The sequence below is a fragment of the Vanellus vanellus genome (genome assembly GCF_965231255.1).
Source record: "Vanellus vanellus genome assembly, chromosome: 14".
In the NCBI taxonomy this organism is placed as follows: domain Eukaryota; kingdom Metazoa; phylum Chordata; class Aves; order Charadriiformes; family Charadriidae; genus Vanellus; species Vanellus vanellus.
This window is the reverse complement of record NC_138919.1, coordinates 11,552,438-11,694,172: the sequence shown is the minus strand read 5'-3', so window position 1 is coordinate 11,694,172 and position 141,735 is coordinate 11,552,438. Positions and strand designations below refer to the sequence as shown.

The window sequence follows — 141,735 nt, the reverse complement described above, 5'->3', positions numbered from 1 at the left end:
GGACTCCACCATGGGGACAACTCCTCTCACCCCAGCAGTGACGGAGCATGGGACGGCTCCTGCTGTCACCCCACAGAGCCAGCTAGCCAAGCCCCCGGCCGAGTCCCTGCCAAGCCCCTCCGTCCCAGGGGCAGCAGGCAGCCCCTTTTGCGGAGGTGGGCACGGCTCTGCGGAGACACGGGGTGCACACTGCCCGGCTCCCCAGGAGCAGCGAGGCACAGCTGGCAGGCTACGTCCTGTCCCAGCTCCTTGCCCCCGCACCCAGCCCGGGCCCCGTGGCTGTGCTGCTGCAGCCACTCCGTCACCCGGCTCCCTGTCCCGGGTTAGCTGGGATGGTGCACAGCAGGGACCCTGCTGAAGGAGCCACAGCTGCAAAGTGCTTCCCGATTCCCAAGCCCATTATGGAATGGCCCAAACCTAGCAGACTGCTGATGTATGCACTGAAAGACCCAAAATGTTGAAACCCAGAAAATTATGTAATTTTTCATGTACACAACTGGAAATATTTATTGCAAAAGATAAATGCAAACACACATTTGCACTGTTGCTCCCGGCTGTCTGGGCCCTTTACACTGACTGCAAATGTAATCTTAGCAGGGTTGTTTGGGATTTAAATGTTGATGTCATTCCTGTTTGAATGCAAAGAGCTTCAGCTATTTGTTAAGTCCGGCTCCTCCAACCCCGGCTTTCCATCTTGTTTATTACACCGAAAGTAACAGAGTGATGTATGAGTCATCTTCCCCGGCACTGGGAAGAGAATTTCAATTACACTCTTTCTTAAAACATTCGCACAAAGTAAACTCGCATTCTTAGAAACATTTGTGAAATGCAGCCAGGAGCAGACCCGGCGAGAGAGGAGCTTGCCGAGGATTCCTCTCACCAGCACCTCGGCTTGCAGCTGCAGCTAATGAGCCTTTGAAAACAAAATGCTTTGTCTACCTTTCGCTTTTCATGCAGCTGAAACAGTTGTTTGCAACACCTAAGCGAACATTAAAGCACTGTGTTAAGCACAGTTATCACACCCATCCAGAGCAGCCCTGTAGCAAGGCACCCATGTGAACGCTGTCGAGCCTTTCCCCCGCTTGCTCACGCATGGACTTGCTTTCCCTCCCTCCCTCCTGGTTGGCGCAGGTATGGAAAGGCAGGGAGGCAGGCAGGCAGGGAGGCAGGCAGGGGACAGCCCCGCCACGGCCCCGGCTCCCTGGCTGGGCTGGGGGGACAGGGCACCCACAGGAGTTTTTCCTGATTTCGCCTTGAGTGCATCATCTTCCATGTAACTCTTTTATTGTCAGAACATTTCCAGGCACTTGCATTTTTCAGAGGCAAGGTCACAAAACTCCCCTTGGCAGGCTGCTCCCTAAATACGGCACAGATTGTCACGGAGCCTCTCAGCAGGTCCCCTTCACACCCTTTGAAGGTGTCCTCACCTGGCAGGGTCCTGTTGTGGCATGCTGCACCTCGTCCCCATCTCACTATACCTGGGACTGAGATTTCAGCCGCTTCACATTGCCTAGAAATAATACAAAATAATAATAACAACAACCCCCAAATGCTGCATTGGGTTCATTTTAAGACAAGATCTGCCAGAGCTGCCCCTATTTCCCTGGCTGAATTTGCCTGCTCAGGGTTTTGCCCCTTTTGGCCGTGTGTAGCTGCAGCCACGTTGTGGGGCACCCTGGAGTGGGTCCAGTGGGGCACCTTGGGGTGGGACAGCCTGGTCCCTTGGGGGGTGAACCCCCAGAGCGCCCAGCCGGAGGAGCCTACCTGCCTGTGTGGGCAGGCTCATGTGGGCAGGAGAACGTGCGCCTGGCAGCCTCTCTCCTTGCTCCCAGGGAGGACGCGGCGGCAGGCAGACGTGCACCACAGGCCCAGGTGTCTACTAACTGATTAGGAATGACATTTGACTTTACCACATAATAAAAGTTTCCACTTATGACCTTTTCTACATTTATTCCACGCGCTCCAAGATTTCATTCAGAAAGGTCATCAACAATCTTTTATCCCCAGCAGCAGCGCACAGATGCTATATTTATCATACAGAACTGGCACTCCGGGTTCAGTCGGTGCCAAATTTTGGAGATGCTGAACAACTAAATTGCAAAGGTGGCTGTGAAGGCAAGAGCCCTCTCTTCACAAATTGCTTTTCCTGCCGCTAATGCCGCCTGCTCACCGACAAACCCATGAATCACCGGAGCATGGCAGGATCGCCAGCTGTGATGCGGGAGAGAAGCAAGGGGGTTGATGGCTGCAGGTATCCCGCAGAGGGTGAGCACAACACCATGCCAGGGCTCCGGCCACTGCCGACACCCTGACACCTGAGTTAGGTTTCCCACCTGGGGTCTTCCAGACAGGAACAGGACTGTGCTGTGGGGCCACCGGGTCCCCAGGGAGGCTGGGGAGCAGCGGGTGCCAAAGCCAATTCCACACCCCACCTGAGTTCCCGGGGCAGGATCACTGCTGGGGGACCATCCCTGCCCAGGCTGCTCTCCAGACACCTCCATGACAAAGCACCTGAACTCAAATCATGGCCTCGGTTACCTCTGTCTGCACCCTGCGAGGCTGTGAGGGATGGACACACTGGCCCCGTTCCTCCCAATTCCGAGAGTTTCACACAGCATTCTGTTTCTAAGAGCAGACACTTTTGCAGCACACCCTGTGAAATGAAGATTACTGGACTTGAAACAAGCAGCCAACTTCATTTAATTAAAAATCCTCTTGCTGCAGTGCCCAAGAAGTGGTCCTTTCCCCCCCAGCCCGCTCCCAGGCACGGCTCTCCCCTCTGTACCTCCTCGCACTGCCCTTGCACTCGGGAGCGGTGCGTGGTTTGTTTGGAGCCGCCTGTTTTCTCCCCCAGTGCCTGTGAACCACGGACACGTCGGCTGAGCAGCCAGAGAGCAGGACCCCCTTATCCGGGCCTTGCAGCGCGGCACCTCCATGCAGCACACACAGCCTCGGCAGCGCTCGGCCCCGGCAGCAGTCAGGAAGAGCAGCAAACACAATCAGCACCAGTTAATCAATTTCCCTTAATGAAAGCTCCAGTCACAGACGTGGATTTGGGCTAAATAATGATTTCCTCCCTCTCCTCATCCTTTCATATGTGGGGGCTCATTAAACCCCTCCAGTCAGGGCGAGAGGGGGAGAGACAGGTACGATGGAGGTTTTTCGCATTTGATGTGCAAAAAAGTTAGTGAAAAATCTGAGGTGACAAGGGACTGGGCTGCGCATCTGAAATCACATGAGCTTTTAATTTGGTTAAAGCCAGACTGTGCCTGTGCAGTTACACCCTCGTTATCAAGTGTCTCTATTACTGAATGCACAGCCAGGTTGGCGTTGCCCCAGCTGCCAGAGGTTACTGTTCTCATTAAATATCAATCTGGAGTAACTCAGGTGAACTTAAAAAGCTCATTTTTTCAGTCATTGACTTACCTAGGAAAATAAACACACAGCCTTTGGTAGGTGTTGGACTAACGGCTCAGTGAGAAGCCATGTACAGCATCTCCCTGGTTTAAAGAAACCTGTTCCACTGGGAGCTGGCGAAAGGGAAAGCTGAAGGTCAGGCAGGGAAAGCCAGGGACCCCTTGGAGAACCGAGCCTTGCCATGCTACGTTTGCCCCCGTTTTGCTTGTCGGTGCCCCAGGGCCTGGCTGGGGCAGCAGGAGCGACAGAGGAGCGCAGGGTGGGCTGGCGGCTGGTGACACCCCGGCTGCGAGGGAGGACTCCCCATCCTCCATGTCAGGAGAGTTCTCTGCAAAAGTGGCCGGGGGGAGTGGGGAAGCCCGGTCAGAGAAGGGCTCCGTGCCCACTGCGCCTGCATGGGTGGCCACAGGCAGGACCTCCTGTGGAACCCATGGCCAGACCCCCGCTCCCAGCCACCGACCCCTCAAGCAGAGTTTAAGGCGGGTTTGCCCCAGGTGGGAGGGAGGATGCATCAGTGCAGAGCCTGGGCAGGGACGGCAGCGCCATCCCTGCAAAAGCCCACTGCTCTCTAGTGTTCAAAGCGTGGCACTTTGCTGGCAATAACCAGTTTCAGGAGTAGCGCGTGTGCTGCTGCTGGAATTCCGGCATTTACTCCCCTCTTTCTGCTACTATGGCCCACGGGCCTTGGCTGCACCCACCCCAGTTCCAGGGCTGGAACTGCTGAAGGATCAATTTGAAGCGTTTATTAAGGGCAGGACTCCAGCTTCCCATGGCCATCAGCCAGTGCTAAGCAGCATCACAGCATGCATTGTATTCATTTCTATTGTAGCCTTCTCTAAAACACTGCATCCAGCTGGGATTTCCCCTCCCGCACCATGCTCCCCCAACATGCACGGCAGGACCCTGCACCCCAGCACCCCCACTACAGCTCTCCCATCCCCAGCAGCGGCAGCACTGGGTCCCTGTCTGCGAGCACCCAGACCCCAGCCCCACAGAGACGCAGCCGGTGACTGTGCCACCTGCCCCAGCTGCACCCAGCAGTCATTGCTGTGCTCGGCGAGTGACCCACTGTGGCTGTGCCCGCTCGGCAGCACCACCAGTTGCCAAAGAGCTCTCTGGCCGAAACCATGATGGAGAGATTATTTCCAGGAGGTAACTCCGGCAGGCTGGACACACTAACCATGCTGGGGGTTTTGACAGCTTGTTTCTCGAACCAGTGAATAAGGTGTGCTGTGTCACCTCGTGTGGGCAGCGGGACAGGCTGGCTGTGCACGCTTGAGGGAACGGTGTTAAGTCAGTGGGAAGCCTGTGTGGTTTGTTAGGCACCGATGGCTTTGGAAGTAACAAGGAAGAATAAAGGGGATTGACTGATGGATACAGAAATCGATAGCCCTGAAATATTTCATCCAAAGCCTCCTCCAGGTGACTTCAGAAAATGTTACATCTAAATCAGGTTCCCAGATGGCCCAGGAACCAATATAAGTTGTGTTGTTTGCTAGTCCCTCATGCTTTTAGACGAGGTGTGATTTAAAGGGTTTATGCTGAGAATGAAGGTGCCGAGATGTGTGAGCCTGCGTGGCGGGCAGCCGGGAAGGCACGGTGGCAGAGCTCTCCTCCAGAGCGGCAGGTATTTATAGGGCTGAGAAGACGCTGCAGGCAGGAGGGAGGCTGAAAGGAAGGATAAGATGGGAAAAGGAAAACTCCCTCTTCTAGGTACTGGCACAGAGGGAAATGCTGAGATATTTACATCAAAAGTCATGAGGGACCACAGAGTGATTGGGAGCTGGGTATCTGCATTCCCGAGGGCACTGGGCACTGTGGCCTGGCACCCAGCAGAAGCAGGAGGAGGCGAAGGGCAGGGGCAATACGCCATGGAGCAAGAGCATCCCACACCCACTAACAGTATGCAGCACAAGCACTGCTGTAGTAACCTTGCTTGTGTTTCTGCCTGTGCAGGACACGGTCCTGAGAGCTTGAACCCTGACCTGGGAGCATGTCCTACACGTTCCACTGGGATAGCATGGTGGGGCTCAATGGGGATGAGCTGAAAAGTACCATAGGTCTCTCTCAGCAACCCAAAGAGCCCAGCAAGAGCCCGGCTGGTGGAAACTTAGGCCTGATGCCCCAGTCTGGCTTTGTGACTATGCTATATTGAATGGAAATGGTGTTTCATGGAAAATGCAAAGCCCTCACCGTCCACACTGGAACAAACTGCAGTAGTTGGATTGGAAAACCCAGAGAAAGGTTTCAGGGCAGCTGGAAGAGGTAAATAGCTGTGAGTGAAGAAGTTACTCAAGAGGAGCTGAGCAAAATGATTTCATACAGTTGTGAAAGCTGCTCGGCTGTTCAAGAAGGCAACCTGGCCCAGCCGGTTTGGCTGAACTCCGAGCAGCTGCAGAATGCTTCTGCTCTTTTCAGGGATGGAGATGCAGTAGCAAACTGCCTAGCTCTGGTGCAAAGATCTCCGTGTTATGGTTGTCTCCCACTGATTTTATTTTTCAATGTATTCAGTGCTGCAGTTTTGCTTCCGCTGCTAAAGTTTCTGGGCACAGGTCCAAACTGAAAAACAAAAACAACGCTGCCTGCTGTCACCTTAGCCAGCCTCCCTGCCCGCAGAAGCGGCAGCCACTCTCCCAGGCCCCAGGGAGGGACAGAGGTCGCAGAAGATGCTATCTTGTGCCCTGCAGAGCTCCATCGGACAAAACATTTTTAAAGCATCCATCAGATCCTAAGTAACGTGGGAAGGTTTTTCTATAAAAACCACATTTTTTTCAACTCATTCAGCTGTAATGTTGCAAATGTTCCAGTTACACTGTGATACATCATGGTGTGAAGCTGTGACTCCCCCGCAGTGGTCCCCGAGATCCCAGAGCTCCTAGCAATGGTGCATCCTCCTTGGAGGCTGAAAGCATCTTGTGAGCTTTGGGCTTGTGTGTGATTTGAACCTCTCTTTTGTGTTGGCTTTTTGCAAAGCATGAACTCGGCCAAATGTTTCCAAACAAGAGTAGTGAAGGCTGCACAACTTCCAAACTTTCCTACACATGGCCATAGGGAGCCAACTTTTTGTAGTGGAGCTGCCATGTTCTTTTCTGATCAGCCACTGAGAAACTGCTACGTTTACCAGTGTACCAGAACTCAAACACACCATGTTCACCACCATGTTGGGGTCAAACATGTTGGAGGGCATCTGAGGGGATGGAGACCTGTTGGTGGGTGCCCCATAAGCACTGAGAGAAGCAAAGGCACCATAAGGGAGCCCCGGGGCTTCACATTAGCCTTGGGAATTCACACTCTCAGCTGTGGGTGCTGCAGCAGTAAGGTGGGAGCCAAGCTTCTGCCAGCAGGCAGCAGGACTGGGGTGCCGGCATATCTCTCCTGCTCTGGCCACAGAGGCAGCAGACAATATTTTAGCAGTTTGACCAATGAACGTCGTAACCAAATGATGGATGGACCAAGTGTTTCAGTATGAATTATGGGCCTAACATGATGCTAACAGTTATCGATTATAAAATAAGTCTTTGTCACTGAGGCCTTCAGAAATCTTTGAGGGAAGAATGAAAGCTATTTTTTAAATATTAAGTGATCAATATATTGAATAAGTGACAAGGCATAACTTTTTCCCTGGCTGTCCGTGGCCGCAGGGGAGAGCAGTTCTCAGGGGGTATAGACACCAGGCGCGCAGCAGTCCCCCTGTGAAATACAGGGGAAAGTGGGTGAGCAGAGGCCACTCCCCAAACCTCTCCTCAACCCAGGCTGGGCCCTTCAGATGTGCCAGGGCTCTGCCAAGGCACCACATCCCTCTGCCAGCATGGCTAGGCTTTGGCCCATCCCTGGTATGGCTTCTTCCCCCAGTGAGATCATAGAAACATAGACTTATCGAAGGGTTTGGGTTGGAAGGGACCTTCAAAATCATCTAGTTCCAACCCCCCTGCCATGGGCAGGGACACCTTCCACTAAACTAGGTTGCTCAAAGGCCCATCCAGCCTGGCCTTGAAGACCTCCAGTGGTGGGGCATCCACAGCTTCCCTCGGCAACCTGTTCCAGTGTCTCACCATCCACACAGTGAAGATTTTTTTCCTAATATCTAATCTAAATCTACTTTCTTTCAGTTTAAAGCCATTACCCCTTGTCCTATCACTACACTCCCTGATAAAGAGTCCCTCCCCATCTTTCCAGTAGGCTGCCTTTAGGTACTGGAAGGAGCTCTAAGGTCTCCTCGGAGTCTTCTCTTCTCCAGGCTGAACAGCCCCAATTCTCTCAGCCTGTCATCGTAGGAGAGGTGCTCCAGCCCTCTGATCATCTTCATGGTGCTCCTCTGGACTTGCTCCAACAGGTCCATGTCCTTTTTATATTGGGGGCTCCAGATCTGGACACAGCACTGCAGATGTGGTCTCACTAGAGCAGAGTAGAGGGACAGAATCACCTCCCTCGACCTGCTGGCCACGCTGCTTTTGATGCAGCCCAGGATGCTGTTGGCTTTCTGGGCTGTGAGTGCACATTGCCAGCTTGTGTTTAGCTTCTCATCAACCAGCACCCCCAGGTCCTTCTCCTCAGGGCTGCTCTCAATCAATTTCTGCCCAGCCTGTATTTGTGCTTGGGATTGCCCCGACCCCTGTGCAGGACCTTGAACTTGGCCTTGTTGAACTTCATGAGGTTTGCACAGGCCCACCTCTCAAGCTTGTCCAGGTCCCTCTGGATGGCATCTCTTGCCTCCAGTGTGTCGACTGCTCCACACACAATGGATGGAGATGGACACAGTCACACAACTACACCCTGTCCGCATCCAGTGGAACAACACCACCACGTCAATGCAATTAGTGACAACTTGATGTCAAAAAGCGTCAAGAGAGAACCACAACTGCAGCCAGGTATTTTTGTTCCCCATTCAAGCAAGATCGATTTTTAAATGGGTTTTGCATGGAAGAAGTTGTAACGCTGCATGAAACTTGATTAACTGGAGGTTTCGACTTCCTAAGCTGGAGGAAATTATTCTGGTTTCCTTGTGTGTGTACCCAACCCCGCAGCACTGGGCCAAGCAGTGGAGTTGGCTCTGAGGAATCCCTCAGAAAACCCCCAAGATGAGTGGGACCGGCAGAAGCCCCTTGGGTCGCCCTTGCCCGCACCGCAGCCTAAGGCTGCCGTGCGGGCAAGGGCGACCCAAAGGGCTTCTGCCAGTCCCATACATCTCGCCATGATGGCCAAGGCCTACGGCAGCGTGGGGCGACCAGGCCTGTCACACCGATGAAGGCCCGGCCCCTGCCTGAGACCCGATGGCGCGGCCTGGCCAACCCCTTCTCCCCCGGGCTCTCCTCGTGGCTCTGCGGGCCGACACCGACCCCTGGCGGCCACGGAGCGCAGGACCGGCGGGGAACGGGGGTGGGAACGGGGACGGGTTTGGGGAAGGGGACGGCCTAGCGCGGGGGAAGCAGTGCCCGGGGCCCTGGGCCCGGGCCGGGGGTATAGGCCCCGCGGGGTCGGCAGGCGGGGTAGGCTGCACCCGCAGCACCGGACTGTGCTGTGGGACCCCCGGCCATGCGGGGACCCCCCACCTCGGTTGTGCTGTGGAACCCCGAATGCCACAGCCTCCCAGTAACAGCTGAGCACCAGCTACCCTGTCCCTTGCCTGCGAGCCTAGCACGGGCCCGAGAAGCCCCTCAAGCTGTCCCCTGGCAGTGGAACACAGGGCTGCCACCGAGTGGGGCGGAGCTGAGGGGGGTGTTGAGGGAGCCTCACAGAGCACCCGTGTCCCCACCACTGGGTGACAGGCTGGGCCCAGGTGTCCATGCTGCCTGGGGACAGGCGGGCCCTTCGGAGAGGTCCCTGTGAGCCGGGCAGCTTGGCCTGCTCCAACACGGGTGCCATGGCAGCCCCTGTCTGCCTGTGGCTTTGGGGACAGAGCCCTGGGCCAGCACATGCTGCCCTGCCTGCACCGCCAGCTCCTCGGAGCAGAGCCTCTCCGATCTCCTGCCCTGCAGAGGAAGGGGGTGACATGGGGAAGGCCTGACACTGTAGCATCCGCCCTCGCTTCTGCTGCGGTGGCCAGAGCCCCTGGGGCCAGTGAGCCCACCCACAGCCCATCTGCAGGGCAGGTTTGGGGCCGTGCCTGGCCTGTGTGGGGACCATGTGGCCAGGCACCTTCCTGTTCACCAGGCCCTGCCATGGCTCAGGCTGCGGTGTTGCGGTGGCTCAGCAGAGTGTGCTCTCTGCTCGCACAACTCTGCCTGCACCGGCAGGGAGCTGCTCCCGCTGCCTTGGAGGAGGAAAGTTTGCATATTCTTTTCCCGAAACGCTTTGAATCGAAGCCCTGCGGCTCTGGAGAAAGCCTGGCTGAACGGAGACAGGCCCCTATCCCTCTTCACCAGCCTTTTCCACCCAGATGGGTGTCTGCAGTGCAGCTCTCTGATAGCCTCCTGCCCGGCTCTGCATGTGGCTCACCTGGGAAGTCCTGTCACTCGGGCCACTGTGGAACTAGCAGCTGTTTTTGCGAATCATCAGACCCTCCCTCCTGGCAGTACTGAGCACCTTGTGCTCATCAGCCCCCCAGAGAGTCTCTGAAGAGGCTTCAAAGCAACAAAACCTTTCCTTCACCTTCTGCAGTAATGAGTGAAGCAGGATTAGGTTGGGCTTTAGCTGCACTGCTATCGCACGGACTGGAGATCTCTTTGTGGGAAGGGAAAAGAAATACAGTAGTAAAATGCCTTCTGTTAACCCCGGGACAATGACAGGTTGTCCTGAAGTGGCAAGATCACCACTTCTGCTGAATTTCAGTCTCACTTAGAAAACATACGGCTGTTTTGTAGTTAGCAAGCTCACATGGCTGGAAAAGGCAAGGGAAGTAAGGATGTGGCTTGCTTAGCTCCCAGGCAAACGCCTGCTGGGAACAGCTGAGGCTGAGTGCAAACAGGTGCTGCCCAATGCTGCCCAGCGCCACAGGTGCCACATGGAGCAAGGGCCACCACTCACAATGCCTGCTTCAGCTCCGGCTCTGCAAACCTCTGGGCCACCCTGGGTTTTAGAGAGGCCCGAGCAACCATGGAGATGCTGGCCATGAGTGTGGCTCTGTACCTGGCCGATCCTGCACCAGCCCCTTATGCTATGTGGCCACATGGCCTCCAGCTGGGGGCTTGGTGGGATGGGGGAGCCTGGCTCAGATGCAGCAGTGACACTGCCTCTCCCCAGAACCCGGAAGCTGCCTGTCCCTAAGGAAAGCATCATACTGCATAGCGCTTTGCAAGCGGAAAGTCCCTTGATGCTCTTGCCAGGCTGGAGCTGGACCCATTCCCTCCACAAACTGCATGCTGCTGCTGTGCTGGCGTGATTGAGCATGGTGGAGTCTGAGCACCTGTCACACTACCTGGGTACATGGCCACAGGATACTCGTGCGGAGCAAAGCTGGGTGGCAGTGACATCTCCTTTTATCTCCTCTGCCCAAAGGAACAGAAAGAAAAGCAGCTTTCTGTTCCGGGCTCTTTAATTTGGTGTGGCACTTTACTACAATGGTGAAGGTGCTGTAAAATCCCTGGAGAAGGATGGAGACTCTCAAATCCCCATGGCCAGGGGAGGTCCCTGGACAACGGTGACAGCAACCAGTGGGAGGGAGCTGCTGTCCCCCTCTGGAGCAGCTGGGCAGCTGGACACCCCATCCCATCTGGGTCTCTGGTTCCCACCATTGCTATTCCTGAGCAGCAGAAGGAGCACTGCAGCTGGATCTGCTTGCTCGAGAAAGGCTTTGCCTTGATGGTGGGCAGAAGCTTTGTGTCGGCCTGAGAGCCCGGCTCCCTTTGGAGCTGGCTGAGCTTTCTGCCCGCTGGAGCTGTGAGAGGCTCATGCCCTGTGTGGTGCCCAGGGTGGAGAAACAAAGGCTGGTCCTTGGCTAGAGGCAGCTCTACCTCTCCTGGATGCAGCGGTTGGTTTTCAGGGAGACTCTGCCTGTATTTAAGATCAGCCACTTGCCTGCTTGCCTGTTTGATTCCTGAGCAGCAGGCAACAATGCGCCTGCTGTGATAGTTCAAGTTGTGTTTGTTTCTGCCTTTCCTCCAGCTGAGAAATTCACTCTGTGAACTTTTCATCCTCTTCTCCTGGGGCAGGAGAGGCCATGGCTGGCGAGGCAGGCGGTGGTGAGCAGGAGTGTTTGCTGCCTGCTCATAAAGAAGCTTTCCCAGCTGAATTAACCTTGCAAACGCAAGAGGCGTGCAGGCAGCTGGTGTCCCTGTCACGCACAGGCCCACAGAGCGGCAATTTCAGGGGTCCCCGCTGCTCCTTGTGTTGCCAGTGGCTCCTCAGCCTTGTCCCAGGTTGCACAGTCACCCTGGGAATGGCAATAGAGGGAACCTGGGGGGCTCAGAAAAGAGGATTTGCTGCATTTGCTGCGGGGTTAGCTGGGGCAGCCTCTGTGTGGAAGATCCTCATGTGGACATGAACAAGCTCAAACTAGGCTTGGGAGGAGGAGATGTGTCCAACCAGCCTTCTCCATTGCCTGGATTTGTGCAGTTGGCTGCAGAAGGTGAAGGAGGGAGGAGAGCGGGTGCCATGGGACATCCTCAGCAGGTCTGAGTGTGTGCCCCAAGCCCGTGGGGAGCCAGGCCTGGTGTGCTGACCCAGAGAGCCCCGTCCCCGTCAGAGCCAGAGCTGCTGCTGGGGGCACCTGCAGCTCGCAGACTGGTGGGGTAGCAGGGCTGGATGATTAGCATTCACGTCCCCTCCCTGCTAATAGATGGGACTCCGGAAAGCGCAGCGCCTGCACCTGCCATTTCATTGCACTTTGTTAAGCACCCTGTAACTATGACCGATGGCACTTTCCCGGGTGGCTGCTGCTATGTGCGTTTCAGTCATATTTTTGCTGTGCTGGCAGCACAGAGCCGAGCAAAGGACAAGTGTAGCTATGTAGAGACATTCACGCAGGCTCCTGAAGTGATGCTGAGGGAACTGCTGCAAGAAAAGCAACAGCTTTGTAGGGAAATCCAGAGGCGGGGAAAACGGCTGCTGACAAAGCCATCGTGGCGTGGCTTACCAAGCACATAATGAAGGCTGGAACTATGCTTGGGCACCTTGCCCTGCTGATGTGCTCCTGCCTGCTTCATGCCCCACCTGCCATGGAGACCTCTTGGTCTGTCCCCTTCTGTACACCAGTCCCCAGGTGCTGATGCATGAGGTGACCTGGTCCCTCCATGCACGCACCATTCCTCCCTGTAACAGCCAGGACCATGCCTTGCTCCAGGGCATGCTGTGAATCCAGCTCCTTGTTCCATGGTGCATCCAAGCTGTCCCCTGCCTGGGGAACAAGGGCCCTGGGAATGTGCCAGCCCATCCCTGAGGAGCCAGAGCAAGTCCCAGAGCCAACAGCTTTGGCACAGAGGGAAGCTGCTGAAATGGCACTGGATCCCACGGGCGGTGGGCTACACTTGTACATTTAGACATGCTGAATGTGGGTAGACTCTACCAATGACACTTGATTAAATGGGGGATGGATGTCTGGTGTCCCATGGACAGTCACTTAATGGACATACTGTAAATGGACTCCTGCCCTGATTAAGTGTCTCAGGGACTTGTCTGTCTCAGAGTGAAGACAGACAGTGAAGCACCTGGTAACTCTTTGCGTGCCAAGACTTGTGGTACAAGAAGAAACAGATGGTGCCTTGCATTCACACAAGATGAGAGCAGAGAAGTCGATTCTGGCACTTAAAGTGTGAGCTAGGCGAGGAGCAGAATTTTCTATCTTCAGATGAAATCTTCCCCCAATATGTTCATGTTCTGGCAATAAATTTTAGAAAATCAAATCTTGGCTGTCCTTATTGGTGCATCAGCCTTTGCCCTCATGGAACTGACTTGCAACCGGCAAGAAAGAGCAGTCAGCGTCTTGGGGTAGTTAAACACTTTGCAGCCCCTTTTGAGCAACCCCAAGGCCTTCCTGCAGGCACCACAACCCTTGTAGAGCTCCCAGATCTAACAGCAGGGTGACTAACAGCGTGCAAATACTCACACAAGCATCTCTCTACCCCAGGCATGGGCTGGTGCTGTGTGAAGATCCCGAAAATTCTGTTTTCCAGCAGCACTGGGTATGGAGGTTGCCAAGCAAGTGCCCGTGCCGATCTGGCTGCGCAGCTGGCCCGGTGCTGGCAGGTGCTGGGGCAGAGGTGGCTCCTTGGCCGTACAGGGCTTTGTGGCTTCTGCAATGTCAAAGGAAATTTTGGAGCACATTGCTGTTTTATTTGCTCAGCAGCAACCTGCAGCCCTAAGGATGAGATCATGAACCTGTGAGAATTGTCAAGTCCTCTCTTTGCAATAAATCAGCATCTCATTGCATTTGTAACTTCTCTTATCAGCTTAATACAATCCTTATCCAAAAAGCACTAATCCAATTCCTCTAGAGAGATGTGTTTGATTAGATTAATTAATCTGTTTGCACTGGAGATTTTCTTAACACTTGAACTTCTCTGGGGCAAACTCCTCTCTAAACTCTGAGCTGTTCTGCCTGAACTGGGGAAGAAAAGGGAGAAGGGCAAAAGCATCACTGAGGTAGAGAAAGGGCCCTGGTGCTGCAGCTGCTCCCATCAAACCAAGAGGGGAAATGCGTGGTAGAAAGGATTTTGGGAAGCAGGGTGCTGCCCAGGGATGCTGTGAGCCCTGCAGCTGGTGCAGAGCCCTGCTTCTGGCACGGCTGCCCTGTGCTCGGGGAGCCATGGCCAGTCACCAGCCCCGTGCCCTGCGTGGCTGAACCCCGCACTGTGATACCAGCAGCGCCTGTCTCCCTCTGGTGTGGCACATCTGACTGGGGAGCTCTGCAGGGGTCTGCTGTCTGGTGTTTTTCCTAGTTGCCCCACTTTTTATATATATTTTGATGAGTAAATTTGCCACATCAAGCTAATCTAACTCTCATCAGAACCCTCTGTGCACTAAAACATAATGGAATCAAAATGATGATGGTTTAATTGCCAGTCGGTACGGGCAAACCTATTTTTAGCCATTATCTTCATAGCTGCTGAGATAAAAGGTTTGGAAAATTATTAGATTTTGCTCAGATATTTGCTTAATTACACAAAGATTATTGTGTTGGTCAATGGTACTTAGGTGAGGAGCGGAGGGGAGGGGGTGGGAAGGGCTGTGGGGGGTCCCCTCCTGTGGCAGGGCTCCAGAGGGCTGAACCTGCAGTGATGTCTGCAGCCTGGGTTGGCCCCAGCTCCACTCGGGTCCTGCCAGACTCTGCTCTCCTCCGATCTCCTCCGGCTGCCTTTCTCTGGGGGTTGGTGGAGATGGCAACTCCTGCAACATGCTGGGAGCCAGGGCAGCTCGGGGCCGCTGGCTTGCACTCGGTGAGCCCTGGGCTCTGGGACACCGCACTGCAGAGGTGCCCCATTGCTCTCCAGCCTGCTGTGCTCCTGCCAGAGGAGGAACCGAGACACGCCACAGTCCCACCAGCTTCATGGGGACTCTGCCGTCATCCCATCAGCTGGCCTCGCAGGAACCCAGGGTGCTCCCAGCTCCCAGTGCTGGCGTGTGCGGAGGGCATCACTCCTGCAGCCCCAGTGCAGCAATGTCAGCCGTGGGTGGGCAACCTCTGCGGTGCATGGGGTGGCGAGCCTGGAGACTGTCCCCGTGAGCAACAAGAGTGGTGCAAGCGTGGCTGCCCTGTCTGTGCAGAGCCTGTGCAGGCAACTGTGCTCCAGCGCATGCCCAGGACATGGGACGACCACTGTGGCAGGTGGATCTCAGAGACCGGGGAGACATCGCTGAACGCCGTTCCCAGGGCTGTTCTCACTCTCTGGCAAGGACTTAAAAATGTCATTAACGTTTGTATTCAGATATGCTCTCCTTGCCCCTTCTCACATACAGCAGAAGAGGTGATTTAAAATTTATCAGCAAGTGTCAAGATAACCTATGCAATTCAGAATCAAAGTGCAAAGACCAGCGTGAAATGACAGCTGCAGCATCCATGGAGTCACATGTTTTATCCCAGTAAGTACACGAAAATTGCAATGTGCTTTTCTGCTATTCAGGCTGAAGGGCTCCTTTAACACAGACCATCTCCTGATATCAAAGTGAATGATTTCTTTCATTATTCCTGGTTATGAAGCCTATTTTCATGTTATTTGTCATTTGTGAAGCAATTTGGTTTAAAGATGGCTCGAAGCTTTTGTACTGAGCAATCAGGGAGAAAGTAGGGAAGGAGTAACTAAGGGGAAGATTGGGATTCTTCATCTGCTCTCGCATAACGAAACGCAGAAGCTGCCCTGTTGCAGGGCAGGGATCCATTCCCTGGCAATTGGATTACGTGAGTACTCTGAGGCGCAGGCGATTTCCAGGCAGGTGGGTGCACAGGAGAAGGGCTCAGCTCTGCGATTTCAGCTTCTTGAGAACTAACAGCACCTCTGGGACACGCGGGGAATTTAAGTGACTTTGGAGCCAGCGACTTTCTGCAACTCGCAAATTTGGACTTAAGAGCCAATCAATTGTGTGGTTGTTTTCGTATCGCCAGAAATGGAGTATGGATCTGCCGATGGAATTTTAGAGGGACTTTTTATCCTCCCATCTGCAGCTGGGCTGCTATTCCTCATGCTGAAAAGCCAGCCATAAGAGCGTCCTGAAAACCAAACTTTGTGCTGCTGCAAAGCTGATATATCGCTCACCAAGGAGTAATACTGTGGCACCAGCTAGGAGGGAAACAAGGGGCAGAATCAATTCTCCAGCAAGTGTTGTTTGATTTTGTCATAAAACCCTAATATTCTATATTTAAAAACGTAGCTGCTCAGCCTTGAGATGAAAAGCTGTGGCATTAAAATGCCATGGAGGGCAACACCAGTCGATTCCCACCCCAGATGATGGGCACGTTGCCCTCCTGTGCTGCTTTGCCCAGTCAGCCACAAGCCGTGCTCCCACCATCACCCACAGCCGACCCTGTGGGGCCGCTTTCCATCTCCATCCCTGCGGCATCCTTGTCCCCCAGTGCTCCCGCAGCCAGAGCTGGCCAGGACTCACTCTGCCTGCGCTGCACCATGAGACGGAGCTGCCCCCATGCAACACGTCCCTGCCTGCCCGCGAGGGCTTTGGGGGCGCCTTGCGTCTCGCCTGGTTAGTGCATAGGGCTGCAGCAATCCAGCATCCTGCCTGCACCGCGGTGCCGAGGAGGTGTCCCCATGGGGTACCGCACCCAGCCGGGGCTGGGGGAACACTGCCAGAAACACCGAGAGCAGCAGGCACAGCACGCAATGGAGGCTGAGCAGCCTTTATGGGGCTGCCACGGATATTCCCAATATCAGGGGCTTGTCCTGTGGCCACAGAAGGTGCTGCTCACCCCGGGGAACTGAAGGCACTTTCCACTCAAGACAAGCAGCTTTGCTCTAAGTGCAGAGGTAAGAATGCCATCGCTTCCAGGAGGATATTTTTATTGGCCGCTCACGGAGAAGTGGCATTGCAAGTCTGAAATAGCTACTGATGTAAAAGCAAATATAGGGAATGTGCCTGCAGAGGCCCCCTCTTGACGGAAACAGATTCCATCTGCTCTGGCACCGAGCACATTTCAAAAGGGTTTTAGTCCAGTTTCAGGGATTTTGTTCTCTCTCTTTATACTCTGTATTTTAAGACTGAAGTGAGATAGGGTGATGTGAGCAGGGGTTTATCATGCACACAGCAAAGCCCCTCTAGCGAGCAGAGCCTGGCACAGGGGAGCCTGGAGCAGCCTCGGCCAGGGTGTCCGCAGCAGGTCCCTCAGGGGAGGCAGGGACCTCCCCAGGGCCTTCTGCCCTTGGGGGCTCTTACCTGGAGACAGAAATTGTGAGGGCTATCATGGAACAGAGCCAGAATAGGAGAAGCCTCTTCCCACTGTCGGGTGCCCTCTGAGGCTTTGTGAGAGCTCCTGCTGCGGGGACAGAGGCTGGGCTGGCAGCGGTGCAGGCAGGGTGGGCAGGAGTGCTGCTGCAGCCACGTGCCCTGGATCCGGCAGCGCAGGCAGGAGCTTTATCACCCAGCAGACTCATCCCTGCCCGCAGAGCACCAGGCACTCGCGTCTCTTGGACCCAGCTAGACGCAGCATCAGTGGGGCATTCGCCCTGTGGTGCCTGGGCGAGAGGCAGTGGTGCAGGCACGCGAGGCTGAGCCCTGCTTTTCCAAACCAGCCTGCGGGCAAAACGAGCAGGATCTGTTCTGAGCCAAGGATCCGCTATGAAGCAGGGAACAGTAATCCTGGCTCGCAGGAGGTGCATGCTTTCGGCTGAGCCCGGTTCCCACAGCGGGGATCAGCAGTTGCCATGGTGTTTCATGTGGAAAGCGATGGCTGGTGCTGGCGGGGTTGGGGCTTCGGTGCCTGCTGGCCTCGGGTGGCCAATGCGGCCACACCACTGGCTGCAGCGCTGCAGGCAGAGGGGGGGGCATGCAATGCCAGGCCAGGCACCAGGCAGCGGCTTCTGATGTGGTTTTGGGACCATGGGCAAACATCTTTTGATGAAATACTGATTTCGCCAAAAAATGGGGTTTCATAAAGAAGCTTTTTTTTTTTTTAAGCAAAAATGTTAATTTGCTTTCAACAGAATTATGAGAGGTTGTCACTTTTAAGTAAGATCTACATGTTCCTAATTTAACTAAGATTTATGATCTTCAAGGCTTTTTTTTTTCTTTAATGTAAACCCTATTTTCACCACTGAATACCCCTCCTGCCCCTGGAATGCTGTTTCCAGCCAGAGCAGCTCCGTGGTTTCCCCTGCAGTGGAGTCAGGCCCCCGAGGTGATGCTGGGGCTGCCACACCTGGGCACTGGTGCTGCAGGTCCTGCGGGGTCCCTTTGCTCCCTGTCCCTTGTCTCCTTGCGTTGCCATCGCACCTCCCTGTCCCTTTGCCTCTGTCCTGGTCCCCACATGAAACATTTTTGCTGAGAGCAGCATAAATACAATAGTCCCCTTAGAAACGCGGTTTATCAAACTCACCTTTCTCCCAGCAAACCTGCAATTAATTCTGTGCTGATTAGAAGTCACAGCTAATGAAGGAAGCTGGTGGAGGTGGGCTGGGGCGCAGCAGGTAATAACTGCGCTGGAGCAGTTGAGAATTAATTGTAAAAGCGGCAGAAAGGTAAAAAAGCTGCAGTAAGCGTAACGAGTCAGCAAAGCAAAGTGCCGGATCCCCGGTGCTGCCCTACAGCCTTGTTGCTGCATCCCAGCCCTCCGAGCTCACTGGGACTCACTGGCAAGTGCTGAGGACCCTGGACAAGGGGGGGTTATGTTAAGCCCAGCCCAGCAAAGGGCTCCGCTTGCCCGGCTGCTCTGGGCACGGCACCCCAGCTCGGTGCTGGCCCTGGCCCGCAGGGCTGTTACTCCCCATTGCTGAAGCCCCATTGTTGGCCGTCAGAAGGGATAACCCGGCAGAGCGGGCAGGGGAATCTCTGCTGTCCCAGGGCTGCGGCCAGGCCGGGAATGGAGAGGCGGTCTGCGCGGCGGGGGACCCCGGGAGCCTTCTCCTGTCTGGGGCTGCGAGGGGACACTCAGCTCCTCCTGCAAGACACACACGTGTAGTGGCTCTGCTCAAGATCGCATCCTTAAAATTACAACAGTCTGGAGACGAAAAGAAAGCCGCTTCTGTGACTGAAAATTAAAGATACTGCTTCCTGATCATCGTAAAATTGACTTCTAAAATAAGATACTTAATTAAATGTATCCATTCTTCTGATACTACTCAAAAGAGTTAAGTCCAGAAATGATGCAGAGATACTGTGGGATAATGTATTCATGTGGATGGTTATCTTCCTCATAAAGGCATTACGAAAGTAGCAAAAGTAATTGCATTATATTTATGTCAATTCTCTTATTTAACTTGGCTACAAATGAAGTATTCTGTATTGAACTGCAACCCATTTTAATTTACAAAACCAGCTCTGCTTTGCTCAGTAGTACTGCAACTAATGAAAAATGACTCAAAGGAACAGATCTTTTCCATATGAATGCTCGTATAGACCCCGAACAGACAGACTCGATGGAAGCAGCAGCTGCCAGGGCTGAGGCAAGCTATGGGCTGAGGAAAAAAATAAACTGAGTTTTAGCGTGCTCTGAAACTTGCAGGAGCAGAGGGCTCATCTCCCTGCCAGGCCCCTCTCCTGGGGGACGTGGCAGGAGGAGCCCCTCACCTCTCCTCGGGGCACTGCTGTCCCCTCAGCATCTGCTGCAAAGCTGCCTCCGACCTTGTCCCGCAGGAAGCCGGTCTCGGTTGCAGTCATCTCTGCTCCTTGGGGACAGACTCTGCTCTCCCAGGCTGGGAAGCGCTGCCTCCCGCTCTCCCCCCACACTGGCATCGGTGGCACCGCTCCTCCCTGCTCCCCTCTCCGCCAGCAGCTCCCTGCAAGCGAAGCCATCAAGGCAGCCAAACACCAGCCCAGCACAGCCCCGTCCTGCTGCCAGCTAATGGGGAACACGGGGTCTGGTCCCGACTGACCCAAAAAGCCGAATCCTTGCTGACAGCCAGCCGGGGGTCAGGCACGGTGAGCGGGGCAGAGGAGCTTGGTGCTGTGGCTGGATGCAGAGCCCATCAGCGGGCTTGGTGGCTGTCAGGGATGGGGCCACAGTGCCAGCAGGGGCCAAGGGACCATCCCAGGGCATGGGGGCTGTGGAGCCAGCTTGCTTCGATGGGCCTCGTGCAGCCCTGTGGCCAGCGCAGGATGGCTTGCCTGCCCGCTGCCGGGTGGCACCCAGTGCCGGCGGGGACAAGGCATCCCATGGGCACAGCTCCCATGGGCCTCAGTCTGTATCTCAGGTGTGTTCAGGAGGAGTGGGTCCATCCCGCACCGCCCATCGCGTGACAATGACATCTCAGCCACAGCGGAGCTGCCACAGCTGCAAGACATGCCCTTCGCAGCAGGCAGGGAGGAGGCGGTGGCGGCACCCCTCCCGTCCCCATGTCAGTGCTGTGCACTAATCCAGCCTGATGTTTCTGCACGCAGAGGCATTCCTGAGTGTGCTCAAACATGGTAATTTATTATTATTTATTTACAAGCGACAGAATGTCTTCTGACCTTTCAGTCCCGCCGGGCTGGCTCTGGAGCCGCGGCTCTAATAGCGTCTTGTACATCCAAAGAATGCCAAAAGCGATGCTGTCCGGGGCTGAATCCCGATGGCAAGAGGGGCTGGTGTGACCGTGGGTGATTGCCTTTGCCTCAGCTGGCAGTGCCGGCACAGTGGGCTCGGGCAGCTGGCTCTCTGTCCCGGTGGGCAAGGAGGGCTCCCCAGGCCGGGCAGCTTCCACCGACCTCCGGCTCCTCCTCTCCACCGTCCTCTTAAGTGCTTTATCTCGTCTCTGCATCCCCCGGGCCCAGGCTCAGCCACCTCCATCAGCGGGTCCCTGCACGTCCCGATCAATCTCCGAACCAGGCACTTTGCATAATATCCAAGGGAGAGCGAAGGGCCCTGCCTGCAGCGCCAGCTCTCCCCTGCACCAGCCTCTCCAGCGCCCGGAATAACTTCCTCCCGCCTGGTGAGTGCCTCAGCACAGCATCCATCGGGCCAGCCCTCTCCTCCTTGCCCGAGGCTGTAGACACGTGTGCCTGTCCCCATCAGCTCTCTGCAGCCATTACACCCTTTCCTCCTCCTCCTCCTCCTCCCGCCTGCCTCTGCAGCTCAAGGATGCTCTGCCCTGTTCCGTGCTTTGGCCCGGCAAAAGCCTCCCTGCTCTGTGGGCAGGGCAGAGCCCAGGGCTGGGATGATGTGTGACGGGACAAAACCCTCTCTGCTCTTTCAAATATGTCACAAAATGTTTTGCTTACATAACGCTGGGGATTGCAGCTCACCCACCAAGCCCCTGGGAGTGTTGGGTGAGCAGTGCCGGGTTTCTAGACCCTGCACAGCCCCAAGGCTATGCTTGCCCTGCATGCGTCCCACACGCACCCATGCATGGCCCCGGCTCGCTGCCCGTGCTCGGCTGCCTGGCCAAAGGTGCTGTGGCCCCAGCCGGCTCTGTGTCTCCCTCACCCACCCTCCGTTGCAGGCACAGGAGCGCAGGTGCTTATTAAGCACATCTGAAGGCCACCACTCACAGGCGGATGCGGAGATACAGAGATTTTCATTGTCAGTGACAATATTAATGTTGCATGATTTACAATCTCCTGCGCGCCCGCTCTTCTGGCAGCAAAGCATCTGCTTCAGGCCCGTTTGGGTGGTTTAGATCTGTCCTTGAGGATGTAATAGAGTTATTGAGAGGGCACAAACATTGATTGATTTGTATTGAGTTGCTTGGCAGATGGCCTCACGCGGTTGTACAGGAGGGGAGGTTTGGGACAGGGGACAGGGGAGACGGAGGCACCCAGTGCTCTCCATGCACACCACAGCCAGCCCCACCATCCCTTCCTGGAAATGCCACAGCTTGGCCATGGTGATGTGCTGAACTTGCCATCCCTGTATGACAGCGTTGCGCTGAACCATATCCCTGCCACGGGTGTTTGGTTCCTGGCTCTTAGCAGCAGCAGAGCCCATCCTGGCACTGCCCCCCGGGATGTCTTCGCCCCCCACACTGGGAGGAAGGGCTGGAGCTCACGCTGCTGAACCCCCTTCCCCGGGGAGCTGGCCTCCTCTGCTTCTCCCCACGTGCGGCTGGTCCCATGTGCCAGTCCTGTCCAGGCAGCACAGATGGCCGCTCGGTGCCGGGTCCCCATGTGGGATGTGCCCGGTGCCACCGGTGCTCACTGACCCCCAAGGCAGCCGTGTGTGCCTGCTCCGGCCAGCCCATAGCCATGCCCTGGACTGCAGGGAGGATGTCCTCGAACTGCTCCTAACAAGGTGACAAATCCTATTTGAGCTGTGCCTGGTGCAAAGCGCTCCCTGTGGAGGGGCTGCCCGGGACACGGGACACGGGCTCTGGAAACGGCATGCTGGGGTGTGCACACTTAACCCCAACAGAAAGGACCAGCAGCTCCCTTCTTCCCTCAGGCCAGCCACGGTTTGATGTCCCCTGGTTTTGTGCTCCTCCAGCCGCGCGTGCTCTGGAGACACTCAGATGAATAGAGATGAGGAGAGGAAAGAGATGTCCATAAAAATTCACCCTGTTCAATAAGCTGGAGCAGAGAGACACTGAAATCCATCATTCTGCAAAGCCACCTCGATTTTAAAGCTTGCAGTGTTTTCAAGTAGCCAGAGCCCGCTGGATCCGCCACAAGCTGGGAAAAGAGGGTGACGGTGTTCAAGATGGAAAATTCATGCAGATCCAACCAGCTGGGAGGCGGTGGGCGGCAGGGACCCTGCAGCCCAGGTCTGGCCCCCGGGGTGGCTCTGCACCGCGTGGATGGGCAGGACAGGCAGCCGGGGAGGGACAGACAGCGTGTGCTGCCTGTGGCCGCGGGGGCTCGGGCACTGCATCCCCTAGACGGAGCCCATAGTGTGCTGGGACTGGACGACACCCCCACCACCTTGCAGCACGACCAGCGAGGACTCTGGGGGCTTGATTTAAAAACGCTCCTGCAATATCGGTGCTGAAGCACCCTTGGAACAGAGGCGGATTTTGCCCGTTCCCAAGCATGCAGACCGTGCGCCTGCGACGGACCAACATGGGTTTTGGAGGGGACTCCCCCCAAGCTGGCAGCAGGCACGTGTCAGGGGTCTGCAGGGGGGTGGACCTTTCCCAGAGTGCCAAAAAGGGACGGCAGGTCTCGCCACTGCAGGTGACAACCTCAGGGCTCACTGTGACCACGGTGGACGGTTGTGCAGCCCCGGGCAGGAGGTGCCACTGGCCAGCGCCGTCCCACATCCACAGACCCCCCTCCTTCCCCCCATAGCCCCCACAGGGCCTCTGGCACATAAATGGCTCCCTGATTTCAGAGACGTTTGAGCCTCCAGCCAGGGCGTCTTGGGAGACAATCAACGGGTTCTGTCCCTCCGGGGTCCCTCCCGTGAACGCCAGCAGCCGATCCATTCCTGTTCCAATGGCTCTCCCTCATTCCAGACAGCCATCCGAGGCAATTATGGAGATGCCACCCATGCGCGGGCTGGAAGGGGCAGTGCTGGAGGAGAGGGAAAGTTGTGAACATCTTTTCTGCCAGCACGGCTGACTGAATGACTAATGCCCTGCACATCCCCGGCTCCCGCTGCACAGCTAATAACCAGCCAGATGCAAAGCTGCGGCCACTGCCGGCAGCGCAGGGGTGGTGTGATGGGAGCCAGAAGGTGGGAGCTGGGGGAGCAGCTGGTCTGGCTGCGGCAGGAGCAGACAGCAAGACAAATGCCTCCTCACCCGGTATTTATAGGTACAGGGTACCAGTATCTGCTGGGTCCTGGTAGACCATCGCCAGGTCCTGACCTCAGCAAGGGCTGTCCGAGAGCCCATGGGAGAGGGTGAGGGGTAGGGTGGGTTTGGGGGGATCCTGGCCACTGTTTCTGGCTGCCCAGGGCCTCGGAGAGCTGCAGCTCTGCATTGCCCTGGCTGCAGCATGAGGGAACTGGGGAGCACTGCCAGCATCCGAGGTACCAGCCTGCTTGGATGGGACACAGCCCCCCGAGGGCAGTGGGAAGCCTCCCAGTCTGGCACGTTGGATGTCCCCCGCACCGCTGGCGCTCCAGGCATGCGCTGCAGCATCTCCCACCGAGTGGCACCCCGAGACGTAATTGAATTCGCTCTCTTGGATTTAACTTGTTATCCTGTCAAGATTTTGGCATTTCAAATGATTCACAATTGCTTCAATTATAAGAATTGGGGTGTTTAGACAATTCTACCCACCCTGCTTTCCACCCTTCCCCTGCCTGGCGTTCCAGGCTGTCAGGCGCGTAACCCATCCCTGCTCCAGACCCCCGGTCGGCGGATGGTCTCCTCCAGGGGCTCAGCTCTCCCTGCTGCTCCCTGCTCCTTCCCGGGCACACTTTGTGTGGTCCCTCAGGAGGTCCCTGGTGGGTGCAGTGCAGGGTGGCACTGGGGACCCGGCCCTGTGCGGTGCATCTCCCCTTTTCTCCTGAAATGGGTATCATTTCCTTAAGGCAGCATCCATCCTGGAAGCGCCCTGCAGACTCACAAGGAAATTAATAGCTCTGTTTCCTGCTTTTGTGGTGCAGAATTGTAATTCTTCACGGCGCTGTAAAGAGCTGCGCACAGCGGTGCAGGGAGGGACGAACAAGAGCAAGCTCTGCAAAGGGACATTTAGACCTGACCTCTGGAAAACATTTGTTTATCACGCTGGGACTGGCTGGAATAAAGAGTCGCTGTCTGAAGGCAGGTGCCCAGGCAGGGGACAGGCAGAAGATGAAACCGCGTGGACAGTCCTGTGCGGTGGCAGGAGGTGCTGCCGGAGCCCCCAGGCAGCCGCCTTCCCCTTCCAGGGATGGGGGGGCAGTGACAGGGTGCTGGGAGGGTGTCACCATGCCGGGTGTGGGGATGCTGGGTGCCTCCCCCCGACTGGAGCTGCCTCATCAGCCTCCTTGGCAGGAGCCCCTCACTGCCCCGGGGTGGAGGGGGATCACCCCCTTAGTGCCCCAGGGAGTGTCACCCCCTTCTCCTTCAGCCACCACCCTCCAGCACCCCCAAACTCCTCACCGCCTCCCAAGGCAGAGCTTTCCTCTGCAGACCCCGCGCCTGCTGGGGCCTCCTCCAGAGCAGAAGCCTCCCGCTCCCACTTTGCTCCGTGGTTATTTCACCCAAATCACCAGGCCGACGCCTGATCAGTTTATAAGTACTCAGGACCAACTTTGGAGTCTCTAAATAAAGACATAAAAAAACCCCCAAAGAATTAAAGAATCAGTTACCGCATTTGCTACTTTTTTTGGGAGGGACAAGAGACGTTTTAATGCAATTCCTTGAGAAGAGCTTAAACGTTTCACACCTGAACGCCACCCCAGCTCGGGGCCTGGGCACTCGCTGCTCCTATCATCATCTCCGCAACCTCTCCCTTGCTGCAGGAGCCCATCTTCAGATTTGAGCGGCTCCAAACCAGGAATCTCCCTCGAGTGCCGGCAGAATCGCTGTGCTGGGCTCCTGTCAGCCCTGGCCGCTCACGGGTGCTGTGCCGAGCTGCTAACCCACACCTACAGGACACGTGCCCTGAATGGACATCAACTATGAACTCTGAAGGCAATTTTAATGCCAAGGTCATTCGTTTGGTTCTGTTCCTTCTTTTCCATGTTGCCCCTCCCTTTTTGTGCTCTGAAAATATAAAATAGCATGGCAACACTCAAACTGTACTCTGAAAGTCATCAGTCAGGGGCATGTAAAATATGTACTTGTAACAGGAACACAAAATTCATCATCTTGCACACATTAAATATTTCCTATTTGGAGTTTGATGACAAAGTGCATATCAAGACATATTATGTGAAACGGACAAGTTAAATCCAATTCAGTCTGAGTTAACATCAGTATTAGAAACTTAACTTTTGCATTTCCTAGCTTTCTGAAATTCCCAGTACTTAATTTCACTGTTGAGGTACGGTTGAAGAGATTGCTTCTGATACCTGGGGTCCCCATACTTCACACAGTTACTTTTAATCTGTTTCCTAAAACACATGGTACATCAGCACCCAGTGCTCCCAAACAGCTGTTTAACAGCACTCACTGGTATTCGGTGTGGAATATATATTAATTAGATACCCACAAAAGTTATCCGCATCTGAAAAAGCCCAAGCCCTTTACAGGAAACACAAAACAATTAATATAAACGATGGTATTTACTTACAGCAGCAACCTGATGACAGAAAGGAGTTGCTCTTGGGTCTGCTCGGCAGTCGGGGTGCTGCCTGGCTCCCAGCGATGGCCGGGCGGGACGGGGAGGGGGAAACCCTCCTGGGGCTGGGGGGAACCTGCCCCAGCCCCGCTCAACGCCTTTCAGCACAGACATCAATTCTTTGCTTCCCAATAACTTCATTCTTTCACCACATCCACTCCCCCATCAGCGGGTGAGCTGCTCCGGAGGCGTCGGGCACCCTCTGTCCGTGGGGGCTCAGCGCTGGGGGGCGGCCAGGCCCCGGGGCAGTGCCACCACTCCGGCTGCCACCCCACCTGTGGAGCGTTCCCCGCAGGGAGCTGCTCCTCCGGCGTGCCGGCCAGCCCACGGTGGCACCGGGGACCGGTGGTGGGATCCACCAGCTGGACAAGGCCAGAAAGTGCGCCAAGGCCAGGCATGCCCGGCGCAGGGGCAGCGCGTGGCCGTCCCTGCGAGGAGCCGGGCATGGCCCGTTGGCTGTGCGCACACCGGCTCTGCAGAGCTCACTTCAAAGAGTCACGCTCAGGAGATCTGCTCCGGGGCCGCGCGGCGCCTTGGCTTGTGTGTAATGGGAGAATCTCTCACATCCTTATAAATATTTCACTTGCTGCCTCATGCTCAGCCTCTTTCCCAAAGCAAACCGGCATTAAGCCTCCTCGCTGCCTTGCCTGCTCCGGCCCAGAGGGGCTCATCCCCTGGACGCGGGTGGGTGCCCCTTACCCCCCAACCCCTCCCCAGCGTCCGAGGGCTTTGCTCCAGGCTGGGGTTCCCCTCCAGCCCCACACTTTGGGCTTTGTCAAGCGCCGCAGACCACTGGTGCCAGCGAGGGGAACCGCTCCTCAGCACCCAGCAGGTGAAGAGTTTTAGTAAGAGGTTTCCAGCAGGTGGAGGGAGGTCATTCTCCCCCTCTATTCTGCACTGGTGAGGCCACAACTGGAATACTGTGTCCAGTTCTGGGCTCCCCAGTTCAAGAGAGACAGGGAACTGCTGGAGAGAGTCCAGCATAGGACAACTAAGACAAGGGAGGGACTGGAGCATCTCCCTTATGAGGAAAGGCTGAGAGCGCTGGGACTCTTTAGCCTGGAGAAGAGAAGGCTGAGGGGAGACCTTATTACGGCGTACAAGTATCTAAAGGGTGGGTTGAAGGAGGATGGAGCCAGGCTCTTTTCAGTGGTTCCCAGTGACAGGACGAGGGGCAATGGGCACAAGTTGGAACATAGGAAGTTCTGTTCAAATACAAGAAAAAACTTCTTTACGGTGAGGGTGGCAGAGCACTGGCAGAGGCTGCCCAGGGAGGTGGTGGAGTCCCCTTCTCTGGAGATTTTCAAGACCCGCCTGGATGCAGTCCTGAGCAACGTGCTCTGGGCAATCCTGCTTTGGCAGGGGAGTTGGGCTAGGTGATCTCTAGACGTCCCTTCCAACGCTGAAAATTCCATGATTCCATGAAGATTGCTTTCTAAGACAGCAGCCCTGTAACAGCGGAACACGGGCAGGAGCAGCAGGGAAGGTTGTCAGTGTTCTGTACTGTCGGGCTGTGGGCCTGATGCCCCGGCTGGGCTTTTCCTCTCTTCCTCTAACAGAGAGGATGGAGAATGGGGCTGAGCCCACGCTGGCCCCCACGGGCGCTGGTGCAAGCCCTGGCCCCGTGCACAGGGGCTGGTGTGTGCTGCGTCCCCCAGAGCCTCCCTGCTCTCCCGTGGGAGACATCTGCTTTGGGATGCTGCTTGGGCACAGCAGAGTGAATTGAAAATGCACCCAACCCTTGTCCCTCTGCTTTCTTCACGTGCTGCTGGGCGCTGGCAGGAAGAGATCTTCCTCTAGCACCAAACAGGTCATCGCATTACATATGGCTAATTTGCTCCGAGGTGCCCACAGCTATCCCGCTCTGTAACCCTTGTCCATTCCCGCAGAAATACATTTATACCTGCATCTATTCCTCTTTGTTCTGGTAGCCAGGCTGCTGCTATCCCGGAGGGTTTCCAAATGCCAGTCTGCTGAGGACAACACTTACACACAGCTGCTTAACGGATCATTAATATTCTGCAGAATTTTTAAAACTGTACCTATTATTTTTCCCCGGCCCCGTTCAGGAGTACGGCGCCTGCAACACGCGCAGTGCAGAAGCGCTGAATCCCACGGGCTGCTGTGCGCAGATGCGGAGAGGGAGGAAGGCTCTGGAGGAGCACTCCTCCTCGTTCCCAGCGCCAGGCAGGGCCGGGGCAGCGAGAGGGCAGCGCAGCAACAGCATGGCTGTGCTGAGCCGCGCCGCAGCAGCTGGGATTCATCACGTGCGAAGCTTCTTGCCTGTGGCTTTGGACTTTGCTCTGTGTCCGTATCTCTCCATGAACCCCATATACTGGGTGCGCTCGGAATATAGTCTGTGGGATTTGTAGGTGGTGGCTGCTTAACTAATAATCATAAATCATGCTAGAATTTCTCCCTTGCGTGGCCACCCTCTTGCTGGCAGGCTGGGGCTCCCTGGGCGCCCTCCCTGTGTACTCGCGTAGTGCCCCGTCCCGAGGAGGTCCTGGGGACCGGCAGCACCAGGCAGGCCCTGGGACAAGCTCTGCCCTTCCCTGGCAAGGGCACCCATGAGGGACGATCACAGATGCTGGAGCCTTTGGGTGAACATTTGTGCAGATCATCCCCTGACCTTCCCCGGATATTTCAGTGATCAGCACAAGCATCCAAGTATTAGCACCACAGCTCATTACGCCGGAGGAAGGGGAAGGCAGATGGCAATGATTTGCTGTTGCCATTCCGAGAGCAGCGCCCAGCTTCCCTGACCACGGGCTGTCCCTGCAGCCCCAGTGCCTCCAAGGAAAGGGCTGACCTCCCGCCCTCGCTCAGCAGGAGCTGCAGGCTGCTCCCCAAAACCCACTGCACAAATCTCTGGTGCCAGCCCACACTGCTGGCCCGGGTCTGCGATGGCTGTGCTGCAGCCCCGCGATGCCTGGCAAGGGCATTCCTCGTCATTAAAGACAGATGTTTGAAAATTAGAGACCTGCTTGGGGGTATATCTTGTACTGCAGCCGCCTCCCTGATTCTGATGGTCCTACTGCAGACCTGCAACTTTTACTCTCTCCCTCCACTCCTCCCAGACTTGTTTTCTTGGGGCTCCCCTGCCCCAAGGTGTTTTCTCCCCCACCCGTGACACCCAGCATCCTGCTGGACCAGTCCATCGAGGGCTTTGCTTCCCTGGCCCTCAAAGGGGCTCTGACGCCGCAGCTCCTGCGGGATGACAGGGGACAGGACTGCTGCCCGCCCCTGGGTGCACGCTGCAGGGGCAGCTACGCTGCGCTGGCCACCGCTGGAGATGAAGCACCCGCAGACCCCGGCAGCACAGCCTTGAGGCGTCAACATTATTGTTGAAGAGGGGATGTCCCCACTGCCTTGTTTCCTGCCTCTCCAAGGGAAAGCCACCAAGTTCAGCCACCTTGGGACACCTTACTTCCAGGGCAGGAAGCACATCTAGGCTTTACTCTGTGAAACCGCGCTGAGGAGCTGTGTGGGGTGGGGAGATGGCCCGGATTGCTGTCTGGCGGCGCTGGGCACTTCTTCACAGTCTGTAATCGAGACGCTTATTCAGTCCAGTTTATTTATCCTGCTAATGAGCCCAGAAATGCATTCACCTGCAAAGAACTTTCTCCAACGCAAGCAGGAAGGGTCCCAAGCTCACAGGATGCTTTTCTCCAAGGCCCCATTTCGCTGGATCCCCGTGCTCTCACTCTGCAGGCGCAGGGTCACCTCAGAGGGATGTCAGGAGCTGGCTGCAGGCTGCGGGCAGGGCTGGAAAGGGGCACCGTGACCCAGAGCTCTCCCTCCGAGCTGCAACGCCGAGGCTGTGCAGGGGGCTGGGGGCCAGCGCAGCCCCTGCCCCGGGGAAAGGGGCTCTAAGGAACGCTTTCGCTGGAAACGCCAAGGAAAGACTAACCCCCTCAGAAAAAGAGGAGGAGGTGGCCAAGAAAGAGCCCCTTGGCATGACCAGGCAGCTGCTTCCCCCGGGCGGTGGGGTGGGCATTCCCTGCCCATAGAGCCCCTTGGAGGGGCACCAGCTCTGAGCTGGTTCTGTCCCTGATGAGCCAGGGATCCCCGCTCTCCCTGGGGGTGGCGTTTGGCCCCTCCTGGAGCCCAGGGCCAAGGGGCCACGGTTGTTTCAGACTGCTTTTTGTGCTGGCGAGAGCCCCGGCGGGGGGGATGCACTCTCACCCCGCGCTAATAGCAGAGCAGAGGTTGGCGCAGTATGTGCTGCTTCGCTGGGGAATAACAGCGTATCAGAAACCACTTTCTCCAATCACAAAGGACAGCCTTCACCTCGAGAATATTAGCTCAGACCCCCCGATGTAAGTGTGGTCGTTGAAATCCATCTCAACTCTTTCATAGAAAAGGTAGAAATTCCTCTGCTATTCATCTCCGATATTTATATAACTAACCACAGAGCTAAGGCGCACTCTGAGCACTGATCTCAAACAAATACTTGTCGAAGACTAGAGATTTAATCATTACTTTTGAAAACATAGTTGTCATTTTTCTTGTTATATTTTAGAGAGAGGCAGAGTGGCTTTTTCAGACCAGACTTGGGTTTGCGGCGGGTATGCTCCAATGCTGCGCGTCCTGCGTCTGGCCGGGGAGCACAGGGCTGCACTCACGTACTCCTCCTCGGCCTTTGCAGCGCCCAGATCAGCCCCCAGCGCATGGAGTCGCTTCTCACCGCGCAGGTCGGTCCTTGCCCAGGCCTGGGAGAGGCTCCAGGGGAGACTTCCCCTGATGGAAAGCTTTGCTTGTGCTGCTGATTTCGGAGCAGAGGTAGGGACGAGGTGTGGGGTGGGGCTTGCTCTAAACTGGAGAGGCTCCAGTGTGAAGGATGCTCGAACTCATGACAGAAAGGGGATTTTGGAAGAAACTTCTGAACTGCGGTTGCTCTCAGATCCCCAAGCTGGCAGATGCAGAGTGGCAAACGAGGGTGCTCCTGCTGATGCCCAGGCTTTGGCTCCTGAGTAGTCTTCAGAATAACCGTGTGAAGAGGTGCTTTTAGAGGTCAGCGTGGCTCATTGGGAGCGCTCGCAGCCCTGCGCTGCTGGCGACGGGGTAATGGCTGGTTCCCCATGAGCGGCCCCGCACGTTTCCCCTGCACGGCTTGCGGTGCTGTCCCCGCCGTGCAGCTGGAACGCCGGGCTCCAGCGCAGCCGCTGCGGGGCCCGGAGGCTGCCACCGACAGCAGCACGCTCCCTCCGCACACCCTCTCAAAGCAACAGGGCAACATAGCAGCTTATATTAATTAGGCCTTAAATTGTACCACAGCGCAGACAGGAGCGCAGTTTGTTTGTTTTTAAACAGGGCACATGTCACGGTAAATGCCAGCAGTCCCAGTGCTTGGAATAATAAATGTGCAAATAGCAATTAACAGTTGCGTCTTCTGCTCACATGCAAAGGACGTAATTAGCGAGTTCCATCTGTTAATTATACCTGCCATGGTTCAGATATTCATATCCCAGCCAGAACTCAGAGGAGGAAGGTGAGCTTGGGCAAGCAAAACTCTTGTCACCCAAACATTAGATCCAGCAAGCTTCTGTCTCCTCTCTCTTGGCTGCTGCTCGAAGGCACCACATGCTTGCAGGGTGCAAGGCTGCAGCAGCTCCTTCTCCTTCAGCCCCCTCCATGGTCTCCCCCCAGTGCCCTCCTGCTGGCATTTCACTGGTTTGGGAAGCCCCCAGCAATAGCTGCCCACTGGAAACACCCGCAGCTGCGGAGCCCTTGGTAGGGGGTTTCCAGACACGACTTCCCTCAAAGCCCTTCGAGGCTGGGTTTGGGCAGGCCTTCGCCAGGGCAGGAGTCAGAGCACGAGTCCCGCATGGTGGGAGGTTCAGGTCGGACCTCGGGCTGGGACTTGCTGACTGATGGGGCTGAGCCCAACGTAGACTGAGCAGAGACTATAATACATCACTCTGGCCGTGGCCTTGGTGCTTGCACCCCACCACGTCTGAAATTTTACCTCTGAGGAGGTAAAGAACGAACGCACCCATCTCACCGTGCAGCAGCCACGGGTAAGGGTGAAGACAGCACATCACCGGGGAAGGGGATAGGGATGGCGCTGAGGCTGCAGGAGCAGAGTACGAGGGATGCTTCCAGATGGGGTCCATCAGTCCGGCTCTTGCCCCTGCCAGCTCTGCTGCCATCCGCCCGAAGCACCCCAACCAGCCCTCCCCCCTTTGTCCCCAGCACCCATCCCTGCCCCCAGCCAGCCTTGTGGGGGAAAACAGCCCTGCAGCTCCCAAACCTACTGCTCACCCTCCCCTCCTGTCCCACTGCCATCCCTTTCACTCACCCTTTGCAAACACATTCCACCCGCCGCTGCCTGTGCCTAATAACAGCCCCCGCAAAAGCCCCAGGAGGGAGAGGGGCAGCACACCGCGTCGGAGCCACGAGCATCTGCTTCGCCATTAAGAAGTAACTCCAAATTCAAGTGTGGAGGGTGAGGACCGAGTCCCGCCTCGCCAGGCGCATTCCTGTATGCTAATTTCAAACAGACTTTCAGGATGTGCTCTCGTGGATCTGAGCGAGCAACAGAATCTTAACTATCACAGCTCCTCACTGGCTGATAAAATATGGATAAAGGAGCCATCACTTTAGAACAGCAGGAAGAAAAATAATTGCCAAGGTTGGCTCTCATTTGAATATTGTTTAAAACCCTTGTAGCATGGAGATGGCTGTTGCAGTTTCGTTCTGCTTGTGTGAATAATTTTGCTAGACAAGATTTCTACTCGGCACAGCCAGAGCAGAGGTAACGAGGGGTACCTGCTAATTGCCCCATCAGACCCGAGCGATTTGGCTGCTCCAGCCAAGTTCCCCCCCCCCCCGCCCCACGCAGGGGGGACACTGGGTGGCACGGCCACACGTGCCAGCAGGGCTGCAGCCTCCTGTGCGGGGCCCGGGGAGGAGCAGCGGCAGTAAGTAGTGTGAGCCACGAAGGAATGAGCCTCGAAGGAATGAGCTGAGTCTTGGCACGATTTGGCTTGCTTTTAACAGGATTCTTTTTTTTTTTTTTTTTTTACCCGAGCTGCTGCAGAGGCTGACAAGGACAGTAAAGTGACACTGACTAATTGAATTCTGAACTAGCAGGAGCAATGCAAATATCTGACAAATTGATTTAATTGCATTCACGTACAATAAAGCTGAGATCTAAAAGGTCAGCTAGAAAATGGAAAGGGTCCCTGGAGTGCTAACAGGAGGAAGCTGACTTTAATACACATTCATCACATTTTATCATCTAATTAGTTCACACAATGCCAGACTGATAGACAGAGGCCTAAACAAAAGTATCGATTGATTATTAGCCACATATCTATCATATTGCCTCCAGCCTGCTGTCAGAGCGTGCTGGCAACTCCTGTCCAGTGTATCAGCAGAGGGGGGTGCAGTTGATAAATAGTTTTTCTATAGCAGAATTTAGACTCTGGAAAGTGTTTTACACCGACACTGGATGATAAAGATCCTTGCAAAAGCTGTCTAGCAAAACCGCGATCAAACCCCAGCCAGCTTTGCCTGCACGGAGAATATTTATGAATGTACGGGCGGTCGGCTCTGCTCTGGTGACGAGCGCCCCAGCCCTGGCATCGCCTGGCACCCGCTCTGCGGCCCCGGGGCTGCCCGGGCAGGGTGTCCCGCTCCGCTCCCTGACACGTACACGTCTCCTCTGAGCCTCTCAACAAGCAGTTTTCCTTCTTTACTTTTCTAAAGCAAGATGATTTTAAGCAGGCGACAGACAGCCTCCTGGCGATTCCACAGCGCGCCCTGTTCGTTGCAGCGCACGGGGCGGACACCGGGGCTCCTCCGAGGAATAAGCCTTGGGGACTCTCCTGCCGCCGTGCACGGGACATTGCCGCCCCAGCAAGAGCAGCCTCCTGGAGCCCGGCAGAAGCCTCCTCCTGCGCCTGCCGCCGGGCAGGGGGCTCGCAGCGCCCGACCCTACCCTGGGCGATTCACCCCAAATTGCACAGCTTCCCCCAAGCAGCCACAGTTTGGGAAGAGCCAGTCGGAGCAGGGGGGAGACAAGGCTCCTCCGTCAGCATGGTGCCGGCCCCAGCCCGCACCCAGGGGGACAAGCTGTGACAGCCAGGACCTGGTGAGCGCCTGGTGCGACAGCATGGACTCTGGCAGGAAGACGACGGCTCCAGTGAAGCTTGCCGAGAGGCTGGGTGCTCCTGCTCCTTCCCTCGCCAGCCCGCCCGTTCCCACCCTGCTGGGGAAGCCTGCTCAGCCTTGGCGGCCCCGCGCTGCCTGCTGAGAGCGTGCGTGAGCATCCCCAGAAATGCTGCTACCTGATCAAACCCGGAACGTTCTTGGCTGTTTCACATGACGCCCAGCCAGCTCCGGCTCTCAGGCTGCCCACCTCTGCCACGGGGGAAGCCCATGGGTGCTCGTCACCCAGGACCTGTGAGATGCACGGCCACACAGAGCGGGGAGCTGAGAAGCCTCTGTCCTCGGCAAAGAGAAGACCCCAGCCCCTGGGAGAAGACGACTGCAAGACCGGAGCAGTCCACATGTCCCCTTGCAGGCAGGGACGTCCAGCCTCTCCTGGGCTACTGGAGCAGCTACACACACACAAGTTCTTCCGCACGCACGGGTGCAGCCACTGCACAGGGCTTGGGATGCAGCTGGCGTGCTGGGCTGGCAGCCCCGGTGCTGCTCCTGCCCCTCTCTACTTCCCCGGGGTGCCAATAAACCCCTGAGAGCTCCTCACACGTGCTGGTTCAGAGCAAGTGTTTCCCCTTTACCTGGGGGCCAGGGCCCTCCCCGAAGAGCCCCACAGGAGGGAAGGTCCCCGGGGGCAGCTCAGCATCCCCCGGTGCTGCACGGGTGAGCCCAACTCGCTTCAGCTGTGCCCGTGGGGGAAGAGCCCTCCCTGCTCCGCTCCCCCAGCCCCGGCAGGCACATCAGCCGCGCTCCTCGGGAAGGCTCAGCCTGTACTTACTATTGATTTGTAAGACAGCAAATTTTATGAACTGTAATTTCATTAAGCGGGAAGCGGTCGTGGCTCCCCATCGCCCAGCTGCGGGGTGCGGGGTGGCCGGGATTGATCCCCCTCAGCCGGGCAGGGAGAGCCGAGCAGGGAGCGCCGGCAGCCATCGGCCCTGTTAATAACCTGCAGCGGGGGCTCCTACCAGAGGGGAGAGACTAATTAATGACAGTTCACTCGATTTGCCGCTTTGCAGCTTGTACTGGAATCAGCCCGGAGCAGGCACCACTGCAAGGGATCCCCCTTAGAGGGGGCGAGGGGAGCACTCCGAAAAGCACCGCGCTGAGCACGGGCAAGCCGGCAATTTGAACTGAGTGCCACGAGGTTACACGCTGGTCTTCTGCCACATGCCTACATCTGCAATTATTTGCTTTATTTTTGTCAGAACGTACGGGATGGGCTTGTTTTTCCTTTTCCTCAGGCTTTCTTCATTTGTATTCTGGATTATCTAATCATTCGGGCTTTAAATATCTGGAGTTAGAAAACAGATATTTGAGCATGGCCTAATTCAGAAGAATTAGCTTCTGCTAAGACTGACGTGTTCAACAGCTGCCAAAATCACATCAGTCTTAAAAAGAAAATGTCTTCACTTTTTTTATTGTTAAAAAGCGAGTAGAGTTAATAACTGGAATGGGAGCATTTAATTGGTGCACAGAGCGTACTGAGTCTTTTTGTTATTTCGACTGCAAATCAGACCTTGGAAGCAACGCAGCTCTCGGCCAAAATATTCAGCCAGAGCGGAGGCGCTGGCCAGAGACCTGCGGGGAGCCTTGGCCAGCCCCAGCTCACCCGCAGCCCCAGCATCCCGCCGCTCTCTCCTGAACTCCTCCTAACACGGGGAAAATCTTCCCGCAGAGACCTCCTCTGCCTCCTGAAACTCCCCAGCAACGCGGGGCTGGGGATGGCGCATCCCGCAAAGGCTTCGGCTCCGCACAGCCCTGGCTGCCAGCGCACCTCCCCGCGCTCTCCTGCCCACCGGCAGCCGCAGGCGAGGACTCCCCTTTCCTCGGGTGCTTGTACCGCGCTCGGCGAAACGAGCCCTTGCCCGGGCCCTGCCACCCTACGGAGGCAGCAGCACGCCCCAGCTTCATCCCCCGCCGGCATTTCTTCATTATCCTCAAATGCTGTAGGAGGGGAGGAGAAGAGAAGGTCCCGCATGCGGCGGGATGCGCAGACTCCTGCGTAGGGCTGGTCTTCAGCCTGGCTCGGCCTCAGTTAAGTCCCTGCCCTAGAGAAGGCTTCTTACATTCTGGTGTTTAGCCTGACTCTAATTATCACTCCGAACAGACTACCACAGCTAATTTATTTTGAACAAAGCTAGAAATAAAAGGATAATCAGGTTATCCCAAATGACAGCTGCAACATCTGTATTTTCTGGTACACTGGGCACATTTGATGTACAGAATATTGTAATGAGGCTGAAAAAATTGTCAATGATATTTCTTTTGTCCCTTTCTCAAAGGAGCAATGGTTAGCTCTCCAAAAGAATATTAATTGGTGCAAAATGTGGGAAATGGCATTTTTCTGCAATGATATTTGTTGTTTGCTCCTGACTTTCTGCAGAGAAACCTCTCCCTGCAGCACAGATCACGCACGCTCCCATCCCTTCCCCAGCCAGCGTGGAGCAGCTGGAGCTGCTTTGGGGAACCTTTGCATCCCCCTGACATGCTGAGCTTCCCCCCCCCCCGGCCCCCAGGGCAGGAGCCCTGCGCCCCCACCACCCCCGTGCCTCTGGGGTCTCTTGTACCCAGGCCCGGGCAGAGCAACTGGTGCCGATGTGCCAAAGCACCCTGCGGCTGGCCCGGGGTCCCGCGGTCTAGCACAGGGCGCACCATAAGCCATCAAGCTTGTTTATTTAATTGCGGGGAAACTGATGGGTCCCCATAATCCGGGGCAAGGGCCCGCTGTGCCACCCGTCACGCCACCCCCGGCTCAGCCAGCTCCCATTTTCAGATTTTCTGTTTACGCTCATTTTTGCTTTCAGCTTTTTAGCTCTGCTCATTCTGCGGGGGGATTACGTGCTACTCACCACCAGGCTATTGCTTCAGTATTTTGATTTCTCTTTTAGCTACAACCCCATTTTCCACTCTCTTTCAAGGAAAGCGGCAGCCTCCACAGGTAGCTGCCGGCAGGTTGAGGCTGGAGGCCGGGCAGCTCTGTCCCCACGGCCAGAGCCAGAGAAGGTGCTGGGTCCCCCTCGCACCAGGAGGTGCCGCTTTGCTGACTGTGAAGGTGGAGACTCCTCCTTAAGCCCTGATAAATAAAACTCCCTATTAAGGGCTCCTGTTACAGCTTTTCTCATTCCCAAAATCATTGCTGCTCGCATCAACGTTTTTTAGTGCAGGCTTGACTGAGCCTCCGGTTAAGGCTGAAACCACCACGAGAGCAAATCTATACCTGGATTTAGTTAGAACCACGAAAGGCAGAAGCTGTTGTCTCAATAGACACCCCCATGCAACCCCCAAATCCAGAACACCCCCATATGCTCCAAACAGCTGGAGTACGAGCCAGCAAGCCAGTAGTTCAAGCAACACGGGATGCTCCAAGGAAGATGGCGGCGTGGCGTGGCGTGGCGTGGCGTGGCGTGGCGTGGCGTGGCGTGGCACAGCCACTCTCTCTTCTCCCATCCTGAACACGAGAACAGGCAGCAACAGGCAGCCAGGCTTCTCTCTTTGTTTTATCCTAATTAACGGCTATTGCTTTCCCCTGTGTGCCCAGCTGCTGCTCCTCGCCCTTCGTCTCAGCTGACCGCTGCTGGGGAGCAGAGTCTCCCTCCCTGTACGGCGTGGCCTGGGCTGGGGACAGCTCGTCCCCTGGGAGGGAAAGCTGCCTCACCCTGTCATGTCTTATAGCTATTAAAAATACTTTGCGTGTTCCTCTCAGCCCTCCGCAGAGCAGACAGCCGGCGACCTGCAGGCCCCCGAGCTGGGACCTGGGGGGGCTCTCGTCCTTCTCACCTCCGCCTGACTCCCGGTGCCCACCCTCCCTTCCCACCCACCCCGTTATCCCCCAGGGGCTGCGCAGATGCAGCCGCAACTGCCCCGTCACCCATCACGCCCCGCTCTGGGTGCGGGGACTCCTGTATCCGTGGTGGGGACGGGGTCCCTGCTCCTGGGCAGACATGCAGAGCCGCAGGTGGGGGTCCCCCTGCGCGGGAGGGCTGTGGCAGCCCCCAAGCACTGCGGGGTTGGCTGGGTTTGGGGGACACCGGGCTCGCTGACAGACGTGCTGCAGGGAAACTCCACAGGTTGTGGCCAGCCGTCTTCTGCCACCGGAGGAATTCCATTTGACTGCAAGTTTTTCAGCTCCTCTCCTGCTTTGTTTCACCTGGGTTGCCAGCAAAAGTGACTGGAGCCACCCCGGGGCGGTGCGGTGGGCACAGAGCGCCCGCTGTGCCGCTGGGGACACTGCCAGTCCAGCGGGACTGAACGGGGCGCTGGCTCGGGTAACAGTCCGTAATTCGCTAGTTTTCATTTAAATTGAGCTTTGTGCTGCTTTGATGAGGGAACGTATTAAAGCCAGCGTGGCTGACATTTTTAAAATAAATTCCAAGATGAATTCCACGCATATCCTGCATTAATGTGGAAGGTGGAGATAGAGGCCAGGGTGAGCTGAAGCAGAAAGTATACTGTAAATTGAAGCTTGGCATTGAATATAAATGGCAAAGGTTGCTGGCTGCCAATAACAGTAAATCAGGTTCAAGCAGCACAGGGCGATAAGGCTGCGAGATGGATTGCCTGTTGGCCGGAGCTCGCCCCGTCGGGAGGATGGCTCAGGACCCGGCTGGTGAAGGGGATGGTCGCCCACCTCAACCAGCGGCTCCCGGCGGGTGAGCAGCCTGTGATGGCAGCACAGCGGGCACACGGTCTCTGCCGGCCCCGGGCCGGGGACACAGCGGTGCTCGGGGACACAGCCGCCTGCCTGCTGGAGGGACCGGCGGGGAGCAGCTCCTCCTGCCCCCATAGCGCGGGGAGCTGAGACCCAGCCCTGCTTGCACGGCTCCACACCCGGTCTGGAGCTGGGGGCTCAAGGTTGTTTGTGTTATGCACTGGTTAATTTGCTTGGGAGATAATGGAGATCATTATTATTTCCTTTATGCCTGAGCCGTAACTGCGCTGTCACAGGGATTTCTACAAAGCTGGGGGGGAAAATCCAGGGAATTTTCCCCAAGGGGTGGCAGCTGACACCCGGAGGGAGTCAGGGCTTGGCAGAGCTCTGCCCCAGGGCATCGCCCTTCATGTTCCCCAGAACAGCCGAAAATCATGCCCAAAGCTTCCGTCCGCTTACCCGCTCCCAGGGCGAGCCAGCACAGCCTCGCAGGACTCCAGCCGCACCAGGGCAGAGACTTGGCTTTACGGAGGGCAGCTCCCAGCCCCCTTCACTGGAGAAGGAGATGGTACCAAAGTTACAAACTGCACCATCCATCCCACCGGCATATGCACACCGGGGCAGCGGTTGGGATGTGTCCCCACAGAAAACGGTGTGCCCCATCTGCCCCGTGTCCCCAGCCTCCTTCTCCTGTCCCTCCTGGGCTGGCACGGCGGTTAGACCGGGGAGCCGGGAGCTGGCACAGCCGCACACGGCTGAGGAGTGGCCCGTGGCGCGGGGGGACGGGATGCCGGGATGCTGAGTCCCTGGGAAGCAGCAGCTCCGGGCGCAGGGAGGGCGTTGCAGCCGTTGGCGGGGGTCCCTCTGAGCGCATGAGTGTGGGGAGAGCTCGTCTGCCGCAGGGGAAGGGAATCACTCTGGTGAGCTGGTTCTGCCTCCCAGGAGGGAAGCAGGCGGTCTTGGCCGAGGGGTGGGAATTGCTCGGGGATAAAAGCTGATGGCAACGTGTGCCACACAGCGTCGGTGGTGCTGGCACTAGAAACCCTCGGGCTGCGGCTTTGTCAGCCCCGCGTGTGCTGCAGCTGCCTTGGGACCGGCAACGCGGTTGGCAGCAGAAAGAGACTGCGGTTTAGGGGCCTGGATGAAAATCGGTGAGTGCAGGACTCCCAGGCTGGCCAGAGCGTTGAGGTGGGATCGCACAGACGCTCTCCTTCCTGTGAGCACATCAAAAGCACCAGGAGGCTTCAGAGCTCTGCAGCTGGACTTTCTGAGGGCAGAAACCCTCAGCAGTGTCAGCGCCGTGAAAAAGAGAAAGCTCAGAGCCTGCTGGGTACAGGAGAACAGAATGGAGAGGGTCTGCGGGCACCGCACCTGCCCAGATGTTGGGCACGCGGGAAGCCGATGGGAGGAAGCGGTGCCGGGAGAGGCCGGTCGGCGGGGCCGGGAAGCCGGCAGCAATCTCGCCCGTGGTGGCTGGGGCTACTCTGCCCTCTCCGAGCGAGCCCACCCCAGCGCTCTGCCCGCCGCTGCCAGCTCTGGCCCCACTGCAGCCGCTCTGGGCAAGCAGGGGAGATGCTGCTTTGCAGCAAACGCTGCCTCATGCCACGGCAGGAATTTTAAGCGTCTTCCCCGAGGACACGCCACGTGCACCGGGAGGAGCTCCCCATACCTCTCCCGTGGGAAGATGCAGGAGCTGAGGAGTTTCTGAGGCTTTTGCTGTCCCGGCCAGCCCGTGTGGGGAAGGGTGATTTGTATCAGCCGCGTGAGGGGAGAGGGGAGAGAAGGAAGGTGAGCGCAGAGAGACAGTTTGAGAAATGAGAAGACAGACCAGATTTTTTTTTATAATGAAGAAGGAACCTGTGCAAAATTGTTTTCGATTAATCTGCAGCTAACTGAGCTCATTAAATTGAAATTATTTCATACAGGGCCACGAGAGAGCCCCTGCGAAAAGCTCTGTTAGAGAACAGAGAGGTATCAAACCCTGCATTTCTGGCACAGTTCGGCCTCAAGTCCACCCGAGCAGGAGACACGAGTGGGAGGTTGGCTGCCTGGCCCTTGCTTAGCCCACTGTCCTGAGTGGGGCTGCTGGTGGGAGGACCGGCAGCCTCGGAGCAGGGCGTTCCGATAAATATCCTGGGGGGGCACCTCCTGCCCACCCCTTCTCCCAGGCACCGCTGTGCCGCCGGGCTCAGCCTGGCGCCGGGCTCCTCTGCATTTCGGCAGTAGAGAGAGCTGCGAGCTGTGTAGGCAAAGCCACGCTCTGCTGCCCTCAGGCAACACAGCTCCCAGTCGCCCAGCGTTCCTAAAGCATTTGGGCTTGCTGGGCTGACTGGTATGTGAGGGTGACCTTCTGATAACAGCCAGATGTAACAGGATCACTCAAAAATGTAGAGGACACACTGAGAGTATATGGGCCTTAATTTAGCCCCTTTTTTTCCACTTCTTGTTTCATTCCCAACCTCAGCGGGATGTAGCCGTTTCTGTAGGCTTTTTCTGAGGCAGCTGAAGAAAAGGAGCAGCAGGAAAATGCTGGAGCTGCTGTGGGCACACCTGTGGGAGAGCAGGCAGGAGGACTGCCGGGCTTGGCGTCCCCGCTCTGTCCCCTGACACCACCACTGCGGGTCCACGTGGCCACTGCTCAGCCCAGTCCCATCCAGGGGCCAGTCCTGGCTCAGCTCCACGGTCTGGGGTGCTCCTCACCCCACGGGTGGTGGGCGGTGGGTCTCGGTGCAAAGGAGCAGAAGAAGCTGCAGATAATCGTCTGCTCAGGACGTGCCCAGAGCGGTTCTGCAGCCCCAGGAAAGGACGGTGATTGATGGCAGCCGTGGCGGGACGACAGCTCTCCCTAACCAGACCTGAGGATCTGAACTGGCTCCAAGTTCCTTGTGGAAAACCAGCCAGACCGGGGTGCTGCGTGCGATGCTTGGCTGCAGTAGTCTCTCCTCAAAGGCAAATCCGCTTCAAGGTTACGCACGCAGAAATCTGCGTGGCTTAGCATCAGTGCTAATCTCACGTCAGCTGCTTAGGAGCAAGTCCTGGTTTTGTAAAAGCATCCCCCAAATCACCGCTGTCTGCACTCTCTTCCCAGACTGGGTTTTGCCTTGACAGCAGCCTGATTCCTCTGACCTGGAGGATTATTCCAGATTTATGCTGGGATGTGAGAAAAAAAGCAGGACTGATCAGGCCCGGTGGGAACAACAGAAGGCAAATCGCAGCTGTCTTCCTAACATGTCCCTAATAATTAAAACCTTTTAACATGATAATTTTGCAAAGGGATTTATCTCAAATGGGTCCGACAACCAGTCTGCTCGTGGAAATTAATCCTCCCAGCCCCAGCCTGGAGGAATCTACAATATGGGGGCTTCACGATGGTGAGTCCTGGCCCCCTTGGCTTGTTGGTGCCTCTCCCAAGGAAGCAGCAGACAAACAGTCTCCAGCACTTTGGATCCACGAGGTGAGAATGGTCCCAGCTTCTCCTGGGGTTTGGGCGGGCAACTCAGCGTACAGAAGGTGTTTTTCTCTTCCACGAAACGATGAGCGTTGACTGAAACTCTGTGGAAGTGCCGTTGCTTCTGCTCCTTGAGGATCAATTTCCACTCTTATCACCACAGTAATGCTCTCTGTGAGGCAATATGATTTTCTTCTATGTAAACAGCAATAACTTCAGAATTACTCAGGAAAGACAGAGACCTCAAGAGATCTTTAAATTACTGGCTATCTCATTAATCAAACACAAATGCAAGACTAGCAAAGGCCCTAGTTGCTGAGCTGGAAAATGCTTAAATTCGTTTATTGAGACAGCAGGGAAAAGCAGATCCCTGCCAAGGACTGGGAGGTCCAAGAGCCAGGACATGACCGCGCTGATGTGCAGCCTTTGCTGCAGTCGTTTCCGGAGGCTCCGGAGCCTCTGCTGGCCCAGGCGCCAAATTCCTGCCCCAGGGTTTGCTGCTGCCTCGCCTGGGCTGAGCTCAGCCCTTCAATCAGGGGCGACGCGAGCCTGGGTGTTGGGCAGCCGCCCCAGGAGCGGGGCCCAGCGTTGCCCACAGAGCCGCTCCATTTGGGATTTTTGCACCATCTGCCTAAGTCAGCAGGAGCGCCGGCACGGAGGAGCCAGGATGTGTCTCCAGCCAAGCTAGAGAGCTGTAGCAAGGCTGTGCCATCTATCCTCCCGGGTTGCTATGCCAACGAAGAGGAGACAAGAACTGATTTAATTTGCAGAATCACCCTCTTGACACAAAATCCAAGCAGCTTGTGAGGAGTAGGGTGAAAGATGTCAAAGGAGCAGGGAGAGATTCTCTGTGCCTCTCTGCATCCAGTGTGTGTGGCTGTGTTTCATTTCCCAGAAAGGTCTCCGACACCTCTGCTGCAGAGCTGGGAACACTGGAGCCAGACAGAAGCCCAAAGGCAGGTCTCCTGGCTAGTCTTCGGAAAGCAGTTTGGAACCCACTGGGTATCTCAGCACAGAATCCATCAGCGTGCTGCTTTGATGTGGCATGGCTGGGTCACAAGTAGGAAGCACTGTCCCAGGGCGTGGAAGTGCCTTCGCCTCAGATACCCCTTCCCCTTTGTAATGAGAAGGGGGAGAGAAATGGTGGAAATTGCAAAGCTGTTTCTGCTCTTCGCCTTCTTATTTTCATGCATGAAACCAGCTGGGACCGTGGATGAGGAAGACACTACATCATTCCTCTCTGACCAGCTTCTGTCTGGAGTTGCAGCCAAAGGAGGCTCTTTTCCTGGAGAGATGTCTAAAGATAAGGGCCAGAAACAACTGCCTCTGCTGCATGTCTTTCTCAGAGGCTGATAGTGTGTGTGTAGCATGGTATGTCATGCCTGACTGTCCCTGGAGCCCTCCAGGTCTGCCTTTCTGACTGTTTATCACATTTGTATCATACAAACTGACACTGAAGACACCAGGAGCTCCATGCTGTGCTCCCAGGAGCAGGGTATGCCCCGATGTCGTTCCACCATCAGAACGACCTGTGTAGTGGGGAGCAGGTCACAGGGCTTCCTGTGCCAAGTTTCCGTGGCCCAGCTGCAGGTGTCCACATGCAGTGAGGTCATAGATGTAAAAAAGAATAATTATTATTTCCTCAAACATCCTGTGGTGATGCCCCGTCTTCCTCTGCTCCACCCTTCCGCTCCATCTCTGCGTTTGCCATCCTGTGCACCCTGCTGTAACCCAGGCTAAAAGCTCATTAACGAGACCCTGCCACCAGATGTGTTTTCGGTGTGCCCAGCAAGGGGACAGGCTCCTGCCTGTGGTTCTTTCGTGCCAGTGTGATGGATGTGATAAACAAGAGTAACAGTGGACACAGTGTCCTTAACAACAGCACGACATTTAATTCTGTGTTCCTGCTTCAGCCTCTGGTGTGAAATCTGAAGAAATATAGACTGCTCTTGGAAAGGGTTTTGGAGTTTTCAGAGCAGTCTGGAGCACCCAGGATCACAGGATCTGGCCAGATTATCTCAGCATTGGACTGCCATCATCACCAATCAATATCCCAAATTACCTCTTCATACCGAAGGTGCTTTGCTAATTTTCATGGATCCCCTGTGTTTCATGCCCTTGGTGTACTGTCATGCACTGGTAGTTTTAGTCCACAAGCTAGAGTGCAATATGCTTATGAGTAATAGCATCTTATTGGAGTGTAAAGATCTTCCTATTTCACTGATTTATCCTGCACTTAAACTAATTCAAAATTCACTTACTTCAAAAGTACTGGAAGCAAAATGCTCTCTGTAAATAGCCTAGCTTTTTCTAAACTGATATCGCTGAAAGGGAAGATGGAATAACTCACACTATCTATTTTCTCTTGGAGGTAGCATCACTGTATTATTTTGACTGTTTTCCATAACGAGGGCCATAGTTGATTCTCCCCTGTAAAAGCGGCTCATGGGCTGGCAAAGACTATTTGACCTTTATATCCGAGTCTTTAGAAATCCTGCTCAGATGAATCTGAAGTTTGTTTAGGCAGCTAGTTAGGCAGCCACTTTATTTTCAGTTCACTGCACGGTGGATTTCTGAATCACGAAATGCCGGATATCCAAACCCAGTCCCCTCGCATTGGCATTGTGGGGTTTCTTTGCTTTTCCTTTCCTCAAACGTTTCAGATACTCTTTCAAGCTTATGAGCTGTCACTTCTTACATCACGGGAGAAAAACTGAATCCAGCCAGGACCAGTCGCATTCCTCAGCTGTGAGAGAAAGCTGCACAGCTGGAATCATGGTAACAGGCAACAAGGCAGGGGATGCGAAGGCAAGTGCCGGTCACCAGCACAGCTCCTGCCATCCAGAGGATGGGGGCGAGGAGAGCAGGGCGGGAAAACTCTGCAGTGAAATGGTCCGATGATCCCGGCGTAGGCATTTCCAGCTCCATCTGCCACCCTTTCTCTGCCCTGTCCCTGGTGGGAGGCAACAGCCTCTCCTTCTCCGTCACTGCATCCAGTCTGGAGCCAGCCCAGGAGCACCCTGAATCCACCCTCTATATTTAAGAGGTCCTGGCATTTGGGCTAGCGCCACGGCAAGGACAGCGCTGGACCGCGCTGGCCATCTCCTCAGCAGTTGTTGGAGGGAAAGGCCAGAGGCACGGGTGGGTGACGGGGGCTGCTGGAGGCAGGCAGCCGGTGCTTGGTGCCATCCTGCTCCTGCCGCTGCGCTCCCGGGGGTACCTGGGGATCGCTAGCTCCCAGCGAGGCCAAGCCCTGGTGTCCCAAGCCGATGGGTACCAGGGGAGAAGAAGGTATAGAGAAGCACGTGGTCGAAGTGTAGCAGCCTAGGAGATGCGAGTGCAGCCCTGCTGTGGTTCCTGACAGCCGCAAGAGGAGGCAATTTGGGGAAGCGTGGGCTATTTCCCTGTGGACTGTGCTTTAGCTGCAGATAATGCCCTGTCCTGATACGCGGTGACACAAGCTTGCAAAGGTCATTCACTTGGCACACTGCAGGGGTTTTCTGCTCCCAAATGAAGCCAAATGTTTTACGTGAGTCAGTTCTACCTAGAAATCGCACCTACAGCCGGACTAAATTACAGGCTGAATGCATTTACTCAATTCTAGCACAGCAGAGGACAAGCTGAGATTGCAAAATTTGTCAGTGTTGCATGCAAATTGGTGAATGAATGGCAAACACCCGTTTTGTTTCCTGGTCCTTTTCTTAATCCCTTGGTGTTCTGTAATCCGGAGCAGGGCTGCTCCATCACTTGCAGCTATGGGATGTGAATTGTCACCGCTGGGGAATGCTTTCAGAGGCAGGAGTCCTGACTTGTGAGCAATAAGGGTTTCATTTGAACTAAACTATTCAAAAAGCTTTGGCTCCCTTGCTGCTTCCTCTCTTCTCTGTTGCCTCTAACAAAGGCTCAGAAGCTCTGGGATCCCCACAGGGAGGTACAGCGATCGCCTCTCGCTTCCACCTCTGGGGGATGTTCTGGTGGTAGTGAGGATTCCGTCCCACCACTGATTTTGCCAAGCACTGGCAATGTCACCTCGCTCTTCTGTGGCAGGTGGTGGCATTCCTTGGTTGCGGCTGGTGAAGGAGGGGTAATAGGAACTGGCTTTCCACCACAGTGGGCTCCCAGAAAGTCCCGGGCTGTCTCTGCGGTGCTGCTGGCCAGACGAGGCTCTGATCCCATGCTGGCAGCTAGCTGGTAGCCAGATGATGATGATGAAACAACGGGCAGGTTTGTAAAATTTAGCATTGCAACAATATTACTAACATGAGAGAACAAGAACTTCTTATTTGTGATAGGGAAGAAATGACTTCAGACTTCGCTAAATGCCATCGCAGGCTACATTAACTGCTGTCTCGCTCAGAGCCTGCCGTCTAGTTGGTCATATAAGGCATGGAGCATCGTTCATTTCCCCACTTGAAATTCAGGTATTATTTGCATCACAGCAGTTAGGGATACATCAGCAGAGGTTTCTTTTTCTAGACTATAGAAGATACCAGAACCAAAGAAGGCAGATGTGGTATCAAAATCTGGTAAATGAATAGTCATCATCACTTATTAATCCTATTTCAATCCCAAGCAAAATCATTCAAAAGCATAAAAGAAAGATTCCCTAAGCAGTCAAGAGAGCAGAGCCCCACAGAGTAGGTGGCATGGGTGTTTCTGAAGAATAAATCTTCGCGGGAACACGCCGGGTACCTCGTTACCAGGCAGAGTGATAAATTAGGCAGCTCACAGAAGAGCTACAGAAATGATGAGGGAGGTGGAGGATCCATCTAATGAGCAGAAATTAAATTACTGAAATTGGCAGGGCTTGGCTGAGTGGCAAGTAAGGAAGGGAGGAGGAACTGTGCAGGGAAAGGAAAGGATGAGTAAGAACAGGGATGATGTACAAAGACTCACAGTGGGCATTGCTCCTGCCAGCAAAGGGCAGTAGGTCATGGGCAGGTCCTGGGATGCCTCATTGCTGGGTGTCTGTAAAACCTGATGCTGACTCAGGGGGGCAACTCCACCACGGCAGTAGGGCGAAAGCCCTCCCAGCTGGGCTACTGCCAGCGCTGAGGCATGTGGCAATGAGCAGCAGATGCCGTGAGGTCTCTGTGGCTATCCCACGCTACGAGATCAGATGTCGGGTGCTGAGCCGTGTCCGGGGCAATTGCACGCTGTGACTCAGAATCAGGTTCTGATGCCAGTACAGGTTCATCAGCTCTGGTTTAACAGTTTAAACTGGCAGCATTGCTGGCTACCAGAAGGTCTTCCACAGAGAAGGGATGAAGTGAGTGAGGCGTCAGTGTCTTTGCTCCACGGCCCAAGCATCAGTGTGTGGTGGAGAGGGAAAGGGAGAGCATCTCGGCTGGTAGGGCTCTGGCCTGGGGCACGTGGGGAGCTGCACCCCTTGGACACGTGGCTGCAGAGGCTACGCTGGCCGTTCTCTCTCCAGGCAGCCTATCCGATTGCTATGGTAACACATGAGGAGCACCTCAGAGCGCAGCATGAGCCAGCTACCCAAGGTGGAGCTGGGAGGCTGGCACGACTGTGCTCATTCAATGGCAGCTTGCCATAGACCATCATCCCTGGCCCGCGAGCAAGTGCAGGAGATGTCCTGCATCAGAGGGGGTGATGCCGTGCAAGGCTGCAACACAGTGGCCCAGCACAGTCCTCGGGCAACCAAGCTGCCCAGCCAGTGTGTTCTTCTGGAGTGGACCATGCAGCTGGTGAAGGGCATTTTAGAAAGCGCAGTGTATGTTGGCAAAACACTTCTAATCTGGGCTCCTGATGCAAAGCTGGCAGAAGGCCGTGCTGCGGGTGAGCTGTATCGAAGGCTCTGCGCTCTTTGGTAGGTACATCCCACTCCTTCTCAGTTCAGGATCTGCCCCAGTGCTGTAGAGACTGGTGAGTGAGCACCAAGTGAGCAGGGCACCAGCAGCATTGGTGGAGGGGCTCAGATGGCGAGGTGGAGAGGCCAGGCCGTCTCCTGGCTGTCCTGCTAATGTCTCATCCTTGGCCGGCTGGCTGCATGATATCATGATGTCTCAGAACGAGCTCACTGCAGCCAGCAGTGTTGCAGTCCACATCAGCATCAGGACAAGTCCGTGCTCTGGTCACAGCTGCCCTGGAGGCAGCCCTGTCCGCAGAGCGGCAGCGTCGTTGGCCGGGGCCAGGTCTCTGCGTGATGCGCTGCCAGTCTCTGTGAACCTCCGGCCCTGAGCACCGAGACAGAGCAGGGCTATGCTGCGCCCAGACCAGAGCTGGGATGCAGATTATGTGCCTTCCAAGGCTGGGATCAAAGTCACTCTGTGACCACAGGTGGATCTCTTCCTCCCTCCCTGCCTCGGTTTCCCCTTCTGCAGCCAAGCGATAATGTACTCGGCCACCTCGCAAATACGAGATGGCTTCTCTGCAACTGCTGCCTTCCCCCTTCCTACCATCGTCACTACTTTAGCAGAGGATGCAGACAGACAGCTAACACCGTGTTCAGCATGGCTCTGCCATGTCATCCTGTCGTGAGATCAGCGAAGGACTTCCTTTGCGAGCCCTGTTCCTCATTCTGCAAGAGCCGAGATTAGAACAGGAGATTATCCCCTGATAATGTGCGGATAGAGCCACTCACCCACTTTCACTTGGTAAGTACCTGACAGATGGGATAGGTCCCGCAATGCCCTTCCTACAGGGAGAACAGCCTGCTCTTGTGCTTCCCAGTGAGACGGAGGGCGGCTGTAAGGGAAACTGGAGGCTTTGGTCCAGAGCAATAACTGGGGCCTCAAACCGGGGCGTATGCGAATAATGTTGATAACTCACTGATGTTTTTGTTGTGGCCAAGTAGTGCTTATACTAAGACAAGGATTTTTCAGCTTCCCATGCTCTGCCAGCGAGCAGGTGCACAAGAAGGGGACACAGCCGGGACGGCTGACCCAAACTGGCCAAAGGGGTATTCCATACCACATGACCTCATGCTCAGCATATACACTGGGGGAGTTACCCAGGGGGGTGTGATTGCTGCTCGGTGAGCGGGTGTGTGCATCGCTTGTTTTTTATATTCTATTATTATTGTTATTATGATTATTATTATCATCACCATCATCATAGAATCATAGAATTAGTGAGGTTGGAAGGGACCTTTAAGATCATCAAGTCCAACCGTTAACCTACCCTGATAAAAACACCACCACTTCTAAACCATGTCCCTAAGCACCTCATCTACGCTTTTCTTAAACACCTCCAGGGATGGTGAATCCACCACCTCTCTGGGCAGCCTATAGGGCAGCCTATTCCAATGTTTAATAACCCTTTCAGTGAAAAAATGCTTCCTAAACATTTTTTCATCATCATCATCATCATCATCATCATCTCTTAATTTGCTGTCCTAATTAACCATCTTTATCGCAACCCACAAGTTCTACTTTTTTTTCCATTCTGCTCCCTATGTGGGGAGGGGGGGGTGGTGAGCAAGTGGCTGCGGGGTGCCTAGGTGCCAGCTGGGGTTAAACCATGACAGACTGCCCCTTGTCTAACCTCTTCTATTGCCTCTGCCAACATGTACCTCTCAGACTGAATGGCTTTCCCTCTGGCTACGTTTTCAGGACTATCCGCTGTATAAATCACGTACCACAACATGTTTGTGGCACGTACACTTTTCCAAGTCTAAGAGGTGTTCCCTTTTTTATAGCACCTGTGAACAATGCAGCAGTGAAACAGGGGGTTTGGTTTCTGAGCAGCTTGCCCAGAGATGCTCTTCTTCCACCTTTTGTTAATTTTAGGCAAGGAAGATGGATGTAGGTTCCCAGGCTGTATAGTTTAGATCACAGAAGCCGCTACTAAAAGCCATCAGAACAAACACTTATTCTAAACCTGAAGCTGTTTGCACAAAGGGGAAAATGCTTTGACAGTGTGGAATGCCACTGCAAAACATCTTGAGTGCCTTCTTGGACTAGAGTTTAAATGTCATTGCATTTTTACTGTTTGTTTTCTATGCGGTATATATTTACAAACTTCATTCATTCCCTGAAGGAGGTAGAGCACCGTGTGAATTAATCTATCTCTTTTCAAGGTGTTTCAGTGCTTCTGATGACAAGTAAATAATGAGGAGGAATTATGGGAGGTTAACCTCTGAAGTTTTCTGAAAAATGTATTTCTAGTGTTTATAAAAGTCAGGAAATAAAGGTGGTAATCTCTAGAAGCCTACTTCTCAGCAGAAGCAATAATTGGGATAGTGGCACGCAGGGATTCACAGGCCAGAGACTTTCCAGCAGGGACTACATCCCTGGGTTACAGCTTGGTCCAGTAGGACCATTTCTTTCAAAAGACTTCCAGCCTCAGTGTAAAGTCACAAATTATTACAAAAGGCAATTACTGCCCCTGTTAAAATACACACATTTCATTCCACTCAAATGTGTCCAATTCCAGTTTCCCATCAATGGGTCTTGTTAAGCCTTTGATAAATTAACGAGCCCTTTCCTGTCAGAGGTCTTCTTCTCAGATTGGTGCTTGCGAATCACAACAGGAGCTTAGAACTGGAAGGGACAGCTTGGGCCATCAAGTCCCATTTCCGTGCAATTGCTGGCAACCATGTTATAAAGTCCATTTCAAACTCAATCTTAAAACTAATTGCATGCCTTGCCCCCAGTACTCCTCTCAGGAATCTGTTCCAGAACAACATTTCTCCCACAGTTAGAAACCATCTGATTTCCAGCCAAAATGTATTTGTGCCAATTCGTACCTCTCTGTTTTTGTGCCAGCACTGCCTGTTATCTGAGGCCATTTTCCTCCTTCCTTGGTGCTCATCTGCTTGTGCATTTAGAGAGCAGCAATATGCTCTCCAGCCTTCGTCTCACTTGGCTAAATATGCCCAGGTCCCCTCAGATGGGCTTTTCAGGATGGAGGTTGTCCTGGGAGCCTGGCTCTGCTCCTGTTCCTCTCCCAGTTCTTGTTCCTGGAGCAGAGGCAATGAGAATGGTGGACATGCCCGTGTCTAAACAGCAAATGAGCCAACCCATCTCTGCCTTGGAGCCGAGTTCTGCTTCGCCTTCACGAGCCAGACCACCAGCCTTTGCCCAGCACCAACCAGGGGTGAGAGACCCTGGTGCTGCTTGGAGGTGCAGCAACACCTCAAAAAGGACTCTTCAGTTTATTATGTGGGAAAACCAGCTCTAATTAGAGTCTTGCCTTTAGTACGTGCAGAGTCAGGCCCTACTACCTGGTGCAGGGAAGGGTTCCCACCTGCCTGCCATGACTTATTGTCACACATCCCCATAATTGAGAGTTTGGCATTAATCTCAGCGCTACTGTCCCTTTGGAGATGAGAGCATCACAGGCATGTCCACCAGGCTGGGACAGCCACAAGTCATACTAAATGATAGGGTCTGCATCTGAGGGGACACTGCTCCACGGTGCCCACTACAGAGTTCCTCCACCTTTCTCCAAAGCAACCGGCCTTGATTCCTGCCAAAATCTGGGGACTGGACTAGCAGATCCACCACACTGACCTATCCTGGCAATTGCCACACAGGGCTAACAGCACCAGTTGGCCTCGCTAGGCTGGACACTTACTGAATGCTTGAGAAGCACTCTTATTGCTAATTAATGTGACTAGAAGTGAGCAGGTATGCAGTGTAAATACATAAGCCTTTAAAAGCAGAACTGTCAAATAAAGTGTTACACTCCATCAGCTCCTATTGCATCCACCGGCTGAACACCACCAAACGCTCGGATAACACTCAGATCTGCTCATGGATGCGTTTGACATCCATGCAGGAGAAATACACATTCTATGATGAATAAAAAGAGTCAGAGCCCAGGAAGTAGGCATTTAAGGCTAAACCATTTGTTTTAGAGGGCTTTACATTCTGGTTGTAAAATTTCTTCTGGGCTGGAAGCTGGTGCCTGAGAAGAAATAGTCTTTCTGTTACGTATGATTTGCCTGCAAATCCTATTAGTCTTCTGTGCAGCACATCACAGGAGAAGAGACACGAGGATGTCAAACCAGGGCATTTTGTTAAGCACTGTGGTTTAGTTCTGCGCTCAGTATAAGACAGACCAAAGCACTACGACTCTTCATTAAATGGTGTCTATTTTGGGGTTCATCTTATATTTTTGGAATTAGAAACAGTAATTTTTTTGTGTGTACCTGTGATATTGTGAAACTCAAGAGCAGGCTTATTGACACCAGCAGACTCTCTGTGGGTTCTCCAATTTGAAATAAATGTATCTCCATCTATAAGACGGATTCAACTCTCTCAGGATAGATCTATACATATTATAATAGTTATATGAAAGGACATATATATGAGCTAAGTAGGGCAGCAGAGCGAGCACACTCTGCTCAGGGCTTCCTGAGAACGTTAGTCTGTCCTCAGTCCTGCAGCATGTGCTCCCCCCAACAATGACCCATACTGCACCTACTCAGGATTTTCATTTAAGGTTAAACTCTGATTGCTAAATTTGCAGCAACCTTTCTTTGGGCTCAGCCTGTCCAGGGCAGGGACCGCGTGCCTCCCCGGTGGGCTCCGCAGAGCTTTAGGGGACACCCCCGGGCCAAGTGCCCGCTGCCTGGGCAGGAACTGTACAGCCTCCTTCGAGCACCGAGGGAGGAAGCGGCGAGTGAGGGATGCGAGGCTTTGCTTCTGTCAGTTCAAGTTAGTCCCTTAACATTCACATTACCGTAATGCAGTTGAAAAGGAATCCGTGAGTTACAGGAAATGATTTACAGGACACAAGACACTGCATTTCAGAGGTCTCATGTGTACCATAAAAAATATATTATGAAGGAATAATCTCTATCGGAACTGCAGCTGCACAGAGAGAACACATGTCCAGCTGAGAGCAGCATTGAGCTTTTCTTCATTATGGGAAAAGTCTGTGCTCTTCCTCTTTTTTCAATGAATATTTTTCTCAGCTCTGGGTGTCTAGTTAATATTGGCACTTAATTTTTTTTTTTTCAAATGTTGCTTTTGCCATGAGACCAAGCATAGCTGAGACTCCAATGGCATATTGCTCTGAGGTGTTCCCTGCTGAGCTTCACATAGTAACAGCAAGATTTGGAGCAATCCCTGGGCTTCCCCTGTAAAATCTAAGCCACGGCTTGTCAGCTGGGGGAGCATGAGGGAGCTCTGCCAGCTCTCTTCCGTCCAGCCCTCACCCAGAGCACCTTTTGTGTGGTGGGATGCATAGGTCTGCATTTCCCAAAGTGGAAACTAGTGGAGAAGGGTCACTGCCTCCAAATACTGCTCCTGCTCACAGGCAGGACGAGGTACCCAGCACTCGTGGCCACATGAGGCTGGAAATGTACTCTGCACTTTTCCTTGCCCAGAAGCTCAACTGTGGCCCTCATATGTGTTAACATGCAGCTGCTCTGCACCTTTTGAAACCTCGCTGCTGGCTCTTTGGGTGATCTGCAACATTCAGATGGTGCTGGTGGTTTGGAGTTAACAGTTCAGGTGCAACAGGTTAGGCTGCTGCCTGTTCACCTGTGAGGGCTTTAGCAAATGACTGCGTTCCTTAATTCATCTCTGTACCATGGCGATGTCAGCACTGTTCTGCTGAGGAGGACCATGGTGGCCAGGAAGCCAAAAAGCTGTGATGTGCCCCAATGCCACAGAGCAATGCCTACGAGGGAGATACTCCTGGGAGACCCCAGAATGAGGGACAGGAGGAAGCTGAGAGACACCAAAGCATTTCTTTCCCTCATAAATCCTTGCTAAAGCCAAAGCTGAGAACTGTAGGTGGGAAGTGCCAAAATGTGGAGCTGTGAAGATGTGGTGGGTGCTCCAGAAAAACTGTGAGGAGGGAGGCTCTCAGCCCCAGCCTGTTCTACCAAGGCTGGAGACAACGTTCCTGGAAGAGCAGCATGCAAGGCTGTAGTTGGCCTCATCTACTAGTGCAGCTGCTGGTACCTAAACTATGAACTCTCCATGCTCCAAATGATCCTTAACTCCACTGTACCAGCAGAGAAGCTACTGCCTGCCCCTGCCCATGGTCTGCCACTTCTCCTCAAGCTCCCAAGAGACAGCAGGGTGCCCTGTGAACCCTATCCACTCTGCTCCAGATCCTCAGAGGGCTAGAGCCAGGGGACCTCAGTCATGCTGCATGGGGCTGTCCCAGAGGACCTGTCTGGGTCTTCCTCTTCAGGGAGCTGGAGGATTTGGGCAGGAGCCATGGGCTGGGGACAGTGGCGCAAGAGGGTGACAGTACAGAATGCACTTGGAGTTGGGGGGCAGAGGGGAGCAGGCCGGGACAAGGGGTCAGGGATCTGTGGCATGGTGATTTCTGCTGAAGGAAAGGAGAAGCTCTTGTAGAGGATAGCTGGCACTGCCTCCTGCTCTTGGGGGCCCACACCTTCCCTGCGGCCATGAGTGCTGCCAGGGGTGGAGGTGGCACAGCGGGTGGATCTGGGGAGCAGATGAGGCAGGCGGAGTGTGGGGCTGCTGGGGGCTGTCCCCAGCACATCAGGCGTCAGCAGTGCCTCAGCCACTCGGGGTCTGCCCTGGCCAACGCTGCCCGCGGGGGGGGGAGCTCCGAGCTCTCCCCGGCACTGCCCGGGGGCCGCTCCGGAGACGCCCGCCGCTGTCCGCGGTGCTGACCGGCCGCTGTCCGCTCTGCCGCCCCGCTCCGCCCGGCGCTGCCCCCGGCGCCGCTCCCGCCCGGCCCGGCGGTGCCGGCGCGGCGCTCGGCGGGGCCCGGCGCGCTCCCCGCGCTCTCCGCGGCGGCGGCAGCGGGGGCGGGGGCGGGCCCTCCCCGCGCCGGGAGCGCGCTCCCGCCTCCCACCCGGCACAAAGTTTAGCAGCAGGAACTCGGGCGGCAACAGTGCGGAGCCGGCGGCACCGGAGCGCGGCCGCCCTGAGCCCAGGCGCCCCGGTGCCCGGCGGGGGGCCGGCGGCGACCGTGCCATGCGGGGCTCCCCCCCGGCGGCGGCGGGGCGGGAGGGCAGCGGCGCCCCATGCGGCTGGGGCGGCCGGGCGGCGGCTGACACCATGTACGCCCGGTGCCCGGGGCGAGGAGCGGGGAGCAGCCATGTCCCCCCCCGCCCAGCCGGGGGTGCCGGGCGGGCGCGGCTCTAAGGTGCCCCCGGCGCGGAAGCTCCTCTGCATGTGCAGCCTCTCCCTCTGCCTCACCTACCTGTGCTACAGCCTCATGGGGGGCACCGGCCCGGGCGCCTTGCGCTCCCCGGCCGCCCTGTCCGGCACGGCGGCACCGCGCTCCCCCGCCGCGTTTCCCGGCACGGCGGTCCCCGGGGCGCCGCGCTCCCCCGCCGCGCTCCCCGGCACGGCGGCCCCGCGCTCCCCCGCCAGCCCGCCGGGCAGCTCCGGTGCCCCGGTCCCCTCTGCGGCTCCGACGCGGGCATCCAACAGCAGCCGGGAAGGGGTGGCGGGCGCCTGGCTGCGGACGCCGCTGGCCCCCGGGGAGGTGATCACGGCGCAGAGCGGAGCCTTCGAGAGAGACCCGCAGGAGTCGAGCACCACGGACGAGGAGCTGAGCCGCTCCGGCAGCCCGGGGAGCCGCGGTGGCGGCGGTAGCAGCACCACGCCGGACTACGGGGAGAAGCGGCTGCCGCAAGCCCTCATCATCGGGGTGAAGAAGGGGGGGACGCGGGCGCTGCTGGAGGCCATCCGGGCGCACCCCGACGTGCGCGCTGTGGGCACCGAGCCCCACTTCTTCGACAGGAACTACGAGAAGGGGCTGGAGTGGTACAGGTGAGGGCGCGGGGGCTCCGGCCGCGACCCGCGGGACAGCGCGGGGCCGTCCCGACGGCGGGGGGGTGGGGGTCGGGATGGGGATGGGGTGGGAAGGAAAGGATGTGTGTCTGTGCGTGCAGGGGCGGGGGGTCCTGGAGGGCCGTGGGACAGGGGTGTCCCCGGTCCCCCCCGGATGGCCACGGTAGGTGGCTGGGCGGTGGGACCTGGGGCCCCGGACGATGGCGCGGTGGGGGCCGCAGGGGGTCCCAGGACCGCTGCGTGGGTCTGCGGGGACGTGGCGGGTGCAGAGCCCGAGAGCTGAGCCACACTGTCAGGGCAGGCCAGGCAGTCGCGTTGGTGCCTCGCCTGACAGCTGCGGTGATTTAAAATGCGGTGTTCTGATGGGAAGGCATAAAATGTGTAAAAACATCCCTCTCTTGTAACTCCTGTGCATAGAGTGCTTGAGCAGACCATAGCAGTTCAGCTGCACTTGGTGTAAAACGTGTCTAAATAGGTCAGTAATTAATAATTACTGAAATAAACAAGATTGCAAGTTCTTCCAGGTGATGGTAGGGGCTTTGAAGTGAAGAAAGGTGTCTGCTTTCATACAAGCTGCAGGGTTTACTTCACAAATAAGATTTACTCTTTATTCAACAAGTTCCGTGTCAGAAAGTTTTTTTCCATTGACAAGATCTAATTCTATTCCTGAAGAAGTCTCTAAATGTGGTTGTCTGACATAGCGTAACATTTTAAGGGAATCTTATGCTGAAAGTCCTGATTATTAGAAAACACTGGACTGCGGTAATGAAGTGTTAAGAGTCTTTGCAGATTTAGCAAATCAATGAATTGTGGTGGTTCAGGGTTTCTCTCTCTCTCTTTAAAAATCTCAAAACTAAAAAGAATGCAGTACATTAGTGGAAGGTGCAAATTACTAGTAGTTCTGTAGTTCACAGTTAAAAGCAACTCATACTAATTTCTAGTGGCTAAGCTGATAAAGTTCTGTCTTTTTATTACGCTTAGTATGGTAGCTGTTTAGCTGCTCTGAAAATGAAGGAAAAAAAATAAACAGAGGCAGCAAGTTAGTTACTGCTTGGATGATCTGGTCACTCTTTATTACAATAGAGTACACAGTCTTCATGTCAATGGCATTTAAATGTGAGGAACTCCAGGCAATTTTCTGTGGCAATTGTGGAAGCAAAGTCTTCATAACACTTACTTGGTGTAGCATCCACTTGGCTTTGTTAAAAAGCTGAGGGATTTTCTTGAGGGACTTCAATAAAGTGGAGATCAGCACTGAGAAAGTGCATTTGTCTCTGAGAGTGTTTTCGGTGTGCTCTATCAACATACATCAAGGAATAAAGGATTGACTGTGGTTATTGTGTTTATATATATAATTTCAGACATGGTATCTCATTTTATTCAATTTTCCTGCAGGAAAGGCTTGCCTTGAAATATAAGTTTAGAAACTTGCTGGAAGAGGCTAGAAAGTGGCATATAAAAAGGCTGGGGTTTATTCAAAATAGGCAGAAGAAGATCAAGCACTGAATATGGCAAGCAGCTGCTTTTTCATCTTTAAAGTCGTGCTACAAGAAAAGGGCTAGGGAGTGGGTATAACTCCTCTTGTGGAGTAAAAGGCACACACAGGTTTTTGTTTGCAGAACGCATTCTGAATTTTTTCATCCCTGCAGTAGCTCAGTGGTTTGTTTAGCTCGTTTCTAGCACTGGTGCTATGCTGCACTGGTAGAGAGTTGGGAGCAGAAAAAGTAGGATTAGAGCTGATTTGTGAGGGTCCTGGGCAGAGCAGGCTGGGGGATGGATTCTCTGGTCATGGGATAAATAAATCACACTGCTGCTTAATCACCGATGTGGCCCTAAGGATGTGCCCTGGTTGTTTAACCTAAGGCCATCTTCACACGTGCCCAACTCAAACAGTTTGCTTCTCTCTTCTTGCAAAAGTTTTTCAGCCTTGCTGGGACAGGTCACACAGCGTTAGTGATCCACGCCTCAGCAGGAGCAACAGGTTTCCCCCGGTGCTGTGCTGGTACCGGTACCAGGCTGTTGTCACGGACCAGGAGGCTGGTGTGCTTGGTGCTGTATAAATACTGAGCAAAAATGGGGAGGAGGGGAAAGATTGCCATCCACACTAGCAGCTATTTCTTCCTGACCTTCTCTGAGATTAGCTGATTGGGCGCACCAAGGAGGCTGACTGCTTGCAGCTGTGTCCCAGGTAGAGTAATTGGAGATTTTTTTCCTATCCCCAGAAATGTCAGTTTTCTTTAAGCAAAGAAGCAAGTATTGAAGTGTTTATACCAGCATCTCCTTACAGTGACTTCTATCACTTGTTTGTATTTTGCATATAACACTTCTTTTTATGCATTACAAACTGTTAGCTTAATAATGTCAAGTTTTTTCTTATGTGGTGAAGTAAGGAAACAGCAGACCCTCAGGATTCCTTGCTTTGCTATTCAGTACTGGGAATATCTTCTGGTCTGGCAGAGCTGTAGGGAAGAGAAGCAGTTTCCCCACCTTAGTTTCTCCACCTGTAAAATGGAGACAGCACCTAAATACTACCGTTTCTTTTGTGTGCGTTCCATGCTGCGTTATTCATGTCTTTGCTGCCTTGAGGTTAGTCAGCTATAAACACTATGTCCACGATCTATATCGGGACAATAGTCAGAGGCTGAAGTTAGTGCAGATATAGCTTTCTGCCTGTTGGCTGGTGCAGTGTGGCAAGGCTGTTACACCAGCTCGCTGCAGGCTGTTCTGTTTTCCTGGTAACCTTTAGGGAAAGCTGTGCTGTCTGTGATTGCTTTAGCTCCGCAGTCAAAGTTTATGTAGAAATTACCGAGCTGAGGTCTTCCTACACACGTACTGATGTGAACTGGGTCGAAGGCTTCTTTCGGTTGGTTGGAGTTATGCTGCCAGAATTGTTTGTGTAACTGTAGTTTGTGATTCTGTACACGCTAATGTAGTTTGTGATTCTGTACACCCCTAATGTTGGACTGTCTGAAGGACAAGTTCAATGACACAGCTTTCCTTAAACTGCACTTCATACCCCCATGTACAATTAACTTTTGTTGATGTAGTTCCAATTTCCTAGTTTGCTTTTTTTTTTTCTTACATTCTGCATTAGGGAAAAAAGAAACTTGACTACTATTAAACAATGGGAAGTGACTTAACCTTTCTGTCTGTTAACAGTGTGGCAATACTTCTCTCTGGTGTATGTATTACTTGCATATCTTCACCTCCCTCTCTTAAGTCCAGGACACTGATAGCTGGCAGTAAATATTGTCTTTGGTGTTGAACTTTGCTGACTTCATCCCTTACAACATGCCAGAACTTGGTCCCGCCATGGACGAAGGTTGTGGCAAGGAGCAGGCACCTGCCTTTCCTTGGCAAGTCGCTGGCAGCTCTCTTTCACCCGCTTGTTCCTTCTAAACCACAGGATACGCCATCCTTCCCTGTAGGAACTGCTGCTGATTTTTAGCCAGTGCCAAGTGTCCTTCTGCTCCCTCGCACGCCCGGGGCAGCTCTTGCTGCCCGCTTAGCCCAGGCGCAGGTAGCCCCCCCTGCACGGCCCCCGTGGCCAGGCTGGACTGGAGGCGTTTGCACGGGTGACGTGCTCTCTCCAGTGCGATGCTCATGCCTCGGTGGGCACGTCCCATGCCGTGAGCTCTGCCCCGAGCTATCCTGCAGTTGGAAATGAATTGTGAGAGACTTTCTGAGTGTGTAACAAGGACAGCAGAATGGTGGGGAGACTTTGCAGGCCTCTGAGCATGGAAGGAATTTGGCTTACATCTACAAATGCTCGTTACCAGCACAAACAGAAGCAGCATCTGGGATATGCCCGAGTTCCTTGCCTGGGCACGAAACAAAGGTGCATGAGCACAAGAGGATTTTGTGGATAATGGGAACTGCAAACTGCCCACTGTGTCCAACAGTGCCGGAGGCCTTGGTTTGGTGTCTGCTGTGACAGCCGTTGGAGAGGCCGTGTTCCGGAAGGGGAGCCCCAGCTTCAGTGTGGTCCCAGATGGCTTTATGTGGCTGGAGAAGAAGGGGAGGTGATTCTCTTGGCATTGCACAGCCGCTGTGCTGCCCTTCCTCCAGCGGTTTCAGCAGTGGGAAGGTTTCACGTGTGCAGACACTGACACCTCTGGATGCTCAGACACTGCTGGTGACTGGTCCGGAGGTGCGGGAAGAGAAATGCTTTCAGGTGGCTGTGTGAAGAGAGCGGGGGCTCTTAGCACCGGGACAGGTCGTGCTTTAGTTGGGTCGTTCTGCTTGTGCAAATGACCAGCACAGTAGACCTCAGCACTTCGGCATCTCGGGAGCTTGCTGAGCTTAGTGGAACAGCCCCGCGCTCGGAGTGCGCCGTTCCCAGCTGCCCGCAGGCTCAGCGCAGGGAGGCGGTTCAGTTTTGCCCCTTCACACTGTCAGGGCTATCTCGACATCCTGTGTTTAGCAGAAAACTGGAGATTCAAAACAGTATTTCGAAGACAAATTGGCTGTTTTAGCAAAAATATGATCTCTGCGATGCTAAGAGAGTATCCGATAGTGGTGAATTTAAATTGTGGAGTTTTAAAGTTCACTGATTTGATTATTATTCCAAATAATCAGGAGTTAAATTCCACGTGTACGTGCACGTTGCTTTACTCCTTGCCTCCCTCTCAGTGGAGCCTTCACAGAGAAGCTGTAGCAATGTCTCTGTAATTGGACCGTGTTCCTCTCTCTCTGCCCTAGGCCGCCATACGTTAAGCACTTATACAGGGGCGTAGCTTTACGTGTGGAGGGGTCCCGTTGCAGCCGCTGCAGGGAGCAGTCACCATGACAGGCAATGAAATGGTTTGCATGGCTAACGCTATTTTCACCGCCTGTCTGGGTTTTTTGGAGTGTTCTCCCTAACAGTCAGGCCTGTGTGTTATTCCGCGAGCTGCCACCCTCATACAAATAATGAATAATACCGTGACAGGGAGCTCTTCTGCCAGTAATAAACATGTGCTCTCGAGCCAGCGGTTCCAAGGAGCAGCTGGCTGTGGCTGCGGAGCTAACGCTCTCAGTCGTGTCCCTGCGGACGTTAAACTCGGCTGTATTGGGGAAGCGGCTGTCATGCACCGTTATCGCTGTAACGGGCTCTGGTCCTCCCAGGGGCTGCTCGCCGTCTCACCTACCCTCCTGCTGTGCTGATCTGGAGGCTGGCGCGGCGGGGGCATCTCTGTGCGCACCGCGGCCGTTCCCACCTCCGAGCGCCCGGCTCTTGCCACCGCGGCTGCTGGCAGCCGGTCGCGTCCGAGGATGTGTGATGAGACCCCCCTGCAGCATCCCTTCACAGCTGTTGGACAGCAATAGCTCGGGGCCGTTTCAGCCTTGGTCCCACACCGTGGGACCCTCACTGTGAGCTGTAATTGCGTTGCTGGGTAATGCTTGTGCCTCTCCGATCGGCTCAGGATATTCAGAAAATCAAACCACTTCCATCAGCGCTGTGAGCCTGTGCTGATGGGCACTACAGGAACACCTACAGTGGTCGAATAGATTGGGGTTGGCTGCTAATGACGGGCACTGCCGCAGAAGTCTGGTAACTGCTGTATTTCTCTGCAAACGGCCTTCCCAGTGTACTGTGCCCTTTGCACTCCTGGTAACTTAGGAAAAGTGTATTGATTTTTTTTTTTTTTTTTTTTTTTAATGGGACCTGCTGTGAGTTGGCTTTTGCTGAAATGTAGTGACTCAGCTGCCCTCCTTCCTCTGTGGATCCAATGCATTGGGCTTAATCTGGGTTGAAGACCGTACGAGTATTTCCATGTAACGTAGCTCTTTCAATACCCTGTCCCCTTCACCTTTCCTAAACTTCTAGGTCTGAGTTACATCCTACATGTGCACTGTTTTTTTGTGTTTTTGTTTTTTTTTTTTTAAAGCCCAAATCTTCCATGCAGAGCAAGCACATGTGTGCAGCACTGACCTCCCACCAATGCCTGGGTCCAGCTCTCGGTAAAGCTGGTGGAGGGTCTGGGCTGACCTGGGTTATGGGCTGGAGGCTGTAAGTGGGGGTGGGGGGGCAGGCTCTTCGTTGGTCAGTCCCTGTGTTTCACCTGTCTGGGGGCTGGACAGAGGCTGCTCCCGCATCAGGCATGGATTTTCTTCTGCACCCAGAGCTGCCGGTGTGAATCCAGGAGACCCAACCTGCATCCTCGCTGGGCAGCCATCTTCTACCAGCCTTTCTGCTCCGTTTCAGCTCAAGGGGTGGGATGGAGGCATGAATCGGGCCTCTTTGCAGTGTTTTATCACCTGATGATGGTTATCCACAGGCTACTCGATTGTAGCTGCGGGAACGGCAGCTGCTTTCAGCACCCGCAGCCCCCCCCCCCCCCCCCCCGCTGCGCTTGCTCTTCTTGCAAAGAGAGGGAGAGAAGCGCGAGGGGCGACACGCTGGCAGGGGAGAGCTGGGGGGCACCCGCTCCCGCAGAGCTGCTCGCTGCTTCTGCCTCCGTGTGAAATGTATTTGTTTGCAGGCGACGGCGGGCACGACGTGCCGAGAGAGCCAGTGGGAAGGGGGGGCGGCAGCACGGCCGCGCGCTGAAGCCCCTTAGTAGCCCTGGCGGGGATGCGGCTGGCATCGCTCGAGAGGGCCATATCCCACCACCGCAGCCAGCTGGGTCCTGCCCCGCTCCCCCTCCGAGCCCCAGTGTGTGCGTGGACCCCGCGAACAGGAGCAGCCCAGCACCTCCCAGCAGAAGCCCTTGGGAGGGGTATGAACCCAGGGCTGAGAAAACCAGCCAAGCCAGGCAGAGGTGCCTCTTCCGATAACATTTGGAGCGTCCCTTGGAGCATGTAGGGAACCATCATACGTCACCAGCTCTGAAATAATCCAACTGTTGCACCGTATTTTCAAGAACACTCTTTCTGTAGGATTTTGCTCAATAATCCACTAAGTAAACACTACAGTGCTTTGCTGCTAATAGTTTAAGTGTTATTTGTAGTGTCAAAGTTTGTGAGCTTTGCTCCGTGTGTGAATGCAGTATCGCTCCGGCATGTAGGCAGCTACAGAAAATCCAAAAATAGGCCTGGGGAAAAACAGCCCCCTTGGAAAAGAGAAAGGCGAAGAGTCAGTTGGTTGCATTCATGGGTTTAAATGATGAGCCTGACCCCTGCTCGGCTTCTGATTTAGCGAGGCTTGTTCTGCTCTGTTCGAAGCCCAGGCTAGCAAAGAAGGAACAACAGGTTCTCAAAGAAAGTTATGGACAAAGGCTTTTGATTTTCAAAGTGAAAATTCCAGCACAAATTGGTGACACCTTGTATCGAGAGAGGTCGGAGTCTTTTGCTTTTCATGGATTTCTCTTACCTCTTGTTGTCATGGGGACTTCTTTTCCCTGAGTCATTATATCATGCACTTCAGCAGGAATTTTATTGCTTTGGGGGCTGGAGAGGCTCATGTGGGACATTTCTCACTGCTCGTGGTGTAATACACAGAGGTAATTTCTTTCAAATGATTTTTGCTTGAAGTGGTTTCAATGAATTGAGGAGCGTATGAGTATGAATGAATGGCTGAAATGTTCGTACTGGGTTCAGGTGAGGAACATGCACTATCAAACTTTCCAGAGCATTAAGTGTGGATATTATAATTTCACTGGGGTATGTATGTAGGCAGCAGTCCATTTTAGCCTCTTTATTCACTTCTTCAAAAGTATTATTTAGGTTTTGAAGTGGCTTAAATTGGTTTCCCCTCCCTTTTTAAAAAGTTTAAAGGAAACCTCTAAATTATGAGCCTTTTCAATCACGGTCAGAAATTACCGTTTAGATCAAAGGCATGGGGTCAGCCCCGGCAAAGCGTGGCGTTGCCTTTGCTTCTGGGGTGTGGGAGGTGGAGAGGCCCCGGCAGGACCAGTCCCTGTGACCCATGCCGGGGGCAGCTCAGCCTCCCCGCGGACGGCGAAGTTGGCTGTGAGCGACGGGGCTGTGGGAGCTGCTTCTCAGACCTCTGCTGCGCACGTAATGGCATGTGGGCACCACTTTCCGCTTCCGCCTTTTTTGGAGGACACTGGTGTGTGGCAGTGCATGTCCGGGGTGCCCCTTGCCTGCTGGGGTCCTGTCCCCCACTGTGACCCGAGGCGAGCATCCCCCAGGGAGCCCCGCGTGCCAGGTAGCTCCTTCCCACGCGGGTTCCTGCCGGCCGGCTGTTTGTTTATTTAGGTAGCTGCTGTTTCCAAGCTGAAGGAGAGTATTTAAAAGCCAACTGTTAGAAGGCTGTGGAAAGGATTCGTATTTATGGAAAAAAGAAAAAAAAGAAAAAAAAAAAAAACAAACCCAAAAAAAACAACAAACCCAACCTCAAAAAACCCTCCAACCTGTTATTTCAAATCTCCCATTTCCATCCCCAGAGTCAACACACCAATTTAGTAAATGTTGCAAGGCGCGCTATTTTCCCCCTTGTCATATTATACATCCAAGCATCAAGGATGGATCATAAACTTGCTCTTTATGGCTTTAACATTTCAATTGCTAGTCACATTTTATGTAAATGAAGGTATTTACCTTGACAAGCTCTCCTGTGAAGTACAGTACTTCTTTAAAGAATTTATTTGGCAATATAAACAGGCCAAATGCTGAGGGTGGATGCAAAATTCACAATTGATTTTTACAGCTAAGTAATGTAGAATCCTCCCAAAATATACCCATGGTTGTCTGCTCCAATCTCATCAGTGCCTTGGAGAAACTGAGGCAGGGGGACCGGGGGGAGGAGGAAACAGCGAAGGGACATCGGTTATAGCCACAGACCTACTAAACAGAACTGGCTTTGGATAAAAATAACTCCATCTGCCAGACTTTATTTTGTATTACGGAGATTGCTGTAACACATTTCAAGCCAAAATCTGATTTCCATTCCCTCCAGAGCCGGGCTGCAGTGGACTTGGCCCCCTCCTTTATTAGCGGGTAATCACTTTGGATCCGAGCGGAGCAACGTTGCTCCGGTAGCCTAAATTTACAGCTCTCCTTTGTTTTAGAGCATATTTCCTTTCATCTTGCATTGAGATGGGTACAGTAATATAATATACTTTCTATTAGTGTTCACCCACATCTGCAAATAACTTTATTTCAGCCTCAGCTCTGCCCTTTCTGTATTTGTTCTTGATGGACGTTCATATAATTAAGCTGAGCAGCGAGCACGTTCATGGAAAGCTAACGTCAGCATCAGAAGCGCGTGTTAAATTCGCATTTGGATTCAGCGGCTGACAGCGCGAGCTGCCATCACCCAGCCGAGGAAAAGACAAAACCACCCCATCTGCGTAACACCAACTGCGGGGAGGCACCAGCTCCAGAGGCTCCGGGGCTCCTCCAGGTGCCCCCATGCCCTGGGGGGGGGGGGGGGGATTCTGCTGCCACCCCCACGTTCAGGACCCAAACGTGGTGGGAGGAGTCACCTCCTGGCTCACCTGCGGGTGGAAGGGGCCGCATCATTTGGGCAGGTCACTAATTGCGAATTATTCGGCTCCAGTCGCACGCTTGTTTAAAACCGACCCTTTCACGCGCAAAGCGCTGACGCATGAGGTGCGGATGGCAGACCATGGATCCCGAAGTCGTTGCTGCTGGAGGTCTTTAATTGGCCTTTGGTTCATCCCCGCTTGGTCTGTCCCCCGGGGAGTGCCAGCATTGATCCCGCTGCCGCTCGCCTGCGCTGTCAGCACTCGCACCTCTGAGCTAATTTCTGGGCTATTTATTTAAACCGTGTTAATCCCAAATCACCGCCCGCCGCCCCTCCTCTGCTGCCCGGCAGTGCCGGGGGCCTGCAGAGCCAGGTGGTACGCAGAGGGGACAGGTAGCCCAGGGAAGGGCTCTGCCTTTCTCACCTGAGCTGTTAAAAACATACAGAAAGGCAAACAGCTGCCATCAACAGCTGGGCAGGAACTCGAGTGGCTCCGGGGGAGCTGGACGGTGTGGTGGGAAAGGTGCTTTACCGGGTGTGAAGGAAGATGGGTAAATGGCAAGAGGGGACATTTAGATTAGATATTAGGAAAAAATTCTTTACTGTGAGGATGGTGAGACACTGGCCCAGGTTGCCCAGAGCAGCTGTGGCTGCCCCATCCCTGGAGGTGTTCAAGGCCAGGTTGGACGGGGCTTGGAGCAACCTGGGCTGGGGGGAGGTGTCCCTGCCCAGGGCAGGAGGGGTGGAACTAGAGGATCTTTAAGGTCCCTTACACTTCTAAGCATTCTATGACTCTGTGTCAGTGTGGTGGTTGGTGCTGGGCGCTGACACGTGGTGTGGGCAGGAGGGGATTAAACCTGCCCAGAGCCTGGCAGTGGAGGGGAGGCGCTCGGCAGTGTTCTTGCTCACCAGTCTTCATTAATGACTACCCCAGATAAGTTAAATATCTGGCCAAACGAGAGCAATCCAAGCTAGCCCGGCATCTGCTGCTATTGCCGTTGTAACCACGCGTGTGTTCCCCCTCCCGGGGGAGCTGGACCTGACAGGGCAAACGCTCGAGGGGGGGCCCAGGGGAGCCCTGGAAGTCCCCGGTCGCAGCGTGGGCAGTGCCCACCCGCCTCTCCATTGGGAGGGGCAGAGAGCCCGGGGCTGCACAGTCCCGACCCGAGACGGGGGTCCGGTCCTTCCCACAGCTGCTTTTCGGGATACCCTTCCACCCGCTGCCGCCCGGCCGGCGCCGGGGGTGAATCGGTGCAGGAGGAGGGCGCGCAGGCAGTGCTGCTGGGTCTGCTACACATGCCCCGATCAGGAGCGATAAAGGTTCCTTGCTCAGCTCAAAATCCTCTAGAACCACCCCCCCGAAAAAAACAAAGCACTGTGGAAAAATGCCTGAGGAAATAACTTCATTGGTAAACTAACGCATCGCGCTGAGAATTTCTAAGACCCAGCAAATCGTAATGCAATTTCCTATGCAAAAAGGGTTTATCTCTAGCTAAATATTATATTCTGCATCGTTACTCATTGTAGGGAAGCTATTGCTCTCCTAGGTTAACTGATTGAACTTTGGAAATAAAGCTGCAAGCTTATCATACAGACGGGAGCTTGACTTTTATTGCTCCTGAATTGTAGTGATATTGTTAGATGTGAGTAACTGTATACTCCATTAGAAAATATTAAAGTTTTATACTACTCTGGAATTAGAAAGATTAAAAGAGGCATTTCTGCAGTCTAGCCCACCATGAAATCGGAGACTATTTGGTATGTAAAACGTGTAATACAAATAGCCTAACAATTAATGACAAAGGAAGAGCTGGGTTGGATTTAAGGCTCAAACTACCCGGGATTTCTCGAGGCTGGAGTGGCAGCAGGGGAAATGCGTTATTAGATCATTACAGGCTTTTCTGCTAGAGCCACTGCTGGTAAAGTTACATCAAAGTGTTTTATTATTACCCTGTTCCCACATAATATTCTGAAACACTCTCGTCTTGGGATGTGGTTGTCTCTGTGGGAGACCATCCCCGTCTCTGCCACGGACTGTTTCATTTGGAAAACCTGAACAGAAATTCTTCAGCCATTTTTTTTTTTTTCTTTTTGTGGTAGGCAATGGCGAGAAAGTGCTTTCCCATTGCCAGAGTGTTTAAGGAGCTCGTTTATTAATGTTGAAGTTCAAAGCTGCTGACTGCAGTCGGGGTAATGTATTCAGGAGCGGGGCATCCCTGCTGGCCGAGGTCCCCGCAGGCCACCACGGTGGATGCAAGTCTTCTGCTGCCCGGTTCAGGGTCCTTCCCTGGGGTAGCCCAGCGAGGCGCTTCCCAGTGCGGCTCTGCCGATGCCCCCTATTAACTTTTGCTAATGCTCAGAGCGCATGGAAGGCGGAGGAGAGCGTGAAGTTCCTCGCTGTGCCCAGAGGGCGAAGATTTGGGATGCTGGTGTAAGGAGGGACTGGAGGGGGGGGCTCTGCAGAGAGGTGGGTTTCATCCTGCAGCTCTGTCCTCCAGCGAGTTTGGGGAGAGCTCAGCCCCGAGCTACCACTAACGGGGGCGCACAGTGCTCTGCAGGAGCTGGAGGGGGGAAGGCCCCCTCCTCCTGCGGCCCTGCCGGCTCCTGCCGGCCAAGGGGCCCTGCAGACCTTCCCCTCCCGCCCGTGGATTTTGGGGTTCCGGGAGGAGCCTGGGCGCTGTGCAACCCCACCGGCAAACCCACGCGGCCCAGTTGTGCCTTGGTTTTCTTCTAGGGAGAAAGAAGCAGGCTGAGGTACAACAGGCTGTTTGTTATGCCTTTGGGGTGCAGATTCGGGGCTTACAGTTGCGGTGGTGCCAAATGAACGTTGTGTGGCCCTTCAGGAGTATAAATCGCATCTCTAATCTGGTTTTTCTCCTGGAGCACAGCCCCTTGCACTTCATGTCACCATCATTTTGTACGTTGGTGCCTCTGTACTTAAAGGTACAGCGTAGAGTATGTAGCTCCTTCTTCATTAACAGGATCTATATCCTTGGTGTTTCTTGCTGGATGACTTAGTATTGTAACGAAGAACATGAACGCCGCCTTAATTAAAATGCAACTGCCTGCATTAATATATATGTTGCCACCGAAAATTAAGGTTCACTGCAAACAGCGCGTTTAAAAGCTCATGGCAGGTTTAACTGGCGGCGTGTGAAATGGGAAGCGATTTGGGACAAAGTGCCCCAGCCCTGCAGCCCAGCCGTGCGGGACTGCGCTCAGCCCGCCCCAGGGACGGGGGATCACCGCTGCTGTCGCAGCCCCCTAATCCAGCAGGCAGCTGCCCGGCCACCCGCCTGTCCCTGGTGGGCAGCAAAGCTGTCCCAGGGTCCCCGCTGCCCGCGAACGTGGCACCGCGGGGGCTGGTGGAGCTCCTCTGGGGGCTGGTGGAGCTCCTCTGGGGGCTGCTGCCCACCCGCGGGCAGGACGCGGGCAGCGGGGGCGCCTTGCCCTGCCCAGCCTGGCCCTGCGGGCAGCTGCGGGTGGGAATGGGCACCGGCCGCGGTGCTCGCTCCCGGGCTGTTCTGTTTTACCGGGGAGGTGCAAAGCGGCTTAATGAACCAGAGAATTTGTTCCATAATTTTACTTAAAAGTAAATCTATTGTAAATGCAGACATTCCTGACTCCTTCTCTCCGAGCACTGTGCGTGCATCGTTGTTGGCAGTATTATCAGTTATGAAGATATTTTGCATTCAAGGATTTGCAGTTTCCAGGCCCATGAATATTCAGGCTCCGGTTCGCCCTTTCTGTCTGTGCGCTGCACCTATCCTTTCCTTTCCTTTCCTTCGCTCCTCTTTTTTTTTTTTTTTTTTTTTCCAGCGGATTCAATTAGTTCTATTTGCTGCTTTAGCAATAAAACAATTCCCTCTGCGGCATTAAAATGAGTTTCTTTCATTATTTCATTTGGCTTCTTGTTATACGTTGAAGGAAATGGAGGGGGCTCTGCTTATTGTCTGCCCCCGTTTCGCGGGGGCGGGCTGCCAAGCCGAGGAGGACACTGGATGTACTTGGGGCAGCATTAAGAATTAATGAAGGGCACTTGGTAGCACAGAGGCACGGGATCCTCACCGATAGAGCCGCTCTCGGAGCCACGGGTAAAATTTGACCCATCCCAGAGACTTTCAACAGGACTTTGGCACCCGAGTGACACGCCGGGCTTCTGAACGCGTGCAGGGAGTTGGGTCCGGTCGGTTCCCAGACACGCAGAGCCTTTGCGTTAGCTGTTGGTAATGAAATGCAGAGATTGAGCCTGTATTTCTTTTAGCTAAGGCACGAGTTAACCTGAGCTGAAACAGCAATTTACACCCAGCAGATCGGTTGGTGGGAACGGTGCGGGCGGTGGCCGGCGCACAGTGTCGGGAGCCGGGGCTGGTCGAGGGTCATGGTCCCACGTTCTCTCAAAGCAGAGCCCAGCGTGGCGCAGGAAAGCACACAGGCGTCGTGAGAGCCGGAATAATAGTGATTATGTGGGCAGGGTATACAAATAATTACATGTAATGCCAGAACTCTCCCGGCAATCTGCTCTTGGAGTGCCCTTTCGGGGGGCTGCGATGGCGTCAGGTAGCCGTGTAGTGCTAACAGACCCATAAATCATTCTTGTTTCACACTGTGCTAAACACAAATCATATTAGTTACAACACTGAAGAGCATCTAAGTAGAGAAAAGAGAAAGGCAAGGTAGAAAGAGGAAGCTAATTGCTTTTCCACGTGTGTTTCGCTGCTGTTTGGCTGGGACGCGACGGCACGCTGCGACGGCACGCTGCGACGAGGGAGCCCGGAGCCGGCACGGGGCGGGAGGTGGGAGCCGCGCGGCGTTCCTCCTTCGCTCCCCCCGCATGGTGAACAGCCAACGCGGGTGTTAAAGGTGGATGAGAGGAGACGTGGCTTTGTGTACTCAATTTTTAAAAAAAAAAAAATTACTTTTCCTCTTCTTGCTGTGACTAGGGTAGGTTAAAACAGTTGTGCTGGTTCCAATTCCTTTTTCATTACGAGATTAAATCTAGAACCGAATGAGAGTTTCCAGGCTGGTGGAGCGGCTGCCACCCCCTGGGTCTGACGAGCGCCCGCCTTTTTGGAGAAAGAGGTTTGTGCTTGTCCTCTCCCCACGGAAAGGCCCGAGCCCCTCTGCAGCGGGAAGCGGAGTGACCAATGGTGCCCGCCGCCTCCAGAAGGAGCTGCAAAATCGGAGGGGGGACGGGCAGATGCTGGGGAAACCTTGGCTGGAGGTTTTGCTGGTAGGATCGGTTCTTAACAGCAAGCTTCAGTGGGACAACGTAAAGGAGCTTAAAAAGGAAATATGTCTATTTGGGATGGAAAAGCATTTTAAAAGGAAGAAAAATTAGAGCGTGCAGCAGGGTAAGCGGGACTGCAAAGTTAGGTAATTAATCACACCAGTTGTAACTTGGAAAGGAAATAAACATGATGAAAGGATTTGTCTGAGCAGATTACAGGCAAATTAGAAAAAAAAAAAAAAAAAGAGGGGTCATCACGGACTTGGGAATTGTGCTCTTCAGAAATCTTCAATCATCCTCACAATCAATTCTGCATTTCCTTAATAGCAGTGTGAAACACGGTTCCCTCTGCATTGTCTTAGATTAACCGCTAACTGCAAACCATACATTAAATGAGCTATTGAATATTTGTCTCTCAACAATACACTTGGAAATTGTTTATTTCCCTACTAGCTCTTCTGCGATGCATTTAGGTACTGTAACCTAAATTGTAAAATACAGACTTGCAATATCTGCACTCGATACCCTGCCGGTGCCTGGCCCTGCCGCCGCCTGCAACGAGGACCCACAATTATGGGAGGTTTTTTTTTTTTCTCGTAAACTGATTGTTTGTTTCTGGAGACAATTACACCGACTTTATTATACAACGTATGTTTCTCTGCACCAAACAATCTGCTTTATGGGTTTTCTTAGTAAAATACCAAGTCGCTATGCTCACTAATATGATTCAATTGTATTGTGTTATCTGACCTTTAAGGAACTTGCAATCTATAATAACATGGTTCTACAGCAGATCCACTAGTAAAAAGCCTCGGCTTCTGGGAAATTCAGTCTGCAAATAAGTGGAGCCTGGCTATGAAAGGAATAACGAGGCACTTTAACCCCTTGGCTGCCGGCCTGCCTGGGGCGGTTTTGCCATCCCTGCGGCGAGGTGCTGTAGGGATGTGTGTGCACGAGGAGGCTGGAGGTGGGAGCGTGGCTCGGTGCGCCCCATCCCGGAGCACCCAGACCTGGCGCCTCTTCGTCCCTCTCCCCAGAGGTGTGGGGACACGGAGGGGACCTGCTCTGGGCCATTGGAGCCGCGGCGGGTTGGCTGCGCTGAACGGGCAGCATTTGTGCGGAGCTGGTCGCTTGTGCCTTCGTCCGCCGTGCACAGCGCTTGGCAGCGGAGCGGCGCAGGCTGTGCGCTGCCGCATTCCTGTACGGTGGCACGGAAATGATTAACACTGGTATCATCCCCGCCCGCCCACCCGCTCCCGTCTGTTCACTTCGCTTCGGGCGCCCTGCCACGCGCAGAGGCACCGGTGAGCTCCGCTGCGGTCGGGGGAGACCGTGCGCGGCTCCTCACCCTGCCAGCGGCGTGGGGGTCCCGTCACCACCAGTGGTGCCACCGGAGACCGTGGCACAGCCCGGCCTCTGGCTCTCTCTGCTCCCCTCCTCCTCTGCCAGAGGGATGCGGCGCTGCCGCCAGTTGACCCCGCAGCGCGGTGGAAGCTCAGGACCCATGCCACCATGTGCCCACATCGTCCCTCAGCCCAGGCTGTTCTTCTCCCACCTGGAATTTATCCACAAGGTGCCTAGAAGAGGTCTGCAACTCTCAAGGCTGGAGTGACCCCCTGCTTGTAGGTCAAACAGCCCTGTCTCCTTGGGAAGGGATTTGCCATCCACCAGCTCATGCTGCCGGTCCCCCTCTGCATCATCTCTCCTGGCATGACTGGGTGGACCTCAGGCCCACGTAGGACACAATGCTGCCGAGGAGCCATGGGGGAGCACCAGTGTGACGGGGCCATTCGCTGCCCTGGAGCTGGAGGGGTCCTCCACCGGCGCTGCCGCGTTGTCGCTGCCGCGCAGGCAGCCACGGGGGGTTCTCCACCCCGCGCCCTGTTTGGATGCGTTTCCAGCCCACTAATCACTCTCTAATCATTCTGATTGCTTCTGTCTGACCTCCCTCAGTGGCAGTAATGTTTCTCCTAAGAGGCATTCGAGTGATTTTATTTAGCTAAGTGAAAGATGGGGGATAGTCGGAAATTTGTTAGACCCAGGGAATTGGCAAGAGACTGGGAACTGGAACAGAGAAAGAAATACTTCAGAAGTTTTAATGACTGCTTTCTCAGAAGCTGGAGGACAACTTGTGCCTAACTCTCGGTGTTGGGTTTTTAAGAAAGTTTTCTCAGCCCGCTGCATGGACTTTTGGCAGAGATCTTTGTGAAATAACTTTTCCGCTGAGGAACGAGAGATCAGAGAACTGTTCCCTTTAACACTCGAGCGTGCGTGAACTTGCAGGGGTATCGTTTGAGGCTCTGCTAACCTTGTTAAAGGTCACCTTTTGATCCCGTCAAATACCCTCTTTACCTGGAGATAAGATTTAAAAATGAAAGACGAAAGAGAAAGAGCTTAAGAAAGAAGGAGAACCCGGAAGCTCACTGAGCTCGCCCGCGCCTGGCTTGCGGCAGGAGGGAGATTAAAGCGAGTGCCGCCACAGCCGGGGTAATGGTGGGGTGGGGTGGGAACTGGGGCGTCCCCAGGGCTGTCGAGCAGCCCTGTGGCACGGCCGGGGCCGGGAGCGCTGACCGCCCCGCGCCGCTGGTGGCCCCCTGCCCTGCCCACCACCCTGCCGGAGCGGCTGCCTCTCGCCACCGTCGCCGCGGTGCCGAGGCGCTTGGGAAGGAAACCGCGCCGGGCCAAGGTCGCGGCTGAGGTCAATAAATAATACATGACAATTAATCTTAGAAACCTGTGACTCGGGGGAGAAAGGCGAGGACACTGCGGATCCTGGGCCCGGCTGTCAGGCGGATGCTTTGGCTCCATGTCAGCCCAGGCAAGTCAATGAAAAATAAGCCTCCGCCGGGATGCTGTGAGTCGGCGGTGAGTCACTCGGCACGGCTGGCACGCTCCCAGCGCCGGCGGCAGCCGGGTGCCACCCGTGCCCTCCCCGGTGTGGAGGGAGGTGGGTGGCTGTCACTTCCCTGGGCGGGTGGTGCTTGTCCCCGCTCGCCGGCAGGGTCCCGCGGTGCCCGCCCGTGGGAGCCACGCAGCCCTGGCGGGCGCCAGCCGGCCAGGAGCCCCCGGTGCTGGGGGGGTGGGGGGGGGCTCAGCAATTGTTTGCCTTTTGCAATCAATTCCGATTTGAGATGTTTTAAAATGTATAGCTGTCTCCTTGAGACCACAGCATTCAGCAGGTGGTAACACTCAAAGCTTTTTTTTTTTTTTTTTTTTAAATCCGTAGTAAGGATTTACAAAGGAAACCTTGACTTTTAGATTGATTTTTAAATAAGCATATATTTAGCTGTTAGTGCTTGAAGTACATATTGGATTATATTCTTCTGCAAACAGAATATTCTAATTGATCTTGCTAATAAATAATGAAAGCCAGCCCTGCTACATATAATTCAAGGTTACACACTGCATTTGTACCGGCAGCATTGGGAAGTTTTTTAATGCTTAAAAGAATTTTCTTTAAAAAGGGGAAAAAACCTGTGTGGGGGGCGGGAGGAAGACTAAACGCTGAGCTTTCCTCTAGAATTTCCTTTTGTTATTTTCTAAAATGTAATTAGCGAGTGTCACCATTTGAGACCCTGATATACATATAAAACTAAACTTGAAAGCCTTTCCTCCTCCCCGGCAGCTGCCCTCTCCGGAGCGGCTGCAGGCGAGGGAGGGCGGCTCAGCCCTGGTCTCCTGCGGTGGCAGCCTCCCTGGCTGGCTGGTGGCGGGCGATGGGGCCAGACCCCTCCTGTTCATGTGCCGTGTCGCCGGGTACAAGCAATAACGGCAAGTCTGCAGAAATCATCGGGACGAGGGCGCTGCTCGCTACCGCAACGCGAGATCGGCTGGAGAATCAATTTTAATGTTCAGCCTCGTATCGATCAGCGCCGTGATGGGTCGCTTGGCTGTGGCACGAGCGGCTTCAAGGAGCCTCCGCTCCGGGACGGGCGCGGGCGCCTTCACGCCGCAGGGACACGGAGCTGCTGGGGCTGGAGCTGAGGTCTGGCGCTGCTGCGGGACCCGGCGCGGAGCTGGCTGCTCCGGCCCCCCGCGGACCTGCCGGGGCGCTTTGTGGGGTGCGGGCAGCGGGGCCGTCCCTGCGTGCTCCCACATCTTGCCGCGGGCCAGGGGCCCGGCAGCCGGTGCTGCGCAAAGCACACAGCCGGTGCAGCCCAGCCGCCCGCTCCCCCGCACCCCGACCAGGGGGTACCTTTCGGGCATAGCCACAGCTCTCGATGCCGGTGCAGAACAGCCTTTCTTTGTCGGCTTGTGTCCTGCCGCAGACGTTTTCTGGCGAGTCTGGAGGCCACCCTTTGTGTTGGCTCACCAGAGCCCAGCAAATGACCGGTGACAGAAAGGCCGTGCAGAGCTCGGTAACTCGGGGGAGCTGGGTTATTACGGTTTGCAAATGTTGTGCAGCTTCTCAGCTTGTAGAGCAGGCATTAATCACTCAGTGACATTGCAATTACCATACAGGATAGGGCATTTATTTGGCATTTAACATGTAATTAGGGGAAATAACTATTTCTTCCCCGTGCTGAGGGAGTGCAAATCGCAAATGGGCAGATTTGACCTGGTGAGTTTATGTAGTTCAGCTGCATTGGCTTTGCCACAGGGCAAAGAGCTTTTTTGTCCAGCTAAGGTGAAGTCCGCTATTAAAGCTGACGTTGGTAGCAGTCATCCTCGCTCTGTACAAAAGCCTCCCACCTGCTGGAGTGACAGCAGTGACCGGAGCGGTGGGGAGAGCACACCGCCTTACAAGTGGCCGTTGTGGGGGCAGGTCACCAAGCCCAGTATCCTGCCTTCTGGCAGGGACCACAGGTGGATTCCCAGGGATGCACCCCTGTACGTATAAGGTATTTTTCCCCAATATGTACGGTATTTCTCCCTAATAATCTCAAATGTCCTCAACTCCGGGACTAGGACAGAGGCCAGCTGGGCAGGGCTGTGCGCAGCTGTGTGGCTTTTATCCTTTGCTTCCCGCTGGCTGCTGGAGGAAGGGAGAGATCTCCAGGGACAGGGCAGCCGTCCCAGCCTGCCAGCTGGGCAGGGCTGGAGGGATGGTGTGATGCAGAGGGCTACATCCAGTTCCGCCCATTTGAGACCAGCACAGCTCTTCATTTCTGAGCAAAATCCTACGTACCTTGTGGCGGGGACCTGCTGCTTCGCTCCCCTTTGGGACAGGGCAGCAATCTGTGGCTGCACGCGTTTGCTGTTGACCCTCTTGCTACCCACCCTGCTACCCATCTCAAGAAGCTGTTCTTTTGTAGAGTTGAGAGCGGTGCTTGAGGATGAGCCGGCGCGGGTCTTCCAGGCGAGAGGAGACATCGCTATCTTCCTTTTCCTGTAGGCAGCTGGCAGCCGCTCTCCCCACCAGCTGGAGCGATGACACGATCAGCCGGCAAAGGCAGCACAATATTAAAGAGCTGCTGACACCTCATGGGAAACTCACTAAAAAATATTTCATTTAGGTGCACGTCTGTGGATTTTTCTGCTTCTCTCCCTCTTGCTCCGTACCACAGAGAACACCACAGGGAACGCCGCCGGCGCCTTGCTGGATGGAGTCCTGTGGCACTTAGTGGGGAGAGGACAGGGGTGCAGAGCCGAGTGTGCAGAGCGTCCAGGACCGCGCGCTGTCTCCTGCTGCTGCCTCGTGCCCGGCGCACACCCAGCGCTGGGAACAGTCGGATGTGAAGCTGCAAGGCCCCGTGGGCTGCTCAGGGGGGGTGCGCCAGGCAGGAGCAGAGGAATGGACACAGTGGGGGAGTCGGGAGAAGAAGACGGACTGACTCTGCTGGACATGGGCAGGACAGAAGGCTGTTTATTAGCAAAACTACTCCTCATGGTTTTGCCTTATGTTTGTTCCGGGAAGTCGTGGTGAATATGGATGCGAGTGTGCCGGGAGCTGGGATGGGTAATTAGGATGGAGCCCTGGGAGTGGGAACTCCTGGGCTGTAATCGCACCCCGGGGAGGGAGCTGGTCCTGGGGGTACTGCGGGATCTCCCAGTTTGTGTGTGCTGCCTCTGCACTGCCACACCACGGGACCCATGGCTACTGATTTCCCCTCTCTGTGGATCTACTTGTACCTGCCTCTGAGGCGTGTTGTATGAGTCTGAGTTAATTAACGCTCATAAAACCACTCTACCTCCTTGGAGAAGTGCAAAGTATCAGAGCCGCCGTTACGATTTGCTAGGCGATGCAATGAGTTTAATTTCAGAAAGTTGCCAGCCAGCCAGCCCTTTCCCCAGCCACTGCGCTGCCCCCGTCTGCGCGCTGCCACGTGCACGCTCACGGAAGCCGGCTGCGCTGTCTGCCGGGGAGGAGACAGCAGCACTCTGCGACTGCTCCCCGTGACCACCTCTTCCCCCCTGCCCCGTCCCTGATTCTTGAATCATCCCCAGTTGTTACCCTTTTGTCCCATTAACAGCCTGACGTCATTGTGACCCGTGGCTCTGGTCACAGCAGCCACCAGTGATATCATGAAGAGATGAAGAATTAAAGTCATCCCATTTATCCTCAGCTGTTTGCCTCGATGTGAGCTCTGGGGATGCCCACCCCTCTTCTCCAGCTGCAGAGGGGTCTGGATGACACCCTCGTACTACAGCCAGAACTACTGGCACCCCAGATGAAGGATGTGAATCCAAACTAGTCTCTGCACCGGTGACAATCCCCTTTTTCCATGTTGCCTCTGGCCAGCAGGAATGTGGGACAAACTCCATCTCAGGCTGGCGTCGAGCTCTTCGTAGGGCTGAAACGCTCCCGTGTCCCAAAGAGTGGTGAAAATCGGAGTGTACTGGGCAGCAGAGAGAGACGTCCTTCCTCGCAGCCACTCTGGCATCATCCTGAGTCCAGGAGGAGCTGCAGGACGTATCACACGCAGATCGCAATTTTCACCAGAAGCGGGGTAAGGGCTGCAGACCGGCCTGTCGTAAGGCCAGCTGCGCGCCTGCCTCAGCAGAGGTGCCGTCAGGTCAAGGAGCATTTAAACCAGTCTGTCACGGAGAAAGAGAACAGGGTGTGCATTGCCGGGGAAGGCAGAAGCTCACGGCACTGCTTCGCGGGCGCCCAGCCCTGCCGCGCGTGTTTGCGGGATGAGGCGGGCAGGGGGTGTCGCACCAGGTGTGTGTGTCTTTACAGAGACGTGTATACCTATGTACCTGTATGTGCATGTATGTATATATTTAATAGGTTACGAACTCGAGGAGCATCTCTTCCAGCTTTTGGGGAAGCTAAACGCAATTTCTGGCCTATGTTGAGGCCGTCGGTATTAAATCGCCGAGGGCTGCGTGGTTCACTTCCACAGGCTGTGGGTTTGCTCTGTGCTGGCCCTGAGGCCCCGTGAGCTGTTTCTTGTGCCCGGGGCGACCTCTGGGACGTGCGGCCGCCCCCGGGAGCAGTCCGGGCCAGGTCTGGGGATGGCAGCCGGGCTGCGGGGGGAGGCAGTGCCCCCCGGCCGTGCGCAGCATCACGGAGCCACCGCAGACCCCCAGCCCCTGAGGAAGGGCAGGGCTCAGGCCCTTCCAGTTCAGCCTGAAATAATTAGATTGCTTGCTTCTCTCCAGGCTGCTCGGGGAAGAATGCCCGGCCTTTCCCTTTGTGCCCCACCTCTTCACCAACCTATCCTTTGTTACCGGCTCTTTTTTCCTCCCAAGGCATGAAAACTGAGGCCTGTCATCTCCCTCTACCTTTGCAACTGATGAAGATGTCAGGGAGCTTGACTAGCTGTTTAAGAGATCTGCCATTACCTTTTTCCTCCTCCAATTCCTGAAATCGTTTCATAGGGATCCAATTTTCTCTTTCATATTCACTCCTGCAAACAGATTTGAAAAACTCTTTGTTAGTCGAAATAGTCTCTGAAATGTGCTGCTGTATTTCTTTTTGCTATTCTAATTAGCCTTTTAACTCAGTGCTGCTTGTATTTATAGACGGCTAATCCTCCCTCTTCAGTCCTCCTCCTCCTCCATAGCAGAACATTTCCACTGTTTAAAAGCCGTTTGCTCTTTCCTGTTTTCTGTTTCCCAGTTCCTTTGCTATCGCTGTTTAAACGCTCCGGCTCTTGACTGAGCTTCCTGATCAGACGCAGGGTCTCCTTTGCTGCGGCACCTTTCCCTGAGCGAGATTCAGCTCCAGGCTGGCGCACGCCTTTGAGCAGCTGCCTCGCTTCTCTCCTTCAAGATTATTTCAAGACCGCCTATTTTAGCTGCTCAGCTCCTACCATCCGCTCCTGCAAAAATGGGCAACCCAGGGTGGGCACGAAGGCAGATCTGATTCACTTGCACCTTTCTGGCTGGGCTAACGTGGGCAGGAGCCTCTTGCACGTTTTCAGTAGCCGCGATCTCACGTCCTGCCATTCCCCACGGCTGCGCAAGCCGCGGCCGTCCAGAGCAACATCTTGTTCGGAACATCTCGGATTCCTCCGCTCAGAACAGCTTCTGCAGCTGTGCAAAGGAAGCAGTGTAACCAGATTTGTGTCCCCATCCATCATCCTAATTAATCACCGTAGTTTAAAATACGTTTTTACTTTTTGATGCTTTTATGTACTTAGGAGCTGGGACAAATTGGTGTGCTGTAGTTTTTCACTAAGCCCTTCAGCTTAGCGCTGGTGAGCGTGTTGCGGTTTCCCCGGGGGGGCGGGGGGAGCGTATAAGTATGCACTTATCCCCCAAAAGCTAGCGGGAGAGTACCCCATAAGAACCCTTTTTGCTGTGCACCTCTAGCCCTTGTCTTAGGAACAATTCCCCTGCTAATGCTTTAGCTCTGCATTTGCGAAGCTTAAGATAACTCCGAGCTCTCCTGGAGCAGTGCCAAATTCGAGCATAAAATATCAAAATGTCTCGTATGGTGCAAAGCTTTATCTGTAGGCTGGAGATGTAGGGCTTTCCCTTTATGTGGCCTTCCTGCCAGAGCTTTTCATAGCATGGTTTCAAAGAGCAAATATGCAGGAGATCTGCTGGCTTAGCGCAATTCCTAAATGCAGATAAGGCTTACAGCCCTCGCACCAGGTAGGAAGATTCCAGTGACAGTTAAATGTGCTCGATTGTGCAAATCTCTGGCTGTGGCAAGGAGAGATGGGGAGCACAGACAGATGGTCTGGCACAGAAAGCGCGCTGGGAGCCGGCTAAAGCACGCTTTCTAAAAGGCGTCCTGATCGCCTCGTGGCGGAGCCCTTTAAAGACATGCAGGGGAGCGTAAGAGGAGTCCTGACTCCCAGTCACACCACGGGCTGGCTCCTACCTTCGTAGGTCATGCTTTTCACAAGTTCCTCTGGGGCGGGCTCAAAGAGTCTCGATACACGGTAACCACACAAGCATAGATACCTAACGCCGCTGAGCTGAAGAGCATCTCCTATGTAGAAAGAAATGCCCTCGGTGGCAGGGAGCAGTGGGCGCGATGCAGTATCAGGTGCAACGGGGCAATCGGAGCACGGGGGCTGGGAACTTCTGCGCCTAAAGTCTACGCGCAGGGTTGTCTCTGTAGGTCCCTGGGAGAAAGTGCTCGTCCGCTTTGGAGAGCTGGAGAAACGATCCCGTCTCAACACGGCAGGCTCCAGCGGGGAGAGGAGAGTCGCTGGGGAAGGAGAAGGGCAGGGAGGAGGAGGATGTTTAAATACAAGGCAATGCTGAGTGCAGGGGGGGGAGGCTGTACTTGTCAGGGACTCTGATGAGAAGTAGGGGAAACTAGGACTTTCTTTCTATTACCACATTTTTAAATGTGCATATCTCTTACTAGTGAGTTATTTGCTCCACATAAAATATTAGTCCTTGTCAAGATATATCTTTCCTGTGCATAAATTGCATATTTTGATGCCTTGTTTCTTAACTCAATCTCTCTGCTCCCAAAAATTCATCTCCATTTTATCATTTGCTCAATTCTCTTCATGTTTGCATGGCATTTGTGAGATAGCCACGGCATTAATCCTCTGCCTTGGGAACCTCACCAAGTCCCAGCTGAGGAGAGGCGCTCAAAGTGTCACCAGTCGCAGGTCTCCTCGCTGGCATCAGGGTCCACACGGCAGGATCTAGTACCAGTAGAAGCAGCACAGAGAAGCAGACGTAGGTGGGTGGCAGCTTCCCAGGGACCCTCAGGTTTGTTCCAGGAGCAGTGCTGAGAGGCTCAAACATGGGCTCCAGCCGGAGGCACAGAGACCAGCTCGCTCCAGCTCACCGGTGCATGGTGACCTACCATTTGCTTCTCAGCAGCCACGAGCTGAGGCCAAAGCACCAAAAGAGCCAGCCTGAATGAGCACAGAAAGCGTAGACTGTGCCGGCATCTCTCTTGCTGCCGCGTAGCTGCTGCTTCAAGGAAACCTTGGCAGACACCAGTCACGGCGCTGAGTTTCACAGATGTTTGCTAAGGAGAAGCTAAGCGGTTTCCACAGGACGGTGCTGCAGAAGTGGCAGTGCGAGCGGTCGGTGACCCACCCTGCCCAGGGCCCACACCTCCTGCGGGCACAGCCCCCGCGCTGGGCACCTCTGCAGCTCGAGCTCTGAATGCCCCCCCCGACTTTGCAGGGTGCAACCTCTTCAATAATTCTCCACTCCCAGAGGGAATGGAGGTCCAGAGATCTCAGGGGAAGTTTTAGGATGGAGAAAAACTTTATTCCATTTCACACTGGGACATAGCACAGGAAAAAATTTAAAAAGATGAAGCAAGAAAGCATATTTAGCTACGAGGATTAGCCTTGGCTGCCTCAGTTTTTCAGCTATTGCAGGAGTCTTCGACTCATCTCCCCAGTGCCAATGCGATGCCCCGACCTCCCTCATCCAGCCCCCATCAGATCTGCACCTTGTGTCTGGCTCTGGGGTATCACACGGCCCTGGAGGAGACGGGATGAACCTTTCCTGCCTCTCTTCTCTGGGCTCAGGCTGCTCCCAGCCCTTCCCCACCCTCCCCAGATTTACCTTTTGATCCTTCCCCCGAATTGGCATTCCCTCAGCTGGTGTTCCCTGCTCGCAGCCTCCTTAAGACCTTGCAGTAAAACTTTACACATCATTTATCATGAGATGTATTAACGGTACAAACAATCTCTTAGCTTCCTTTTATCTCAGCATGCCCACCATGTGGTCTACTCATGACTATTAGCAGCACAGATGACAGACTAGGCAGCGAGAGGATGTTTTCTAATTTGCTTTCTTCGCCCCGTTATGTTAGGGGGGGGTTCTACCACCAGTCTAATCTGAGAATAGACTGGGAAGATGTTTAGAGTATGCAAGGGGTTAAAGTTTTCTGTGTCATTATGCACAGACCAAGAAGATTTCTGTCCATTTCCCAGTCCAGTCTGTATTTTTTAAGCATCATAAATCTGTCTCCTTGCTGCTAAAGCCAGCAAGAAATCACGCCTCACTGTGTCAGTCTCCAGTCAGTCTCTTGTCCTGATTTAAGCAAAACCATGCAACTGGTTGCTACTGTACGCGAATGCAAAAGTAAATGCCTCATCTGCTATGCTGCTGGTGGTTCTGCAATCATTAATCTAATGAAACCGATAATAACTCTTGGGGATGTGGTTCTGGGTGAAATCTCAACTCAACCAGAGACATGCTGTGCAGCCCATACATTCAGGGAGTGATTTGTCATCTGCAGGATGGAGGCACCTGTAATGAGCAAGACGGTGCCTGGAAAAACTAGATGCTGCTTCTTGGGGGGAGTAAGCTGGGAAAGGTTTGCTGAAGGAGCTGTGCATGTAGCGGAACCTACAGATCCTGGGTGATCCCTGGGACAGGGACGGTCAAGCAGGACATTTGCAAGAGAACCTAAAGAACCTGAAGTCTCACTGTCACAACTGACTGGGCACCCTGGAGCCCAGGCTGGCACGGAGCCCAGGCCCTGTGTGTCAGCACCCTTCCCCAGCAGCGCGAGATGTCCGTACTTCTGGTAGTTCCACCATCAGAGGCCAAAGGAAAGTGCTTATTTCCATTCTTGCTCTCAATGAAGAACTGAGGGAGAGCAGCCAGCGGAGAGACAGGAGGTTTCTGTTGTCAGGGAAGGGGCTTTCGTTGTTTTGCTCGCATGGAAAGGTCTCCTCTGTGCCTGGGAACAATGCAGCCAGATGTTCATGGTGGCATCTTCCCACTGCTCAGCCTAAGATGTACTTCCACACCAGGGGTACCTGAGAGTGATGGGGGCCAGCAACGGGCCAAGTTGCCCATACGTAACCCCAAGGACACGCAGCCGTAGCCAGGAGACTGGGCTCTGTTAAACATTACACCATTTTGTCTTCTTTATGGTTGGAGGCTTTTACAAGAACATGCAGTTTTTGTCTGCACTCCAGCAAGAGGAAGAAGGATGCGTATAATCCGGTGCTGGAGAAATTGGCTGAGGATCAGAGATCTGTGCCAGCCCCCTTTGCTCTCCCAGAATCTGCAGCAGAGATGCCTGGGAGCATTTCTTAACCGTTCTTTTTGCCACAAAAAAAAAAAAAGAGCTGCTAACACAAAACCTAAACAGTTTGCAAACTCAAGTTGATTTTGATGAACCTTCAGATTTTGAAGTGTTTGGGGGAAAAGTTCCATTGTTGATAGAACACCTTCTTTCAGCTGCTTTAGCGAACAGGTTGGAAAATGAGTCAGGATTTGAAGGCTTAATTAATTAAGACATAGCATGTGAAAAAAAAAAAAACCAAAACCTAATAGGGTTGAAATCTGAGAAGGCTGCTTTTCTATGGACCCCAAATAATTCACTGAGAGATCACAAATTTTTCCACGACGTCAATCTTTCAGCCATATGGGAGGAGCTTTTTACGTCTCAAAATCTCTTCAGGAGAAGACAACCATTCCTGGCTGGTCTGTAACCAGGACTTCCTTCCAGACAGCCCCAAGAAGTGTTGGTACGAACCAGACAGGCTCTGAGATAGAGGGAGCAGGAGCTGATTTGAAGCCAGTCAGCCCTTTAAAGTATCCGGAGGTCCCATGCTCCCCAGCACATGGCCATCCCGGAGCATTGCCCATGGAGACCTTCCCGGATGGCAGCCGCAGTTGTGGAGAGCACAAAGAGGAATTCAGGCTCCCTCGATTTGCACTGGTCCTCCCTTCTCTGCTCAGGCTTGTGAAGGGGGCACGTGATGGGTGCCAGTTTTGGGACCACCCCCCATGACCTGCCCGGCTGCTGCTGCCGCCCCATTTTAGCTGTTGCCTCTCCAGCGAGGCCTCCTGGGATGATGCTGGTTATCCTGCAGGTTTTATGCACTTGCAAGGGGGCAGAGAGAGGAAAGTTTACAGCTGCATTTACGAGGAGCATGAGATTATCTGCATACGCTGAAAAAATCACAGAGGCTATATAAAGAAGGGGAAGTACCATCCTTTGGCAAACGGAGTGAATTGGTATTAGCCTGCCGTCGAAGAGGATCTTAAATTATTGTTGTCCTTTTTTGTATTGCTATACAGTAGTTTAAAGATAAAAGCCATCTGGGACGAGTTCAGATAAGTTGTGGGGGGAGTCAGACGAGCTTAGATGCACTGACTGCAACGTGCTGAAATGAACCCGCTGCCTGTAAGTGTTTCTGTTTCGCCTGCCTGGGCTCAGGCTGATAAAGCTGAGATACCCCAGGGCGGGTTAGGGTAAATCCTACCCAGGTGCTTCAGCCTCTTCCCCCGCGGTGTGTCCCCTGTCCCAGCATCTGCCTCTGCAAAGCAGCATTACCTCTGCAAATCTGCTGACGGTAGCTGCCTGTTGGAAACACCTGCTCATTAAGCAGTGCTGGCTATAAATTCACTTTCTTTGCCTAGCGTGTATTATCATTGCGCTTTCCCCAAAATGGGAGCTACAAGTCCTGATCAGAAGGCTGCCACCTCGTCTCCATATCCCTGTTGCCTGGGCCATCTTCTCCGTCGCTGGCACAGACCAGATGAGGTGTTTGCTCCCGGTCTCCCAGAGCTGAGGCATGTGATCAGGCACGTGGTGAGCCCCTTCGGACTGTCCCCAGCCCCAAAGGGGTGGCCGAGATCCTCTGGTGTGAAAGCAGAGGAAGAGGGGGCTGCGGGACCCTGTCCCAGCCCATCACAGGGATACGGTTGGAAGCTTTGCCTGGCCCATAGCTGACTGCAGTAAAGCTAATGGAGTGACAAGCTTTCAAATCAGCTGGCCCCTGACTGGTTCTGTAATTTAAACATGGGTTTATTAGAAATAATTAATTTAGCCTGTAGCAGAACAGCACAGGGAGAGCAGCATGGCTGTTTGTGCAGGAGCGGGCACGCGACGGGAAGGGGAGATGGCAGCACTGGGAGTGGAGGAGCCCGGGAGCGGAGGTCTTGCCGGCAGCCCTGCTCCCCCTGCTCCCCCTGCTCCTCCTGCACTCTCTGCTCCCCCTGCACCCTCTGCACCCTCTGCACCCTCTGCTCCCCCTGCTCCCCCTGCTCCCCCTGCTCCCCCTGCTCCCCGGCTGCTGCCCAGACAGCCCAGCAGAGCCCGCGGCTCAGTCCTGCGGGGATGGTGCAGGAGCATCTCTGGGTGCACGTCCAGTGTGTGTGGCTGCGGGTGGTCCCGTGAGAGGCAGTGGGCTCTGCAGACCGGGCGCGATGGGGCAGCGCGGTGCCCAGCGCGTTCCCTTCTCCGTGGGTGCGTGCAGGGAAGGGGTCAGGCAGTGCAGCCGGCCCCGGTGCCCCCGGCTACGATCATTGCCTGAAGATGTAAATGGCATTTTGGACCTTTCCTGAGAGGAGGATGTTTCTGGCAGTCACTTCCCAAGGCAGTTTTGCACCAGTCCAGTGGAGCATTAACAGATGTGTTTGGCCTCATGAATGCCAGAACAGTTTTGCTGTACAGCGCCAGGCGCGATCGCTGCCTGTAGCGAGGGGCGAGCAGAGAAACAACCGGGACGCCGTTAAGAGCAGCCGCCCTCCTGGCACAGCGGGAAGGCAGCCGACGAAACGCCAAAGGTTCCTCTGCCGGGGGGCAAACCTCGAACGAAAGCTACGATGGTTGCAGAGCCCTGGCAGCACTTCATGGCCAGGGTGATGGGAGGACTAGGAGCACTAATTGTGTGGAGCGCTCATGAAAGCTGGTGACCTGGAGCGCTCTTCTTCCGAGACCTTTCCAAGAGGGAAAGCCGCCTGGGACCAGCCCCGGGGTGAAGCGCGGGGTTGACGGTGGCCACGCTGTGCGCAGGGCTGTGGCGCTGCCCTGCGGGGCTGAGGGCTGGTAATCAGTCCTCCTGGCAAGCCGGCGAGCTGCAAGGCATTACTGTAATCTAGTCTGCAGGAGATAAAAGCGCGAACAAGCTTTGCAGAGTCAGACAAGGATAAGCACTGACAAAGTCTGGAATATTTTTTCACATGATAATGGCTCCCCTTAATAAAATGCTAAATACAACACTCCGGCAGGGCTGAAAGCTGCAAACAGCAAAGGTTACGCGGCCGTCCCAGCTTGGGAGCGTTGCTCAGGCGGGCCAGCCACGGGCCGGCTGATTGAAGTGGCTTGTAGCCGCTCACAGCATTGATCTGGCAACCTGGAGGCTTGCTCCGGCTCTGCCGCTGCCGGCGCGCGCCCGGACACCCGTGTCCTCCAGCACCTCGCCAGGAGCCTGCTCCCACCCTCCCTCTAGCAGGGATACAGCCCTCGGGGGGACGGCGCCTGGCGGCAGTCCGAGTGCCCCACGCTGCGGGTAGCGCGAGGACTTCTATCCCCGCGCCAGCTGCTAAGCGTGAAGTGCCACAAGGGATGTTAGACCCGCACTGGCCTTGCTGGGAGTAAGTCACTGCCTTGGGACTGGCGGCGCTGGGGCTCAAGCTTAATTCAGGCAGGACAGGCGCAGGGCGAGCGAGTCTTTGAGAAACTGTATTACCGATTCCCCGACGGCTTCAAAATCTGTCTTTGTGTGGTGCTGCTTTTTGAATTGCTTGCGTTCGCACAGCAGCTTGAGGGGAGTGATAAGACTCATGAATATGGAAATTCTTCTCAGAGGGTGGGAGGGGGTTTGCTGGGACCCGGGGTGTTTTCCTGAAACACTCATGCTCGCGTCCTGGCTGTCTTCCAGCGCCACATGCCAAAGCGATGGGCGTCTCGGGTCCGAAACAGACTGCAGGGCAAGTGCCCACGCAGGCAGCGCCCAGTCCTCCCCGGCTCTGGGGAGCCAGGACAGCGCTGGAGCAGGGACCGAGGGGTGGCTGGGCCGGTTCCTTCTCAAGAGGAGAAGAGCAGGGGCCCAAGGAGGCGCCTGGGGGAGCTCTGTGAGGGTGAGGAGGCGTTGCCCGTGCCTAATTGAAGGCACCCAGTTTTCCAGCAGTCACTGTGGGACTGGGATGGACCGTGCGGTCTGAGGAAACAGGCGCGTTTCGTTCAGCACGTATCGTCCCCACCGGCAGCACAGCCCAGTTTGCCCGACGCAAATGAAGTGGTTTTCCAATTTCTTGGCATTGAGCGCTCCTCTCCCGGCTAGTCTGCCTGCCAGATTGAAGCTAAACTTCCCCTTGCTCCTCGCAGACGTCTGCATGCCCACAGCCTGGCCGGCGAGCAGGCAGAGCCTGTGACACACGACGGGCGTGTGGCAACCTCCCGATGCAGTTGGGGCTCGGGGTGCACCCAGCTACAGCCCCGTGCCAGCAGGTCTTGATGCGTCCTGGGAACCTCCACCACTGCTGGCCTGGCTTAGTGCTGCCCAGGTCCCCTGATGGCACCCGGGCTCGGTGCCAAGAGCCCCCGGGGCTGTGGGGCATCAGCATCCCAGTCCCCTGAGCCCTCCAGTGCCGCGATGGTGCCTGCCAGCCCTGAGCTACAGGGGACCGTCACCACCAGCTGGCACTGGGCTCAGCACGAGTGCTCGTTGTGCTGGGAGGTGCTCCTGGATGCCGCTCCAGGCTGCTCTGCATACATCCACTTGTTATTGATCGCTCTAAAAATCTTTAAAGATTAACTTCTGGGAACAAATATAACATCTTTATGGAGCGCCGGGAACAAACTGCTTTAGCATTCGGGTGGCTGCTCTGTTGCACAGAGACATCTGTTTGCAACAGGACGCACGGAGCAAATGATCTGTCAGTGTTCGAGGGGATGCGTCCTACAAGCGTCTGCCTCCCCTGTGATGGCAGGTAAAGGTAACCTTGCCGTCCATGGCAGCTGCACAAGGCACGCTGCAAGACTGTGTTAGCGACACTTGTTCCTCCACCGAGTTCCTGGCATGTGCCGCAAAATCAGCTGGTGTCTGCTCTGCTTTCGACCTCCAGCATCACAACAGGTAGGGCACAGCCTTCTGAAGGCGTTGAGAGAGCAGCCAGCAGCAGCTGCCTATTCCCGACCCTTTGGATTAATTTCTTTGCTGCAGCTATGGAGAGGTTTTTTGTTTTGTTTTTTTTTTTTGTTTTGTTTTTTTGTTTCGGGATTGCACAGCACACCTGGAAACGGGGGGCTCTGGCTCTCCTGCGTACGGGCACCGTGGCGCAGGGCAGCGGAGCCTCCGTGGCTAAAGGGAGGCTGGCAGGAACACCGGGCGCGTTTTGTCATTATGAAAAATGCACAAAGCTCACGGTGGCGTGTAGCAAAGAGGCTCTGCACAGCACGGCCAGAGCCGTGCAGGTGACACGAGCAGGGAAGGGATGGGGTACCACGGACCAGCGGGTTTCAACCTCAGCCGACCTGTGAGTTCAGCAACGGGCTTCACCGTGTCTGCAGGGGTCTCCCGGGAGGAGGTCAGTGCAGGTACAGCAGCACCCTTGCGCTCACTACAGCGTGCCCAAATTTCTGGGGAAGCTGCTGTAAAAATAGAATTTATGACTTGGGATAATTTTATTCCTTCACCTTGCAGTTTTTGCTCTTTCAAAGGCTGGCTGGAGCCCAGCGTTCCCGCTCGCAGCTGCCGTGCAGGAGCGGGTCTCTGATGCGGAGCCGCAGGATGATGCGGGCAGCTGTCAGGCAGACGTGTGATTTCACAGAATCACAGAATGGTGGGGTTGGAAGGCACCTCTGCTGATCATCTGGTCCAACCCCCCCCTGCTGTTTGCCTGGAACCAGTCTTGTCCCACCACACTTTCCCTGAGCCCGCGCTCCCAGGCGAGGCTGCGGCTGTAACTCCTCTGTAGAATTGCAGTTACCCCCGTTTCTGCCCCAAAATATTAACACATGTGGAAAGAACAATCCGAACGGGAACTGTTTTTATTCTGTGGGACTGGCAATTCCTCAGACCCAGTACAGCCGGTTCCAGTGCCCTCCAGGCAGAGCCCTGCGCCGCAGTCTGCCAGCAGTGCTTGCAGGGGCCGTGTCCCCGGGTGAGGGGGCTGCGGTGGGTGCAAGCTCCAGCGTTCAGCTACAGGCAGCGTTTGCCATGCCCAGCCTGGGAGCAGCCAGCCCACCAGAAACCAGTGCTGGCAGCGCATCGCTCCTCTCGGGTTTGGCAAACAGTGGCTCTGTGCCGCTCCTGCCTGCCCGGGGAGTACACAGGTTGATGGCATGTGCGCAGGGACGGCGTGCTGCAAAGGAATAGTAACCTGCCTCTAAGCCCAGCCTGGGGCAGGGCAGCAGAATGAGCACGCAGAGACCTGGGTAGCAAATGCTCTCAGCAAGGGGGGGGTGGGGTGGGGGGAGACCTTGGTGAGCACGTTGCTGCCTTGCCAGGCAAGCCGTGAATGAATGCGCCTTTACCCAGAGCGGTGAATCATCATATCATCATTAGAAATCACTCGATGATGGATATTAGGAAAAAGCAAGTCATATATCGGGTCATCCTGTTCATCTCACGAGCCGGCATTTGTGCATTCCCTGTGGGATATTTGCCAGGGATCTCTGACCTGTATCGTGCCGTGGGGTTTCCCCCTGTCCCTGGGATGGCGATTCTCTGATTAACACAGTTTGCTGCCAGAAAACTTTCTCCAATATTCACTCTGTGTTTTCCTTATGTTAATTTCTTGCCATTACAGCACCCTGATTAATTACTCTGTTTATGCCTCTAGAATATTTGCAGTCTGTTGCCATTGATGCAGGAACACTTTATAGAAGAGAAATGTCTGTAGATCTGTAATTGCTTAATGAAGTGCTGATAGACAGGAATCAAGAATATTCACTGTTATCCTGGGTTTTGTAGGACCAATGAATGTTTTTGTGGTCTGCAAAAGATTTGGTTGTGTCCCAGTTTATGATCAACTCATAGCCACCCTGGGCTAGCTCAAGCCTTCTGCTTATTCTTGTACAAGTCTCTTCCGCGGCTGGTTGTCTTTGCTGCCATTGCTTGAGGAAAGTGGTGTCCGTAAGGACTGATGCCACAGACTCCTTGTCCCAAGGAACACTGCTGCAAAAATGCAGTCTAAAAATGGGACAGGGCTTCTGTATGGAGGTGTTCAAGGCCAGGCTGGATGGGGCTTTGAGCAACCTGGTCTAGCGGGAAGTGTCCCTGCCCGTGGCAGAGGGGTTGGAACACGATGATCTTCAAAGTCATAGAATCATAGAATGGTTTAGATTTGGAAAGGATCTTGAAGATCATCAAGTTCCAACCCCCCTGCCATAGACAGGGACACTTCCCACTAGACCAGCTTGCCCAAGGCCACGTCCAGCCTGGCCTTGAACACCTCCAGGGATGGGGCCTCAACAACCTCTCTGGGCAACCTGTGCCAGTGTCTTACCACCCTCAAAGTAAAACATTTCTTCCTCATGCTTAATCTAAACCTGCCCTCTTCCAGTTTGAAGTCATTCCCCCTCGTCCTATTGCTACATGCCCTTGTAAAAAGTCCCTCCCCAGCTCTCCTGTAGCCCCTTTAGGTACTGGAAGGCCGCAATAAGATCTCCTCAGAGCCTTCTCTTCTCCAGGCTGAACAGCCCCAACTCTTTCTGCCTCTCCTCATAGGAGAGGTCCCTTGGAGTTTCCATAGGTGAGGTCCCTTCCAACCTAAACCATTCTATGATTTTATGACTTTACTGACTTGCAAATTAGGGGAAAAAAAATCGCTAGGAAGATTCCTAGCAGTGAGTGTGCAGGGGTCCAGATTCCTTGGCCACCCTACCCGAGCATGCATGCATTTTGCGCTTCCTACCTGTCGGTTATGTCTCTGTTTCCCCAGCTCTGGCTGTTGTTTTTGCTCCCTGGCGCTCGGCAGTACCTCCTCCGCAGACACGTAACGCTGTGCATCCCCAAGCAGGGGCTGAAATCCAGCCCGCTGTGCCTTTCCCAGATGATTGTCCCATTTTTCCTCGTGGCATCGCTGAAACCGAGCTCCCCGCGCGCCCCTGGGCAGCAGAGGTGCGGTGCTGGCACCCGGCCGCCGTGAGATCGATGTCGCTTGGTGTTTCTGCCTGGGCATCTCCTTGGCAGAAGGAGCTCACAGGGGCAGCCGCCGGCTCGGCTGATATTTTCGCCGCCTCAAAATAAAACGATGCTCCGAAAGGTCTTCCGACTCCCCTGCAAGGCTCCCCTGCCTTCTCAAGTGGGAAGAAAAGGATCCATTAATGTTTAGCTTCATTTCTGTTTCTCAAAGAAAAGAAAGCTTTTGTCAAGCATCAAAGCCAGGATTTAGGACACAGCAAACTGTTTTTCTGTGGGCTTCTGAGAAACCAGAGTTAGAAAAACAGTTGTTTGAAATTGCCAACTAAACCCGTAAATCTGAAACCTGCAGTTTGTGTTTAGCCAAACAGAGGAGGCTCAAGAAATTACATGTCTGCTGTAAGCCCCTCCGAAGTCAGGCGCTCCATCCAGGTCCAAAATCCGGGGGCACCGAGGACACAGACTCTGCACCGAGCGGGTTTTCGAGGCTCTGGGCTGGGGTGGGTGTGCAGCTGGACCCGGACCCACCTGCGCCGCAGAGCAGCGCTGCGCTGTGCACGGGCTGGCAGCAGACGGCCTCAGAAAGCCTCAGAAAGCCCAGAAGAGGGTGAAGCAACTGCAAGGAAAATGTACAATAAACGTGTGGCCTGAAGTCCGGATGTGCAGTTTATTTTAAAACCTAATAACTCCGGATAATTGATAGCGGAGTGCAGTATTTTCAACGCGTTGGATTACGAGCGTCTGTCGCTCACAAGAAGCTGTAACCTTGAGCTATGAGACATTATTGGCAGTATTTAACACAAATCTGTTTTCCATCATTGTCAAATCCCACTTCAATATGCACCACAGGAAGAAAGCCGAATACTAAATTGATTTCTTTAATGGGAAGTGTTCTTCAGGAGATACCAACCTATGTGGAGATGCATTAATAGGATTACAATGGAACCTTTTTATTTTACTTCATTTTTTATGGAGATTTTTTATGGAGATTTCCTATCCTGACACGCCTGCAATACGCTGCTTGGCCGCAGATGTTGCAGGTCAAGCCGCCATAAGGAGAACGTCTTCCTCTGGAGATGGAGCTCATGAACTTGGGACTGTTTCTACGGTGAGTCTGCCAAGCCATCGCTGCAGGGAAGAGCCCGGGAAACACCAAAACACCAAAGAAGAGCTCACCAGGCACTGCTGACCAGGATAAGGCGCTGCATCCCGCTGGGACCTGGGAGCACCAAGTGTATCCCTCCCTCTCCTCAGCCGCAGCCCTCGGGGAGGGTGTGGAGGAGCATCCGTAGAAAAGCGGGAGAGAACCAAGCACGGGCGCAGAGCAGAGCCAGGCGTGGGAGCTCGGCACAGTCTGTGCCCAGGCCTGACCCAGACCTGCCATGACACCCCCTCCCCAGCACCCGCTGGGGCTCGTGCTGCTGCCGCGCAGCGCAGCGGGGGGTCACGCTGCAGTTCTGCTTTTCACACTTCCCCCAATATTTGGAAGTGCGGAAAGCCTGACCTGCCGGGGAAACTGCGCGGGTTGGGGCACGCTGGTGCAGTGCCCGGGGCAGCCTGCGGCCGGGGGGCACCGAAATCACCTGCCGTGGCCGCCGCAGGCGGTGGGGCGGCGAGGCTGGCGGTTAAGTGCAGGGATGATTTGTGCCAGGCAGGGAGGAGGAATGTTTGCCTTCTCCAGGAGCGCGGGAGTACTGTAAGTGATAAGGTAATTACCTTCTTTAGCGTACACTAATTGACAGAGAGCTAATTGACTTTTGAAAAGTTGCTATTTCCCATCCCTGGGCAGGGTGAAAAGCCCCGGAGCTTCTCTCAGCTGCTCCTGCCGACGTGGCCCGAGCTTCCCCGGGAGCATGGGGCAGAGCTGGGGCTTGGCTTCCAGTCCCGAGCCAGGGCGGCTGAAACCCCCAGCGGCATCGGGGGGGTCCGGCAGGCGGGATGAGGAGCCAGGGAGCTACAGCCGCACCGAAGGGCTCTCGTGGCTGTGCCGCAAGCCCTGGGACAGCGGGTTCGCATGGCCATCGCTGACTCAGGCGTAGCTTCAGCTCACAAACGGTGCCACATTAAAACGTCTATGTCAGAGTCGTGGGCTACTGTAAAGTGGTTTACACGTCTGGCTGGCAAAGCTGCACCTTTTCTTGTGATATGCCGAGGATTTATGTCTGTAAATAGAGAGGAGACGCGTAGGAGGCGTCACTGGTAACTGGGCTGCGAAGGGCGGATCCTTCGCAGGCTGAAGGTTTGCTCCTCGCAGCGGCTGTGCCTCCGCCGCAGGTCGTTGCTGCCCAGCTGAGGGTCGCTGCGGGGAGCTGAGGCGGCAGAGCTTCCCGGGGAGCTGCGCTGAAGGACGGGGTCGAGGCAGGGAAGAGCTACCAGCTGCCGGTCGCCCCTCGGCCCCGCTGGGGCCAGGAGCAGCAGAGCCCGGGGACCCCCAGCTCCAGCGCAGCCCCAGGCCACGGGGGTTGGACTAGATGATCTCCAGAGGTCCCTTCCGACCCTGACCGTTCTGTGATTCAGGCCAGCAGGTCAGCCGCTCTCTAGAAAACCATCGGATCCAGCTGGATTAATTGGGTGCTTAAAAGCAAGCTGGTGCACCAAAGGTCCTGCTGGCGGGGGTCCGCAGGGGCACCGCTCACGCTGCCAGTGGCGAAAGCGGGGGGAGGCTGTGGCTCCGCACCCACCAGGCCAGCGGTGACGGGAGGACGAAAGGTGCAGGGAGAGGCTCCTCCTGAAGCTGCATACGTTCCTTCGGGGACATTCTCACGACATGCATCTTCTAGCAACTGCCGCTGCTGGACTGTTTGGTTTCTCATCAGAGGCAGAGACATACAGACACATGCAAACACGCACAGGAACACTTTCCCCTGCTGGAAAATGAGGATTTGAAACCTTCAGCCCGATATCGAAACTGTTTACTGCTCCTTTGTGGTGACACGTCTCCCCATGCGTATCTCTTGGAGTCTGACAGGCTGTTTGGCATCCCCGGTCCCCACAGCCATCCTAGGATCCAGGCTCAGCTCCTCAGACCTTGCCTAGCACGCACCGTTTCCCAGCCTCAAGATTACAGTTTAACCCCTCAGGAGGTGAGATGGAGATAGCAAGCAGAGACGCTGTCAGCAGAAGAGCACACTGAGCACAGCATTTCTGGTCACAGCGCTAGCGAATAAACAAGAATTTGTAGATTTAAAGGAAAACATTGCACATTCCCAAAGGTGGTACGGTACATTCTTGAGCTAATCCAGTGGAAGGCGTTGAATTCAGAGACATGTTATTGCCAGGTTTGATTTCCAAAGAAAAGATGAAGCACGGTGGAGTTTTGTTCATGTGCCCTGGGGTGCAGCGGGGCCACACAGTGGTGTGACCCCCCCCTTGCCTGCCTTGGCCTCACCTGACCCCTGTGCTGATACGTGCCCGCATCCTGCACCGTGCCTGGGAAACACAGAGTGCGAGCAGCCCCCACCGTGCCCTGGCATACCCTTCCAGGCTGTCCCCAGCATGACAGTCAGTGATGCTGTTGCCGTGACAACTCCTCAAATCCACTCTCCCTCTCTTGGGGCGCACCTGGGACTCCTGCCACCCTTGGGGTGCATGGGGACGGTGCTGGAACCCCTCCCCGGGGCATCTGGGGCCTCACCCGTGGGCACCCGCCTCTGGCTTTGGTCAGCAGGACTCATCCTGCTGATCCTGCTGGTCTGGCTGCAGTGACAGGGAACAGGGGATGCCCGTCCCACTGCTTCCCTGCCAGCTGCCCCACTTCTCCTCTGCTGCCAGAGCAGTAGTAGGTCCTGGGCAGGTAGAAATGAGCTGCCAGTGTGATGGATAAGAAAAACACAGCAGCAGTTCGGGTGGATTATGTCTTTTTCCTTTTGAGACAGGAAAGAGACATCTCTCCATACGAGCCTGAGGTTGCCCAGGGCAGCCACCACCACCATCCATCACTGCTGGTCCCCAAGTACTCCCAAACTGGAGGTAGAATCACAGAATCATTTAGGTTGGAAAAGACCTTTAAGATCATCGAGTCTAACCGTTAACCTAACACTGCCAAGTCCACCACTAAACCATGTGCCTAAGCACAACATCTGCACATCTTTTAAATACCTCCAGGGATGGTGACTCAACCACTTCCCTGGGCAGCCTGTTCCAATGCTTGACAACCCTTTCAGTGAATAAATTTTTCCTAATACCTATCCTAAACCTCCCCTGGCACAACTTAAGGCCATTTCCTCTTGTCCTATCACCTGTTACTTGGGAGAAGAAACCAACCCCCAACCTTGCTACACCCTCCTTTCAGGTAGTTGTAGACAGCAATAAGGTCTCCCTTCATCCTTCTTTTCTCCAGGCTAAACAACCTCAGTTCCCTCAGCTTCTCCTTATAGCACTTGTGCTCTACACCCTTCACCAGCTTCGTTGGTCTTCTTTGGACACGCTTCAGCACCTCAATGTCTTTCTTGTAGTGAGGGGCCCAAAACTGAACGCAGCACTCGAGGTGCGGCCTCACTGGTGCCGAGTACAGGGGGATGATCACTGCCACCTGGGCACACTGCTGGCTCCTGCTCAGTCAGCTGTCTACCAATACCCCCAAGTCCTTTTCTGCTGGGCAGCTTTCCAGCCACTCTTCCCTGAGCCTGTTGGGTTGTGTCACCCAAGTGCAGGACCCGGCACTTGGCCTTGTTGAACCTCATACCATTGGCCTTGGCCCATTGATTCAGCCTGTCCAGTTCCCTCCGTAGGGCCTTCCTACCCTCAAGCAGATCAACACGCCCAACTTGGTGTTGTCTGCAAACTTACTGAGGGTGCACCTGATCCCCTCGTCCAAATCATTGATAAAGATATTAAAGAGAACTGGCCCCAGTACTGAGCCTTGAGGAACACGGCTTGTGACCGGCCGCCAACTGGATTTAACTCCATTCATCACTACTCTTTGGGCCCAGCCACCCATCCAGTTTTTCACCCAGAGAAGAGTATGCCCATCCAAGCCATGAGCAGCCTGTTTCTCCAGAATTCTGTGGGAAACGATGTCAAAGGCTTTACTAAAGTCTAGGTAGACAACATCCACAGCCTCTCCCTTATCCATTGAGCAGGTTACCTTGTCATAGGAGGAGATCAGGTTAGTCAGCTAGAACTTACCTTTCATAATCCCATGCTGACTGGGCCTGATTGTCTGGTTGTCCTGTACTTGCCATGTAATGGCACTCAAGATGATCTGCTCCATAAACTTCCATGGCACCAAGGTCAGACTGACAGGCCTGTAGTTCCCCAGACTGTCCTTCCGGCCCTTCTTGTAGATGGATGTCATATTTGCTAACTTCCAGTCCACTGGGACCTCCCCAGTTAGCCAGGACTGCTGATAAATGATGGAAAGTGGCTTGGTGAGCACTTTTCCCAGCTCCCTCAGTACGCTTGGGTGGATCCCAATCGGCCCCGTAGACTTGTGTGTCACTAAGTGGTGTAGCAGCTCGCTAACCACTTCCACAGCAATTATCTGGTGTCTGGAAAAGCCCCAGGCGACAGCGGGAAGAGCCGCTTGGCCCCGGCCCCACAGTGGGGGCACAGGGCATGCACGGGGAGGGTGGCAGAGAGCCGGGGTCTGGCAGGGCTGCCCTTCGCTGGGCACCGGGGCTGCTGCTGGGACCAAGAGGCTCGGCAGCACAGCAGCAGCAGGGTCACTGTTAGGGCCTGGGGCTTTGGTGGCTTTTGGGAAGGCTGTCCCTGCCCTGCTTGGGTCACTGGTGGTCCAGTTGGCCAGCACAGGCGCTCAGAGTGGCTGCAGCTCCCCAGCCCTCTCCCTGCTCCCGAGCCCACTGCCGGCAGCAGTGACCGGATTCGAACTGAGCATCGCTAGCCGGGCCCAGCGGAGCCAGCTCTTCCTTAGAGCAAGGTACTGGTGACAGGTCAGATAACACAGAAACATCTAATGGGATTACCTGCAACGCCCGAAGTGTCAAACACGCGGGTGGCTTTGGCCCGTGCTAAGCGCAGCAATGAAAGGGCAGAGCAGCCGAGAGCCCTCTGTGGCAGAGCCTCCCGGAGGGCAGGGAGTCAAACAGAAATAACGGTCTTTCCGGAGGGGCTGGGACAGTGTCGGGGTTTAGCATTCCCGGCAATGAGAACGCGTTTCTGCGGGAGGCTGGTGCCTTCCCAGCAGAAGCTGCGTGGGGAGAGCGGGACAGATAAGGGGTGTCAGCAGCGCAGAGCCACGCTGATGTCCCTTCCCGCAGCCCAGTGGGGACATTTGGATCATTTGGCTCTGGGAAGATGCCCTCCTCACTGGGCAGGAGCTCTCTCCGGGGCCCGCCATGCCGATCCCCGTTCCCTGCTCAGGGGTCGGGGCACTGCAAACGCGCGGCGGTGCCCCGAGGCCCCGTGAGCTGGCTGGCTGGGAGGGCATCGCCTGTCAAACGGCGTTGATCCAGGCTCTGTCTTACCTGACACAGCTGCGGCCCCAACCAAGTGCAAGGAAGACACTCCGCTTAACAGGCACAATTAGGGCGGCGCGGCTGTGACACGGTGGCAGGGAAGGAGCTTAGCCACGGTGATTAATTCCCTTGTACCATTGTGTGCCGCGGCAGGGCTGCACGTCTGCCTCTGGCTCAGGACGGGCTGACCCCAACCTTGCTTTACTGTAACCTCAATTTGCTGGAAACTTCCAGGAAACTTTCAAGTACAGAAGGAGAAATGTTTCCTCTGGGAAAGTTTTGTGGGAATGCCGTGCCTGCCTTCAGGACCAGACCTGTTGGCGTTGTCCCTGGGTGCGGGAAACCAGGGCAGGTATGAGTTCAGGTCAGGGTCGGGGGTGACACGGCACTGCTCTGCGATGGCAGCGTGAGAGCCGCGGTGGGATGCAGTGCCCCGGGACGGCTGCCTCAGGCAGGACGGGGCACAGGTAGGCATTCCTGCGGCATATGGCAGCGCTGCCAGTTGAAACGAGGATGTTCGGGGTACAGAACCCATTTACTGCCAAAGCTGTGGCGATTTTCCTTCCATACAGCTTTGGGCTCCTCCTGCTCCTTCCCGGTCATGTTCGCCCGGTGCTGCCGGCGCAGCCTCTCCGCAGGCGGCACCGCGCTCGCGCTGCCAGCACCAGGCCCTCCGCTCTTGGCAAGCGCCAGAGATTTTATTGGCTGTTTGCTAACGGAGTTGGAAATTAACGTGCTTATTTTGCATAGTAATTGGCAGCGTGTGTGGCGAGGAGATCAAAATGCAGAGAAACTGGAAGGGAAGAGGTTTAGCAAAGCAGAGCATTTGAGAAAGTTAAATGGGGTGTTTAAATGCCTTGCGATGACGGTTTGCAGCCAGGGTCCCTGCGACGTGGGTGACACTTGCTCCCTGTGCTGTCCTGGCTGGGGGGGATGTGGGGATGAGGGTTCTCGCTGCCCGCAGAGCAGACAGCGCTATTGAGGGGTACCGACCCGCGCAGCGCCAGACCGCTGCCGATGGCAGGCACCCAGCGCGCCGTTTGGTATCCGCCGCAGACAATGGCGGGAGGAAGCTTTCCCTCCCACGGCGCCATACGGGAAGGCTTCTGTCGCCGTGCCACCACGGGGAGAGGAATTTAAATGTGACAAGGCAGGTTCCTCTGAACGGCGTCCAAATACCCACCCAAGAATAGTCTCTCCCTCCAGAAGGGCGGCTGGTTCCAGCCTCTCGGCTCCACGCGCTCATCCCCGTTCCTCCTCCTGTCTCCTGCAAACCTGCGGCGTGTTACCAGCTGCTGGTGGTCGATGTATGCGGGGCCTTGGTGAAATTTAGGAGTCACACAGGGAGCACCGTTCTTCTCCTTCAGCCTAAATCTGCACCCTGCCTGCACGAAAGCAGAAGTCCTGGATTTATTCACCGGCTCCTTCCCCTGTTAATAGCAGGCCCTCCGCTCTGCCTGTAATGTCTGGGCGTAGCAGCTTTTATCAGGCGATAAACCTGGCTCAGTGAAGCCAGACTTTGTGTCAAACACACTGTAATATTCTCGAAACACAGCCCCAGCCGTGCGCATCCTCACGCCAGACACGCAGCTCTCGGGATTAGGCGGCGGAGCCCCCGGTGTCCTGTCAGTCAGGATATGGCAAATCCTCTACGTGCGGCACGGGGGGAGCTTCTGTTCGAGCAGCACAGCGGCAGGAGCCTTCCTCCCTGTTTGCTTTCCATTGCAGACGTTTACCTTTGGACCAATGAGCTGGGAAGTTTTTCTTGCTGATTATAAGCCCAGCATTAGTATGCAGATGAAAATGCAAATCGGGCTAGATGAGACTTCCTGGATGGCAGTGGAAGTCAAGGATTTAATCTAACCTGATCTTGGACATAGTTTAAGCTCCTCAAAACAAGAACACATAACCCGATGCAAAGATTTCATCTCAATAAACCTCCCTGTCAACAAGCTCCAAGAGCCTTTGTTTGCCTTAGCAATGACGTTCAGGCAGAGGTGAAGTGCTTGGCATCGGTCCCCATGCCCGAAAGCGTCTCGACTGCGCTGCCTCAGCAGCACCCAACCGCTGCCTCTGCCCTGGCGTCCCTCCACGCTCCCGGGCTGTGCCGCTTCACCCCTGCCGCCCCCGGCCGAACCCGCTCCTCCGAAACGCACCGGCCTGAGCCTTCTGCCAGCTCCCCCAGGCCATCGGTGACTTGGCTGGACCCTCTCCCAGGACTGTGGTCCCCAGCAAGCATGCTTGCTGCTGTCCCTCAGAGATCTCGGGCAGCATTTTCCTCTTGCTTCTGTCCACCACATGTGGCTTGTGGGGAACCCCCATTTCACGCTCTCCAGGTCCCGTTGCAGGAACCCGTCCAGCTGTCTGCTGCAAACCAGGACGCTTACCCTGAGCTCTGCTGAGCTTCTGACTTGGGCGAATGAACCGCATCCCGCTGAGTTTTAGTATTTCATCATAAGAAACTAATTGTCATCTCTGTGCCAGGTTCTGAGACTTCTTCTGCCAAATCCTGCCTGCTTCCCTTCAATACGGAAGCCAAAGCTGTGGAAGAGCCAACCAAGCCCCAGATTTTGATCAGAGCTTGCGGTGGCTCAGATTGCCAGCTGCCAGTCTCCAAATCCAAACAGTGTTCATGGGCTGCAAAGTCCATGAACTGCCCAGCCTGAGGGCAACTGGGGCAGATCCAGCGGTGATGCTGAGTCCGGTGGCTACAGGGGTCAATGATTCTGCACTCCCCATGCGAGAGGTGCAGGTCGCACCCCGCGGCGTGGCAGAGCCACAGCCGGGCACGGGGCAGAGAGGGGGTCTCCTCGCTGGCAGGGGTGTTGATGCTCCTGTCTCTGTCCCAAGGGAACCGTAGGGAAGGCACGTGGGGACACCAGGCACCAGCATTCAGGGATGGCCTCTCCCATGCAGCAGCCTCCAGGCCCTGAGTGGGATCAGGCTGCTGTTCTCCGGGCAGCGGGAGAAGGGCAGGCTGAGAGGGAAGGGCTCAGGCATGGAGGAGCGGTAGACCAGCCCACTTGATAAATGAGCACTTAATTAGCCTCTATGTGAAAGGCCCGGTCCCCAGGAGCTGTACAAAGGAGCTGTGGGGACTGGAAAAGTTCTTCAGCAAGAACAAGCAGGGAGACTGTGGGCTTCCCAGACCTTCCTTCCAGAGCTGGAAAGCCTTCACACCGGGAACACGAGCCAAGAAACGCTGGCAGAGCCAGGCAGCGGAGCACAGCCCTCGCTGCTCCATCCTTGCGCATAAATTACCTCCAGGCTCTGAGCTAAACAAAGGGCCCCGAAATAATTCTGCATTTTAATAAAGTCAGCGTTTGTGCCACTGTCGTCCTTATGGAAAGGGAATTTGCATTTCTTTCTGCCAGCTCACTCTGCACAGCCTGCTGGCACCGGCGATCAGCTGCACTCTCCCGCACTCCCCACCAAGGACTAAGTTACGTTTTGTTGTTTAATCACTGTAACACCAGAAAAGCAGGGTAGTGCCGCTCTCACCCCCCGGACTAGAGAGCACACCAATATCTCAAAAGTCATCCAATGTGCAAGTTTGTCTGAAAAGCTGCACTCTGCACAACACTTCTGCTGGTGACGGCGCATCTCCTCCAGCCCCCTCCAGCCGCTCGCCCGCGCGACCCGGCGGGCGGGTTTCTGCCCTGTTTACCCAGGAGCCAAGGGAGGAAGAACTGGCACTTGGGCTTTTGGCTTCTGTTTCTGTAAAATCTGGAAAGAAACCAACTGTGGTTTCTCCCTCCCGATTTAAAGGCATCTTCCCTGGGCTTACAGCCTGTCCCAAGCTGTGCCTCCTGTGGACAGCGTGATGTGAGCCGGGTGGGCTGTGCAAGGGTGGTCCCCTGCCCGGGACTGTCTGCAGCTCCGGGACAGGCGAGCAGAGCACAGCCCACGTGCCCATTCTCCTGTGACGGTCCCTTCACTCCTCACATTTCTATTCTCAGCCCCGCCAGACACATGGGTTATGGTGGGGGTTCGTCCAGCCTGGAGGCCACTGCTTTTCCCCGTGGGAAGAGATTAGGGCTAATGCACAAGTACATCCTGCCAAAGAATCTGGGGCTGCAGCACTTGCCTGCTCCTGGGGTCACCTCCTCTTTTGCCGTGATCTGGTGAGAGTCCCCCAGCCTACTGAGCTCTGTCCCTCTGGCGCAGCACGGCTATGAGCTGAGTAAAGCTTAGGCTGCCCGAGCGGCAGCCATCCCCCTGAGCCGCAGCCATCCCCCCGAGCGGCAGCCATCCCCCCGAGCAGCCGCCATGCCCCCGAGCATCCCTGCTGCCCGGGCAGGGCTGGGTGTGCGGGGCCGGCGGTGCCTCCTGCCCGGTCCCTCTCCTGCCTCCCACCTCCATCCCGCTCCCCTCGGCTGCGGCGGCCGTGCCAGGGCCTCCCGCTGCGGGGGAACGCCGTGATCGTAGCTTTCAGTGTGTTCAATTACTGTCAGTTAATGATGATTAATTTACAATTAAGGGCCTCTAAAGGGTAGTGTGTGTGTTAAATAAATATTGATCTTTCATTTGCGGCCACAGATATATTACCCCAGTTACGGGAAATGCGGCAGTGGCAAGAGCTGGGCTGCCTGCGCTCCCACAGCCCGGGAACGGGGAGAGCTGCCCCGCAGCGCCCGGAGCTAATGGGGTGGGTCTGTCAGGAACCCTGGGGCTGCCGGGTGCAGGAGGGTTCAGCTCGGCCTCGTCCCAGCTGGGAGCTCTGGCTGCTCAGGGCTGGACGAGGATTGCTTCGCCCGTGGTGTTTCGGTATCGACTGCGATCGCTCCGTCCAGTTTCCACTCCCGGAAAGCGTGTGAGAGCAGGGGTTGCGGGGAGATGGTGGTTTTCCTCTTGCACGGCCCCCAGTTGGCCTTGTAAAATAAACAAACCATCCAGACCTTTTTATGGTTTCATTAGCAGCCGGACAACTCAGCAAACTTGTCACTGAATACACAATGTGTTTTTCAACCCAGTTTCAGTCGTGCTCTGGAGTCTTTCTGGCTGGCACGGTCACACGCGCCACATCGCGTGCCGGTGGGAGAGCGGGTGCCCTCAGCATCCTCCTCAAAGGCACCGTCAGGGGACGTGACCTGGCGCCTGTCGGGGTCTCTGGTGGGGTTTGGGGAAGGTGGCCGGGAGGAGCTCTGTCTCTGCATAGATGCTCTTTAGAGGCACCACGAGGGGATGAGCAGCGCGGACTCGGGGCTTCGGCTTCCCACTGAGCCCCATCCCCTGTGTCACCGTCCCTCCTCGGCCTGCCTTGCCCAGCCAAACCGCCCGGTGCCCATCTCCAGGCCGCGGCTCCTCTGCTGCTCCGGGCTTCGGCTGTGCCCTGCGGGAGCCCTCGCCCTCGCTCAGCAGAACTGGCCATGAGCGCAGCTCATTTCAGGCCTTGGGGCACACGAATTGCCACCAGTCCGGATGACTGTCATTTTCTCGTCCTGTCACGCATGTCTATAAAGATTTTCTTTTATGTCTGTGAAGTTTCCTGACATCTATCTGACTTTTCTGTCTGTAACGAGCGCACTCTCCGAGATGTACCTTTCTAAAAATCTTTTATCAGTTAGTTGTTAGCTATACAGCTCTCCACATTTTCCAGTTTTATCACCCTTTTTAACTTGCATTTGCAGCTGCTTGGGTGGGCTAGCAATGGATATCTGTCCGTTATCAGTATCCCCATCAAGATCCAGACTAAGCTTCTGGAGAGTCCTCCGTGCACTGTACTGCAGGCCCTTCCCTGGCCACCACCAGTTAAAGCACATCTGGAAATGGCAGGTAAGGCAGTGCTAAGGGTCCCAAACCGAGGAACGTGCCCGAGCTGCTGTGCCTCTGAGCGTGCCGTGACCAGCAGTTCCTGGTGCCGTGGCCAGCAGCTCCTGGGAACCACCACAGCATGTTACACTGGGAGAGGGTTAGGAAAACAGCACAAGCAGAGGCAGAGCGCAAAGACCAGGGATTGGCGACAGTTGGAAACATCAGCAAGAAACAGAGTCATCTCCTTTGTAATTTTTTTTTCTCCAGAGACACAAATTTAGCGTAGTTGCTGCCATACTACACATTGCTGCATCCCATAGGATGGCTGTGTGGATACAGCCATCCATGCAAATGCTTTACATCCACTCAAATCCATGTGGAAGGACATTCAGAGGCTCTGTGCATCCTCCCACACATCAGTGAGTGATGTCCACAGAGCTGAGATTTTTTTTTCTTTCAATTCCGACTGATTTCTCAGTACCTGGTACTCAGGAGACTAGAAAAATATCTAAACATGGCGCAATCCATCCCAAATAAACGAAGACCATTTCAACAGGCACCAGCACATCCTGAATGCTGGAGCTCTGTGGGGGTTTCCACGGCACCATAGCACTCTTCTTTCCCATCTGGGATTCTCTTCTGCACGTAGATAATTCAGGAGGTGGGAACACCACCCCACCTCCAGCCATGTCCCAGGCAGCTTCTGAGTGGTCTCTGCTCCTTTTCCCCAGCACATTCCCAGCACCATCCCCTCACCAGCAGCTACCCTACCTTCTCCTCCTCAGTGCATTTCTTGGAAACAGGCTCACGAGAAGAATATTGTCTCTGGCTTTCTCTTTTATTTGAGGCATGTATTTAAAATGATGCTTTTGTTCCAAATGAATGAGTTGATTCATTCAGAAGTGCAGTTTCTGTTTTTGAATCAGCAGAGCTGTTTATGCTCATAGTGTCCATAAAACTGTTATTTTAGTCCTGACACTGATGCTTATGAATAAAATTTAGATCTCATTCAGAAGTACATTAGCTGTAGCTATTTGGCTTCTTGTTAAAGCATTAATTTTTATTGAGAAGACTACGTTGCCAAGCAGCTCCTTCTGCATCTTACAGCAAACTAAGTACCTCAAAGTACAGACTTTGGTAAGACCAAATTACAGCACGTTACCCCCCCTGCCCCTGGTACCCTCGGGTCTAAACGTTCAGTTTGCGGCTGGTTTTCTTCTGCTGCTGGATCACGGTGGGAACGTCCCAGTTTCCCTGGGTGAACAGGAGAGACTGGAGCAGATGCACCGTGGCTCAGGAGGAGCGCTCGGGGTCTGCTGGAGCCCTCAGAGAGGGCTGGCACCGCATTGCTTATTCATGACGGACTGGGTGTTGGGTGTACTGGAGCCAATTAGCTCTCCCATGTATTTATTGCACTTTTTTGCTTGAAGCAAGCTGTTAAATGTCAAAAATACTTTAGCGTTTTAGCAGAAAGATAATTTTTAATAGATTCCACCTACAAAAAAGGAGCTGACTGGCAGAATATTAAACTCAGGGAGATTTATTTTTAATCCGTGCCTCCAAACAGCTTGAGATAACCATTTTTGTATCGCTCCTGGCTGATTAATACTGCTGTCCCTTGCCTGTCCTCCTCACTTGGTGCTGTGGCAGCTGTGGCCTCTCACATCCCATTAACCTTGTCTGCAGAAGGGACACCTGGCCAAACCCAAGAATTAGCTCTTGTAATTAGCAATGTAAACATCACGCACTGCCTGCTAACATCCACATGTCCCGTCCCTGCCTTCTCCCGGTGTTCGTTAGGGCAGGATACCTCCAGCCAGGCTTTTCCCATCATCAACTTCCCACACACCAGCTTCCAATAGTTTCTAAATTAACAGCCTTATAAAACCCAAAGCAAAGTACAAGTAGCTTTGGTTCTTCAAGGGCTAGGATTGGTGTTTTAGCATCTGGCTGCACTCCAGGAAAGGGTACCAGCAGTCAACAGTGTTTGCCGGGACCGTGAAGTAAGTCTTGTCCTCTTCCTTTGAAGAGTTAATTTATGCCTGAGACTTGTGTCTGGTACCGGCAAAGCAGTAGTATTCCTAATTGTGGCCAAGTTTCTATCCTTACTCTGTAAGCTGGTGGCACAGCACTGGGTCAGGGTGCTGAGTGGTTCCACAGTGACACTCCCTGAGGTGGCACAGAGATGTCCTCCTGCCACTTACGCCTGTGGTCCTACTAAGTTTAATTTTTGGGCTAAGTAATATCAGTCTGTTCTCAGTATCAGTAGTAACTCCCTGGTGCTGGATGGAGCAATTAAGTCATTGTTCATAATACAGTAGGTTCTGAAAATTAAGGTGACTTTATTTGTTTCTCAGTAATATAATGAGCTATTTTGAGTGATGCTAGATTTAATGGCTAAATCAATATGTGTATTTAGTGTTGGGCTTTATTTTAGAACTAAGTGACATGAGATAAGCAGACTTAGAGAGTTAATTGGTTTGTGTTTAGCATTTTACACTAATCAGAGTGTGCAGTGCTGCCCAGGGCTCTTCAGCACTAGTAATTCTGTTTATCCAAACCAGGAATTGTTTACTCTATTGACTGGAGTGGGATCAGTCTGTTTTTTCACTTACTTGAATGTTATACTGCATGTGTGAATTTAGCAGTGAGTCCTGGCTAAATCTAAGCTGTGCCGCACATAATGCGTATGTGTTTGGGGAAAAGATGGCTAAACAAACCCTGAAGACGACAACATTAACAGGCACCTGTACTGACAAAGTCACTACGTAGGGACTTCGGTATTGCAAGCAAACAGCATTTATTTTCCCTTCATGGCTGGCATGTTCCTCTGCCTTCGTTTCGAGGGTGTGCGTAAGGGAAGATGAGCCCGCGTTCCCCTTCCCAGCTCACCGCCTGCTACAATCAAGACAGAGCTCCCGTCACCCCGTTTATTGGATGAATCCACCGACCCTGCCAAGCCCTCGTCGCCAGGGTCGCAGCGCTCTGTTTTCATGAACCAGACACAGGAGATGAGGTTTATCAGCTGAGATTCAAGACACCGGCTCCACTGCACTGCCCAAGGAGGGATGCTGCCCAGGTCTGCTGGGTGGCATGGATGTAGCCTGTAGGGTCTCTCCAGGATACAAAAGCATATGATGTGCCAGAAGCCTCCTCCGCAGTTGTCGCCGAGCTGCTTGGCCCGGGCTCGTGTCCGTCTCGCGCTCATGGGAGCAGATGTCTGGGGAAGAGCCCGCTGGAGCATCCCGAGAGCGGACGCCGGCAGCAGCACACCACGGCCAGCCTGTACGTGCGGCACGGCTGCCTTCAAAACGGCTTGGAAACAGCTTTACCGCTGCCATGTTCCCATCACCTGGCTCTTTTTTAATAGAGTTGCTTTTGGATCATTTATTTTTTATCTAAACATTTGCTTCCCAGCTGAGGTCTTGGAGAGCACAGCTCTGGCTTCCAGGACCAGTGCTGAGCCCTGGAAATAGAGCCGTCCGCTGGAAGCGCTGACATCCCTTTTTCCTGCTGGGAGCTGCCTCCTGAGCCGTTCCCAGGCTCCCTCCTGCTGCAGACCCAGAGCTTGCTCTGTTCCCACACTCCTTCCCCTCAAATCAAGGCGGGTATGATTTATACACACCGGTAGCGCGTGCAGGGCGTGCGACGTTGTTCCCCCAGCAAAGATGCCGCGCATAAGGAAGGTCAGGCGCACCGCAGGCTGCTGCTCCTGGCTGCTCTAAGCTGTACTGAGAAGCAGAACAAGATGAAATCCCTTTTATTTTGCAAAGTGCTGTTTTATTGATTTCTGCCAAACAACCCTGAACTCGGTCGCGGTACCCCTCCAGCGTTGCTGCCCGGGAGGGGAGTGTGTGGCTGCGTGGGGTGGGGGAGCAGAGGAGGGGGAAACCTGGAGTCACCGTTATCTGGAGCTGCAGCAGTGTTTTGGCAGTTCCCGAGATGGACGTTAAATCACTTCTGCGAGGGAGAGTGAAGGGATGTCACTCGGGCTCAGAGTGGAAGCTCTGCTGTACCGATTGCACTGACTGTGTGATCCGAGTCAGAATGAGAATCATAAATCTTGATTATTCTCTGTCTCAGCTGATTTGAACCAAATGCCTTGGACAGGGATATAGTTCACATCTCGCTGAAAACTGCAAAAAAACTGATTAAATGTACAAACTGATATAAATAGCACTCTATCTGTGTTAATGCCCAAACTGTCACTGCTCGGGGAGAGGATCCTGCGTGGATGGGGCTCTGTCCCAGCCCAGAACAGCTTCCTGGGTGTTTTCAGAGGTGCATTTTTCCCCACTGCCACTTATTTTGGTACTTTGTTCCTGCGATGCTGGCTGTTATTATGATGCTGTCAATTACAGATGGCATCTCTGATTCTGATTGCACTTTGCTTACAATTAAGCATCCTATAGAAAAATGGAAATGCTGGGTCATTAACATAAAGTAATAATAAGGTAAACCGTTCAATTATGGAGGGAAAAAAAAATTTGAATAATAAGGATATTGTATGCCTAAAAGACATTCAGATGCCAGTGTATTACCATTTTTGCATACATAATAAATGAACTTAAACCCCAAAATAATCGACAGAAGCAAATAACAAATAGCTGTGCCCTCGGCAATAGCCTGGCTGGCATCGCTCCCTCCTGGGGCAGAAGAGCAGCTCCTGGATGGGAATGGAGGAGTCTCAGATCTGTGCAGTCCTTGGCAGCCACTCTGGGGGGCGCCTTGGCCACCATGGGCTCATCTGATACTGGGACCAAGCTGGTGCCTCGAAGGTGCCCTGGTGAATTGGGAACTGGTGCAGCCGGCTTGTCTCTGGTGCCAAGCGGGGGAGATCAGGATCAGGAGCAGCAGGCAAGAGGCAGTAACGGGGGCCGGGCCGGTGGTGTTCGTTGCTGCCTGGTTATGGTGAGGGAGGTCAGCGGGGCTCTGCCAGGGCAGGTGCTGGGCTGGGCTGGGCTCCAGGGGCTGGATGCGAACGCTGCCCCGCTGTACATGTTAAAAAGTGGGATATTGTGTTTTGGACAGCCGAGAGGTTCATGCAGTTGGGAAGATCTGGCCACCCACTGTCTATGTGGAGGGATCTGGGACTGGCTTTGCGACCTCCAGCACCCTCTGTCCCCCGGGAGCCTGTCACCTCCCTACCAGCCCCCGCGTTCAGCCTCTCTGCCTGCGACACCAGTGGGCACGCGCTGACCCATCTCCTCTCCAGCTGGAAACCAAACCAGTAATTGCACAGGGTTGAAGACGCGGAAGGGCTGTACTCATGGCCGCCTGCCTCTGACCAGCCAGGAGCTCCTGGGGCAGCCTTTACCGGCGGGTCTGTGTCAAACCTTTCCGCGCCAGTGGGGTGAGAGTCCTTCTCCCTTCCGCTGTCCGCCAGCGGTGCGAGAGCTCAGCAGCAGGATGTGTACAATTACTTCTGTTATTCAACCTATTCTGCGGATATCGCTCCTCTGTTGTCCCTCCATAACAATTCCCAGCCTTTTAGCTGTTGATGGCTCGCCTATTACTCTGGCGCTGTGTTAGGATAACATCCAGATACATCTGAAGAGTGGAATTTATTTACTGTTTTTCCCTGAAAAGCTTTTAGCATGATACAGCAGCAGTGCTTTCACTTAGGCAGCCATTATTGTTAGGGTTTTTTTCCTGGTAGAAGTAAATTTTCCAGAACGTGAAAAAGGACTCCTCATGATGTATAGCTCCATACTACTACATTTTAATATTCTGTTTTCATGACCTTCCTTCTCAGGAAGGGCCCATCTTTGGGGAACGGGGGTGGCTTGAACTGCCTAATTGAGTCAAGTCAGTATGTGAAGTGAACTGGACTGTATGTGTAGCGCTCTCTTCCTCAGCTGTATCTTTTCCACATCAATCTGGCTTTTCCAGGAACGATAGCCTGCAACATCAATAGCGTTTATTATTAACAGTCTTGAAACTTCCACAGATATTACAGAGCGGGATGGAAACGCTTCTGCATGGGTCGCTGTGCGGTCCTGCGCAGGCACCTGCCAGCCGTGTTCGGGGCAGGAGGACGTGGGCGGCTGCGCTGGGGCTCGTCCTGCTGCCTGTCCCCGGGTGAGTCCCCACCTCGGGAATAGGGTTTTCTCAAGCAAGTGGGAAGGGAGGTCTGCGATGGCCTGCTGCCAACAAGGTGCGCTGGATCCAGCGTTTCGGAGAGGATTTCTGTCCTGCCAAGTGTCAGCCAACAGCTGTGTTGGCGTTTTGTGTAGTTCATGCCCATTTTATCTGCAGGTGTGCTGGGGACTGGCCCGTGGGTGGACGTGGCTGCGGTCCTGCGGCGTGCCCGAGGCTGACGAGTGGATGGGGACAGCCAGGGGGGTGTGCGCATGTCTGTGGGTGCCTCAGCTGAGCCGGCCTCGTGCCACTGCTCAGCCCCCCGCGTGTGTGGGGAAGGCTGAGGGACCCCCATACCCCTGCCCAGCCCCACTACCGACCCCCCTCCCCGGCTGCTCCGGCCTGAGCCCGGGGAGAGGGGCTACAAGCGGCTTTCCAGGCCAGCCTGGGTGGCAATGGCTCTGCAAGCGGACGGTAGGTTTGGCTGATCTCAAATACCGACAGTGAGGTTTGATCGCTCATGTCAGGGTTTTTTTCCCTGGAAGGTTTTCATCCCACAACAGCTGTATCGGTACTTTCCAAGCAGGTGTAGGGGAAGGTGCTCCGTCCTGCTCTCCTTCTGCTCCACTGCTGTTTGCAGTCAGCCCCGTACCGAGCATTAGCATGAGCATCCCCAGAGCCTGGAGGTGCAGGTCACAGCCTTGGCTTGACCACATCTTCTGAGCGGGTGGGGGAACAGGAGTGGGGAGAACAGGAGCACCCCCATTCTTCGGAGGACCCATTTTGCAGAACAAACTGCCCGTGGCTGAGATACAGGTATTGGGACACCCCAAGTTTTTCAGAGCTAGTTTGTATTTATTAGCTCATTAAATAGCTGCTGTTTGCTCCTCAAACTGTCTGAACTACTCCTGCAAGACCAAGCCTGCCTCGAGCGCGGAGCTTGATGTGGTTGCATACAGTCCTCAGGTGGGCATGCTTCTTGCTGGGTTGGCTGCTTGCTTTCTCAGCCCCGGGATTTATACCAAGTCATGGATGTCCGGGTCTTTTCTCTTCCTCCTATGACAGCGGAAAATGAATGAGCTAGCACTCGAGGGACTTGTACCCATGCGTTGCAGGGAAACCTGGACTCAGAACGGGTTGCCTTGCCTTGAACATCCTCGGCCGAAGGAGGCAGGATTCACCCTGCTGCTGTCAGTGACTCCCTGTTCCAGCACGTGTGCAAGAGGCAGGGCTCTCCGACTAGCGCTGCTTTGCTGTAACTGTGATTAATACAGTAATTAAAGCTGGTAGATGACACGGAGATATTCCCAGTGAATAGTATCGCAATGCATCTGTAGAGAATGGTAGTGAGGCTTAGTCAAAACAATTTTGACTGCAGTGGGTTTAGAAATATGCATTTCCAGCCTTTTTCACAACCTGTTTCATGGCTGAGTGCTGACCAACAATAAATCTTACACTAAAATTGGAGAGATCAGGCCAAATTTATCCCTGGTAAAACGATGTCACGCTGAACACGCGTCTCTGTCCACAGGACTGAGATTGCTTTGCACAGTCGAAGCCAAGTGCTGCCGAGGGCTGTGTTTGTGAGCCACCCGAGATGGTGTGTGCTGGCGCAGATGTGCCGAGCACTTCCAGCTGTGCCAGGAGCTTGCGGAGCTCTGCTGGCTGTTCCTAGGCGAGCTGCTGGGCCGGGCCAGGCAGCTCAGGAGGTAGCACACCCCTACGCATTCACCATGGCCGCTGGTGAGGAAGGCGGTGGTTAAGGGCATTTCCCCCCCCCCCCCCCCCCCCCCCTCATTAGGAAGGCAGTGAAATCATAGCGGCGCTGTCTAATCTGAGACTGTCCCAATTTGTGTGTGAGCTGTGTAGTCAGATGGGCGAGGGATTTCGGCACAAGGCAACAGCCATACCCCAGAGGGGATCCACTTGAGGAAAGAACAGAAGAAAGCAAGATTTAGCATTAAGATCATAATTTCAGATTGCATTGTGCAAGCATCAACAATCTATAGACACGAGAGTCTTTGGGGATCACAACGCTGTAATAGCTATCCAAGCCAGCCTGAACAACGAGGGTTATTTTTAATTGCAACCGAATGGCTCTAACCTTGTGATGTCTGCTCACAAAGCATTGCTGGATTAATACAGGTTCCATAGTTGCTTCTGCTAAAAGACTTTAATGGATCAGCTTAGTTCTCTGCTCCATGATTATAGCATTCTTACCCGCCTATCATGCCTGAGCCAGATGGTCCCAGTGAAATCGGAGCATATTTATATTTTTGTCTGCTACTCAGCCAGCTGCCCACTGATTTTGCTGCATAGCGGTAGGAGGAGAGGAGCCTTCCTGGGTGAAGTTCACCCACCTCTTCCCCTAGCCCCGGTAGCTCCAGCACCTCCTAAAACGCCTTGGAGGAGGGATGGAAGGGTTCTCTCCCCAGCTGGGAGGCTCACCCGGCTGGCCGTGGAGGGCAGCCACGCTCCTGCGGCAGCGGCGCGGCACCGTCTCCTGGCACGGATTCAGCCGCTTCCCAGTGCGCAGGGGGATGTTTTCAGTTCTATCGGCGATGAGAGCCATTAAGAAGGTACAAGTACTAAAGAGATCCTGAGCGATGCCTATAAAACCTCTGAATCCCTGACAGAATCAATAGCGGGCTCTCAGGAGTAACTTCTTATCCAGGCCAACTTAAGCACATGCCAATGAGCTGTTAAAGATTTTGCATTTTGTGGAGATACAGAATCCTTTTCTTTGCAATTGTTGGACTCTAGACTGGGCGAGATGATGAAAAATAAGAGTAGAAATAGACTGGACTCTAAAGGCATTTTCATTGGTGTCTGGGAGAGTGGCTGGAGTGATGCTCGCCGGCGGCATCCTTCCTCCAGGCCCATGGCCAGCCAGCACCGGCGGTGCCCTGCGAGCCCGGGCTGCCTGCGCTGTCGCTGTCGGGGAGCTCTGCCTTTGGGGGTTGTTGTAATGAGAGGCACGGACCCTTCTGGCCGTGTCTGTGAGGACAGCAGAGGCAGAGGAGCGGGAGAGGGAAGGAGGAGGGGGGGGCAGGGGAGCCGTGTCCTGTGAAATGGAGGTCCCCGGGCCGGCACCTGGGATGCAGCCGAGCATCCATGATGTCCCGAGCTGTTTCAGCAGCCCAAAAGCAGGAGCTCCAGGCGGCCTGGGCAGGCAGCTGCCCGCTGCCCCACCGCACACGCTTGCCTCCTCTTGGATAACTTTGCTATTGACACAATTTCCAATTTGGCATTTCGGTTACCGTAGCAACTCGATGCTGCCATTCTCTGATCAGATCAGCTCGCAGTTAGTCAACACAGCGTTAGCACCTGCGTTGGTATGGCAACACAGGACCGTTCTCCATCCGGGCTGACACTGCTGCCAGAGGGATGGCTCCAGGTGGACCCAGAGGGGAGGGAGCAGGGGGGGGGCACGGTTGGCCCTGCTGCGGGGCAATGAGATGCTCCCAACCCCCGGCTGCTCTGTACTCCCCCGGCTGCAGCGGGATCCAGGGCTGTCTGCCGCTCCGGCTGTATTGTCCCGGGCTCTGAGTCCTGCAGGGCGCAGGAGAAGCTCGGCAGGGATGTGGCAGGAAAGGTGGCCGGCACGGAGCAAGGAAGCGTCCTTGCAGTCTCAAACCACCCCTCACGCGTGTTTTGCATGGACACCAAATGGGTTTGCAAATTTGGGACAAAGGAAAGCTGCTTGTCTCAGAGGGAGAAACTAACGGTCCCAGGCAGCCCTTATTTTGGGGTGTTAAGTCCTGCAAGAACAGAGCTCGAGTCCCAGAGAAGGATGGTTCAGCCCCTTCTCCCACAGCCAGCAGAGGCACACCGGCTTCCAAACTGTGAAACTGATTCAGTGAGTCTCCAGGGGGAGATTTGTTTTGCTTTAGCCCCAGTCTGAACTGGCACCCGCTTTTCTGAAAGTGCTTTACAATTTGCGTTTAATGTTTTTTAACAGACATGTGCAAGCCATCTGAATTAGAGCAGTATGAATCTATTAGGCAGCGACAGATGCAAGTTTTGTGTCTCTTATTAGAAGGGATTGGATTCTGAGGTTTAGTGATGTGCAAAGGATTGGACTTTGGAGAGATTAAAATTATTTTCAGCGTTAAGCACAATATTTCTAAGCTAATGCACTCAGTCTTGAATATAGATTCACAGACGAAAAGATTATAAAACATTAAACCTATGTAAATTCAGCTGTAAATTTATGTTTGAACAAATTCAACAAGAGATTTGACTTGGGGGCTTACAGCAAATAGGTTCTGCTTTTAATGCATATTGCAGTCTTCAGTTGCAATGCCGTTCTCCCCTTGAAAGTCCCACGCCTGCTGAATTACTGGCAGGTCACAGTTGACAGCTCAAGCAATTATACCGGAATGTGTTAATAATAAAAAGGAAAATGACTTCATGTTTGTCTTTTCAGAAGACAAAAGCAGATGTTTGCTCCACACTGAGGAGCAGCAGAGATGAGCTCCACGGGCAGGTGACACTGTTGCAGTACACGGCCATTGCCTCTTTCGGATAGCAGTCGTGCAAATCCGTGTCCTTCTCTGTGGTTCTCCAAGCCCTGGGAGTTGCTGTGAACTTTTTTTTCTCTTGTTGAGAACATGAAAATACAGTTAACAAAGACTCCTTTTGAGCGGGGTTGCAGGAAACCTGCAACATCGTGAACAAGCTGCCTACACAGAGATAAATGACAGCTGTAACTGAAGGAATAAACAAGATAATCTGGATTTAAATAAACCACAAGGGGATTTTGGCAACATGCAAATTCACAAATTTATAAAATGTATCCTTTGAAAATAAAGAGCTTGTCTGAAGCCAGCAGCTAAGAACAATTACTACAGCACATTTTCCCAATGAGGGCTTAGCGCTGGCCTTTGCCACCAACCGGAGGAGAGCGGGAGCCAGATGTCCTGTCCATCGCCGCACAGTGGCTGGGGGGCGTTTTTATGCACAGAGCAAAAAAACTCGAAGAAGCGATGGCAGCAAGTCCCCCGTCCAACTGGGGAGCTGCAGGAGTGGTGGGGGTGCCGGGGGGGGCACACAGAGCAGCCCGGCCCTCCTTAGCCTCCAGGCCACAGCGCTGGGGGGGTCAGCAGGAAAGGAGAGGAATATCAAAAGCCCAAGCAAGCACCCGATAACACATATTTGATCATCTGCTGTGAAGGCCAGGTAATTCCTGGATCCAAGCCCAGGAATGGCAATAAAAATTTCATTTCGCCGTTGCGCAGCCTGGGGATGCTGCTACCAACGAGTGTGAAGAAATGACGCCCGTCCCCGTAACCGAGTGAAGAAGTCATTAATGCCAGAGGGCGGTGGAGCTCCTTCTAGGGGGAAGTGGCTTCTCGTCATTGCCCCCCTTTTTCAGGTGGGTAGCAATGGAGGCAGAGGAGGGTCAGGAGGTGAGTAGAGACCAGCACCAGAGCCATGAGTAGACGTGTCCCCTTACGGTGCTTCATCTCCCAGGCTGCTCTGCAGAGGTGGTCAACAGCACCGGTGGTGCCTCTTCATCAACCAGCCTGGCACTGAAAGGGAAAGAAACACCGCAAGAAAAGCCAAAGCACGTCCAAGAAGCTATGCAGTCCTCCCCAGGAGCAAAGCACTGGCCCAGAATGGCAAAGAGCTCTGCAGCAGCCGCGGCAGGAGAGCGATCCGGAGCATCGCGTCCCACCTGAGCGCGCGGAGCTGGTTAGCGCTCCGTCGGCAGAGACACGATTAGGGCAGAGCACATGGCAGCAGCTCTGTGAAGGTTACCTGCTCTGAGGAGTATTCCTGCCGTGCCAGAGGCTTGGCTGCTCCGGGTTTAACACCCTTGTTATTCTCAGCAGCAGGAGCCGGCGGTGCCATGTATTGCTCTCTGCGGCGCTCTTGGCGACAGCTACTGCGCGCAGCGGGACGTGCTGGCTCTTGGGGCCGACCGGCTCAAGCCTCCTTCACAGCTGTGGGAGCTCAGCAAGGCGGTCCGTACGCCTGCCCAGGAAAGGCAGCACCTCGAAAGTAACTCTGAAACAGGGCAAAGTTTGGGAAAAAGCATTTCTGCACGCGCATCCCAGAGCTGCAGTAGTTCTGGTGCTGTCCAGGGCCAGAGGTGTCTCGAGGACACACTGCAGTGTTATCCTTAAAACTGTACAGCAAAAGCTGAATCTGCTTTTCCTCCTCTTTTCCTTGATCACTACTTCCCTGCTGTCTCTCCTCAGTGCCAACCTATCTATCCATTTGTCTTTATTGTGCATGGAATTAAACACAGTCCCTAAATGTGGCGACACTTTCAGATTATTAGCTCTGCAATTTCTTGGCTCCCGTTTATTGTGATACCATCATCTGAAGGGGCTGTTGTAATTAATAGTTTGTTCGTGCTTCTTTTATAAACCCCTGGTGTGTTTGGTTTATACTTGAATATCAGCCACTACAACTCGCTTCCAATGTATTGTCTGAAGCGTCTCTGCCGCAGAGAAAAGGCTTAGAGGTTTGGGTTTGTGGTTTTTTTTTTTTTGCAACAGCTTATTGAAACCATAATTTAAAGTAAAAAGCTAAGTAAGTATAATATTAAAAGCAAGACAATCATCTTGCCCTGACCTTAGAGCAGAGGGAACCAAAATCCTTGTTTACAAAATGTCCGTGAAGGGGCTATTGCCGTGGCATGGCAGCGCTGGAAGGAGAGGGAACCCCGCTCCTGGCTGTCACCCAGCCCCGCCAGCGGCGGGACGGGCAGGAGCGGCTGTGCGGGTGAAGGAGAGCAGCAGTACTTCCTCTGAATTCTGATTAATTTTCATCTCTTTTAAAGCATCGTCATCTAAAACCCCACAAATCACAGGCACAATCCATAATACAAAGCAAACGAAGGCTTGTGCAAGCGCCGGGGCCTTGGGAACCTGCCCAAACATCACAGTGGCTGTAGAGAGCTCGCAGAGCCGGGGAGATGCTGGTCGGGGGGGGGGGGGGGGGCAGGAGCGAATACAGCACAAATACCGTCAATAACACCCTTCGGTCTGATTGCACAGCCCGAGCAGCGGCACAAGGGGCTGGGGCCCAGCCAGCCCCCATTTGCTCTGAGCTTCTCGTTTGAGAGTCCACAGGCACTTATTTGCAGAACAGCATCTTGTCAGCTCCGAGACATTCCAGATACAAAGATATATTACAAAAAAAAAAAAAAAAACAACAAGCCAGTGGCTGTGGCTAGACCAATTCACACTGCAGCCGAGGTGCTAAGGAGCAGTGAGTGGTGTTAACTAACCCCGGGAGCTCCCCCAGGGCCGCCCGGTCCCCCCGCTCCCAGGGCAGATGTACTGGTGGAGGCAGTGCTCCCGGTGGGCCAGGGCAGGTCTCCGCTGTGCCATGCAGAGGGTCAGAGCAGACGACAGCAATGGTCCCCTCGAGCCCTATTGTCTGATTGTCCGCACCGCTCGTAGTCCAGCAGAGCTTTTAGCATCTCATAATCACCACATTTTGACATTTGACAGCCTGCTGCATGCTGCCAGGGTGTCTGACTCAGAGGAGCGTACACCAGCCAAGCCTGCCTGTGCTGGTCCCTCCTTCTGCTCAGGCAGTTGCATAGGAAAACAGCTTATCCTGTCTGAGGCGGCACAAACAAGCGTGAGGTGCTGCTGTGCGGGTGTCAGGCTAATTGAACACCACGGGGTGATGGCGTTTTGTGCTTGCCTGGCAGTCCAGCACCATTTGCAAGGCGGAAGGACTTTTACACGCTGCCACTTCTCCTGGTATCCAGGCTGCCACTGTCTTAGCTGAAAAATCACTCAACTATCAGAGCTGCCTCTCCCCGTTCCCCGTAGCGCCACATGCCACAGGTTCACTGCAACCCCGTCGGTCCTATTTGGCCCTCTTGTCTCAAAGCCCTGATCCAAGCTCCCGGCTGGAGCAGCAGGAGCAGGAACGACTGCCGCAGGTCAGCCTCCCCAAAGCATCACGCCCGTTATCGGCTCCGGATCAAACATGCCCCTGGCCGGGAAGGGATGCTTCGGGAGAACCTGCTGTGAACAGAGATCTTCAGTATTCTTGTGGAGGTGGCAAAGGGAGCAGTGGAGCTGGTCTAGCCCTTTCAGGCTTTACCGTGGTATAAAATGAAGGTCGGGATAAAGGGAGAAGGGGGAGAGCTCCGCTCTCCCACCCTTGCGGAGCAGGACAGCAGTGAATACAGAGCCAGCACGAAGGAGAAGCAAGACACAGGAGGGACTGGACACCTCTGTGCACGTCAACCATATCTAGAGTTGCCGCTAACTACAGAGGCTGCAAAGCGATATTAAAGCTTTCTGCTTCACAACTTCATTAAGTCATCAGTGATAGGAATCAGGAGGAAAGGAGCACGGGCAGAGCAATCCCATAGTTGGTTGAGACATTGTCGGCCCTTCCTCAGGGACTCCCATTGCTGACCTGGCAGGAAAACTCCCAGCCACCACCCGGGCTGCCGTACCTCTGTCCCGGGGGCTGGCAGCTCTGGGACCCGGAGGTGCGCTGGATATTAGCACAGGACAGCACGCAGCAGGGTTAAAACGTGCTCTGCGGCTAGCTCGTGATAGAATCCCTTGAAAAGGAAACGCGTACAAATTACTAGCTATAAGTGATGATAAAATAACTATTTTGTGGAGCAAGGAACAGAAGAGTAACAGATTGATTTTGGTAATTAGTGGTTCAATAGAAACCTGTTCTGGGAGCACCCTGGGCAAAGTCACTGGATTGGAAGTGCCTTTATTCCCTGGTCTCAGTTCTTTCCCTGACTCCTCGGCGTGCTCTCCGAGGCCGATCGCGCAGCCCCAAGGACAGCCACAGGCGCTGGCTCCTGCACCGTTTGGCTGCCGCTCCTCCTCGCGGGCTCCCACGCTGCTTCTGGAAGCTCTTTGGGGCAGGGATTGTGGCTCAGTCTGTGTGCAGTGCTCATCCCAACAGGGCTGGAAACCGCTTCCAGCCACTGCCAAAGTGGTTTGAAGTGCCAGTCCTTGCTGGAGGTGGATCGCTCCCCCTCCTCAGCCACCGGCAATTGGCACCGGGGCTGTGAGAGCGGCCGCACGGAGCGGTGCTGCCTGCGGCAGCCCCCGCCAGCCGCCAGCCCTCCTCCCGTTCAGCCCCCCGGCTCTCCTCCTTCCTTCCACTGCTCGGTGGCATCAAGACTGACACCTAATTTCCATGCGGGAATTTTAGCATTTCAGTTCCAAGTTTGTTGAGCAATATTTAAAATAATAATAATAATAATAATAATAATAATAATAATAATAATAATAATAATAATAATAACAAAATCAAACGGGCAATTTTACACCGCCCCGCTTGTATTTTGTGGTCAACACAGAACGGACTGGTGCACTGGAAGCTCGCTGTGCATGCAAAGGCAGAGCCCGCCGAGGGCAGTGAGCAGGACTCTGCAGCGGGGAGATTTCTGCAGTGGGTCACATCCTTAAATTGAGGGTTATCTCTGGCTTTCAGAGACGTGCTGCTGAGAGAATGCGATTTCCGTGGAAATACAAACACTGGTCAGAATCACGCAGAGACTGAGAAGTCGGGTGAGCCCCGGCGCAGCTCCGGGTGGTGGGCGGGATGCCCTCGCAGGGTCAGCTCTCAGCCGCTGCTCCCCGACGCCGGTGCTGCCTCTGCCCAGCTGCCCGCTGCCCCCGGCCGGGCTGGCAAGCTGGTGCGTGGGTGCTACGCAGCGCTGGGGAGGGGGAGCCCCGCTCCGGCCGTCAGCGATGCTCTGCTGTCCATCAGACGCTTTCAGAGAGCAGCAGGGAGCACGTCTGCTCCAGTCCTCCTCGGGGCAACTGCCGCCTGCCCACGTACTCAACTCCTGGTCTCATTTTCTGTGCGCTCTCCCCACACAACCTCATGCTCAGCCCAAGGGTGCCCTATTTGTAGAGCAGTGAGCACCCGGGGACTCAACCCCTGATCACGCTGTGGGCCTTGCCGTGGTGTGGACAGCCATAGGAGATGCTGTCTTCCTACAGGGCAGTTAATTCTGGGTGCTGGCTCGCCCCCAGGAAAACCAGTCTGATTCTGCAGCTTCTGCAGTCCTCAAAGTGTTTGCGTCCCTGTTAATCTGTTCAGGCTTTTCTTAAGGTAAAATACCTCAAGATGCATCGTTCCAACTAATCCTTGCTCCTTGCATGTCACTGCTACTCAGACGGCCGATCCAAGGCAGGGTCAAAGCACCCAAGTGCTCTGGGCAGCAGATGGGACTGCAGACAGCCCATCGTGTCGGGAAGGCAGCTCTGGTGGGACAAAACGCTGGAGGGACGAGCTCCCTGGCAGGACCTGGCCACCAATGTGATGGTCCTGTAACGAGTGAGCTGGAGCCCGGCAGCCCTGCTCCCCTGCACACCCCCGTTGCCAGGACTCAGCTAGGGATTTTTCACCAGGAAGGATGCTGGCTGCAGGAGATGGGGAGCCACAGGACCCCGCTGGCTTCTTCACCCAAAAAAATGCTCAAGGCACAAGCAGCCCTGTGGCAGCACCAAACCCACCTTCGCTCCTGCCTTGACCGGAGACCTGGCACCTCCTCCAGCGGCGCTTTGGCAAAACAAGCGCAGCTGGATGGATTACACCAGCAGTAAATACACAGATTACGGGGGGGTTTAAAGCACGCCGATGCATTTAGCAGTCACAAATACACGGCGACACTGACAGGCAAATCTAACTGGGCTTTGCCTGACAGCCACTTCTGCTTGCAGACTTTGGCTGCGTAATTTCTGAAATGGCTGTTTCCTGGGGCTCAACGCTTTGACGTCAGCATCACTGCGGTCGCCGGTGCCCAAGGTGCTCTTACAGAACCATTTCCAGCCGATTCACGTTGTTTCCTCACCATATGTTTGAACTAAAAATAGTTGCAATGTGAAGGGATAATCCTGCAAGACCCTGAGCATCGCCATCCTCCGTGTCTGCTGCAGGAGACTTGGCCAGTGCTGCAAGCGCTTCTCTGGAGCAGTGACACCGCTCCTCCTCCTGCCTCCCAGGCAGCAGCACCGTCAGGCACCGCGTCCTCAGGACGAATTAGCCAACAACAGGTTAAACAAACTACGCTTCATGTGGGTGTGCCGAGGCACGAATATTTGAAAGGCTGAAGATAAAAATATTGTTAAAACACACTTAAGAACAGCCAGTACCGTGCCTATAAAGCCTTTGAACACTGCGGGTACGGAATCCCTTGCAGGAGCGCTCCGGCAGATGTGGCTGTCCATGCGGGTGCTGCGGCTCCGTGGCCTCCTGCGTTGTCGCCTCTCACCTGGTCCACGCGGAGGGCGCTGGGAAGGGCTGGGGAGGGTGGCGGGGGCTCCGTGCTGCACGGGTCGGTCCCCACCTGGGGTCACTGCCGGCGGGTGAGGCAGGGCATTGCACGGCTTTCGGCATCCGACCAGTTTCTCACTCGGGCATCTCTGTTGCGGATGACAGCAGGTGGCTGAGGGGCCACGGCGGCAGCGCTGGGGCTGGCCACGGCCGCAGCCACGGCACCTGCGGGAGCGGGAGGTGGGTAATGCTCGTGGCACTGCCCTCCAGCATCTCCAGCACCTGGAGGCTGAGGAGGTGTGAAAGAGGCTGTCGTGCTCTTGCAGGGGACATCATTTAATACCTTCCGGCTTGCTATGATAATCTTTAACTGGGGGCAGCTGGGACAAGCATTTACCTCTTCATTTTCTTAGATATAAATGCTATCTCGCTGCAGTTTCATTTTACAATATGGTAATATGCTATCCAGGAAAGTCTTGCTACATGCTAATTTATCCAGTAGGCAAATTCCTTTTGGCTAATAAAAGTGCTTGCACAGGAAGCTCAAAACCCAGCAGCAATTAATTATTGACAGAGCATGTGAATTAGAGATAAAAGAAAAGTCATTCTTTCTCACACACAAGATAGTAAATAAATTTAATTATTGTACTAGAAGCAAGGGATCTTATTCTGTATTAAGTTTTATTAGCTGAGACATTTAAAAGCATGTCATCATAACAAAAAGGTCTTGTGTAATCCTAACTGCACCACTCTGGTACAAGGCTCTGAAGTGAATAGGCTTAATTGAGCAAATGGAAGCAGATGGCTTGCTGAACAGACAGGTATTGTACAGGTTTATTGTCAATTAACTTTTGTCTACATATGCCTATGGCGAATTGACTGTATAATGTGTTACCGAGGCTGATTTAGCACTTCAGGTGCCCACCATGTCCAGGGGCGGAGAAGAAAGCAAGCCAGAAGTGTTTTGGTCCCTGGGGCACGCAGGTGTGGCAGCACCCCTCCTCCTGAACGTCCCACCAACATCTGCGTGGGGCAGGAGGGACACCGAGGTGTCTGCCCGTGCCTGGCCCCTTGCTAATCACCCCTCTGCTTCTGCGCAGGAACGTGATGCCCAAGACGCTGGACGGCCAGATCACCATGGAGAAGACCCCCAGCTACTTTGTGACCAACGAGGCCCCCAGGCGCATTCACTCCATGGCTAAGGACACCAAGCTGATCGTGGTGGTGAGGAACCCGGTCACCAGGGCCATCTCGGACTACACGCAGACACTCTCCAAGAAGCCAGAGATCCCCACCTTTGAGGTGCTGGCCTTCAAGAACCGGACCCTGGGGCTGATCGATGCCTCCTGGAGCGCGATCCGCATCGGGATCTACGCGCTGCACTTGGAGAACTGGCTCCAGTACTTCCCCCTCTCCCAGATCCTTTTTGTCAGTGGCGAGAGGCTCATCACTGACCCAGCCGGCGAAATGGCCAAGGTCCAGGACTTCTTAGGCCTCAAGAGGATTGTGACAGAGAAACATTTTTACTTTAATAAAACCAAGGGGTTCCCCTGTCTAAAGAAGCCAGAGGACAGCAGCGCTCCCCGGTGCTTGGGCAAGTCCAAGGGTCGAACTCACCCCAAAATAGACCCAGACGTCATCCACAGACTGCGGAAGTTTTACAAACCGTTCAATGTCATGTTTTACCAAATGACGGGCCAAGATTTCCAGTGGGAGCAGGAAGAAAGTGATAAGTAGAATCACAAAATCAGGAAAAAAAGCTCTTTTCTTTTGAGATGCAAATCATCGTTAGAGACCCAAAACTCACTCGGGGCTAGAGGCTCAGCCATGCGAGCGCAAGACTCTTGCGCTGTCAGGGTTGCAGCCAAAGCTGCCCTGTGTTTCCAGCTCTGAAACCTTAGTGACACGTCACCTCGGGTTGCACGTGGGCTCTTCCCCCATGACGCTGAGGGATCAGGGGGTGGGTGGGAGGAGGAGAAGGCAGGAGTGGGGCTCCTTCGGGGTGATGGGGTGCTTCGTGTTGTTCGCTGCTGACGTCCCCCTGGCAGCCGGGCAGGCAGGACCAGCACCTCCTGCCACATCTAGCCGAGCAGGAGAGTGGCTCACAAAACCCAGCAGCACTGGGACAAACCAATAGATTTGATTTCTCCTGCCCTGGCTTTTAGTTTTGCCCGAACGGCAGCATCAGACCTGGTAAATTCAGGACACGTGCATTCGCATGCACACTGGTATTTGCGTGTGGAAGGAATAAAGCCAGTTATGCTGCAAAGGAACTATGTACAGAAACTTCATTTGCACCAGACGTTTCAATTACTTGTTGCACTAAAACTAGCATTTACCAAGTGCCACAAAACACCTGGGCCCAAGTCTCCTCCGACGGATGGGTGTAACACAGCTGTTGGAAGAGAGTCGTTCCTGCTTGACTGGGACGCTCGGTGAGATCAGAGCCCCCCCGGCTCCTCCTGGAAGCCGTACCGAAGAGCGTTCCCAGGTGCCCGCTCGGAGCGAGCCGGCCAGGCTGCCGAGGCACAGGGCAGAGCCGCGTGTGCCCATGCAGTGCCTCCTGGCAAGGCCGTGCCGTGCCCTGCGCCGGGCTTGGGAGCCAGGCTGTTCCTGGTGGGGACCGAGGGGGCGGCTGCAGGGGGAAAGCGCGGGGGACAGCCCCGGGCTGGGCTGCGGGCAGGGCTGACCGTTGCGGCCCCTGGCACTGCCCCTCATTGGCACCTTGAAAGCGAGATCTCCACTGCTTGCTGTGGGCGGCCGGGTTTGCAAAACAGGGGAGCAGCCTTCACCTTTACTTCAAAATTACAAAAAGCGCAGTCAATTCGGAGGGTAAGCACTGCTCTGCGCAAAAAGTGGGTGCTTTCTAGTGGAAATGACCAAAAGTCAACCAAATTTGCAAATCCTGGTAGAGACTGTGGGATAAACCCACATTCCAACTGGATCCTCCGGCAGTGTGATGAGAGCTGCGTGCCGGAACCAGCGGAGAGCGGGACAGCAGCACTTTGACACAGCTGCACTATTTCCATCTCCATAACCGAGACAAAAACAGCAAGAGAGGGAACCAAAGGAAAAACGCAGAGCTACCGTTGCTGAAATGTTCCCTTTGCACGAGTGATTTCTAAGGGCACTCGACTGTTGCTGGGCACTTCCTTTGTTTTAAGGAGCGGTAAGGATGCCTGCCGGGTGGAGCATAGCTGTGTGCGAGTCCCCCGTCCCCTTTTGGCTGCCGGGTCCCTGGCTGTGGGAAAGCCGCAGAGATGCAGCGTGGGACCGCTGCGGGAGGAGCAAGACTCAGTTTTGATTAAGGTGGCGAGAAATCCCTCCCGATCCAGCTAACCAAATGAAATCGCTGCTACGTTGGGTAACAAGCTGAACCTGCTTTGGGTTTCATGGCCTGTCCTGTGGTTCATTACACCATGAAGTGGTGCTGGTGCCTTGGATTGGATGAAAAAAGAGCTGAAGCCATTTGGAAAATTTACACCGTAGGCCATGCTGGAGGGGCACCGCAGGGTCCCTGCTAACGTCATGTCAGTTCCTATTAGCCCGATTAGATTTAAAAACAGCTCCTGACATAACACAGTTTTTCACAGACCCACAAATCCCAAAATTATTACATGAAAATTGGAAGTCTGTAATAGGAATAATTTTACAGTGTTTCACACGTTATTAAGCTGCCAGATCAGCTCCTAAGTGAAAACTTTTGTTACACAATTTGGTGCAAGCTGCTTGATGGATTCAGTTGGAGGACGAGGGGCTCCTCAAGGCCCCGTGTCCAGGCTCCTCACCAGAGGGTTATCCAGAAATTTTTCCCTGTTCCCAGCGTGCTGCAGCCCCGACGCCGCGGCGGGCTGGCCCTGATGGCGCTGAGCAGAGCCTGCCGGTGGAATTGGTGGGACCAGCAGCCCTGGATGCCTGCCGGAGGGGCTTGGCTGTGGGGGGACTCCATCCCAGCTCATAGCATCCCCGGGACCCGGCAAGTTGGTGGCTGCATGTGACCGTGGTTGTTACAGCCGTCAGTGTGGCACCGTGCATCACCTCCGTGGCCAAAGCTTGGACTCTCTCAGCCACCATCCACAGCTTAACCAGGAGCAGTATTTCTCCAAGCAAGGTCTCCTTAAGCTTTAAAGAGCCCCTGAGAACCCCCATCCCCACCCAGCAGGTCTCCCTGCACACCCCAGCCTTCCTGGGCAGCTCAGGCCAGCTTCTCCCGGGAAGAGCCTCTGGTCCCTGACTGCTATCAAGCCACCATCACTCTTCTCATCGTGCCCACCGCTGGAGGGACGGGAGATCCGAAAGCACATCTTTGAGAATTACAGTCCAATGAAGCACCCCGTTAGGGAAGTCACGGCGCGTGGTTGTGCCGGGCAGAGCATCCGTCCTGCCCTGGGACGAAGCACAGTCGCACTGGGGGCTCAGTCCCACAGCTGGAAGCAGGTCCGGGAGCAGGGCTCCTGATGGAGGGCTCCCGGAGGAGGAGGGGTCCCCCCAGGAGGGGCTGCCCGATGGTTTACAGAAGCAGGGCCGGCCGGTGGAGGTGCTGGGCCTGACTCTTCCATCCTTTCTGCCATATATTCAGAGGTTTATTTTTTATATCGGCTGCGATCTCCAGGTAGGGCAGGAGAGGAGGACCAGCTCCTCCGCCCCTGAGGGGCTGCCCCGCGGACACCCACCGCCCCAGCACGGCGGGACAGGACCCCCCACCGCGCTGCGTGCCCCTGCAGTGCCACCGGCCCCTTCGCAGCGCTGGGAGAGAGCGGGGACACACCAGCCACCCGGGGGGGCGCGGGGGGGGGGGGGGGGGGGGGGGGTGTTCTGTTTTCTGTTTTTCCGAACCGCAGCCCGTGTCTGCTGTGCTGGTGCAGGGGCCTGACAGGGGAATTATTTGCTATCTGGCCAGAGAGTGGCCTGCCAAACGAGAAGGAGCCAGGTTAATAACACTTTTTTTTTTTTTTTTTTTCTTTTTTTAAACTATTCAAATGTCAGCATTAGAATACACAGGAAATTGAATTTTGTATTTGGTTTCAATTAGCAAAGCATAAATTATATTTAATTTTATACACAGACTGGGTGATTCATTGTTCTGGAAAAGCTGGTACTTTAAGGTTCAGAGACTGGAAACGGAGAGTTAGTCTTTTCTGAAACCAAACTGCTGTGCTGTCGCCTCCTCCCGAACGCGTCTCTGTCTGTCGGTGTCACTCTGTACCTGAACAATACGAAAATCCTGAACTGAACACTTGAACCCACAGCACTAAACAATAAAACGTTGTAGCAGCCGCATTTCTCTGCTCCATTTCTCCCAGGCCCCCCCAGGCCGCACCAACACCCCGTGAGCAGCACACTCGTCCCCCGCCATCAGCCAGTCCGCCCCCCGGACATGGCCCCAGTGGTGCCAAAAGCGCCAGGGGAAGGTGCGTGCCACAGCTGGGACCAGACCAGGACCAGACCCACGGCAGGACCACCCGGGCCAGCACCTGACCTGCAGGGTCCCCAGCATGGGGGGGTTTCCAGCCTGATGGGCAGCATCCCCAGAGATGCCATGCATGGGATCAGGTCAGGGACCCACAGAGAGCACAATCTCTGCTTTCCTCTGCAGGCAGGGACCGGCCACCGGCCCCCCAGACCCAGCGCTGAGGACAGCAGGATTGTCCCTGCGCTGGGGGACAGCTTTGCAGCTCGGGGTGCATGGCCTGAGGTGACAAAGAACAAATCCCCGAGCAGTGCCTGTGACGTTTCACTTGCTGCTGATTAAGGATAAATCAGTGGGTAATAAAAGGAGAGAGAGGGCTGGCTGCCAGGCAAAGAAATTAGGGGGAAAATTTTTTTATATTATTTTGTGTGAACAGTTTCCTTCTAGTTTGAAAAAAGCTATTTCACAGGCCGGCCCTATTGTGTCATCTGATAAAACCACTGAAAAACTTTTATCAACAAAATTAGGAAGTAGTGAACTATAAAATTGCTAATTATTTTCTAGTAAATTTACTTTTAAATAACTTTAGACACCAATTACAGGCACCATTAAGCACCATTAACACTGGGTATATTTACCAAACAAGGATGGAATACTTATTATTCAAATCAAGATCATTTTGGTGTAGATTTTGCTGTTTGGAAAGCTGTCCCCACTTACCAGATGTCTAAAAAGTCATCAGAAGATCAATTACACCTCAAATGTAGTCAGATTCCTATTACCCGAATTGCGGCATGATAAAATTCAACCTTTGAAACAAACACCTGTGTGAGCTGGGACCGTAATCCCCAGGAGCTGCCCTGGCAGCGCCTGCACCTCGGCACGGGTCCAGGGCCGGTGTGCTCCTCTCTTGCAAGCCCCGAGAAAGCCAGTCCCGCACTTAGTTGACCCCACTGCCTCTTACGATGTCTACTTCTCCTGCTCCGTGGGGGGCTTCGCCCCCCTTTGCACACCCCTTCGCGTTGGGCCAGCGAGCATCCCTCCTCCCGGCAATCCACTGCCATTCTGTCTCTCCAGCGCCGCCGCAGCCTTGCACTTCCTCCGGGGATTCGCTCCCCAGAAAGACCCGCACAGCTCTTGCAAAGCGCTTGCCTGCTCCCTCCATCCCTGGGAGCGCGTGCTGCAAGCCCAGTGCCGCAGGCTGCCCTGGTGCCGCCATCCCGACACCCCCGGTCCCGGTGCCGGACGTGCTCCGCGCTGGGCTGAACGGCAGCGCTCGCCTCTTAATTGGACGTTGCCAGGCGGCTGTCAGAAAGCTGTCTGCAAAGCTGTTACCTGCTCCCACTTTCCTGCTGTTATCTTTGACATCCTCATTATTTATTAACTGCCCTGTACCCAACAGGCTGCCACCGATGCGGAGATGCTCTTATTATGCAGGTTCGATATTCCACCTGCCTTCCAAGGTCACATCCTCCAGGATGTCTTGCAAACCAGATTGAAGAGGTACCAGCAAAGATGCAACATGTTCTGTATATGCCAGTGCCAGGTTTCAAACAGAGCCCTTTGAATAAGGATAACATGCTAGATGATGATATAAGACCCTGTTGCTTACTGCTTTTCCCTACCCTGTGTGTAGCGCTGAGCACCTACATCAGCAAATGCAGGAAACCAGAGCACCAGGCAAGAGCTCCAGACGTCAGCGTTCACGTACCGGAACAAAGAGTTTTCCTTTGACACCCGAGCCTGGGAGGAGAGCAACGCGGGGATTATTTAGCTGGCCAGGTTGCAAACCCGCAATGACCTATTACAGCTTCGTCAGCATGAATAAACTCCTTTCTCCAGCCCCCTGCCCTCTGCCGCTGCCTCCTTGGCCCGGCACCGGGTGCCTGTCACCCCCGCGCAGTGCAGTGCGGTGGCTTTTGCGCCCTGTGCCAACAGGCTGCGACATCCCGGTTGTTCCAGGCAGAAACATCAAAACAAAACGATGCTCTCACCTCCCCAGCTTTCTTTGGTGCCTTTTGCTCGGGGTTTTTTTTTTTTGTTTTGCTGACCTGAAAAACTATCCCTCTATGAGTCACTCGCTGGCAAAAAATCTGATTAGAAAATTCTCGCTGCCTTTTAAGTAAGCTCTCCCGACTTCAGGTAAAAGACTTGAAATCAGAAGAAACAATTTGAGGGTCACTTCACTATTGCTTTATACCACCAACAGGGATATTCTGGACATTTTTAGGTGTAACGCAAGATCTTATAGCCCACTAGAGATGAGCGCTTGCCCATATGAGCCCCATGCAAGGATAGAGGCTCCCAGATCAGAAAGTTTCTCCGTGGAAAGATTTACCTACAGATTAACGGGAATTTCTTCTCTAACCTAGTGACGCTCTAGGATAGCAGAGGAGAATGACATTGGGGCTTTGCAGAACAATGCGGTGAGCTCCCGGTGCTGCCAGCGCCCGGCCCCATGGCTGCTGCAGGTAGGGTAGGACACCTCTCACCTGTGTCAGAGAGGATCCACCAGACACCCCAGCAAAGGGTGGGATGCGGCGCCCTCAGAGGACCGTGGCCGGGCCTTTGCCTCCTGCCAGGCTGGGAGCCTGGGCAGCGGGGGCCGCGCATGGCTAAAAGGCCTCGGCCACTGGGAAGACGACGTCGAATTGCTGGTAACTCACCGCGCCGCAGGACAAGCTCTGCAGCCTGTGCTCGGCTCCTGTGTGGGCAGAGGAAAGCTCATGGTTAGCGTTGGCATCACCTCAGCGTGGCCGAGGAGCCCCTCGGATGGAGGTGGGCATCCCCCTCCCCCAGCAGCTGTGCGGGGAAGGGACGGGTCTGTAGCCACTGGATCCCCTCTCCTCTCCCTGTCCTCAGAGGTGGGATGGAAGGAGCTCTTCCAGAGCCCTCCTCGCTTTGTCCCGGGGAGGACTGCCCGGAGGGGTGGGCTGCCCCGCTGCTCCTGCTGCCCCCCGCGCTGCGGCTGGGCACGGGGCCGGGAGGGAGGCCCACGGCGTGCACAGTCTCCGAGGAAATCAGCATCGAGAGGAACCGGGATTGTTTCAACAATACATTTTGTGACTAAAGTCATTATGTGCCGAGAGATGTACGGGTAGCTGAAGGACAGAATTAATATAGTAAGTAATCCTCTCCCTTTAGCAATATCTTTCTGCATGAAATAATGATTTAATGTCTAACTTTTCCTAGCATACACATTTCCTCATAACAAACACTTATATGATATACAGCTATTTATGTTTCAAGGCAAAAAGCGTGGAGTGTAATGGACTCTACTCTGACTATCTGTCCGTGAAGAAATTTCACTGTATCATGGGAAATGAGGAAAAACATTTTATTTGGAGACAATTTCTTTCTATTTAAGCCATTCTTAGCTTTCTCCCTTGTTCTGTGTTGGAAGGGGTATCTGCCTGACTCTGAGTTGCCTCTCCTGCGCATGGGGTGTCTGTGCTCTGCAGGACCCCCTGCCCAGCGGGGACCCCCTTCCCGCTCCTGAGCGCGTCTCGCAGCTGCGAACGGCCCCGTCTGGTGGGTTTCCTCCGAAGCGGTGGTGGGTGGGACGTGATACCAACTCCAGGAAACAGTTACAGAAGCTTCTGCGTTGAGGTAGTGCGCCCATTTGGACCTTCCAGCTCTCAAGAAGGGTAATTAATCCTGTAACCTTAGGGAGCGGCAGGCACCATAACCTGTGTTTGAGCGTGGGACGCAGCCCCAGGGCCGTCCCTGCCCCGCAGCCACTGGCACACCGCAGCCCTGGAAAAGAGCAGCCGCTCTCCGGCCAGCCGACCCCAGCGGTGCCGGCCCTGCTCTGTGCTGGCCACTACCCCCATCCTCCCCGTGCCTGGCTGCGTACAGCCATAGCCAGCCGGGCCCCGTGGCACAGAGACAGACAGACAGAGAGCCCCGCCGAGCCAACCCGAGGGGAAGGGTACTGCCTTCCGAGGCCGCAGTGCCCAAACCGAGCAGCCTTGGTTGCTCTGGAGCCCAGATAGGAAGGTCTCCGCTCTGCTACTCCCTTTTCCTTCCACCAGACTAATATCCAGAGCAGCAGAGGACAGAGATCTGCCCTGTACGGAGACTCGCCTCCAGGGGTTTGCTCTCCATACTCCCTAAGGCAGATCCCACAAACATCAACACCGCGCAGGAGAAATGAGCTTTTCCCTGGTACTGACACACCGCTTAAAAGCACTGATCCAGATAACACGAGAGATGTCTGCGTAATGAAGGCAAACGACACATCTGGCAATTTTCCACCCAACTGACAGAGATAAACAGTTATAAATATACCCCATTAATAGCGTAAGCATCCTTCAAAGCTTGTCTTGAGAGTCTGTGGGGCCGGCGTGCAGCGAGCGGGCCGGTGCTCTGGCCGGGCACCTGAGCGGCAGGTCCAACAGAGCTGCCAGGCTGGCAGCCCTTCGTTAGCGGAGGCAAAACGAAGCACAGCAGTGGCAGAGGGAGACACTTCTCAGGAGCAGACAAAGGGGTTACGAAGCCGTAAGCGCCCCCGGGCAGCACTGCCAGGGTGGCTTGCATCGCCTCCTCAGGTGCCAGCCGAGCCCCGTGGTCACCACTAGCCCAGCCCCTGGCAGGTCCTCCAGTGTCCCTCCCCGAGGACGGACATCCTTCCCCCTCCCCAGGCACCCTGCGCAGCACCCAGCCTTGCCAAGCAGCTGGACTCGGCTGGGGTTCAGCTCTAGTTTAACGAGGAAAAGCTAATGAATGATTTTTACCTTTATCTTTAGGAAGCTCCCCTCAGAATAAGTTGCAGTTAATGAAAGGAGTGAGGAATACGCAGGTCACGGAGGGTGACCGCACTCCCCTCTTAAAGGATTTCGACTGAGCAGAATAAGCAGCTGACAGCAAGTCCTCTGACAAATTCAGCTTTTTTCAGGGAATCCTTCCATTCACGTGACAATTCCCTGGACATCAGCCCCTCTGAGTAAGATTTTTAAGGTTTTCGCCGTGTCTGTGACCTGCGGCTTTTGGCTTCACTGGCCACAGCCCAGTGGTTCCTCCCTTATGGGAATCTCCTGCTTGTGGAAGCGATGCTCGTGGCCTCGGCTCCGGCAGAGACAGGCTGTTCCCAGCAGGAACCACACCATGCGTGCGGACCCGACGAGCAGGGGCTCTGCCGTGCGTGGGCGGCTCTCTCCCACTCCGCTCCTGCTGTGCCCCAACCCCTGTGCGCATCCAGGATGCTGAGGGCTCCGTCAGGCCAGAGGTGCTGCATGGCGGTGAGAGACAAAGCAGCCATTGCCTTCTGTACCCGGGACACACTGCCGTCATTTCCTTCCGCGCTGACGAAGGGAAGAGAGGGCAGCCCGTGGCCGCGCAGAACATCTTGCTATGGGAGATGATGAAAGGATTCCCACCTCCTCCATGAGGTCTGGCTACTGGAGCTGCAGGGCTCCTGGGTCCTGTGCGGATGGGTGCTCTGCTCTCGCCATGTCCTGGAGCAACAGTGGTGTCCCCAGTGTCCTGCATGGCTGGGCAGGTCTGGCACTAGATGGCACCCCGATACGTCCTTCTCTGAGGAGGAGCAGGGCACAGAGTCTCCAGTGCAGAGCAGGGAGGGAAAGGGGGGATCAGCATCTTCCCTGTTCTCAGCCCCCAACCCCAGGGCTGACCCAGAGCGTGGCCTTGCCCGGGGCACCCCATCCCACCCACCGGCCAGAGGGACCCTGCTCTGGCCAGCCTGGGCTGTGCCCTGCCTCAGCAGCAGAGCAGGGCGGCTACAGAGACCTTTCCAGGCGGAGACCTTTCCAGGCAGACCCTGCACGACAGTCCCTGCGGGAGGGCAGATGCAGAAGCTGAGGAAGCACCAGAGGCTGCGCTGCCTCCAGCTCCCCCTCACTCACCCAGGGATGAAACCCAGGACAGGGGCCAGACTTCAGCCTGGCTCCGAGTTGGAGGGCTGGATGATGTGCCTGCGTAGGAAATCTCTCCCCCAGTCCAGCACCGTGGTAGAGGATGGAGAAGTGCTCCATTTCCTTGGTGTTCCCAGTTTACCTGGGAAAAAGTGTCTCATCACAGTCAATTCCTGCTAATTTAATCTAATTTCTCAGCACTGTGTCCGTTTCCTCCACACTGACCCATGGCTTCGAAAGCACTTGTGGGCGCTGGGCGCTGCTGGAGTAACACAACTACAATGCCCGGCAGATGAAGACGAGCCACTCTCAGCAGATGATCTCCCTGAAGGAGGTCGAGCAGTTTACGGCGTTTTGCCCAAGCACCAGTGATTTTGGCTGCCCTTTCTGGGCTGACCTGTTTGTCTAGCAAAGGTCTACTGTTCGGCAGTTTGCTTTGTCTTAAAAGCCCACTGCATCTCCTGAGCCAACTGCGGCAATTTCTTAATCCTAAACACTGGCACCACAACAGCCTCCACCTAGCGTGAGACCAGTCTGCAAAGACAGTTCATTAGCGACTATGTGAAAAGGCTTTCTTTATCCGGGCTGCAATTTGGCCGCTTTCCAGTTCACACAATCTGTCAGAGTTCACAGAAGAGGAGGTCCTGCTGAGAGGGGCTTTGCAGTTTCTGGAGAGCGGCAGCTCCTGGGATGGAGTGCGTACACAACAGCAAATACTCGGCTCATCCGTTCGGTTGGGGGCCATCTCTACAGGGTAAGGTAGAAAAATAGTTTAACTAACATTTTCTTCTAGCAAGATTTAATAATAAAATCGTAAGTCTGGTGTTTTCCTTCCAGGTATGACAACTTATGTGGCAAAGTAGATTTGTTAGATTTACAATATGAGAATTACGCTCAGAAAGGAGAAAAAAAAAACAAACAAAACCCAAGTCCGTGTTCCCAGGGACATACATTAGAAATATTCTAACACCCCGAGAACTGTGAGTTTTATCCCCTTTCTATTAGGGAAAATGTCTTTTCATGCAACTCAGAGAGGGAATGGCATATGCCACTGGCTTGTCCATCTGTCTTGCTCTGTTGCAGCAGCAGAGCTCTCAAACCAGAAAGTCAGCCGTTGTGCCTGCCAAAAATTGCTGCATCCGCTTTATTCTTTTAAACACAGAAAAGAAGAGCTACACAGCAGTATGAGCTGGAGCCATGGCCGTAAGACACACAGGCCTGGCATCCCCCAGGGCGCTAGGTACAAACCAGCGCCCAAGAAGGAGAGACGGACTCGGTGTCCACATGAACCCTGCAGCAGAGGAGACTCTTCCTCCTGTGATGTGGAGCGAACAAGCTGAGCTGCACCTTCTTGGAGGGCGTTATGCATAGAGACACAGCCTTCTGTCGTGGTGCCCGCCTCCCTAGACAGGGATCCCAGCTGCTTAGCTTCCCTGCCCTCTAATTCCAAGCTACTGGCCCCGTTATCCCAGCATCGGAGCAGCCAGGTGACAATGTGCTCACCAGGAAGTCGACTGAAATCTTTTCGCATATCTCGCAGCTCACTCAGGGATAGGGATCGGGTGATTATCTCCGGTTCTGTCTCTTCCTCCTGTTCCTTTGATGGCCCTGGTTCATCATCATCCTTTACTATGCAAACTGATTTCTTGGTGTATTTCTTCTTCTGTATAGGAGCAACTGATACTGGCACAGGTTGGTTGTCCGGTTCAGCTGCAGTGCCTGCCGTTGGGGTTTGAGTGGCTGCATTGCCTGCCACCGGGGTTGGAGTAGCCACAGTGCCTGCTGGTCTGGCTTTCCCCTCTTTCCCCTGAGGGTCCTGCATAGTACTGAGCAGTGTTTGGTAGATACTGGCCAGGGCCCAACACAGTGCCATAAGTTGTGCCTCTCTGGAATAGCCACAGCATTTTCCTTTCAAATATTCTATTACTTTATCAGGGTCCTGTAGTTGTTCAAGGGTGAAGTCCCAAGCCATTGGAGGTGAGAAGTTCTCTAGATACCTGCCCATGTTCTCCCACATCCCATGCCACCCCTGACTATCTGGCCTTGGGACAGATTTCTGAGTGGTAGTCTTAAACAGCTGTTTTACCCTAAACAAGACTTGAAAAACATTCAGGAGACATAGCAATAGGAACACGCTGGTTTGAGCGTCCCAAGGATATTCAAAATTCTCAAGAGGTGTTATACCTGGCCCAAAGGAGAAAAAGGAGGCAAAAGAGGTGGGGAAAGTATCTGCCCCTGTTTCTCCCATAGATTGGGTGTGATTATTGATAACTTCTGAGAGACGGGAACCAAGGCATGGACAGGACAGCAATACTGCATAGAAACCCCAACAAAGCCACTTGAATAGTGATGTTACCATATCATAAGCTGATATTGCACAGGAGACAGCAAAATGATAGTCCTGATCCCTCTCCCCGAGATAACAAACAGCATCACAGGGAGTACATACAGCATATAAGAATTTACATAACACAGCCATGTAAACAAACGAAGCAACATTGTAACCAGCGACTATTTAACTAATTGGAGAAATGCATATAAGAAATCCGTTTTAACAAGCTCTGGTCAGATCTGTCGTTATTGCAACCCTTCGAGCCCCACGTTGGGTGTCAAAAAAGACCGTCGTGGTTTGGCCTCAGCCAGCAACAGAGAACCACACAGCCGCTCGCTCGACTCCCACAGCCGTGGGGAAAAAAATCAGCAGAAAAGGGCAAAAACTCGGGGGTTGAAATATTATAATTTAACAGAACAGACAAAGGGAAGAAGAAAGAAAAACAATAACACCGGTAAAGGAATATAAGAACGCGATTACAGTACCGCCGCGCAGCGCACCGACCGGACCCGCACCGACCGGACCCGCACCGACCGGACCCGCACCGACCGGACCCGCACCGACCGGACCCGCACCACCGCAGCCCGCCCCCGAGTGGCGACTGACTCCCTCGCCCCGGCTAGCGCCTTTTATAGCGGGGCATGGGCCACGTGGTATGGAATACTTGCCTCCCCTGCCGGCTCCTTGGGGAAATTAACCCCATCCTTGCCGGAACCAGGACACCTTCCCAATAAAGCCCGTGCCTCGCAAGCACACGGGCCGTTTTAGGACGTGCCTGTGTGCCCACGCAGGTTGTGTGCTGCATCGCCAGTTTGGGAACCGCAGCTTTCCATCGCCCCTCTGTGCAGAGTTCTACCATTGGCCTCAGTCGGGTGGAATTCCCCTTTTCGGGTGGGAAAGGTTTTTTGCATTTTGAATATATAAGCAAAGATCCAGGTCAAATAATAGACTCCCAGCCCTGTGCTCACGCTGGCTTAGTGATCTCTGCAGGAGCATAAGGTTCCTGGAGATTTAAATGTGTGTGCTCGTGCAGAGGGTATCTTAGGAGCTGGTGGGCTGCCTGCTGCCGTTCCTCCTCTACCCAACCGCGTCTTTCTTTCCTTAGCTCCTTCAGTTCCTGGCCTCATTGAAGCTGTCAAAGCGTTTCTGCTAAAGCCTTTTTCTCCCCGCTTTTGAAGCAGTCTCTTCCATCCACTCTTCCCAGCTGTGCCCAGGTGATAGCAAATGCTCCCGCCACGGGGCTTTACTGCTTTGTGTTCTGGAGAGCACCCGCACCCCATCAGTCATTTTTTTTGGTAGCGCTCTCGGGTGATATTTGCAGTTCCCTTTGGATTCCTTTGGCACACACTGGACAGTCTGGGTCCAGACAGACCTGTGTGCGCTGGAGGTGTCAGTTCGTACCCCAGCAGAGAAGGAGCAGGAGATGGAACTGCACATCTGGAAGGTAGCGGAGGGAAGCGGTGCCCCAGGATGGTGCTTGCCCGATGCTGCAGTTCAGTGTGCTCCCACTATTAACGAATACACACAATGTTATCTCCTCTCTCATGTTAAAGGCTGCTTTATCCACGTTAAATCACAGAGCAGCCCAGACATGACTTGGGGCTGGGTTTCATTTTAGACGTGAGTGTGCTTTACCCCTGGCACACACTTTAAGAGAAGCAGGTTGTGGAGTCACTTTTAAGGCTTCCAGGAGAAGGACAGCTCTGTCACCCCTGTGAGAGTGCTGACGGTGCTGTGCATACTCCTGCCACCCCAATGAGATACGGAGGGAAGGAGATGGTGCTCGTAGCCCGTGGTGCCTGGCCATGCTGGTTTCTGGGCCATCCTGCACATGGGTCACAACAACCCCGTGCAGCGCTACAGGTTGGGGCAGAGTGGCTGGAAAGCTGCCCGGCAGAAAAGGACCTGGGGGTGTTGGTGGATGTCCGGCTGGATATGAGCCGGCAGTGTGCCCAGGTGGGCAAGAAGGCCGACAGCATCCTGGCCTGCATCAGGAATAGTGTGGCCAGCAGGACTGGGGCAGTGATCGTCCCCCTGTACTCAGCACTGGTGAGGCCCCACCTTGAGTGCTGTGTTCAGTTTTGGGCCCCTCACTACAAGAGAGACATTGAGGTGTTGGAGCGTGTCCAAAGAAGGGCAACAAAGCCGGCGAGGGGTCTGGAGGACAAATCTTATGAGGAACAACTGAGGGATCTGGGGTTGTTTAGCCTGGAGAAGAGGAGGCTGAGGGGAGACCCTATCACCCTCTACAACTATCTGAAAGGAGGTTGTAGGGAGGTGGGGGCTGACTTCTTCTCCCTGGTGACAAGTGATAGGACGAGAGGAAATGGGTTCACGTTATGTCAGGGGAGGTTTAGATTAGATATTAGGAAACATTTTTTCTCTGAAAGGGTTATTAAACATTGGGATAGGCTGCCCAGGGAGGTGGTGGATTCGCCATCCCTGGAGGTGTTTAAAACACCTGGAGGTGTTTAAAAAAAGGGTAGATGTGGTACTTGGGGACGTGGTTTAGAAGTGGTTTTATCAGGGTAGGTTAATGGTTGGACTTGATGATCTTAAAGTCCCTTCCAACCTCAGCAATGCTATGATTCTATGATTCTGTGATTTACACCATGGATTTCTTATGGGTTACAAATAAAACGCTGTTGGCACGTTTCAGCATCACCAGGCATACACCTGCTGCCGGAGCCTTCCCCGTGCCACTAAGGAATCCTGCTTTCTCTGTGGGCACAGCTGCTCGGATTCAGCCCACGCAGCACCTACAGCTTCTCCGGTATCCACCTTCTTGTTAAGCGTTTTATAAGTTTCTGTAACTTTTTGTTAAGCAGCGAGGAAATGTTTTCCAGGAGAAGCTAATTCCAGCACATCCTCCTTGTGTAGGTTTGATGTTATGGAACAGTGAGTCTGTTGAATTAATTAGCATACAGCACTTCACTTACTCAGCTAATCTGCATATTTTGCTCCGAGGATGAGGGAAACCTCCAGGTGCTGGCAGGATGCTCACCCGGTCGTGGTTCCAGCCCCGAGGCAGGTGGGCACACACACGAGCGTGACAGGGTGCCGCTGGCTGCCCCACGCCGTGGGCTTGCCCGTGGCCAGGGGGTGCCTGCCTGACCCTATTCTCCAGCCAAAATCGTGGCAAGTGGCACCTGCAAAAGGCAGCTCTACCCCCTGCCAGAATTTGCGGTCATTCCTTCCCCACCCTGTGCCCAAAGCAGGCGCTGCCCCAGCAAGCGGACCAGGCCAGCTTGTGTCCCCACCACCCCGTCCCCCCCGTGGGGGCGGACGCGCAGAGCTGCCCCACAGCTCCCTCCTAGGGTGTGCTCATGGAAAGACACACGCACGCTTCTGGGATCTGGGCATTTTTTCATCTTGGCACGAAATTCTTCCAGAGATGATTATTTGAAAGATGAGTCACCACATACAATAGCAAAGGCACATCCTTGACTTACTGGCAGAGAAGAGAGATGTGACCAGCATTAAGTCTCCATGCAATGTCTCCATCACACAGTGTCTGGCGTTTATTCTAAACAGCTCTCAGTCTTGAGCAGAATTGGTTTTTCACATCAGAAATCCAGCTACTTTTCCATAAGAAATGTTCCTTAATGAAAGGAAAGACAGACTGTGAGCACGGATGTAAAAATCATCTCAGTGTAGCTCCGTGCTCTGTACAGCTGCTGTCTTTTAAAGCCTGTTTCTACGAACACACATGCACACATGGAGACGCACGTTAGCATCTCTGCATTGAGGTTATGCTCTGAAATGGGGCATAAATTCCAGCTACCTTTGGGGAGCAGGAGGGTTACTTCTTATGTTTCTTGAATTTTCTCTCTCATTCTGCCTATTTCTCCTCGTACGCCTTTACAGAGGTGTTTAAACGTGGGCCACGCGCCTCCCCTGCAGGGACCGTCACCCGTGGCCACGGCTCTGCCGTGCTGAGGTGTAGGTCAGGACAGGTTGGTCGGAGCAAAGCCCAAGGGGAGAAACCTCCCCGGCTTGACCAGTTGATGGGAATGGGGAAGGGGACGGCGCAGCAGTGGGATCTGCTACCCGGAGCTGAGCTCCTGCCTCTGCCACGCGCCTGCCTGCGAGCGGACCCCGAGGATGCAGAGCAAAGCAAAGCAGCCCCTGCCTTGCCCCCCTTTAGCCACAGGGCCCAGAGGCCAGTGCCCGGGGCAGAAGTTCCCCTTTGCTGGGAGTGGGCTGGGGCAAGGACGGGCGCTCCGCTGGAGCGGAGGTCTGGTTTCTGCGCTGCCCCTGTGCCACCACGGGGGATGCTGTCTTGTAGCCTATTCCAATTCAACGGTGCGTCCTGACCTTGATGATGTTGATTTAACTAGGATGTGAAATGCAAATATAGCCTAAGCTCAACAATTCTGGCACCCAGCAGAGAGATTGAAGGGTGGAACGCTTCCCAGAAGGGTCAGCAAGAGCAGGAAAAATTATATAGAGCAAATAAACAGAATAAAAGGCTTCTCTATTATCCTGGTGCACAAGGCTGCAGCTCCAGGGGACTGCAGGAGATTGTGCTGCTCTGAGGCTTATCCTCAGGGACAAGCTGCTGATCAGGAAACAGAGAAAGGGCTAAGGGCAAGGAGACAAGTTCTTTTTAAATAACTACAACCCAGGAGGGAGTCACCCTCGTTCGGCTCCTTGGCTGATTCTGCATTATCCATCACTCCACCCCACAGCCAGGGCAGTCGCCCCAGTGATTTCCCGGGGATCTGGAGCCAGACCTTAGGAGAGGGTTTAATGTGCTGTCAGGGGGAAGGGGAACTGCTTCCTGACCCGTAGCCGGGCAGATATCCTGCAGGGAGGACAGCTTCCACCAAACCAAGCTCCCCGCGCTTTGGAGGAGCTGCTGTCACCAGCTTTGTGGGAAGCTGAATGTACACAAGCTACTGCTGCAAGCCTTAGATGCCACAAGACACTCGAAAGCTGGGAATTTAATAGGTATAAATGCCTATTTTCAAATTCAAGGTGGGATTTGCACATCGTCAGTAATTTTTAGCGAACCCATCCAGAGCAGCTCGCTCACCGGCTGGCAGGGTCAGAGCCCTGCTTGTTTCGGCTCCACAGGGATGGAAGGACCTCGTGCCGCCGGCTCCAAGACGGATCAGAGACACCGGACAGTGCAGGTCTGCTTCGCCCGCAGGCTGGCGGGGAGCCCAGGGATGGCGCTCGTGAAGGGCAGTGTCAGCCAGGGCGAGGCTGTCTCCCTTCTCCACGTGCCGTTAAAAGAGCCGATATCCTTGTCTGCACGGGAAGCAACTTGTAGATCAGATTCAGCTCAGACTCCGACAGTCTTCTCACCTCAGGGGAACGCGAGGATTTCTCCAAGGGCTGCTGCATCCAAATCACTACAGGAGGATCTCGTGGCCCGCTCCGCCACGTGGCACGCTCGTGTGCAAAGCTGGGAGGTGTTTCAAGGAGCTCTGCCAGCCCTTGGAGCAACCCAGAGCGTGCACAGTTCGGATGCCGGGACCGAGCCCGCACAAGGGCGATGTGCTAGGAGCAGCTGGCACCTCTGCCCTCGGTCAGGGCTGGAGGTCACCACAGCCTCAGCACCTTCGATGTCCCACCGGTGCACACCTCGGAAAGACCGGCGAGCAGCAGGTCGAGGGACACAAACCTGCAGCATCCTCACTCCCACCCAGCCCATCGCACCCCACGCTGCGACTCCTTGTAGGGCAAGCACAGAAGGAGGCGCGTTTGGATTCGGGCAAGACTGAGCTGATGTGGAATCAGCAGAGCCCATGGTTAGGGGGTGAGGGGGTACCGGGGGTGGGGGAGCAGAGCCGGAGGCCAGGGAGGATGCTGGGCAGAGACAAAGCCATGGGCTGGTGCTCCCGGGGACCATGGGGCAGCCCCGCCGTGCACCGGCAGCGGTGGCCGGAGGTTCGAGCCGAGAGGAGTACCCTCATTTAGGCATCCGCAGTGCCATCATGACTTTATTAAAAATTTAAACCACAAATTACAACATTCACCGGGGAAGAATCGCTTTCCTACCAATTACAGTTAATAGGGTAAAATTAATGTACCAATTAATATGGCTGCTTCTAAAACTCAGTCTAATATGTTAAATACTGTTCCTGCCTCTGTAAATGCAGCAAAATAAAGTGATGATCAGGACGGGAGCTAATAAAGTTTTGCTTCTCTGTACTTAAACTATTTGGCATCACTGACTTAAGGCCCAGGAAAAAGGAGATTATTTAACATTTTAAGGTTTGTAAGACCCATAAATCATTTCATACATGCCATATTTGTTGAAAAGGATAGAATACATTCAATTTTACAGTATATTAAACTTCATCTAATTTGAACGTAAGAACAGACCAGCAAAATAAATGACCAATTTCTGAAGCAGAAATTACCATTTGGCTGCTGCCATTATGAAGCTGCTGGTATTTTATCATGTTCTTAACATAATATTGCTTGTCTATTGATGCATAGTTATAGTGCTAGTCCAAATTGGAAGGCGGTGAAAGAGGACAGTGCAGAGTTTTTTTTTAATAGGCATCATTTGTCAGATGTTATTTCAGAGGTCTTTGCACTGATGATAATATGCAGATTAAAGCAGAAGTAAATAGGAAAAGAAAAAAAAAAGAGAGAGAGAAAGAAAGGCAGAAAGGGAATGAGAATCTCAGCACATTCTGGCTGCAGCAGACAGGCAGGTGGACCGGGCCCCAGTGGGTACAGATAACAGTAATTAATCTGGGTTGAAGGGTTTCTTCTGAAACCCCGCAGTGTTTGACAAAAGGAGGCATCCTCCTCTGAATCTCAATGCTGCCGTGGACCCACGGGGATAAAGAGCAAGAGCGCTCGGTCCTCGGGCAGGACCCAGGGATGGAGCATCGCTCCCGCCCTGCGCCGCCCCTCCTCCCCACCCTACGCCCTCCCCTGCAGCAGCCACAAATCTGAGCACAAATAAAAATTATGTTTAGTTTGCAAAACAGGGGGAAGGTATCTCCATCCTCCAGAGTTCATTGTTCTGCTAGACTTGGTATTATAGTGGCAATATATTACGGAGAAGAAAAATCAGCTGGCTGCGTTGCCTCCGGAATGACAATGGAAAGCCACAAAACACGATGGAGGTGGGGTTGGCCGGAGGAGATCTCTGCCGGGGCGCTGCGAGGCCACCCCAGAAAGGCCGCTCGCAGGGAAGGAGTCCCACGAGAGACGGTGTCCCACGGGGGCATGGCATCCCACGGGGCAGAGGGGACAGCCGCGTGCCGGGACAAGGGGCTGGGGGCCAGGAGCCAGCACCCTCGTTCCCTCCTGCTGCTCCTCAGCCCCCTCAAGCTCTGCAGGCAGCAGCTCCCCTGCCAGGGCATGGCACTGTATTACCCCAGGGCACGGTATTACTCCGAGACAGGGCACTGCCCCGCAGCAGGGCAGCTCTGCCGGCGCAGGGATCAGCCGTCCCCGCACGCCGCGGAGGCATCTGGCACATCTCTGGCCCCGGCGATGCCCCGCAAGAGCTGAAAATACCTTCCTACCAAAAAAAAAAATAAACCCACCCCAAACAAAAATGGTAAGGTGCTTCATTTGTATCAAGGATAATCATCCTGTTCCCCCCCCCCCCCCCCCCCCCCAAAACCCTCATTTTCCCCTGGTGAAGGGTTTCTGCTGCTGGAAGGCTGCCAGGAGGGGGTGCACGGCCCGGGGGGGACGTGCATGGGCAGCAGCACCGCCGCAACCTGCGCGGGTGCTCTGCACCGATGCTTAACAAGAACACCTCAGAGCCTGGGTCCGTTTAAACCAAATGAATTGCTCGGATATTAGGGCCGAAATTGTGTTTCATGACTGCAAATCTGTGCAGGGA

General features: G+C 54.4%; 1 protein-coding gene across 1 annotated transcript; it reads left to right on the top strand.

Moving 5' to 3' along the window:
* Positions 1-55,346: 55,346 nt before the first annotated feature.
* HS3ST4 (heparan sulfate-glucosamine 3-sulfotransferase 4) lies at positions 55,347-122,032 on the top strand (the record flags this gene model as incomplete). Its single annotated transcript, XM_082490585.1, has 2 exons — positions 55,347-56,026; positions 121,396-122,032. The coding sequence occupies 2 exons, from the start codon at positions 55,347-55,349 to the stop codon at positions 122,030-122,032; spliced, it is 1,317 nt and encodes a 438-aa protein (XP_082346711.1).
* Between the last annotated feature and the right edge of the window lie 19,703 nt (positions 122,033-141,735).